This window comes from Talpa occidentalis, unplaced genomic scaffold (genome assembly GCF_014898055.3).
Source record: "Talpa occidentalis isolate TD23 unplaced genomic scaffold, MPIMG_talOcc4v2.1 talOcc4.12, whole genome shotgun sequence".
In the NCBI taxonomy this organism is placed as follows: domain Eukaryota; kingdom Metazoa; phylum Chordata; class Mammalia; order Eulipotyphla; family Talpidae; genus Talpa; species Talpa occidentalis.
Window position 1 is genome coordinate 5,903,299 of NW_023601212.1, and position 134,535 is coordinate 6,037,833.

The 134,535-nt window shown below is 59.4% G+C and overlaps 9 protein-coding genes across 16 annotated transcripts; 6 read left to right on the forward strand and 3 right to left on the reverse strand.

The window, feature by feature from the left end:
- Window positions 1-1,220: 1,220 nt before the first annotated feature.
- HCN2 (hyperpolarization activated cyclic nucleotide gated potassium and sodium channel 2) lies at window positions 1,221-20,932 on the forward strand. The gene is made up of 8 exons (XM_037504890.2): window positions 1,221-1,914; window positions 10,662-11,085; window positions 11,700-11,861; window positions 13,013-13,231; window positions 14,483-14,629; window positions 17,501-17,741; window positions 18,019-18,183; window positions 19,585-20,932. Exons 1-8 carry the CDS (start codon window positions 1,286-1,288, stop codon window positions 20,274-20,276), a joined length of 2,679 nt encoding a protein of 892 aa, XP_037360787.1. The 5' UTR covers window positions 1,221-1,285; the 3' UTR covers window positions 20,277-20,932.
- A 22-nt stretch (window positions 20,933-20,954) lies between these two features.
- On the reverse strand, window positions 20,955-34,336 carry POLRMT (RNA polymerase mitochondrial). 2 transcript variants are annotated; one of them, XM_054692998.1, is made up of 21 exons: window positions 34,249-34,336; window positions 33,652-33,750; window positions 31,195-31,784; window positions 28,401-28,531; window positions 28,084-28,273; window positions 26,780-26,929; window positions 26,394-26,558; window positions 26,149-26,319; window positions 25,643-25,867; window positions 24,634-25,422; window positions 24,195-24,317; window positions 23,730-23,852; window positions 23,390-23,569; window positions 23,022-23,108; window positions 22,825-22,938; window positions 22,686-22,738; window positions 22,504-22,599; window positions 21,614-21,686; window positions 21,383-21,474; window positions 21,247-21,308; window positions 20,955-21,165 (listed from the first exon to the last, which is right to left on the reverse strand). In XM_054692998.1, the coding sequence occupies exons 1-21, from the start codon at window positions 34,334-34,336 to the stop codon at window positions 21,116-21,118; spliced, it is 3,651 nt and encodes a 1,216-aa protein (XP_054548973.1). In that variant the 3' UTR covers window positions 20,955-21,115. The 2 variants fall into 2 exon arrangements, with proteins under 2 accessions (XP_054548973.1, XP_037360785.1); XM_037504888.2 differs by having other exon boundaries at window positions 22,504-22,602.
- Window positions 34,337-38,358: 4,022 nt separating this feature from the next.
- Window positions 38,359-41,616, forward strand: FGF22 (fibroblast growth factor 22). Its single transcript, XM_037504228.2, has 3 exons — window positions 38,359-38,572; window positions 40,722-40,825; window positions 41,018-41,616. The coding sequence occupies exons 1-3, from the start codon at window positions 38,359-38,361 to the stop codon at window positions 41,210-41,212; spliced, it is 513 nt and encodes a 170-aa protein (XP_037360125.1). The 3' UTR covers window positions 41,213-41,616.
- An 894-nt stretch (window positions 41,617-42,510) lies between these two features.
- RNF126 (ring finger protein 126) lies at window positions 42,511-52,083 on the reverse strand. Of its 2 annotated transcripts, none has more exons than XM_037504892.2 (9): window positions 51,990-52,083; window positions 45,920-45,978; window positions 45,748-45,811; window positions 45,295-45,539; window positions 44,387-44,455; window positions 44,239-44,308; window positions 43,659-43,752; window positions 43,264-43,379; window positions 42,511-43,090 (listed from the first exon to the last, which is right to left on the reverse strand). In XM_037504892.2, the coding sequence occupies exons 1-9, from the start codon at window positions 52,062-52,064 to the stop codon at window positions 42,911-42,913; spliced, it is 972 nt and encodes a 323-aa protein (XP_037360789.1). In that variant the 5' UTR covers window positions 52,065-52,083; the 3' UTR covers window positions 42,511-42,910. The 2 variants fall into 2 exon arrangements, with proteins under 2 accessions (XP_037360789.1, XP_037360790.1); XM_037504893.2 differs by having other exon boundaries at window positions 43,014-43,194.
- On the forward strand, window positions 47,748-51,025 carry LOC119240470 (uncharacterized). Of its 3 annotated transcripts, XM_054692999.1 has the most exons (3): window positions 47,748-47,977; window positions 49,433-49,537; window positions 49,897-51,025. In XM_054692999.1, exons 1-3 carry the CDS (start codon window positions 47,871-47,873, stop codon window positions 50,960-50,962), a joined length of 1,278 nt encoding a protein of 425 aa, XP_054548974.1. In that variant the 5' UTR covers window positions 47,748-47,870; the 3' UTR covers window positions 50,963-51,025. The 3 variants fall into 3 exon arrangements, with proteins under 3 accessions (XP_054548974.1, XP_054548975.1, XP_037360788.1); XM_054693000.1 differs by lacking the exon at window positions 49,433-49,537; XM_037504891.1 differs by lacking the exon at window positions 47,748-47,977 and having other exon boundaries at window positions 48,958-49,537.
- Window positions 52,084-57,847: 5,764 nt separating the features above from the next.
- On the forward strand, window positions 57,848-64,747 carry FSTL3 (follistatin like 3). The gene is made up of 5 exons (XM_037504895.2): window positions 57,848-58,029; window positions 59,393-59,578; window positions 61,730-61,945; window positions 62,515-62,742; window positions 62,848-64,747. The coding sequence occupies exons 1-5, from the start codon at window positions 57,927-57,929 to the stop codon at window positions 62,901-62,903; spliced, it is 789 nt and encodes a 262-aa protein (XP_037360792.1). The 5' UTR covers window positions 57,848-57,926; the 3' UTR covers window positions 62,904-64,747.
- Window positions 64,748-65,054: 307 nt separating this feature from the next.
- Window positions 65,055-70,226, reverse strand: PRSS57 (serine protease 57). The gene is made up of 5 exons (XM_037504704.1): window positions 70,148-70,226; window positions 69,411-69,564; window positions 67,859-68,003; window positions 65,913-66,176; window positions 65,055-65,254 (listed from the first exon to the last, which is right to left on the reverse strand). The coding sequence occupies exons 1-5, from the start codon at window positions 70,224-70,226 to the stop codon at window positions 65,108-65,110; spliced, it is 789 nt and encodes a 262-aa protein (XP_037360601.1). The 3' UTR covers window positions 65,055-65,107.
- A 7,664-nt stretch (window positions 70,227-77,890) lies between these two features.
- Window positions 77,891-101,447, forward strand: PALM (paralemmin). 4 transcript variants are annotated; one of them, XM_037504898.2, is made up of 9 exons: window positions 77,891-77,944; window positions 88,385-88,436; window positions 89,072-89,152; window positions 89,290-89,420; window positions 90,963-91,089; window positions 92,344-92,365; window positions 93,528-93,587; window positions 95,907-96,038; window positions 99,386-101,447. In XM_037504898.2, exons 1-9 carry the CDS (start codon window positions 77,940-77,942, stop codon window positions 99,913-99,915), a joined length of 1,140 nt encoding a protein of 379 aa, XP_037360795.1. In that variant the 5' UTR covers window positions 77,891-77,939; the 3' UTR covers window positions 99,916-101,447. The 4 variants fall into 4 exon arrangements, with proteins under 4 accessions (XP_037360795.1, XP_037360793.1, XP_037360796.1 ...); XM_037504896.2 differs by lacking the exon at window positions 77,891-77,944 and adding an exon at window positions 83,200-83,631; XM_037504897.2 differs by lacking the exon at window positions 77,891-77,944 and adding an exon at window positions 83,639-84,424.
- Window positions 101,448-106,599: 5,152 nt separating this feature from the next.
- Window positions 106,600-111,201, forward strand: MISP (mitotic spindle positioning). Its single transcript, XM_037504912.2, has 4 exons — window positions 106,600-108,286; window positions 108,830-108,957; window positions 109,951-109,989; window positions 111,111-111,201. Exons 1-4 carry the CDS (start codon window positions 106,600-106,602, stop codon window positions 111,198-111,200), a joined length of 1,944 nt encoding a protein of 647 aa, XP_037360809.1. The 3' UTR covers window position 111,201.
- Window positions 111,202-134,535: the final 23,334 nt, after the last annotated feature.

Consider the following 134,535-nt stretch of genomic DNA (forward strand, 5'->3'; position numbering starts at 1 on the left):
GGGTACCCCAGCCTGGGGGCAGCCTGGCAAGGGTGGGAGATGGCCCAGCTCAGCTCTCCTATTATCCAACAGGCCCTCGATCCCTACTGTGTGTAGGAATAAGCCCCATCTCTGCCCTCTGGGCCCTAACACCCCGCGGGTGAATGGTGCCCTGTATGTCAGGCAGAAGGTGCTGTGAAGGCTGTGGACCCAGGCCCTGGCTTCCAGACCGGTGTGCAACACACAGTCCTGCCCCCCTCTGTCTCTCTGTTCCCCATCTCTCCCAACACCTACCCCAGCCTGCCCTTTGGCTGAGCTGGGGTGGGGGTGGGGGGGAGGAACAGTACCGGAGGCTAGGGAGAGAGTCCTGAACCCATGCCCCCTGTCACCTAGTACCAAAAAAAACCCTCCCACCTTCCGCAAACCCCAGAAGCAGAACCTCAGGTGTATTCCCAGAGCTGGACACTGGAGGCCAGGACCACCTCGGTCCTGAGCTCAAGGGGCAGAAGAGATGGGGCAGCTGTTGGGGCTCCCAAGTGAGCATCGGGTGGGAAGGGATGGTGTCCCCCTGTAGCCCTGGGGCACCTCCCCGTTTTAAAGCCCACAGCCTTACAGTAGCTCCCAGGCCCTCGCTGGGCTCAAGGGCGGAGGCTGCCAGCAACCTTGGAAGTCTCTCCTGATCGGCCTCCTCTTGCCCAATTCTGCCTCAGTTTCCTCATATGCAAATGGTGAGCAGGACCCGCCTGCCTCTCTCCAAACATCACAAAGACTAGGACATTGTCCAGGGTCCTCGAGTGGCAAGGTTCCTATCGCCTTTTAAAACACCCCTTTTTCTTGTAAATTCTCAAACCTATGCAAAGGAGAGGCTGGCACCGGCGCAGCTCCGCTGTTCATACCAGCCGGGCTGTGCCCTCCGGGCGGCGGCGAAGCTGGGCGCCTCCCAAAGGTCAGGAGGCCCCTCTCCAAGGACGCGCGCGGAAGCCCCTGTCCTGCGGCTGGGCTCGGTGACCTTGGGCGTGCCCTTCCGCTGCTTGTGCCTCGGTTTCCCCTGCTGGGACTAGGTCTGAGCCGGTCTTCTCCGGCTCGGACCTCGTGACCTTGGGCCGCGGCCTCAGTTTCCCGAGCGTGGGGCCGGGGCGGGGCGCGTCGCGAGGGGGTGCGGACAGAGGCGGGGCTCCCACTCCCGCCCCTCCCCCGCGGCCGACGCTCCGCCCCCCGCCTCCCCCCGCCTCCCCCCACCTCCCTTGGGCTCGGGCCGGCGGCGGCCGCGGCGGCTCCGCTCCGCACTGCCCGGCGCCGCCTCGCCATGGACGCGCGCGGGGGCGGCGGGCGGCCGGGGGAGAGCCCGGGCGCGACCACCGCGCCGGGGCCGCCGCCGCCCGCGCCCCCCCAGCAGCAGCCGCCGCCGCCGCCCGCGCCCCCCCCGGGCCCCGGGCCCGCGCCCCCCCAGCAGCCGCCGCGGGCCGAGGCGGGGCCCCCAGAGGCGGCGGACGAGGGCGGCCCGCGGGCCCGGCTCCGCAGTCGCGACAGCTCGTGCGGCCGCCCGGGCACCCCGGGCGCGGCGAGCGCGGCCAAGGGCAGCCCGAACGGCGAGTGCGGGCGCGGCGAGCCGCAGTGCAGCCCCGCGGGGCCCGGGGGCCCGGCGCGGGGCCCCAAGGTGTCCTTCTCGTGCCGCGGCGCCGCTGCGGGGCCCGCGCCGAGCCCGGGCGCGGGGCCGGGGCCGGCGGACGAGGCGGGCAGCGAGGAGGCGGGCCCGGCGGGGGAGCCGCGCGGCAGCCAGGCCAGCTTCCTGCAGCGCCAGCTCGGCGCGCTCCTGCAGCCGGGCGTCAACAAGTTCTCGCTGCGGATGTTCGGCAGCCAGAAGGCTGTGGAGCGCGAGCAGGAGCGCGTCAAGTCGGCGGGGGCCTGGATCATCCACCCGTACAGCGACTTCAGGTACAGCCCCCAGGGGCGGCCGGCGCGGAGGGGGCGCAGCCGCGACCGCGCGCGGGGCCGTCCCGGGAGCGCTGGGGGGCGGGCGGCGCCCCGCGGGTGACCTCCGGGTCCCCCGGTGACCTCGGGCGCGCGGGGACCCGCCCGCGATGGACCTGGGGACGCCGCGCTCCGCCCCTGCAGGGGCGCGCGGAGACGCACGCAGCCCCCGCCGCGACCCTGGCGCGCCCCCTCCCACGCGCCCGACAGCCCCAGCCCGGGGGGGCGCGTCACGGGTCACCGGATCAGGGCGTGAGCGCGGGGGACGAGAGGACAAATAGAGGGGAACGTGGGCTGGGGAGACGCCCGAGGGCGGGAGGGCGCCGGGAAGGACGCGCGGGCCGGCAGGGAAGGGGTTACGCGGGCACGGCCGCTCCCACGGTGTCCACCTGCGCCGGAGGAGCCGGAGGAGCCGGAGCCGCCGGGCGGCGCGTCCCGGGCCCCTGCGCCCGGCTGGCTGCGCGGGGAGGGGCCGCTGAGCGCCGGGGTTCCCCGGCGGCGTCTTCCCCGAGCCGCCCGCCCGGCCGCGGTGCTGCGCCGTGTGTGTGTCGGGGCTGTGCGGCCGCTGGCCCGGCCAGACCGCGTCGTGCGCGGACGGGCTTGGCGCAAGGCCGCGCGGCGGGGTCACAGCCCTGTACGTTTACGGTTCGGTTCGGCTCCTGGGTCTGTGCTGTGGCCTGGGAGTGTGTGGAGCACTGCGTGTCACTGCAGGCGTGTGTGTAATCACAGGCATGTGACTGCAGGGGCGGGGGGCCTGGGGCCTGGGCCGAGGGGGGCGGGGGGCGTGTCCCAGGGGTGTGTCTGCGGGGGGCCTGCCGTGGGGCGTGTTGGGAAGAGGTGCGTGTTTGGTGACCAGGGCGGGTGTGCAGCGGTGGGAGTAAGATTTGAGCTGTGTGCAGGGTGTGTGTGTCGTTATTTGCCCGTGAGTGGCATGTGTGAGTTGGGGTGCAAAGGGTCTGCCGGGACCTGCGCCGGCCGCCAAGCCTCGGCCGGCGGGCGCGAGCGGTTTCAGCACCACGGACAGCAGCGCTCTGGGGCTCTCCTCGGGGCCAGGTGGGGCTGTGTGGCGGCGGGATATAGATCCTGGGTGTCACCCCACCCTCCACCCCTGGCCTGGGCGCGGGAGGCTGTGGGACTCTCCCTTTCCTCGGCCCTTCGGCAGCCCCAGTGCTTGACCTGGGAAAACTGAGGTCCCAAGTGCACAACTCGGGGGTGGGGACTGCAAGGAACTTTGAGACTCCCACTTTGCAGCCTCAGGCCTCTCCTGAGAGGTGAATGCAGGCCTGACCCGCACCTGGGCTTGGGGAGAGGACAGAGGGGTCCAGAAGGGTGCCTCTGAATGGTCCTGACCTGCGTGGGGACTCAGCATCCCTCCACGGGCTGGTCCAGTCTGGGCGGGCTGTGGTCCGCATCTTGGCTCATGTTTTTGTCTGTGAAATGGGGATGGACTTGATTTCCAGGGGTCCCTGACCTGGCTGGCCCCACTGTCAAGGGGGACTGGTGCCGCTGACCCGGGAGGACGTCGGGCACGTGGTGGGCAGAGGGAGATGGCTGCAGAAAGTAGCTATTCCTCCCTGTCCCCGCTGCATGCCTGCAGCGTTCACCACACGTCCACGATACCAGCCAACAAGTGGGGGACACAGGTCAGCATCAGGGACTGGCAGGATGTGGCCCGTGGAGCCAGTGCCTCCTCTGGGCGGTGGGTGGCTCTGGGCTTCCTCTCAGCTACAGAAGGGGGTAGTGGGTACGTTGGGGTGAGGGGCTGTGGGAGGGAGGAGTTGGGCAGGTCACATAGTCCAGGCTATGCAGATCCATTGCTAAGTGGGGGTGCTTTGCAGGGGAGGGTGTGGAATGTGACCTGTGTTTGGAACTTGGGGAGTCACAGTCAAATTCAAAAAAGCTAAGATACTGCTGGGGTAAAGTGGGGCCCCAGCACCCCTATGTTTAGGAATTGTGCCCCCTCAAGGCCTTTCTGATTTAGTACAGAGACAGTCTCTAAGCACAAGGGAACAACCCTTCCTGAGCCTCGTCATGGTCAGGTATGTGGAGCATTTTGTGACAACCTGCACAGTTGTGAGGGAGGCACAGAGAGGTAGAGTCACCCACTCGAAGACACACAGCTTGTCAGGGGCAGATAGGCTAGTCCCCATGTCCACGTTCTTGACCGCCAGACAGTCCAGCCACTGTCCATGTCCCATCCAGATCAAGAAGCAATTCTGGGGGCTGTCCAAGATCTCAGGCTCGCGGGGGTAGGCATGCATCACCCCTGTTTGTATGTGTGTGTGAGCTTTTACAAACCGCTTATGGAACACGGGGAGGAGCTTTTCTGGGTTTGCTTTTCCACACTTGCCTTCGTTTATCTTCACAGCCCAGCTGGTACCCGTATCCTCACTCCATACATGATTTAAAAGGGGACGGGGATGATGAGGTGAGACTCACACCCCAACCCCCAGGCACCCCAGCCCTGCTGTCCTCTCTTCCACGCGCTGCGACACTGTGCTTGCCGGGGGAGCCCGTCCCGTGCATGTGGACCTGCCGCGCAGCTGCTGCCACCGCGGGGTAGCCAGGGTTTGGGGGCCTGGAACCTCCCCGTCCATCCACAGCGGCGCTTCCAGCAGAGGGGTGTTTGCAGAGGCCCTGAGGGAGGCTCTTGACCAGTGGCATGTGTGCAGGACAGCTGGGGCAAAGCCAGGGGTAGGAGCGTGAAATGTTGGGGGCCGGGCTGAGTCATGGGGGGTTGTTGCAGAGCAGCAATAGTGAGCGGGGGCTCTGTGCCCATTTACAGCTGGCTTAGGAGTCTGAGTCCTGGGTGGGACTCAGGCTTTAGTTCTCGCCCCTTTACCACCTGTAACTGGTCTGGAGTCCTCTCTGGGCCTTTCTGCCTCGGTTTCTCCAAATGTGCGGCGCTGGTAGTGTGAGGGAAAGGTGGTTCTCTGACTTTCACAACCGTGCCCCTGACTTTATATCCTCCCCCGCCTTCCTGCAGAGCGCCAAGCCTTTGTACACGCTGTCCCCCCACCATGCCTGCCCTCACCCAGTTCCGACCTTTCACCTCCCGTTCATGCGCTGCCCCCGCCCCTGCACGTCAGCCCTGTAGGATGCCATGTGATTCGCATCTGTGCCGTCATGGCTTTCACTGCTTCCTTGAGTTCTGGCCTTGAGGGGGGCGCCCCGAGAGAGACGTCGGGAGAGTGGCTTCCTTGCTGCCTTCCATCTGTCCCGGAGTTTTAGTTCTTTTTTTATTGTTCTTGGTCTCTACGTCTCTAAGTGCCGGCGAGGTCTGACTTGAGTGTCTCCTGAGGCTGCCACTTTTTCACTCAATGCCCCTGAATTATCTCCTGTTGGGGGGTCTGGCATGAGGGGCAAGGGATGAGTCGCCCCATTCCTGGCCCTCACAGGAGTTTAGGCACAGCCAGGACCAGCGGCCGCTGGCCCGTGTCTGCATCATGTCCTCCGGGGTCCCCAGGGGCCCTGGTGGTGGGGCCGGAGGGGCTGATTTGAAGAACCTTGCAGCCCTGGAAGGCCGTGACTTCCCTCCCCGCGTGGACCATCGGACCCTTGGGTGATCAGGATGGGGTGGGCAGGCTTGCTGCAAATCCTCACATTAGCTCATGGGAATTAACCGGAATTATCCAGAGTGCAGGGGCCGAGGAGCAAGCAAGGGTTTCCCTGGCTCTGAACCTGGCTGGAAGGCAGGCGGGGTGGGGCGGGAGCAGGTGTCCAGGGCCCACCCCGCCAGGAGGAGGGGCCTGCATGGTCCAGTGAGGGAGGCAGGGGCTGGGGAGCCAGACCTCCCCCCTCTCTCTAGGAGTTCCCTGCCCAAATTGGGACTCTCCAGTCCCTGAATTCCCTGCTTTAAAAAGTCCAATACCCTGCGTCAACATTCCAGGGCCTGGCCGTGCCCGTGGGGGTTGAGGGAGGCTTGGGAGTCCTCACTCAACCCGCCTGTCCCAGAGCCAAGCAGTACAGGCCACCCCATCTTCTGCCTCTGCCCCCTGCCCGGCCCCTGGCTGCCAGCGAGGGCTCCCCAAGATGCACATTTATCCATCTTTCCCTCTCACGATAACTTCCTGCAGCCACAGCCCCCCCATTGTCTTCCACTGCCCCTCACTCCCTCGGCTCCAGCCCCAGACCTCTGGCTGGCCTCGAGAGGAAGCCCCAGCAGCTACAGGGCCTTTGGCTCGCTTTCCCTCTGCCTAAGGGTCAAGACCCTGTATCCACCGAGTAGTTCCTTCTCCATGGCCCACCCCTGCGTCGCTGGGTCCTCTCCTGGCTCCCTCTGAAGTCGTCTGTGTGGCTTGCCCCGGGGAGCCCTGGCCCGTCTGGTCACGCCACGCGCGTCCTGGGGTCTGGCACACAGCAGCCTCCGTATGCCCAGGGTCACCAGGTCTGGCCATCGCCCCTGCAGAGTCTCCCTTTCCCATCCCAACTCTGAGCTCTGATCTGCAACTCCACCTTCCAGGGCTTGCGCCCCTAATCCACAGCCCCCCCTCGCCATTTATCACTAACTTCCGGTTCTAATGGGTTTGCCCCAGTTCCTGGGCGGCCTCTTCCCAGGTCTTGGTCTGGGTCCTGTAGTGAAGGAGCTGCCTGCCTGTTCCCTGTGTCCCTGACCAGTGGCTGTGGGACCTCAGTCAAGTCCCCAGACACCCCACCTGGGGGTGGGGGGCAGAGACCCAGGGCACGTGTCCTGGCTACTCGCCTGCTGCAGGCACCGTGAGGGGACGGGCCCGAGTCGGGAGCAGGCGGGTGGTGCAGTGTCCCAAACTGCGGCTGGAAGTGCAGCTGCCTGGATCTGTGCGCCCCTGGACCCCTACCTGGGCAGAGAGGGTGGCTGGTCAGGGGAGGGGCGGTCCCAGCTGATATCACGACCCAAGTGCGAGTGAGGGGGCACCGGAGAGATGTTTCAGGCTTTCCCGCCTACTGGGAGCCGGAGCCGAGAGCCCCGGGCGTCATGTGGGTCTCCACCCTGTGGGAGAGCCCAGCCTCATCCTCGGATCTCACGGCTGTTTCTGTCTTCAGCTGGAGGCCCATCAGAAACTTGACATTTGTTCGGGAAGGTTTTAAAACACGGCATGTAATTATGGCTGTTGGTGTTCTCGGTGAGAAATGCCCCGTGACGACTGAGCAGCTGGTCCCTGACTAACGCTGGGGTCTGACGAGCGAGGCCTTGGATCACCGAGGGCTGACTGTGTGCCAGGCCCCTGCTGGCGCTTGCTGACATCCTGGTGGCGCCTGGGGCAGCCTCAAAAGAGCGGCAACCCCCCTCATGCAGACGAGGCACTGGAACTCAGAGAAGGAGTGTGACCAGCCCAAGGCTGCACAGCTAAGGGGAGGGAAAAAGGGGGGGAGGGGTCTGGAGCAGGACCCTGGATTCCTCTGTCCCCTCCCTGGATCCTCTGCCCCAGGCCTCAAGTTTCCCCTTCCTCTTCCTGCTTCCTTCCAGGGGGACCACGGTGGAGGGCGGGGCTGTTTGTGGGTATCCAGTAGGGGTGGGTTGGACACCAGGGGGATATTGCCAGCTGATTTGCCCTTTAAGCCCTCCCCCATATCCCTGCCGTCTGCTCCCACACCTTGTGAAGAATGGGGGCAGGGGTGCTGAGTAAGGTCACTCCCAGAAACCCGGGGCTGTGGAACACAGCTCAAGGCCTGCAGAGGAGTTCCCAGAGGTGCGCAGTGGAGAAAGGACAGGCCCCGAGGCAGCCTTCCTGGGTCTCAATCCTTCCCCCTGCTCCCGGGCTGGATTACCTCTCTGTCCTGTTAATGAGTGTGGGGGGCATGCACCTCTACCCCCACCCCAAGAATAAAAGGAGAGAATGTCTTGAAGAGTCACCATCAGGGATGCCCTCATAGGCCGTGGCCACTTAGACTGCATCCAGGAGCACTAGTGGTTTCTAGGCCCCTATTGTTTTTAGGCCCTGCCCCGGTGGTTTCTAGGCCCCCCATTGTGCCCCAGGGGTTTCTAGGCCCCCGGCCTCTCACTTTGTCAGTTACAGTCGTCTCAGGTCAGCAGCAGACCCCAGCAGTGCAATAGGCTGAAGCTTCTAGGCCAGGTGTGGAGGCAACTCTCCCGTCCAGACACTTGTGACTGCGCGCTGACGTCCCAGGGCCAAGCTGCCTCGTGACACATTTCTCAGAGCTCGTGAAGGGGTGAATGACTGTACTCCTTCCTGCTTGCTGTGTCCCGGGAAGTGTGCCCCGAGTGTGGGGGGCCAGGCCTGAGTATGGAGAGGGAGAGGCAGGATTAGGAACCTCAGGGTGGATACTCTGGAGTTGGAGGAGGGAACTGGGGGTGGCAGGCAGATGAGGCTTCTGGGTCCCAGTGGGTGTGGGGTGCTGGGGGTGAGGATGAGCAGAGGCCCCATGCCCGGGGTCTGAGTCCCCTTCCCCAGAAGGTTTGTGCAGGGCTCTCCTGCGGGCCCAGCCCTCTTCATCACGGCCCAGGTCCTCATGACCACACGTGGTCAGGAAGGTCAGAGGTGTGTCCTTGGCACTCAGCACAGGCCTGGCTGTGTCCCAGGACCACACAGGACTGGCTCCCCGAGAGCCTCCTGGACAGATGGAGACAGGTTTCGAGGGATTAGAGCTCACCTAAGGCCACGCCTCGCCTGCAGGTAGGAGCCCCGCACCGGGCAGCCGGCCTGCTGCCGCCAGGGCTTTAGATGCTGGGGCCCTTCCAGGCTTTGGCTCTCGCAGACGGAGCTGCTGGGCACATCTTGCTACAAATTGCTTTTTAATTTTTTTCTCTTCCTTTTGGACAATTTCCTTGGGATCAATTCCCCGAAATGGAAGGCCGGGTGACCCGGAGGCCGGTGGCAGGGCCGCGTGGTGTTAATAGCTGTTGTCTGCAGGCCGCCCAGGCAGGAGCCAACTTCCAGCGCTCCGCGGACAAGCTCGCTGCAGCCAAGCCCACACTGGGCTTGTGGGCCTGGCTCGTGCACATTTAGACCGGTTCCCCCAGACCTGGGGACTCTGTCCTTGACCAGGGAGGGGGCCTGGGCCTACAGAGTAGCCCTGCATGAACTTGCTTGGGGGGCTAATGACGCCTCAAAATCTGAGACCCTCCTTTGCTAGAATCTGCACAGTGTGTGTGGGCTCGGACCTCCAAGCCCGGGCATTTGCTTATCACCGAGACTCAGGTCTTTGGAGTTTCGTGTGTGTGTGTGTGTGTGTGTGTGTGTGTGCAAGCGCGTGAGCGTGCAATTTATGTATAACATACATATTAAAATTTAGTGTTTAACCATTTAAAAGTGTATATTGAATGGTGTTAAGTGCAATCACAATGTCAACCGTCACCTCTAATTCCAGAACCTTCCATCACACCAAAAAGAAGTCCCCCTCCCCATCAGAAGTCACCCGCACCCCTTCCCCCTGGCCCTGACACCATGAACTATCTCTGTGGCTGGGCCTGTCCTGGATGTTTCCCGTCTGTGGCCTCACACCGCGTGGCCTCATGTGTCTGCTTCTCTCCCTGAGCGTCCCGTGTTCAATGTCCCTCCCGTGATGGCGACTGTCAGAGCTGCCCCTTTCCATGGCCAGTGGTGTTCCCGGGGCTGGAGGGGGAACAAGCCGTGTTTATTATTTCATCCGCTAACCACCCGAGTCGTGTCCACCTTGTGGCTGTTGTGGATCTTGTGGCTGTTGCGGATCTTGTGGCTGTTGTGGATCTTGTGGCTGTTGTGGATCTTGTGGCTGTGGCCTTGCCCCTGGAGGTCTCCGAGTTCCATTTTCCGGGTAGACGGCTAGGAAAGGAGCTGCTGGTCATGTGGTCCTTCTGCTTAACTTCTTGAGGAAACCCCAGTTTTCCCTCAGAGCAGTTTGGAATCGCATTTTCTTGATTTCCTTGGGGCCGGGCAGTTGTCCACGTGGCCTTTTGCTGCATCTGATGTCCTCGGGGGTGGACGCTTGGTCCAGAGCACCACGGCAGCATCAATATCTGTTGCCTGGACAGACGGGCCTTTTGCTGCCCGTGCTTCCCGGGTAGACCGTCAGAGCTGACCTCGGGAGGCCTGTGCTTTCTGGGTGTGTTTGGGAGCGCAAGAGCCAGTGTCATTTTCTCCAGTCACATTTATCACATTAAATGTCCCAGCGGCAGCCAAGTCCGTCCGATCCCTGCACCTTCTTGGCCCCCCAGGCTGGCCATGCCCCCCCTCAAGGTGCTTCCTAAAATAGAGACGCAGACAGTGTCCCCTCCTCTCAGCCTTTCAGCTGCTGGAGTGGCGCTGGGCCCCGCGGCTCCCAGCTGGTGCCCTGCAGCCCCCACGCCCAGCCGTGCCTCTCGCGCTGTGCCCAGTCCCCGCACCCCCCCGCTCCGCGCCCGCCACACCCTGGCTCCCTGCTCGGCTCTCCTCTCCTTGTGGCCTGATGCTTTTTGGACTCCAACCTCGTGCCGGCACTTTGGCCCGTGGCTGGTCATGGGAAACATTTCATCTATTTTTGAGAGGCCTCTTGGACTCTTTGAGGTCTCGTGCTCCGCCAAGGACGGAGGGTCAGAGCCGGCTGGGCCAGCGGGTGCCCTGGGGCTGGGGCTGCCCGGTGAGCCGTGTGCTGGGGGGTGGGGCTCCCCAAGGGTGGGCTGCGTGGGCCACGCCAGGGCCAGAGTCTCCTCTTTGCCACGTGAGGTGCGATCTGGGCTGGGCCTGGAGGGCTCCCGGGCCCCTGCAGAGGCCGCGGGGTCGTGGTGGGGAGACTGACAGGCTGTGCCTCCCCAGGTTCTACTGGGACTTCACCATGCTGCTCTTCATGGTGGGAAACCTCATCATCATCCCCGTGGGCATCACCTTCTTCAAGGATGAGACCACAGCCCCGTGGATCGTGTTCAACGTGGTCTCGGACACCTTCTTCCTCATGGACCTGGTGCTGAACTTCCGCACGGGCATCGTCATCGAGGACAACACGGAGATCATCCTGGACCCCGAGAAGATCAAGAAGAAGTACCTGCGCACGTGGTTTGTGGTGGACTTCGTGTCCTCCATCCCCGTGGATTACATCTTCCTCATCGTGGAGAAGGGCATCGACTCCGAGGTGTACAAGACGGCGCGCGCCCTGCGCATCGTGCGCTTCACCAAGATCCTCAGCCTGCTGCGCCTGCTGCGCCTGTCGCGCCTCATCCGCTACATCCACCAGTGGGAGGAGGTGCGGGGCACGCGGGGCATCCCTGGCGCAGGCAGGGGCGGGGCGGGGCGGGGGGGGCCGGCGCCCTGCAGAATGGACAGGACAGCACCTTGAGGGGCCACTGGGGCAGAGCCCTGGCGGGGGGCAAGGGACGGAGCTTGGGTAGAGTGGGGAGCACAGAGTGGACTTTGACACATCCGCGCCCCATCCCTTCACTCCGCCGCGCAAGGGGATGCCTTTGGCAATGGGGAAACTGAGGCTCGGGAAAGCAAAATCGCAGCTCTCTCGTCTGGACTGTGTGGCCTCCCGCCAACCCCCCTCCACCCGTGGTCACCTGGAAGGCTCAGAACCGCTGGTGTCCAGCGATATCCAGCTCCCCACTCCTGCTCCCAAGGCGGCAGCTGGGGTCCCCGAGGGGAAGCGGGCGGGACGGTGGTTCTAGAAGGATTCGGGCGCTCTGGAGGGCAGCAGGCTGGGTGGGACAGTTCATCAGTTAACACGAAATGCAACTGAGGACCTTCCGGGAGTGGGGGGGCCGCCCCTCGAAGCTGGGGGGGTGATTCTTCCACTGCCCGGGTGGGGGGGGGCTATTGTCGGCTCCAACCCTCAGCGCTACGCCCCGCCTCGCCCCCCAGATCTTCCACATGACCTACGACCTGGCGAGCGCGGTGATGCGCATCTGCAACCTCATCAGCATGATGCTGCTGCTGTGCCACTGGGACGGCTGCCTGCAGTTCCTGGTGCCCATGCTGCAGGACTTCCCGCGCAACTGCTGGGTGTCCATCAACGGCATGGTGGTGAGCTCCCGCCCGGCGCCCGCGCCCCCGCCCCCGCCCCCTGCGGTGCAGGCAGGACCCCCGCGTAGGTGCCGCACTGAGGCTGCACCCTGAGCCCCACCCACCGTGCAGAGGGAAATTGAGGCTCCAGGTGCCCCAGCCACTGTCGGGGGCGAGGACTGAAGCTAGAGGGCTCCCAGGGGTAACCCCGCTCCCTGCGCGGGTGCCTGCATTTCCCCATGAGCGACCCTCTGGGCCTGGCGCGTGCCCCACCACCGAGAGGCGGCTCCTCGTCATGCCGGGGGCACTGCACAGCTTTTGTCACCCGGAGACACCACCTTAGTGTTCTAGTCCCTGTTGAGTCCATGTTTTTATTCACATATTTATTGATGTATTTATGTAAAAGGCCCTGTTTCCCGTCCCTGACTCGGGGAATGTTGTCTTGAGCCGCAAGGGTCCAAGTCACCGGGGGCCCGAGACCTATGACTTCCTGGCTGAGGTGCCGGCTGGTAACCAGGGTGTCTCGGTGCCAGTGGGAGTTGCAGGCGGCTTGGCACCACTGTGGCACATGTGGGCTGGGCCACTCGACTTGGGCACCGAGCAGCTGGGCGAGGATGGACCAGGAGCTCAAAGGGAAAGCCCCGGGCCCCTCCCGGCGCCTGGCACAGCTGCCCGGCTGAGGCGGCCCATTGTGCGGCCGGACACGGAGCACGCTGTCCTGCTTCCTGACCGGCTGCTGCCCCTCCCCAGCTGGGTCAGCTGAGGACGGGGAGGGGGAGGGGCCCGCCGGCCCTGCCCGATGCTGCCACCCCCCTGGCCCTCTGGTTGGACTCAGTGTCTCCAGCACATTGTCCCCAGGGCCCCTGAAACCGTCAGGTACTCGGGCCTCACAGACCTGATCAGGGTCTGTAGCGGGTGGGAGTTCCTGGACCCCCAGGGCGCACTCTGGTCCCTCTGAGCTTCTGTTTCCCCAGAAGTGAAATAGGAAGGAAAGGCCAGGCCCGCCCCCGCCACAGACACGCCATGACACCTGCGCATCACGTCGCCGGCCTGAGGTCGCGTCTCTGGGTTCCCCCTGAGCGTGGGGAGCGCGCTGACTCCGGCGCTAGGACGGGCGGCAGGTGGGGGCCTCGGGGCCGAGAGCGCCTGCCCACCCCGCCGCATCCCTGCAGAACCACTCGTGGAGCGAGCTGTACTCCTTCGCGCTCTTCAAGGCCATGAGCCACATGCTGTGCATCGGGTACGGGCGGCAGGCGCCCGAGAGCATGACCGACATCTGGCTGACGATGCTGAGCATGATCGTGGGCGCCACCTGCTATGCCATGTTCATTGGCCACGCCACCGCCCTCATCCAGTCCCTGGACTCCTCCCGGCGCCAGTACCAGGAGAAGGTCTGCTGGGGAAGGCCCCCCCGGGGACTGGGAGGGCGCACCTGGCTGCCCCAGCCCTGTGTGTCCCGCACGGGCCAGGGGGGCGCATGCGGGTGGGCTGTGGGGGTGCCGGGGGAGTCCGAGACCGGGTCACGCGGAGCGAAGGTCCTGCAGGTGTGGAAAGATGGTGAGAAAGCTCGGGAGGAAGGGAATCTGGAGCCTGGAGGGGGATGCGGTGGGAGAGGTTGAGGAGACACAGCGGGGGGACAGGACAGGGAGGTCAACCATGGCAGGCCTAGTCCACAGGGTGTCAGGGAGGTCCCTGGGGTGGGGGTGTTGGAGGGCCTCTCGGGGAAGCAGGCAAGGGCGAGGGCATCCGAGCCGGTGAGGACGGGCTGGGGTGGGGAAGGCACCTGGCAGAGTCCAGGAGGCCTGGGTGCCGCGGCCGCCCACAGGAAGGCCTCTGGAGGACAAGGCTTTCTGGCCTCGTCCTACCCGGGGAGCCAGTGGGAGCCGAGGGAGCTCAGGTGTTGGCTCCACAAGTCAGTCCTTTCTGGAATTCAGCCCCACTCCCCACCCTGCCTCAGCTTCCCCTCCTGTGGCCAAGGGTGTGCTCAGCTCCCCAGCTGTGGCCCCATCTGTCCTGCACTGTGGCCCTGTGGCTGGCCCTGGCAGGGCAGCTGCAAGCCCCCCAGCAGTGCCAAGCGAGTTGGCTGGGGCAGCGGGATGGGTGCCAGACACCCGGCTGTCCGGAAGCCCCGGGTGTCACACCCAAACATGAGCTGGTGCCACCACCCGCCTGCCATCACGGGTTCCACTGAGCTCAGGGCAGATGTGGCCAGGAGGGGCTGGGGGGAAATCGTGCCGGGCACTCCTGAGGGTGCCGCCCTGGGGACAGAAAGCCCTGGCACCCCTGCCCTGCTCAGGAAGGGCTGAGTGGGTGGTGTCTAGGAGTATTATTGTTGAGGGGATTCAGGCCTCCCGGAGACTGGGGGCCTCGAGGGTGGGGGGGCCTGGGCGGCCGAGTCCAGCCCAGCAAGGGCCTGGGTCAAGGTGCCCACCGTTTCCCAGGGCCCAGCTGCTATAGAGAACACGAGGCTGTTTTCACTAAAAAGCATGTCCCCAGTACCACACGGGGCGGGGGCTGCACACAGGGGGCCCGAGGGCAGCTCCAACCGCGCGTCCTAGATTGTCGTGGCTGCAGCTGGCGGCCCTTTGGCAGGGGGCTCTGGGGGCGGCTGCTGACTGCCCCTCGCACCTCGCCCCCCGCAGTACAAGCAGGTGGAGCAGTACATGTCCTTCCACAAGCTGCCCGCCGACTTCCGCCAGAAGATCCACGACTACTACGAGCATCGCTACCAGGGCAAGATGTTCGATGAGGACAGCATCCTGGGCGAGCTCAACGGGCCCCTGCGGGAGGTAGGCGGCGGGGGCTCCCCATTGCGGTGCGGCACGAAGGGCTGAGCTGCACCCCCACATAGACCCTGACCTCCCCTGAGCCAGCCTCTCCCGAACCTGAGGAAGCTGCAGACACCCCCTCTCCAGGAGTCCTGGGGAGGCCCCAGCACCCTGGCTTCTGGCACTGTTTGGGGTCTGTGCTGGGCGTGGGGGGCGGGAGGCTCCGCTGTCCGGCTGCCGCTGCAGGCCCAGGAGGCTCCTCACAGCCCGGTGCTGCTGGCGGCGTCCCGGGGCCGCTGTGATAAGTTCCCACAGCCTGGATGGCTTCAAGCAGCAACCATGTCTTCTTTTCACTCTCTGGGCCAGAAGTCCAAGGTCGAGGCGTCCCAGGGCGGCGCTTCTTCTGAAGGCCCCGGGGAGGCCCTCCCTGCCTCGCCCAGCTGCCGCTGTGGCCAGCAGTCCCGGGGCCTGTGGACCGTCGCCCCCGCCCCCCACCCCCTCGCGGGGCCTCTCCCTGGGGCCTGTCGAGTCCCTGCTTCTGCGGAGACCTCGGTCACTGCATCCAGGCCCCCTTCCCAAATGAGCTCCTGGGCCACTACGGGGGTCAGCACTTGAACACATCTTTTGGGGGTGCCTCAGCCCACAGCATCCACCAAGCAGTAACTGCGCCCCAGCTGTGAGCCCTGCCCCGCCCTCGAGAGGTGGTGGGTCATGCTCCGTGAACGGGGCGCCCTGGGGGGGACGCGCGCATGGGCGGTGGGGGAGCCTGCAGGTGCCCCAGGCCAATGTGGGAACAGCGCCTGTGCTTGGGGCGGTGGGCGCCGCGGGCGCTACACTGAGGATGTTTGGTCCTGCTTGACAACTGCTTTCACTCAGGTCCTTTCACCTTTGGAGAGAGCCCTCACGACCGCAGATGCGTAACGCGGGGGGCTTCAGTGTGGTGGGGGTCGTGCAGCCGCTGCCTCTGCCTGATCTCATCCCTGTCACCCTACGGGGGGGGGGCACCCTTGCCCTCCAGCCGTCACGCCCCATCCCCCTTCCCCAGCCCCTGGCGATCTGTAGATGATCACGATTGAGCGCAGAAGATGCACCCGCTCCGGCCCCTCTGGCCAGCTCCCTCCCACCGTAGCCTCTTTTCATTGAATCAGGAGAAGGGGCGGGCTGGAGTCTGGGGCACCCCCTCGCTTGCCCCACCCCCCACATTGCTCAGGCACAGGCAGCGGCGCCAGGTGCCCCTTTGCTGAGCTCCAGGCATCCTCAGTCTGTACATGAACTTGGGGTGCAGCGTCAATGGGCAGGGGCAGGCCCCCAGGTCCACGTGCCCTCTGAAGGCTTCCTGGGGGGCGCAGTTCCCACTGGGGAATGGTGCCATTCCTCCCCGCCCCCCGTCTGCTGGTGTCTTACTCGGAGGGGGTGAGCATCTTTGTGTGATCAGAGGCTGTCTTATTTGCGTTTCTTTTCCCATCAACTGTTCATAACTTGCTTTCTTTGTTTGCTGTAGCTCTTTATATGTGGAGGACTTGAACCTTTTGTGACACAAATTCCTGTCCCAATGGCCAATTGTCTTCTGATATCTCTTCGCTGTTTTTGGTTGTTTTTTTTTTTTTTTTTTTTTAAGATTTATTTATTTATCCAAGCACTGGGTACAGTCAGAAGCGCGGGAGGGTGAGAGAATTCACCAGAGCCAGAGCAGGGAGCAGAGCAGGCAGAAGGACCGAAGTACACTGCTGAGGGGAGCAGCGGGCGGCAGGAGAGGTCTGCGCGCCATGCGGGACCCTCCTCCGGTGGCCGGGGGGCATCCGGGGATTGAACTGGCGCCGCAGAGGCTGCGGGCAGCTTCGCAACCCAGCACTCAACCGCTGCGCCACCGGGGAGGCCCTGTTTTTGTTTTTTTATGGGGGACTTCATGCTGTGTACAGCAGATGCTGTGTGTGCCCGCTACACACAGTAGGTGCTGCAGATCTACGCTTTCCATACAGCACTTACTGTACAGAGCAGACAGTCTGCGTGTATGCTTCCTGCGCACAGTAGGTGCCCACCTCTCTGGGCCATGCACGCTTGCTCCCACCCACGAGACTAGGTCTCCAGTATCTTCCTTCTGTCCACAGTAGGTGTTCAACACGTTTCTCTGCATAATAGGCGCTCAGTACTTGCTGCCCAAGGTGCTGTCCACAGCAGGGGCGCAGCATGCTCTTGCACACGCCTGAGTGTTAGAGGACGGGCCCCGCTGGCTCCTGGTGCTTGCACAGTTTCTGGCTTTCACGCATAGATCCATCCCGCAGCCCCTCACAGTTTATCTTGGAAAGTGGTGGGGCGGGGGGGGTTCAGGTACCCCTTCTGCTGCAGGGATGAGGCGTCCGTCCAGCTCTGCCCAAGACCGTCTTGACCCTACAGCTCCATGTGTCTCGTTGTCTTGCCGGACTTGAAATCTGCCCCGCAGGCTTGTCTGCTTTGGGGGCCCAGGCCGCTCTGTTCCGACCCCAGGGGCTTCCAGGGGTGCTTAGAGAACTCAGCGGACCTTCTCTTGCACAGGCGTCCTCCTGCTTTTGGTCATTTATCGCGATGAGCTTGGCTAGCCCGTTATGGAGAAAGCAGGGCCGGTGGGATCTTCTCTGGGATCGTGTTAAGTGTGTAAGCACACAGGGAGCACAGGCGCCTGTGAGGCCCTTGCTAAGAACACGAAGCGCGCACGGCTCCTCTGTGCCTCGCAGGAGCGTTTCTGAGCTTGCTTTAGGTTTGGGCATTTCTCGCTAAATCCGTGCCAAGCCGCCGCTGAGCTCCGTGTGCTGCTGCGGGTGGGGCCTTTTCATCCTTTGTGCCTTCCACAGCCCAAAGTAGGACGAGGTGGAGGCCAGCCAGCCCCGACCCCGACGCTTGTCTCCTGCCCCACAGGAGATCGTCAACTTCAACTGCCGGAAGCTGGTGGCCTCGATGCCACTGTTCGCCAACGCCGACCCCAACTTTGTCACGGCCATGCTGACCAAACTCAAGTTCGAGGTCTTCCAGCCGGGCGACTACATCATCCGCGAGGGCACCGTTGGCAAGAAGATGTACTTCATCCAGCACGGCGTGGTCAGCGTGCTCACCAAGGGCAACAAGGAGATGAAGTTGTCGGATGGCTCCTACTTTGGGGGTGAGCATCTTGGGGATGGGGCGAGAGGGGGGCCTGGGACAGCGGCACTCCGCCCGGGAGGAAGGGGGAGCGGGAACCCGGCCTCCCCACCCCCGCAACCCACGTGTGGCGTCCAGAGGCGCGGGCGCGGCTGTCATGGACACCAGGGAGGGTCTCCGGGTGAAAGGGTCACCCTAGCAGGGGTGAGGAGGCCCGACCTCAGTCAGGGCCACTGGGGGGCCCCGAGGATGCATGGGGCGCAGGTGCCGTCCAGCAGCTAAGGGCACTCCCCCTGCAGAGATTTGCCTGCTGACGCGAGGCCGGCGCACGGCCAGCGTGCGGGCCGACACCTACTGCCGCCTCTACTCGCTGAGCGTGGACAACTTCAACGAGGTGCTGGAGGAGTACCCCATGATGCGACGGGCCTTCGAGACAGTCGCCATCGACCGCCTGGACCGCATTGGTGAGTGGCCCAGCTGTCAGGTCTTGGAGGTTATGTGGCGAGAGGGCCTGGCATGCCCCCCGCCCCCCGCCAGATTGTCTGACTTCCTCGTGGCCAAACGCGGCGCTGGCTCCCAAGAAGAGTGCGAGGCGTTTCCAGTTGTGCAGAACTTGGGCTCACTTGGCGAGTGCTGTTGAGCACAGTGAGCCCGGGTGTGGCGTGGGCAGAGGCAGGCCCCGGGGCACCCTCAGGAAGCTCGCGTCATAGCAGGGGTGTGGGGGCGGTGGGCTCCACTGAGGAGGGGATGCTGAATGGAGACCAGACAGGAGGTGTTGGCGGCAGAAAGGATGAGGAAGGCATGTTCCAGAAGTGCGTGCAGCGTGCACAGAGCCCCTGAGCTAGGAGGAACTGGAGTTGAAAGCCGGCACAGCTGGGAGGGAGGCAGGTGGGAAGCAGGTACATGGGCCGAGGGGGCTGTGGGGGAGGAGCAGACTACAAATCAGGAGCAGCAGTGAGTCATGCATGATTCCAGGCTCGGGAGGGTAACATCGGATTCGAATGCTACACGTGGCAGGTGGTAGGGAAGGAGGTGGTGGCCTGGCCTGGGAGGTGGTGACGTAGGGAGAGGCAGGCTCCCAGCTGACTAAATGTCAGGGTCGGGGAGAAGGTGGCCCTTGGTGCGACATGTGGGAATGAAACAACTGGAAAAGCAGCTCTGGGTGAGGACGGGTGTTAAAGGGAGACGTCACGTATACAGGAAGTGCTCAGCGTGTTCACGGCACCGAATTCACTGTCCACCGGGTGCTCGAATACCTGGGAGTGGCAGGCGCTGGGATGTTTTGCTCCGTGTAGTAGGCGCACAGCCACCCTGACTGGGCGGTGCGGGGGTTGGCACCGTGCACCCAATGCATGCTTGCTGTATACAGCAGGTGTGCGGTATCTACTTGCTGAATACAGTAGTGCTCAAGTTCTGCGTACACCACAGGCGCTCAGTATCTGCTCAGTATCCGTGTGCAGGCGTTCCGTCCATGCTGGCTGTAGAGTAGCTGTCCAATAGCTGCCTGCTAGAGTAGGTGCTCAGTCCATTTGCTGTGCAGAGCAGGTAGATGCTTCCTGCTGCACGCAAGGTGTTCCACTCACACTTGTTATATCCAGCAGCTTGCTACATGCGGGGGGATGTCACCTGCTTTCTGTATGCAGGAGGCACTCAATACACGCAAGCGTGTGTCCTGGCTCAAGAGCAGTACCCAGATCCCGCTTGCTGTCCTCATCAGGCGTCCACACAGGCGGTAGCATGTGGCCTGGGTGTGCACAGTAGGCTGGACCCGCTCGTGGCACAGGGAGGCCCTCCGCATGCTCCGTGCTCTTGGGGTGCAAGCAGATGGTGCCGCCTGCAGCACTGACCTTCTCCCTCCCCGCCAGGCAAGAAGAACTCGATCCTGCTGCACAAGGTGCAGCATGACCTCAACTCAGGTGTGTTTAACAACCAGGAGAATGCCATCATCCAGGAGATTGTCAAGTACGACCGGGAGATGGTGCAGCAGGCAGAGCTTGGCCAGCGCGTTGGCCTCTTCCCACCACCACCGCCGCCACAGGTCACCTCGGCCATTGCCACGCTGCAGCAGGCCGTGGCCATGAGCTTCTGCCCACAGGTGGCACGTCCGCTTGTGGGGCCTCTGGCACTGGGCTCACCACGCCTTGTGCGCCGCCCGCCCCCCGGGCCCACGCCCGCTGCCCCTTCACCGGGGACCATGCCGGCTGCCAGCCCCCCGGGCGCACCTGCCAGCCCCCGGGTGCCGCGGACCTCGCCCTATGGCGGCAGGCCCAGCTCTCCCGCCGGGCCCCGCGCCGGGCCAGCACTACCTGCGCGCCGTCTGAGCCGTGCGTCGCGCCCACTGTCGGCCTCGCAGCCCTCGCTGCCCCACGGCGCGCCCGGTCCAGGTCCCACAGCCTCCGTGCGCCCGGCCAGCAGCTCCACACCCCGCCTGGGGCCCACGCCTGCCACCCGGGCCACCGCACCCAGCCCGGACCGTAGGGACTCGGCCTCCCCTGGCGCTGCCGGTGGCCTCGACCCACTGGACTCTGCGCGCTCACGCCTCTCATCCAACTTGTGACCCTCGCTGCGCCGCCCTGTGGGCCGGGCGGGTCAGGGTGGAGGCCATCATTCAGACCAAAGCCATGCCATTGCGCGCTGCCCTCAGCCGCCCACTGCCCGCCCAGAAGCCATAGAGGAGACGTAGGTAGTTGTAGTCAGACGGGCGGGCCTGGGTGGAGAGGCAGCCCCCTCTGAGCCCTGGCCATCCCCCCTCATTGCCCTGTGCCCGTCCACATCACCCCGGCCCCTGCGGCGGCCTTGCACACGCGAGGGGGCTCCCATCACCTCGGTGCCTGAGTTCCCCCAACTGTAAAACGGGGACTGGCCAGCCGAGAAGAGTGGCTGTGGAGTCCTGCCCGCCCCACCCTCGTGGGGGGCCCGCTGACCAATTATGGTTTTTAAGTGCAATACTTGGCCCGCAGCTTCCGCTGCCCCACTGCGCTCACGCAATAACTGGCCCGGCCCCTGTCCACACGCATCCCGCGGTGACCTTCCCGGAGCGGGCACACCCAGCTCCCTTCAGCACTGGCACCCAGGGGTGTGGGGGCGAGGCAAGGGGTCCCGCCGTTGAGATGAATGTACTGACGAGCCGAGGCAGCAGCCCCCCACCATGCCCTCCACGCCCCAGTAACCCCGACATCCCCATTCCGCGCAATAAACAACAGCATTGGCGCCCAACCTGCCCACCTCTGATTCTTGGCACAGTCCCAGGAGGTCAGGCGCCCTGCGCACAGCGGGGCGGGCAGGACTCCCTAGAAGGCAGAGGCTCCCACGGGTGGCAACGGCTTTATTTACACTATGGTACAGGGCAGGGCAGGGCAGGCGAGCGCCCCCGGGGACAGAAGCGCGGGCGGATCTTCAGCTGAAGAAGTAGGTGGAGTGCTTCACCTGCTCCAGGTCCAGGGACCCTTGGGAGGAGAGAGCCCGGCTGTGGAGAGGTCCCCCCACCCCGCGGCCGTGCCCTCCCCGTCCCCACCTCCCGCGCCTACCTCTCTCGGGCACCGACAGCAGCGTATTCTGCAGCCTGAGCCGCTGGCCGTCCTTGGAGGAGCTGCGGCAGAGGCGGCGGGGTCAGGGGGCAGCAGGAGCCGCGTGGCCATGGCGGGGTAGGGGTGGGGGGCTCACCTGGAGCAGGAGCAGAAGCGCTTCAGCAGGAAGGCGGACAGGTCCTGCAGGATGGGGTGGCTGTGCAGGCGGAAGAACTGCTCCCGGCACACCTAGGGAGGGGGGCGTCAGAAGGGAGGCCCAGGGAGGGCGTCACCACCCCCCTCTCAGAGCTGGGTGCCAGCACCGATGGCGGGACTGAGGCAGGGGTGTGAGGTGAGGGTGCTGCTTCTAATCTGGATGGGGCAGCACCTGGTTCATGACGGGCACGTCGGCAGCGTGGGTCCAGAAGCAGTCGTGCACAGAGACGAAGGTCAGGCCTTTCCTACAGCAGGGGGGAGAGGCTCCTGTGAGCGGGGCAGTCCCGCCCAGGAGACACCCCAACCAATCCACCACCCCGGTAGTCCTGCCCTTCAGCCCCACCCTGCTCTCAGCCCCTCCCCCGTGGGGTCAAGCTGCCCCCACTCCACAGGGGGCCGAGTCCAGTGATGCACACCCCGACCCTCAGCAGGTAGGTACTGGAGTTCTCACCCCGGGAAGAAGTCTCTGCCCCGCACCCCTTCACCAGGCCCCACCTGCCACCTCATGGCTTCTCAACTTCCAGAAGGGACGGCTAGTGCTGACCCTCTCCACCAGGCTCAGTCCCGAAGGGGTATGCAGAAAGCACAGAACTTTCCTATGAACCCCAGTTCACCCAAGCCACCGCGCCCCCGACTCCATTAATGTGAACTGTCCACACACCTACCCCATCACCCCCTGCTCAGCTGCCTCTGAGGGGCTCAGGACAGAAGGCCCCAGGCCTCTGCCGCCCCCATCCCGAGGTCCACGTGTCCATCAGGATGACGTCCAAACTCCCCAGAGCTGGCCACCCTCCGCGGTGCCACACCGGCCTGGCCCACACTCACATGGACAGGGCCAGCGCCACCTCGGAGCGGGCACGGCGTCCTGGCTGCCCCCCTCCCCGACAGCCTGGCCACACAGGCTCTGGGCACCAGGCCTGCACGCAGGGCCTCCCTTGCTGAGGGCCGCTGCCTGGCCCCTCACCCCAACCCTCACGCAGCACCAATCTCCCTGACCCGCGTCCCCCGCTGGGGGGGCCTGGTGGCCCGACTCCCGGAGTGCGCCGGGGCGGGCGGGCCCACCTGTAGCAGTGCAGGGCGGTGAGCATCATGTGCGAGGAGTCCAGCGAGTGGATGAAGTTGGGCGGGAAGCCGTTCTTCTGCTTCAGCGTGTTGGGCCTTCTGGGGGGACAGTGACACTGAGGCGGCCCCTCGGGGCTGACCCAGGTGCCCCCGGCCGGCCGCTCCCTCAGCCCCACACTCACTGGCTGGTGTCCCCGCTGCTGCTGAGGGTGAGCGTCTGCATCCCGCCGTTGACCTGCAGGGTGCAGGGGACGAGCGGCGGTGAGTCCCGGCGGGACGAGGGGCCGGGCGAGGGGCAGGGCGGGCGGGGTCTGCACTCACCAAGACCTTGCAGTCGAGGTGGTAGGGCTGGACGACGGGGATGCCCAGCGGGGTGACCCACTCCACTGCCGAGCCCGACTGCGCGATGAGCCGGGCAGCCTCGGTGAGCCAGTGCTGCGGGGAGGGCACCGGGGTCAGGGCGCTCCGGCCCAGGGGCGCCCAGGAGACCCTCCACCTGCAGGACGACGGTCACGTACCTGGATGGCCCGCGAGCCCGAGAACATCTCTTGGAGGCTGTTGAACACCTGGCGCACGAGGTAGTGCGAGGCCTCCCACACGCACTCCTTGGGGCGGGGGACGACCGTGTTCAAGGGGCACAAGGCGGCGCGCGGGTTCGGGTGGGGCCCGCTCGCTGCATGGCTGCCCCCAAGGGGCCCGCGGGGAGTGACCCAACCAGCCTGCCCGGGAATTCTGATCTCCACCCATTTTTCAAATGGACAAAATGAGACCCGAGTCCCACAAGCCCGGGCCCCAGCCATGGCCAATTACTGGGGGGAGGCCACCGGCTGGATCAGGGGTTCGGGAGGGAAAGCGTCCCGGAGCCCGCCGGCTTGCGGGGCTGTACCTGGGGGAAGCTGTCCAGCTCCCGCAGGCGCTTCTCGATCTGCAGGCGGCCCCCGTAGCGGGTGACTCCATACACCACGGTCATCACCGTCTGCTTGACGACCTTCCGGCTGATGAAGCCCTCCAGCGTCTGGGCCACCTGCACGCCCTGCTCGGCGTCTTGTCTGCGGAACACCTCCACCTGGGCAGGCCTGAGAGTCAGGGCGCCGGGCATGGGGACCCTCCCTCCCCCTCCCCTAGAATCCCACCCTGACTGCCTCATTACATCAGAGGTCCTGGCCATCGATGCCCAGGGCAGAGACCCTGCTTGGCTTTGAGGAGAAGGGGGCTGTGGTGCCCACCTGATCAGCCACCCCACTGTATACGTCCTGCGGCAGGTCTGAGGGCATCAGGTTGACGGCTGCAGCCCCCATACTGTCTCGGCCCAGGGCGGCATAGTGCTGCAGGCCATTACAGGAGCCATCCTGGGGATGAGGTGGACGGGGAGTCATCAGCGTGGGGCTGGGGGAGCAGGGAAGACAGCTCCAGGCAACGAGCCATAGGTCGTGCTCCCCCAGCCCCCTGCCGGACCCCACCGCTGAGGCAGGCGCTGCTACCCCACTGCAAAGGGCCAGTCGGGGGTTCAGGAGCAGAGGAGCAGGGAGACACAGACCCCTGGAGCGGGCCCCCGCACAGTGACCCGTCAGCGCAGACCAGGACTTGCAGGAGCTGGACACACACTGTACCTTGGAACCTCCGAGCTGAGAAACCTGCAGTACAGCCCCCAGAGGCTGGGCACCCCCGGCAGCAAGGCGCCCACCGCTCACCTGGTGAATAGGGAAGTGGGAGACGTAGGCAGCGGGGTCAGGGGCACGCACGGCCCGTGCAATCTCCATGCAGCAGGCCAGGGCTTGCCAGGGCTCATCCGCCTCCATCCACCACTTCCGGCCCTACAGAGAGGAGCGCAGGTGCTGGCTGGGCCCGGTGGGCAAGAGGCTGGGACGGTGGGAAGGACAGGGATGAAAGGGCAGGGAAGCCGTGGAGCACCCTGACCGTGCAGGACGGGGCGCGTCCAGGAAGGGGTGCCGCCCAGCGGAGGTGGCAGAGCGGACGGACCAGGCAGAGGCACGGCCAGCGACGCTGCCAGCAGTCCGCCCAGGGAGGACAGTGCTGGGTGAGCGGGGGGAGGGGTGTCCAAGGGGTGCTGAGGTGGCTGGCCCAGCCTGGGGAAGGGTCCAGAGACCACAGGCCCAGCGCGGCCCCTACCGTCATGGGCTGGTCGGCAGAGTCCAGGACGTCTTCCATCTTCTCGTTGGCGAAGGCCAGGCGCCCCTGCAGCGACTCGTGCTTCTTGAGCCCGGTGAGGTTCACCAGGTGGATCTTGAGCCAGTCAAGGCCGTGGGGGCCGAGCGGGCGGCCCTCAGCAAATTCTAGCAGGGCGCGTGCCAGGTCACTGCCCAGGTGGTTGAAGTGCGGTGGGCAGGGGTAGGTGCGGCCCCTGAAGTCCATGTTGTGGGGCAGCCAGAAGATGTGGTTCCGCAGGTGCTGGGCCAGCGAGAGGCGGTACCGTGCGTCCGCCCACAGGCTGTGCATCTCCCGGGTCACCTTCAGGCAGCGGGCCAGCTCCCGGCGCACCTCGGCCTTGCGGGCCGGTGGGGTGTCAGGCGGCAGGCGGGTGGAGGGCGGCTGGGGCGCCTCGGAGGTAGGGGCCGGCACCCCCAGGCGAGGGCAACCCTTGTCGGTAAAGAGCTGCAGCACCAGGTCCAGCACTGTTCCATTGACCTGCCAGGCACAGTTGCCCAGCTGGGTGAGGGTGTCCAGGGCGCCGTGCAGGTCGGCGGGGGGGCAGCTATCCAGCAGGCGCTGGTGCTGGGTGGTGCCCTCCATCGAGCGCATGAGCTTGGTGGGGCTCAGCAGGAAGGCGCCCGAATGTGGCGACATCCAGGGCAGTGGCGGGCATAGCATGGGCATCTCACTGGCCTCAAAGGTCAGCTCGCGCTCGGCAGCATCCTCCACCAGCTGCATGAAGGCCGGGTGCGGCTTCAGGATCCCAATCTAGAGGGGGCAGGGTGATGGGGTCAAGGGGGAGATGAGCCCAGCAGACAGCAGGCAGAGAACCCCGTCACACACCCTGCCGCGTTCTGACAGGACTCCTTTGTGGCCCAGGTGTCCCCACTCGCCCCCTGGGGCCTATGGCCTCACCTCGGCCCCTGCGCAGGGGAGTGAGGTGGGGGGTGGGTGTGTGTGTGTGTGGGGTGGTCTCTCGTGCACCCACCTGGCGGTAGCTGCGGAACGAATAGGCGTGGTAGAGCACCGGGATGTTCCTCTGGTCGCCCTTCGGCGTGGCCAGGTGTTTGGGCATCTGTATGGCCTTCACCAGCACCTCCGCCAGTTGCTTGCCCAGCTGCACCAGCACAGGCAGGGGCCAGGGCTGCTCATGGGGGGCGTCGGGCAAGCCCAGCTCCTCCCAGTACTGCCGTGGCAGGCGGGGTGTCGCCACCTGTGGGCAGCAGGCTAGGTCAGGTGTTGGGGGACCATGCAGAGCTGGGTGCCCCTGCCACACCCACAGGAAGGATGACTATCATCTGTTGCGAAGGAAGAGGAAACTGAGGCTGGGGGCAGAGGGGAAGCGGCAGGGCCAGGGGTAAATCCAGATGCCCCTGGGAGGGAGGGCAGTGGGGAGAAGACCTCCTTGAGGCTTCGATATTCCCCTCCGCGTGCCTCAATCCTAAGGGATCCCCAGATCCCAGGTCACTCCTCGACCTAGGCTGCAGGGCACACCTGGGTGTCAGACGCCAGCAGGTGCAAGTACTTGTAGTAGCGCTGCTCCAGCACTTTGACCTGATTGTTGAGCTGCTTCCTCTGCACCGTATAGCGGTTGAAGACCCGCATACCCAGCTCTTGTGCCACCGACAGCAAGGACTCTCCATGAGGGGACAGGTTCCGCAGGGTCTGGGGGGGCAGTGCTGTAAGTCTACCACCCACCCCTGCTCACACCCACCTACCCCCACATGACCCACGCCCACCTGCAGCAACAGCTGCACCATGTCCTGCTCACTGAGCAGGCACAGGTAAGGGAAGACTGAGGGGAAACCTTCGTGGGCGGCACGGGCCTCTTTGACCTTGGCCGCCTGCAGTGCCTGGGCCAGCGTCCCCTCCCACTGTGCACGCAGCTCTCCCAGGATCTTCCGCTGCAAAGGAGGAAGGAAGAACAAGGGTGACGACCCCTGGCAGAGACTTCCCAGGGGCCGCAGGAGGGACACATCCCTGAGGCAGGGTTTGCGAATGCACTGCAGGCAGCTGCAGGGACCCCACCCCCACAGCGTGGGTACACCACGAAGCCCCTTCCTGGAGGGGGAGGACAGCAACTATGCCTAGACCCTCCACAGTCCACCAAAGCTGAGCCGCTCACCGCACGCAGGACCTCCCTGGTCTCCTCCGGGGCCTTGTCCACGGACTGCACATGGACGACAGTGGCCAGCTCGACACACAGCTGCTCCTGGAAGAGGTCCTGCAGCGTCTTCAGGGGCAGGTGCAGCTTGGGGTACGATGCGGAAAGGTCCTGCAGCAGGTACAGGCAGGCCCTGAGTCAGGTGCACCGGTGTCGCGTGGGCCGCCCAGTTGACCCTTGGTAAGAAGAGCAGCTGCCCACCCACCCTCCAGGTCCCTTCCCAGGACCGCCACCCCACCAGCCCTGGCAGGGGCGCGTCTGTCTCCCCGCATCTCCTGAAAATGTCTGGACGCTAGCGGGAAAGCAGACGCGGAACAGCCTATAAAAGAGTTTTGCCAGTTAACACCGCGTGGGCCCAGCCAGGCTGGGGCGGGGCGGCAGCAGCTCAGGACCAGGCCAGCCAGGAGGGCGCTTGGAGTCCCTGGATGCCACTGGTTTCATTTTAAACTTGGAATTGTGTGAACATGTGACCTATCTAAAAATAGACAATTATAAATTAAAAATAGCCACTAAAACCCCAAACACAGAGAATCAAAAACACATCTGCACTAAAACCTGCACACACATGTCCATGGCAGCAGGAGTGCCAAACATCCATCAGATAAAGGGGTACACACACGTCCCCCCACATGGGACCGTCACTTGGTCACACAAAGGGGAGCGGCTCTGACACTTGCTACCACGGAGGGGCGGGAGGGGACCCTGAACACATGACACTCAGAGAGAAGCAGACACACGAGGCCACGCGGTGAGAGGCCACTGATGAGAAACATCCAGGACAGGCCCAGCCACAGAGAGTGGGTTAGTGGTACCAGGGGCTGGGGAGAGTGCAGCACCCAGTTGGTGACTACTAATGGGAAAAGGGCTTCTTTTTTGGGGCAATGGAATATTCTGGAATCAGATAAAGGTGACTATACTAAAAAACACTAAATTATACCTTAAATTATGCCCCCCAAAACAAACCAAAAAACCACCAATGCTCCTGAATGGCCCTACCCACCCCTCAGCCTCCTGTCCTTGGGGCAGTGGGTGTTGGGATCTTGCCTTCTTGCCCGGTCCATCTGCTCCTGGCCTGTCCAGTTCAGGGGACTCACATAGCCCTGCCAATAGCAGAATCTCCAAAAGGGAAATGTGGCCCACAGCTGGCCCCAGCACCCAGAGCCTTTCCTCCCTCTGGCACTTTACGGTTTCAACCTCTAGGATGAAGGCCCTGTGGACACTCCTCCCGACATTGTGATGCAACCCCAGGCTGAGCCTGGGCTCACCTGGGCATAGACTTCCGAAAGCAGTGGGGAACTGTTGACCTGGGGCGGGGGTGGGGTCAGAGGCGGGGGCTGGAAGGAGGGCTGGACTTTGAGCACAGCCTTGAGGAGGGCTGCTCTCTCGTCAGGGCACAGCGGCATGGTGAAGAGCTCCCCCAACTGCAGTCCATCCTGGGCCATCTGCGTCAGACACCTGCAGGGGGATATGCGAGGGCAGCAGCCCCACCCGGGAGATGGGACACACCCGCATCCCCAGGCCCAGCACCGAGTAGCCTCGGAGTCCACGTGGCTGTGTGCCTGGGAGGAATGCAGACACCCACCTTTTGATAGTGCGGGCATCCTTGTCCAGCCGCCCCATGCACTGCAGCGCGGCCGCATAGGACAGCAGGTCCGGGGTGAGGCCGGCGTCTTTCATCATGTAGAACACGAAGACCAGCTCCTTGAAGGAGCCCTGTGGAGACAAGCCAGGGGAGGGGGTGAGGAAGGGCCCTACCTGATTCCCATCCTGCCTCTCGAGACCCTCCACCTGCAGCCATCACGAGGCAGGAGGGTCACCAGCTGGGAGTGGGGAGCTCAGTGGACACTGATGTCTGTGCATGTGGGAGAAGCCCTGGAGCGTGGCCACGCCGGTAGGTCAGGTTCCCAGGAGGAAGCGCGTGAGTATTGCTCTGTTTTATGCAAAGGAGCATGCATGACCCTCTTCAAAGTCGGCCTGAGCGATCCCTCAGTTCTGGAGAGTTCGAGTCTGCCCTCTGGGGCGTGCTGGCCCCCCGACTCTAGTCTCCAGTTCATCTCCAGCCCTCCGTCTCCACCTCCAGTCCTGCTCAGGGTCAACAAGCTTCTCTCCCTAGTCTCCTCCAGGGCAGCGGTGTCTCCTGTGCCCACCGGGTGCCGTGGGCAACCCTCCTGCTCTCAGTGGCTCCCCATGCACATGCCCTGGTGTGGAGCCTGTGCCCACCCACCTGGGCACGGCGAGTTTCCCCGGTCTGAAAGCGCCGTCACGGAGCCTTCCAGAGGGAGAGACCCACGCCTCCCACTCGGCTCCTGCTGTGCTGCCAGATGTGCTCTCGCCTCGGGGACACAGGGCCAGCACTGTGGGTTTGGGGTGACTGTGTCACCCAATTTGAAGGTCACTAGTCACATTTATATTTAAATGAAACACCCAGCTCTTCAGTTGCAGCAGCCAAGTTTCAAGTGTTCGGTAGCTGGTACAGCCGAATGTTCGGGATACTAGAAATGCTCTTCGCTAAAACAAGCATGTCTGCCCCACCTTTAAAAGGCTATTTTAGTAATCTCACCACTGTGAAAACAAGCACTTTAAGATTCACTTATTCTTTCTCTTCCTTAAACACATCCGTGGAGTTTAAGGCCTAAAATTAGGCTCCTCCCAGGAGCCTGCAGATTTCCCCACTTTACAGATGGGACATGAGGCTCAGAGAAGCGTGATGTGGGCCACAGAAGGGGTGGACTCAGAGCTGGGAGACGGCCCAGCTGCTCCACACACGTCAGAGCTGCCTAAAAACTTAAGAAGCCAACAACACTCGTGAAGTTCACGCTCAGGATGCAGAAGACAGTGTAGGGTGGTGGCGGGCTGACGAGCATCTCCCAGAATTCAGCCCACCAGAACTTCAGAACATGGCCTTCCTTGAAAATAGGGTCTTTGCAGGGTGTTTAGTTAAAACAAGGGGTCCTACAAGACAACCACGTGAGGACCAAGGCAGAGATGAGCAAAGCGTGGCCGCCGCAGACACTGCTACTGCCCCTCGGGCCTGGGAGAGGCAGAAGGGACCCTCCCCAGGAGCCTGGCCGTGCCACACCCGCTGCTAGAGGTGCGGTCTCTGGGCCTGAGAGAAAATAAATCTGTTGTTCTAAGTTGCCAGGCGTATAGTAGCCATGAGAGCCCCAGGAGACTCATACAACAGCTGACCACAGAAATGTCCTGTCCAGGAAAAAAAGACAAAACTTGCAAACTGACCATAGCCCTGAGGCAGGCAGCAAGGGAGGGGCTGGGAGAGGGTCAAAGCAGGGGTGGGAAGAGCACAAGGGACTGTGGAGATAGTTCTCGGGTGTCGTGGTGGTCGGAGAACCGCAGGAGCTACACGGAGGAGAGAAATCAAACACTGTCCAAAAATTAACAAAGATGTAAAAAAAGAAACAAACTTAAAATTTAAAAAAAAAAAAGAAGAAAAGAAATGTCCTGTCCAACAGGGGCTCCTCACGGGGCACTGGGAGGCCGGGGCGTTGACTGGGAGCACAAATCTTTCGCCCTCTCATCGTGGAATTCAGTCTCCCTCCTGCAGAGATGAGCACAGGCAGGCGGAAGCCCCCAACCTTGTTCACAAAGACTCAGGCGTCTCCACCGTGCCCTGCACTGCGGCCTGCTGTCTCCTGCCATTAGCACAGCATGTCAGATTCTCTGCCACAGCTTCTCTCAACATCCCAGTCTGCAAACTGCTACATGGCTGTTTCCTTCACTACCTAAGTGGCAGACAGCCTCCCACGTTGCTCTGCATTCTCGTGGGGAGAATGTTGGAGAAAATTTTTCCTCATAAGGGCATGCAATTAACACTCTCCTAAACCACCACGGTACTAAGAAGGACTTGCTGGAGCAATCAGAAAATACTGAGATGGAAGAAAACATTCTAGACGCAGCTAGAGCAGTGCACAGAGGGAAAGTCATAGCTCTGTGTCCCCATGTTCAACATAAAAGGATTTCAAACCAATGCCCAACCTTCCACCTTCAGAAACGAGAACAAAACTACACCAAAAGCATCTTTGCCCCTATGCTGAGGGGGTCCCTGCGCTGTCCCGCGTGCCAGACATGCCCCTTGATCAGACACGTTTAAAGTCCTGGCCAACTAAAATGAGAGGAAATGCACTAAAACATTAGCTGAGTCTTTTCCTCTGTTTTGGGGTGTTTTTAAAATACTCCTGAGGGCCACATGTAATTTATATTTAACAAATCTACAATTATTATTGAAAAGTAAAATTCAAAGGACTTTAACTTTAAAGCTGAGACTGGATCCAAATCTAAGTGCGACTGACTGGCAATGGGAGGCCACAGGCAAGGTGGCCAGTGAGGGACACCCCTCCCCAGCAGTGTGGGCTGCTCACCTTGCGTGCCCAGCCCAGCATGACAGTGTTATACATGGCCAGCGTCAGCAGCCGTGGATGCCGGACCTTGCTGTGCTGCGCAGCCAGCACGTGGTGGGCGAGGGGCAGGTGGTCAGAGAGCAGGCAGCACTCGAAGAAGGACTGGAGCCTGTGCTGCTGTGACTCCAGCCGTGCCAGGACAGCCATGTCCGCTGGGTCCTCCTCTGCCTCCTGGCTTAGTTTCCGTGGTGCATCCTGCAGCAGCTGTGTCAGCTGCTCCTCCCAGGGGCTGCTGGGGGTCTCGCTCACCCAGCGTTGCAAGCAGTTGGACAGCCTCTTGTCCTGCAGCCGGGGCTTCATCTGCAGGCGCAGCCCGGGAATCAGCATCAAGGCCTGATCCTTAAACTTGTTCTTTAACTGTTTCTGCTTCTCTCTCTCCAGCTTCTGCGCCCAGCGGCCACTGAGTCCCTGGGCAGCATCCCTGGCTCCCATCTGGGTCTTCCTGGAGGGCTGGAGGATGCCACCCTCCTGGAGTCCCGCCACATCCACCCTCTTCACAGTCATCTCCGACACACACTCAGCCTGCAGCTGCCGCACCCGGGCCTCGAGCACTGTGGGACCAAAGACAAGTTGTCAGGCGGACCCCATTCAACACCAATCCCCCCAGACCCTACCATGTGCAAAAGCAGGAGGTGGAGGAGGCAGCCTCACCTGACTTCAGTATTTGCTGGCAATTCCCTAATGTCCCCCACTCACCCACCCACATAGCACCTCTCCACCCAAGCCTATCACAAGCAAGTCCTGGTGTTCCCCCAAATCTGCTCCTCCATGTCCCCCTGTCACAGCAGCTCTGTCCTCCCAGGTGCTGAACTAGACCCTGGCCATCCTCTACAACTCTCCCACCCCAGGGCGCTGCCCTCAAGTGTGTCCAGATGCCCCATCGCCAGACCTCATCACTCCCTCTCCGCCTGGCTCACCCAGCTCGCTCATAATGGCCTCAGGGCCTTGGCATGTGCTGCCCCTGCTGCCTGGAGGTGTTTCCTCCCAAAGGCGCATCACCGCCTTCCTGTACTCCAGGATGCTGGCAGCACCGCACACTGCACTTGGGGGCCATTACAAACAGTGAAGTCACCCACAAAACCCAAAAACACAAAACATACGGCACCAACTAGGGACCTGGCAACAGTCTGAGCAGACCCCGAAAGGAGAGTGAGGTCTGCTTTGACCTCAGCTGGCAATACGCTCCTCAGGCAGGGGATCTGAAAGTGCCTTGAGTATTATTTGGGGTTACAAATTTTAGCTTCAAAAACTGAACCCACAAACAAGGAGAATGGGCTGTCTGTCCAGTGCCTGTGCCTCTAGCAGAGAAGAGAGACCTCGGCTGGCCTCACGCCCACCCAAGGGCTGGCAGCACAGGGCAGGTATGGAGCTGCTGAACCCAGCCTGAGCGCTCCGGCGCTGGGAGACACTGCGATATATAGGATGGACTTCCAGACTGCAGTGCGTCCAGAGGGAAGTGCAGCAGACGTGACAGGGAGCAGGGACGCGGGTACAGGCCTCCCCAAGCCGAGAAGCCTCAGCTGACCTGGTGGCTGGGAAGGCACCAGCTCTACAAACAAGCAGTCACCAAGGCCTGTGAGGCCACAGCTCCTCCTGCTGGAGCAACAAGCCACAGGGTCTGTGTCCCTCGGCAGGGGCGTCAGAGACAAGAGCCGGAGGATTTCTAGCTATGGTGACTTGATGTGATTTAGATTTCTAGAACCTTCCTCCGGCTGAATGATCTACCTGGATTTTGCTTTCAAACAATTAGATGGCTAAGAAAAGAAAGTCTGCAGTTGAAACCAGGGGACCTATGTTTTTACTTCTGTATCTTTGAAATTTTCTGAAATTTTCTCCACTGCACCTTTGCCGCAGATAGAGAGAACTCATCTGGAAAGGAGAGGATGATGGGAAGGAGAGAAAGAACGGATGCCCTACCTCCTCCTGAGGCTGCCAGCTCATGAGGTCAGCAGGATGACCCCATCCTTTACAAAGGTGGAAGGCCAGGACCCCATCAGGCACTCAAACCCCAGAGAGCCATGGGGGAGGGGCACGTGGGACAGCTCAGGGCTCAAATCCAAGCTGTGCGTGTGCAGCTGCCTGTGGCCGTGGACAAGTGTGTCCAGCCATAATTTGGGGCCTCAACTACACGTAAATTGAGGAAGCATGGTGGGTCTGGGATGGAGTTACAAGGGCTCGCAGCCTGCATCATGCAGCAGGGGCTCAGCACCCACCAAGAAGAGGTCACACACTTCTGGCCTCATCTCAGCAGGCCCTCTTGACCGCCACAAGCAGGGAACAGGCATTAAGCTACCCCATTTTACAGATTAACATCCCTTCTGTGGTGAAGAACGAGGAAGTGAGCCCCAGCAGAGTGGCTGGTGCGAGGGGGCAGTGAGGAAGAGGTTTCCGGTCCCACGCCCTGAGAGTTAGGCTTACCCTCCAGGAGCTCTGCATGGCCCCAGTCCTTCCTGGGGTCTTGCTCACAAGGGTGGGCGGAGGAGTTATTTCTTCGGCCACAGAAACCGCGGAGGGCCCCTGAGGAAGAGATGAGGCAGCAGGGGCTTGGCACGGGAAGGGCTAGGGGGCGGTTCTCACCGGCAAAAATCGCTGAATCCAGAGGCAAGGGCGCCCTGGATTCGGTAGCAAATGTCAAAGGTCATGGGGCTCTCATTGGAAGAAACCAAGAGGTCAAAAGTGAGCGGTCACCACACAGTAAGAATATTGGGGTGTGGGATCGGGCAGAGAGTTCAAAGATCAAGAGCCCTAAATGCCAGGAGCTTCCAAAAGAAGCCAAGAATCAAAGGTCAAAATACTCTGCAGACCCCCGTCGGGAGAGCAAGCGCGTCAGGGGCAAGTGAAAACGGGGTGGAGTTAGGGGGTCCCCAAGAAACACAAAAAGGCAAGGGCCGGGCACGGCTGGATCCCGGGGGCCGAAGAGTCAAAGGTCACGGCCCGGCGGGTGGCACCGGCACGGGCGGTGAGGGGGCGGGGAGAGGGGACGTGGCCGCGCCGTCCCGGCCTCGCCCGCGTTACCTTCCTCCGCTGGGAGCCCGGGGCGGCCCGCGGGCCGCAGAGCCCACCCGAGCCCGGCCGCGCCGCGGCCCCAGCGCAGCGCCGACATGCCGCACGCGGACCCGCCGCCGACCGCACCGCGCCCGCGCCGCCTGCTGGGAGTTGTAGTTCCTGGACTGACGGCAGCCGCGAAGGGACAGCGCAAGCGGAAGCGCGCAGCCTGAACTACAACTCCCAGCGGGCTGCGGGGCCCCGGCGTCCCAACCATCAGGAGGGGCGGGGTGACTGGGCATGCAGGTGAGCGCAGCTGAGCCCGTCTTTGGTAAGACCCAGATCTGGGTGTTTGGGTTTTTTAAGGACATGTTCAACTTATTTAGAGGTTCTTGCCGCGATCTTCATTGATCCAGCGACTACTGAAGTTCAAAGAGGTCAGTGAAATTACCTAAATACACACAATATGACTGGAATGAAAGCCCAGGTGTGTTTGACTCCCATACAGACCTGTTTAGGACATTTCTTTTTTTTTTTTTTTTAATTTATTTATTATTTATACCAGCACTGGGTACAGTCAGAAGCGCGGGAGGGTGAGAGAATTCACCAGAGCCAGAGCGGGGAGCAGAGCAGGCAGAAGGACCGAAGTACACTGCTGAGGGGAGCAGCGGGCGGCAGGAGAGGTCTGCGCGCCATGTGGGACCCTCCTCCGGTGTCCGGGGAGCAGCCGGGGATCGAACCGGCCCGCAGAGGCCGGGGGCAGCTTCGCAACCCAGCGCTCAACCGCTGCGCCACCGGGGAGGCCCTAGGACATTTCTTTCTTATGCTCTTCCGGCTTCAGTTTATCCACTTTGCCCAAGCCCCCAAGGTCAGGGGCAGAGTAGGGCAGGAACTAACCTACTAAACTGAGATGAGTGATTGAGATAACCCCTCAAGCCTGGAGGTTCCCAGCCCTGGCTTCCAAGGTGCTCCCACTCAAAAGTAAGTGGGAATCAGACTAGGAAGACATGCCCACTACAATAATAGTTGGGGAAACTGAGGCAGAGGGACGCAAGCACCTGGTCTGGGTCCAGCTGGCATGTGAAGGATAAGAATAAGAATGTCTGGTGGCGCAGTGGTTGAACGCTGGGCTGCGAAGCTGCCTGCAGACTGCGGCGCCGGATCGAGTCTGCAGCGCTGGTTCGATCCCTGGCCACCGGTGAGGGTCCCACATGGTGCGCAGACCTCTCCTGCCACGCCCCCTGCTCCCCTCAGCAGTGTATTTCGTCGGTCTGCCTGTTCTGTTCCCCGCTCTGGCTCTGGTGAATTCTCTCACCCTCCCGTGCTTCTGACTGTACCCAGTGCTTGTATAAATAAATAAATAAATTTAAAAAAAAAAAAAAAAGAATAAGAATATCTGGCCTAATTTCAGGCAGAGGTCATAACAAGTGCAAAGGCCTTGAGACAGGAACAGGCAGGGGTAGCTGGAAGGACTTGAGCAGAGGGTGTTGGGGAGAGGAAACAGGCAAAACTGGAGGGGTGCTGGAGGGCCAGATTCCAGGGTCTCAGGGATCAAGGCTCAAGTTGCCATCTATTCTCAGAGGCTCAGACTTTGGTTTCTCCATTAGTTCAGACCTTTGTGCTAGAAGGGCAAGACTCCTGGGCCTGTCAGACTCTTGACAGCACATTCCAGACACAGCTGCCCACGCAGGCATTGTGATGCCACTGGCTAGGAATGTTTTCAACAGAGTGCAGCACCCTGGAGAAACCACCCCAGCCCACCCCACGATTCCCTGGGGCCTGTGACTTCACCCTGACTCACACCTGGGGTTGTCTTCCTGACCTGGGGGCTGAATCAGCTGGGCCTGGCCCCCAAGACCTAGAGATAACCTTCACACTCAACCAGCTGGCAAAGCCAGAAACCTGGGCTGTAAGTCAAGACTTCTGAATTTTTATGCCTCAGCTTCCACTTCTATTCAATGTAACATCATATGACCTAAACCCTAGGATTCTTGCACCTTAGCGATGAGGACAGCTGTTCTTTTAGTCCCCACTCAAAACTCCTGAACATCACAGGAAGTCTCACTCAGTGCCTGCATTTAACTCCTATTTCAGCTTCCTGTGATCCTTTTCACCTGAGAATTTGCCACCTTGTTCTCTTTTCATTGTATTTCTTTTTATGACTTGTTGTCAGTGTGTCAAAGTATGGCACTGGTTTGATTCCTGGTGGTGGTGTCAAGTTTCTTTGTGAAACTTAAGCAAGAAAATTTTAATAATACACAAGAACGATGAAGACACGAGTAATTAAATGGGAACCATGGCATCAAGGGCCTGGAATTTGGGCAACACTGTGTTTCAGAAACTGTTCACGTATGTTGGGTTTTCACACAGAAAACACAGAATGTCTTGTCCAAATCCAGTCATGTTCAAATGAAGCTGAGTTGAGGGACATTCTGAGATTTCAGAAGTTTACGTTGAAAAAGGCAAGCGGAGGCAGGATCTCTGGATGGAGCGAGGTAGATGGAGGTACCCAATACCTGGGGCTGCTCTAATGAAGCACCACAACTCGGTGCCTTGAACAAAAGAAATTCAGGTTCTCACGTTTCTGGAGACCAGACATTCAGTATCAGAAAGCGGGCATCAGTACCACTGGGCCGAAATCAAGGGGTGGCAAGGCTTTGGGCCAAGGCCACAGACTGCTGGGAGAAGAGGGGCAGGGGCTAGGAGACCTGAGATGCGTCCTGTGAGGGGCCTCTTGGGCCTCAGTTCTCTTGCCTGTTTATTCACTGTGCTCTCAGAGCTCACATGGCTCCCCGTGGGACGCTGGTGTGTCTGTAAATGATGAGCAGGTGTGGGCGTAAAGGGGATGCCTCACACCTGCAGCCATGAACGTGCAGCGGTGGAGGCCCAGGATGGCCTGCTAACCAAGGTCATCGTCTGTGTCCCTGTCAGTTAGCCACAGACGTGCCCACATGTCCATTCTAGAATGAGCCACTGTTCCACTTACCGCACCCCATGAACTCAACTGCCCAAATGCTGTTCATGCTCTCCCCAACCATTTCCTGCCCCACCACCTCCACGTTCCCTCAGCGCACCCCTCAGTGAAGACCCTGCCCCTGGGGCTGCCTCTGAGTACGCTCTAGTTTGGAGTGCAGACCAGTCTCACCTGGGAATACCCAATCCATGGGGGCTGGCTTGGGAATGGACCCTTGGATCACAGCTTCCATCTCAACCTCTGATGCCCACCCCCCCTTTCTGTCTGTTCTTGTCTCACTGTATCTGTCTCATTCAGTTTCAGCCTGCCTCTGTCTCTGTCTGCCTCTCTCTCACTCATCTCTATCTCTATGTCTCTCATCTGTGTCTCTGATTTCTTTTTTTTTTTTTGAAGATTTCTTTTTATGTATGTATGCATACAAGAGCTGGGGTGTAGGCCAGAGGGGTCGGGGGGGGGTGAGAGGATTCACCAGAGACAAAGTGGGGAGCAGAACAGGTGGGTCCACTGAAATACACTGCTGAGGGGAGCAGTGGGGGGACAGGAGAGAGCTGCTGTCTGGGTTGCTCCCTGGCCGGGGATCGAACTCATGCTGCAGCGGCTGGCGATAGCTTGATAGCGCTGAGACTTAACCCCTTGCGCCCCCAGGGAGGCCCTGTGTCTCTGATTTCTATCTCTGTCTCTCTGTGTCTCTGTCTCTCTGTGTATCTGTCTGCCTCAATGTCTCCCTCCGAGTCTCTGTCCCCGCCCCTCTCACACTTACACCCCCGCAGACCCTGCAGGCCAACCCAGTGACTCACCGACAGGCACCGCCCTCCCCACCCTGCCCCGCAAGACAAACAAACACGCGTGGAGGCCGGAGAGTATTTTCCTGAATGGGCCCCTCCCTGCACCCCGGCCCCGCCCCGATGCCCCGAAGCCCCGCCCCTGCCGCGCTGTCTCCGCCCCCGAGCCGCTCCGTTGGCCTGTTCCCGGCGCCTCATTGGTCGATTCTCGGGTCCTGCCCCGCCCAGCGCCCTGGCCCGCCTCTCGCTGCGCTGGGCCCGCCCCCGAGGCTCCCTATTGGCCGGCGAGGTGCGGCCCCGCTCGGGCGCCCCGCCCCCCGCAGAGGCAGAGCCGCCGCCGCGCGCCGGGAGGCTCGAGCCGGCGGCGAGCGGGACGCGCGGGCCATGCGCCGTCGCCTGTGGCTGGGGCTCGCGTGGCTGCTGCTGGCACGGGCGCCCGGCGCCGCGGGGACCCCCAGCTGTCCGCGGAGGCCGCGCAGCTACCCACACCTGGAGGGCGACGTGCGCTGGCGGCGCCTCTTCTCCTCCACCCACTTTTTCCTGTGCGTGGACCCGAGCGGGCGCGTGCAGGGCACCCGCTGGCGCCACAGCCCTGACAGTGAGTACGCCGGGGCCGCGGGCGGGGCTGGGGGAACGGTGAAGTGCCGAGCCGGGCCGTCTCCACCCCGGCAGCACCGGAGGAGTAAGTTCCTACGGGGCCTCAGTTTCCTCCGCCGTGGGATGGGCCCCGCCCGCAGCTGGGAGGCTTGGCCAGGGGCGGCACCAGCCCCCCGGGCTCCGCCGCCGCAGAGAATGGGCCTTGGGGAATAACCCTGAGCTTGGGTATCTCTGGACACATTCACAGGGGAAACCCCAACTCCAGGAGGGGCCCTAGTGGGGCTCTGCCTCCTTGAGGAGGGGCAGAGCCAGGGCCTGGTCTCTGCATGTCCCACACTACAAACCAAACTCTACCTGCCTAAGTTGGGGGCCCTCTTTCTTCCTAGACACCCATTTGGTTGATGCGGAAACGGAAGCACAAGGAGGGGACATGAACTGACCAGGGTCACACTGCCAGGGGGTGGTTGGGGCGATGACTCCATGATGCCCAGAACCTCGCGAGCTGGAGTCACTGTCCCTGCTGCCCCACCCAACAAACAGTAGGCGCTTATTAAATGTATGAGGCAAGAAGAGACGCAGGGACAAAAAGAAGGAGGTTGGGTGGCAGCTGGGAGACCAAGGTCATCATGACCCATCTCAGTCTCACCATAGCTCTGAGGTCTGGGCCAGAGGAGCTGGGGAGGCCAAAGCTAATGGCTGGCCACTGCCTGAATCACCACCATTAGGACAGATAATCACCCCTGCCTTCCCAGCTGCTTTCATCTGGCGCTCCCAAGGCCCTCATTAGGCTCACCCCATGAGGACAATGGCAGGTGACTGGCCAGGCAGGTCCACAGGTTGTGGGCTCGGCTGGCCAGGCAGGATGGCCTCAGGCAGGGGGTGAGGCCTGGCTCTGCTGGGTGACCTGGGACAGTCACTGTATGTCTCTGGACCTTGGCTTCCCTATCTGAGCAGCAAGGGAGGGGGACAATTGATGGATGGATCTGGGTGGGTAGGGCTTGGAGTTTCTCTCCTTATTAAGTCATTGGCTATGAATTGGGCATCTTTTATATCCTGTGTGGGGCATGGAGACATGACAGTGTTTGAGACAACCCATCCGTGGGGCTCCCGGCAGAGGGTGAGTGTTAAACAAGTGAACAAGTAGCGAATTTCAGAGGGGGGCACATGGGGTGCAGAGGAAATGAAATGACAACAAATGGGAGGTGACTGGCACTACCTGGAAGGGTCAAGGGCCTCCCTGAGGAGGAAGCTTGAGCCGAGGCTCATCTATGGAGTAGCTGGGTATTTGGCCAAGAGAAGAGCAGGTGCAAAGACCCACAGGGCCTGGGGTGAGCTCCCCATCGCCTCAGGCACCACGTTGGAACAGAAGACCAGAGGAGGGTCTGGTGCCCAGGTGGGGCTGAGGGTGTAGGTGGCAGCTCATCCCCAGCCATCCTTCTCTGGACAGGACACATCGACTCAGAAGGCTGGAGTTTGCCTAGGGTCACCCACCAAAGGATGGGACCCAGAGCTGCCACTGCCATTTCCCATGTCTCGGTGTCCCCCAGGAAGTGAGCACAGTCAGCACCTTCCGCCCAGGCCTGTGTGGTGGTGGCGGGGCAGAGTGCGGTGCAGGGTGTAGTCTGTGCTCCAGCAGTTAGTGGCTCTCATCAATATGAAGGCAGTGGGCTGTAAACGCCCTGTGCCCTTTCCAGGCCATCTCTGCTTGGGCTGAGCCTGCTGTCTGGTGTGCCATCTCCTTGCCACACACAAGACAGATGTGAAAATGTCAGTGAGGCCAGGGGAGGCTGCACATGGGCAGCATGGCCAGGGCTAGTGGTCTGCATCTATTACACTCTTATCTCTCACCCAGGTAGGGACCTGCCCCCTAGGGCTTCGTTTCCCTGCCCCTGACTTAACCCAGGCCCTCTTCTGCCCCAGAGCTTGCTGTGGCTCCCCAGTGTCCCCCAAGGAAAGCCTAGAGCCCTCCCACAGCCCCATCACCTCCCACATCCCCAGGGCAGCTCCAGGTGGGGCCTTTGTGGCCCCAGGTGTGTCCCCACACCCAGTGCAGGACCAGTATACAGCAGGTACTTGGGATTGGGAGGGGGAGGGGGAGCAATCAGGTGAACAGGTGGTGGGCCACAGCCCTGACTTAACTTCTCCCCCAGGTATTATTGAGATTCGCTCCATCCAAGTGGGTGTCGTGGCCCTCAAGGCAGTACATACCGGCTTCTACGTGGCCATGAATCGCCGGGGCCACCTCTACGGGTCGGTAAGTGTGGGGCATGGGTGGGCGTGTGAGCAGTGAGTGGATGGGGATGGACGTAGGTGGGCCGTGTGCAGGCCTAGGTTGGTGCGCGGGCAGCGGGTGGAGTGGGGTGGATGAGGGTAGGCCGGGTCCAGCAGAGGGCAGACTGCTGGTGGGCAGGTCTGGAGGCTGCCTCACCTGCCCGTGCCCCCGCAGCGCGTCTACACCGTGCACTGCAGGTTCCGGGAGCGCATCGAGGAGAATGGCTTCAACACCTATGCCTCACTCCGCTGGCGCCGCCGTGGCCGGCCCATGTTCCTGGCACTGGACAGGCGGGGCACCCCGCGGTGGGGAGGCCGGACTCACCAGCACCACCTTTCCACCCACTTCCTGCCAGTACTGGTTTCTTGAGGTCCCAAGGGCCTGCAAGGAATGGCTGGATAGAGATTCTGGAAGATGCCGGGAGCAGGCGGGCGGCCAGGGGCTAGAGGCTGGAGGCGGCCCACGCGACGGCCACACACCTCTCTGGTCTCTGGTTCATTTCACAAGCATTGAGTGCCTTCTGTGTGTAGGGCCCTGGGGACACCCCAGGACACCCCCAGACATGGTCTGGCCCTTGGAGAGCTCCCATCTGTGTGTGGACACTGGTCTGAACCGAGGCACATCCAGCTGGAGACCAAAGGACAAGGCTCTGCAGCCACTGGAAGGTCTGAGGATGGTCCAGGTTGGGGCACAACCAAGGCACCGACTGGGAGATGGGAACCTTCTGGAGTGTTGGAGGCAACAGGAGGTGGGGGAGGCTGGGATGGAGCAAAGGGGTCTCTGAAGAGGTCGGGGGTCCGGGGACTGAGGGTGAAGGTGGTATGAACAAAGCGGGTGTGACAGATCCTGGTCCCAGGACCTGGGGAAGTGTCACCTCAAATGGTGAAGGAACTCTGCAGGTGGGGTGGAGCTGGGACTCTGGGAAGGGGGAGGGTCCCGGGTTCCAGGGCAGGGCTCTCACAGGAGGGGAGCGCAACATCAAGAGAGCTACACTGCTGGCAGCGAAGGAAGGAAGGAAGGAAGGAAGGAAGGAAGGGCCCCGAGCCCAGGAAGGGGCACCTCTGCAAGCTGGGAAAGGGAGCTGGGCTCCCCTGGGCGCCTCAGGGAGCCAGCCGGCCCACGCTGGGGCTTAGCCCTGTGACCGTCAGACACCCGGCCCCCCGGGCGTGACGACAAACGCCGTGTCTTCGGCGTCTACCTCGCCGCGTGGTGCGGCAGCCGCAGGAAGCGCGCAGCACCTGGGACACAGCCTTCCGAGCGCCCGAGCGCCTCAGTTCTCACGGGTGGGAGTGGGCGCCGTGCAGGAAGAGGGCGCTGGCCCAGGTCAGAAGGTCACCCGGTGACCCTGGGGTGTGGCTCCGCGGCCCGTGATCAGCAAGCAGGTGCTTCTCCATCACGTCTGCACTGGCCGGCACCCGACTGGGAACCCTCGGGAACTGAGAGACCCCGGCTGCCCCGCGCCAGCCCCAGGCTGCCCTCCCAGCCGCGTGGTGGGACCCAGGCCCGCCGGCGCCCGGCGCAGCTGCTTCCCGGGGCTCCCACGCGCCGCAGGGATAGGGTCTGGAGGCACCTGTGAAGGCACAGCCCCCGGGGCGGCGGCTGGCGGGATGCCCACATGCGCCCAGACACGCTCGGCGCAGAAGGAAAACGCCAACCACCTGCTTCTTTCTAAGTAGGTGTATTTTTAAATAGCTTTCAAGATACACATATTTTTTCCTTTAAAAAACATCTGTCAAGCAATTTTGTTCCTGGCCTGCTGGTCGTCCTTGTGGTCCCGGGCCGCCCACGCGGGGCCCGAGGGGCGGGGGCGGCCGGGGCACCGCAAAGAGCCGATCCACCCACAGACCATGCACGGCCGCGTGTGAGCTCAACGTCCATTTATTTCAAAGCAGTAATAATTTAAAATTATAAAAACCTTTCCACCATTGAACACGTGGAGGGAGAGGTTGGAGACAAATAGGACGGCGGGCGCTGGCGGCACCCAGGGGCCGCATGCCAGGCCCAGCGCGGACGTCCTGCTGGAAGCCGAGGGCCACGCTCCCCTCTGCACCTGGAGGCGGCGGGTCCTCAGCCTCCGCCTGTGGCCATGGCATGGCCGGGCACGGAGTCCATGGTGCGGTGGCGCGGGAGCCACGGGAGGGCGGGCCTGGTGCCCGGCCCCGGCCGCACCGGCTGCGCTGGCTCACGCTGGGGCCGCGGGCTCAGGAGCTGCCGGCCGGGTGCTCGCTGCTGGGCGAGCTGGAGGAGCTGGATGAAGAGGAAGAGGGGAAGCTCATGCCGGTCAGGCCGGGAGGATTGGTGGCCGTGTTCTGTCCCGTGAGGCTCTTCCGGCAGACGGGACAGCTGTCGTGCTTGAGGGGGAGAGGGAGGTTCAGCACAGGGGGGGCGAGGGGGGGCCGCCCGAGCCTGCCGCTGCTCACCTGCTCCAGCCAGGGCACGATGCAGCCGTCGTGGAACAGGTGGTTGCAGGGCAGCTGCCGCACGTGCTCACCCAGCCCGTAGTCGTCCTTGCACACGGGGCACTCCAGCCCGGAGCCTACGGGACAGGCGCTCAGAGCGGCGCCAGCCACGCTGCCCTGCGCAGAGGGCATGCAAGGGCCGGCCCCGGGCCCCACGGGCACCCGACGGGGGAGGGTTCTCCACAGCCCCGACCAGGGCGAGCCCTCTGGGGAGCCTGCTGTTGGGGCCACCTCGCACCCACGGCACAGGGGATGGAGGGGCTGGGGCCGGAAGTCCCTCCTTCACGCAGACCTTCCTTTGTGGACGGTCACGGAAGGAAAAACAGCCAGAAGCTGAGTGGCCAAGGGGCACGTACCTACGTGTTCCTCAGTGACGGGGATGGTGGGGAGGGCCTGGATTTTCTCTTTGTCTGCAGGCGGGGGGCCTGTGTTTTCAAACTGATTGAGGAGCTGAAAGACAAGAGGCCGGACTGCTGAGGCTGGTGTGTGGGAGGGCCCTGGCCCACAGGGCTCCGAAATGCACAGGGCCGGGTCACCTGCAAAAGTCCAGAAGCTGCACTTGTCCTGTCACCGGACCCCTCCCGGGGTCTCCCACATCTCCATGAGACTGGGGGTCCTCCCCGAGTCTGCACATCAGCTAAAACAAGACACTGGGTCTCCAAGTGGCAGAGCACTCCAAGGGCTTGTCGGCAAGACACCCGGAGAGGCGACCCGGAGGGACAAAGCCCACACATGCAGTGCTTTCAGGAGAGGCCGAGGGAGGCGGAGCCATCGGGAGGGCGCGCCCTGCGTGGGCATGTGGAGGTCCAGGACAACCTGTCAGTACAGGGATGTGACCGGGGAGCACACAGCCCTGTCTGGGCACGGGCCTGTCCAAGGACTGTTCCTTTAGAAGGAAAGACGCCCACTGCCTGCCTTGGGGAGGACCACCCGTACCTGCGTGATGATGGCATCTAGGCCGTTGGCCCCCCAGGCGTAGTCCATCGGGTTTGAGTGCAGGACACCCCTGGGCAGAGAGGTCCGGGTTCAAGTGGCAGAGGGGCTGGGCAGGGTGCAGGGGTTAGGGGAGCGCCCACCTACTCACCAGGGGCCCAGGCCCAGATTGGGGATGGTGGCGGGAGTGATGATGCCATTCACCAGCTGCTGGATGATCCTGGAACAGAGAGGGGGAGGCGACAGTCAGCCCCTCCCGGGCCAAGCGGGCAGAGATGGCATGGGAAGGGCACGTCCAACGTCTGGACTTGCAGCTTTTAAGGTCACGCCATCAGGTGACACAGAGGCCCCGGGACTCTCCCCCTGCGGGGCTCTGGGTCCCCTTACACGTGGGAGCGAAGTGCCTTAACTCCAGCCGTGGGTCGAGGCCACATCAACCCAGAGATAAGCTGGGTGGGGGGAGCCCCAACACATCAGGAGGTACAAGGAAGTGGCCCTGAGCCAGAGCAGCTCCATGCGTGCTCAGACCTGCACTAAGGGGCACCAGCACATGCCCGTGTAGCTGAGGCCCGGGAGGTCTAGCCAGTGTCCTCTGGGCGCGGGGTCGGCCTGCAGGGCACCGCCGGTTCTGTCGTCCTCTGGCCTAACCTTCCTCCTCTGCACTGTGCTCAGGTTAAAGACAAGCTTTTCCAGTGCGAGCCCCACACACCGAGGGTCTGTGGCCAGGAGGGCGCTCAGGCTCTGCTCAGGGGCAGCCTGCTGACTGGGGACTGGGTGCGAACCCGCCACGTCTGAGCAGAGGATCCTGAGGACCAAGGGGGACACTCAGTGAGTGTGAAGACTCCCTGTTCCTCATCTCTCATTGTGGGTTCAGGCGGTTCTGCCCGAACACACGGGAAAATCGCCTACCCCACAGACCTGCACTAGAGGCAGCACCCAACCAGCGTGGCCACAGCACCTTCTGAAAGGGCAGACAGGTGCTCTGAGCAGTAGGGCAGGCTAGAAGCCCCCACAAGTGTCCCCGTTTGCCTCCCACCTCTCCCACTCCAGCCCCCTCACCCTTCCAGTGTGGGGACGCCTTCGTGCCGGCCAGCGGCCCTCCGCGCAGCGAGGCGGGCACGGGGTTGCCGGGCACCGTAACGGTGCCGGGAGTGCTGCTCCCGCTCGCGCCGGCTCTCGGGGTCTCTGCCATCATCAGCCTGTGCTCCAGGGGGGAACGTGGGGATCTCAAAGCTGTCATCAAAGATGCCGAAAGCAAACTGCCCGTAGCCCTGTGGCAGTGTGAACAGGTGCTGGTCGACGCTCTGCAGAGAGGGGGGCAGGAGCTCCAAGTTGCCAGCTGGTCCCCACCCTGCCTTTCCTGGTAGGCTGCAGGAGACACTAGCGAAACCGTGGTGTCGCGTGGGATGTGGGCTGTGACTACGAGAAAGGTGGGAGGGCCCAGCCCCCCGCCTCTCTCTCGAGGTGGGCACTGCTTGTAGGACATGGTATCGGGGGACCGGGACTGCTCACCTCGAAGGGCTGCCTGCTCTGGTCCGTAGGGGCTGTGGAGGGGGCGGAGCCGTTCTCTGTGCTCCTGGGAGGACAGTGTGGTCAGGTCGACACGGGAGTCATGCCCTCACCCCAGATGCCCAGGCCCCGCCTCCAAGCACCCAGGCCCCTGTGACCAAGGGGCTGTGTTTACCTGGTCTCTTCTGGAAGCTCCTCGATAAAACCGGACTCACATCTTGGACAGATATAATCCTGTGGGAGGAGAAAATCAGTCAGCCTGATCTCCAGGGGGGCCTGGCCCCCATGTGGGCTGCATTCCTGGGCTCGCTGGACCCCCCCCCGCCCCCCGCACAGGCCACACAAGCAGCAGAGGAGAGAGGCAAAGCCTATGGCAGCCATCAACATCCTGTAAACTGCTGGGGTCTAGCTTGGACCCACTGCCCAGGCGGCCCAGGCACCCACTGCACAAACCCCTGTAAGCCAAGCAGCTTCTCTCACAGGCGAGACCCCAGCTCCAAAGTCACTCCCCATACCCCCACATTCCAGTCTATCAGCCTCTGCACCCACAGCCACAGAGGTCAGGTCCTCCTCTGACCACATCAGCTGATAAAGGCTCAGACAAGGCCTGTAGCAAATGGGCCCACTGACATGGCTCCAATGACAAGGTGCCAGCTGAAGAGGACATGACTGTGGGCCTCAGGGCAGGCCAGCCCCAGGAAGGTAGCCCCAAGAAGGACTGAACACAGATGCCCCACGCAGCATTTCTGCAATATTCTATAGCCCCAGCACTCAGCCTGCAACCCCTGAAACAGGCCCAGGCCCATAACTGCAGTAGGTGGGCCCATGTCATCAGGTGTGTAAGCTCAGGCTTGCGCTGGTATCCCCAAGGCCACCCCTGCACAACATGGTCACTCACAGAGTTAAGACAACAGAGCAAGGCCAACCTCTAGCCCTGAGCGCCATTCCATGGGGACAATCTCAGGAGAGTGTGGGCACCAGGGTGGCCACCGACCCCATCTCTCCCCTCACCACTAAAAAAGCAAACGCAGGGGCAGGGATCCAACGACACCACCGGAGTGGAGAGGGTGGGCAGGCGGTATCTGCACAGGGACTGTGTTCAGAGTGTAACAACAATAAAAACAAACAACCAAGGGCCTCCCCTGGTGGCGCAGGCAGTTGAGCGCAGCGCTGTGAAGCTGTCCGCAGCCTCTGCAGGACTGGTTCAATCCTGGCTGGCAGGCGAGGGTCCCACATGGCAAAGCAGACCTCTCCTGTCTCGCCCGCTGCTCCCCTCAGCAGTGTATTTCATCAGTCTGCCTGTTCTGTTCCCCGCTCTGTCTCTGGTGAGTCCTCTCACCCTCCTGCGCATCTGGCCTATACCCCGGTTCTTGTATGTATGTATGTATGTACGTATAAATAAAAAATAAATAAATAAATAAATAAATCTTTTAAAAAATAAATAAATAAATGAATAAATGGCCAAAGGATCAGCACAGACATTTCTCCAAAGAAGATACACAAATGGCCAACAGGCCTGGGAAGAAGAGACTCAGTGGTCCACAGGGAAATGCAAATCAAAACCTGCACGTCAGGTGGTTGAGCGCAGCGCTGTGAAGCTGTCCGTAGCCTCTGCAGCACCGGTTCGATCCCCACCGGCCTCAGAGCAGCCCACATGGCGAGCAGACCTCTCCTGTCTCGCCCGCTGCTCCCCTCAGCAGTGTATTTCATCAGTCTGCCTGTTCTGTTCCCCACTCTGTCTCTGGTGGATCCTCTCACCCTCCTGCACTTCTGGCTGTACCCCGGTTCTTGTATAAAAAAACAAACAAACAAACAACCTGCGCTATTCCTCACGCCCAGTAACCAGCAGGCGGGCTCCCAGGGCCGCAGTAACCAGCGCTGGCAAGTGGGGGAGAAATCGGGGCTCTTAAACCACTGGTGGGGACATGAAACAGGGAAAGTAGCTGGACAGTTACTTGAAAAGCCAGTCACCACACAACCCAGCAATTCTGTTCCCAGATATGTATCCAAGAGACTCGAAAACCGACGTCCACGCAGACACCTGTGCACGCGTGCACGGCGCTCAAGCCTTGCGAGCTGAGAGGAGGAACAGCCCAGATCTCCGCCAGCGGGAAGACACACACGACATGTCCGTCCGCCCACGGGAACGCCACTCAGCCATGAAAAGGAGGGCAGCGCTGACACTCGCTACCACGTGGTGCTCAGGGAGAGAAGCAGACACACAGGCCACAGCGTGAGTCCACTGATGTGCAATGTCCAGAAGGGGCACAGTCACCGAGGGTGGGTTCATGGTGCGAAGGGCTGGGGATAGGGGTGACAGCTGATGGGGACAAGGCTTCTTTCCACAGGTAACAGAATATTCTGGAACTAGGTAAGTGGGTACTGTACACTTTAAAGGGCAGCGTGGATCTCAGTAACGCTGTTAAGGGATGGCAATGACATTAGCAGCTCTCTGCACAGCGTGATCTCCACAGTCACCACTGGCATAAGATTCCCAGGGGCCCAGGGGTGTCACCCCATGCTCCTCCTGACACCTGCCCATCTCCCTACCCACTGGGACTGCAGTTCTGTCATCTGTCCCCATGTGAAGGGGGTGACATGAGGCTGGGGAAGGGGGTCTCCCGGAGCCCGGGGAGGGCAGCAGCCACGATAAATGGGTTGCAGGCGGGTGTGCGTGGCTGCAATCGGGACACACCCTCCAACAGTGAGACCACAGACAAGCCTCATCTCTGGGTGTGCGGCACAGCTCTGCCCAGGCTGCCTTCGGCACAGCGTCACAGGAAGGTCCAGTTTCTCCCCAAATCCTGGTGAAGCCCCAATGCCAGCTGCCCTGTCCCCCACCCACAGAAGGGTCAGGTACATGCCCACCCTCTCCAGCCAGGCTGGTCCCTCTGACGGGGTCCAACACAAGGCCCTGCTCTCCTCGCAGCACCCAGCAGGCCTCCACCAGCCCCTGCACAGCACGGGAGAGAAAGAACAGCCGGCATGGGACCCGGCCTCCGCCTGAGCCTCAGATTGCCCTTCTGGAAAGTGGGCAGCGTCTTCTCCCCCTAAGCTAAGGTTTGCTGCCACACCTAGGCACTCCCTGATCTCGGTCGGGGCACTCTATCACAGCCCACCTCCCTGAACACCAGCTGGAGCCCGTGTCACACAGGGCATGATCCCCGCCCTGTCCAGGCCACCTGCGGCCTCGCGCGGGGCCCACCCATTTCAGGGCCTGCATGCCATCCCCTCTGCCAACACAGTCTTCTCCCCCAGATATCTACCTGGCTCGCCCCTCGCAGAAGTCAGGTCTCTGCTCAAACGTCACCTCCAGGCTGCAAGCCTCGGTCTCCCCACCTGTAAACGGAGGATGGCCTCAACACCCAGGGCTCTGACATCTGGCACCACAAGAACCCACCCTCACTGCCTCTTCTGCCACAGTGGTGGGGGGGCCCTAGTGACTTGTTGGCACCAAGCCCTACCCAAAGGCAGCTCCCTGTGAATTAGCTACTTCTCCCCTTGAAGGAGGGATGGGGGAGAACACTACACCAGCATCGTCACTATGGCAACAGCAGCAGCTAGAACACCAAAGTTGGGGACCCACTCTGTGTCAGAGACGTGGGGGTTCTGACAGGAGTGATGTGCCAGCTGGGACAGCCCTTGGGATGCCACCATTCTTCATTTATACACTCCGTCACACACGCAGAGGCCTGCCAGGCGCGTGCGCAGCAGCGAGAGGTGACGAGAGACAGGCTCCCCCGGGAGAGGCAGAGCTCCGGACAGACCCCAGGCAGATCTGCGCCAGGCACAAGTAAGCTCAGGCCCCAACACAGACCAGTGAAAACCTAGGCCCCCGCACTCCCGCCCACACCCTGCCAGCTCACTGCTGCCTCTACCCCTCAGAGTCCTCCTCAGATGTCACAGGACGGAGACCTGCCCAGACCTTCAGGGACAACCAGCCCCCTCCACCTTCACTCCCTGCCCATCCCTCCAACTGCCCAAGGGTCCTGAACACACTGCCAGAAGCTGGGCGCAGGCCGTGCCAGACCTGGCACTGCTTGAGGCCTTTGCCTGCCCACGACAGAAGAGGACGGACGGATGGATGCGCGCGCGCGCACACACACGGTTTCAACGCAGGCAGCGAACCCCGACCTTCCTCCATCTTCCCAGGCTGTTCTACACCATCACTAGAGACCAGGACGCACTGACACCACTCGTGGGCCCATCGTGCAGGGGCAACACCTTGCTTCAGCCCCAAGAGCACCAGCAGGAAGATCATAGAGGGGCAGGCCACACCTCCGAGCGCCCTAGACAACTCCAGGCTGATCTCAGCTCCAGGAGACAGTCCACGCACAAGCTCCGAGGGCCCCAGCTTCTGAGGCCCAGCCTGAGAAAGGGGCAGGGTCTCACGGCCGCATGCAACATCCAGCAAGGGAGATGCCGGAGTCCAGGGACGCTGCAGGACGCTGGACGCCACTCTGGTAAAAAGCGGGAGCCAGGGCTCTTCAAGGGTCCTCTAGGGGTGAGGACAGAGGACAGGGTGAATGAGGTGCGGGGGAGAAGGGCAAAAAGAGGCCCACTGCAAGACTTCCTCTGCCCAACAGTGCTCAGAGGCAGGAAATCGCCCCCCTTTGACCATGCACTCAGGGATGCCTCTACCAGGGAAAGCCACCCAGGTGCCGTCCTCGGCCAGCACAGCTCATCTCAGCACCTGGGCAGACACCACGCGCACAGGCCTGCAGCCATGCCACTTAAGCCATCACGTCCACCACATTCCCAGGGCACCAACACGGAGGAGAATCAAGTCTGGGCCTGTGCACCAGCCTCCCGGCCAGCAGGCCTGTCAGGTTCCTGCTGCCACGTGCCTGCCCAGGAGGGCGCCCGCCCCCGGCACACGTGGATGCTCCTCACCTTCAAGCCCGAATGGTGGTCAAGGCCCGACAGCGCACAGCTTCCTGCCAGGACCCTCCCACAGAGAGAAGCACGAATCCTGGGAGACATACCCCCAGGAGAGCCCCTCTCTTCAAACCCACTTGACAGGAAGAGAAAGGATCTGGGACACACACCAGGGAACTGGCAGAGCCCGTCTTACAGGGGCCTGAGCACAAGTCTCATTTCAGGGGTGGGGAGTAGCGAGACTTTCTCAAGAGTCTCAGTCTCAGTTTCTCTCACACACACACCCCGGCACCAGGTGTGCCCCTTACTTCCAGTAACCCTATCCACGGGGCCTGGCTGAATCCTGCTGCAAACCCACAGGCAGGCCCTGGCACCCGGTTTGCTCTCACGGAATTTACCAACATTCCTGACGAACCATTTGCCAGCAGCTTGTCTGTGGTTAATGCCCTGACCAGCCTCTAAACTCTGAGGGCAAAAGTCATGGCTGCCCTGCCACCACGGGATTCTGACTGGGGGGGCCTCGCCAGCCCAGGGACAGTCCTAGACATCAGGACTGTCCTGGCCCAAGGTTACGAGGCCAGGAAATGGCCAAGGAACACCGGTGGGGGGTCCCCCGTGGGGGTCCTCACTGCCCGCCACCACGGGGCGCTGGGATCCCTAAGGCTCTAGACAGGCCGGCAGCAGGGGTGAGCCCGAGACCCCAGGCCTGTCCCGGGCTTACGGCCAGCCTCGCGGGCTGCACGCGGGCCATCGCGCCCGCAGGAGCCCCGTCCTTCCGGCCGCCGCGAGCCGGGGAGTCCGGGGGGGCTCTGGGGGCCGAGGGGTGCCCGGCTCCCGGAGGACTGCGCGCCGGGCGGGGGGGGGTCTGCCTTCCCTTCCGCGGGGCGGGAGGTCCCTGCCCCCCTCCCCTTCCAGGCCTGCACCCCGGCCTTTCCTTCCGGGGTGAAGCCCAGGGCCCTCCTCGCCCCGCCGGGGCCCGCTGCGGGAGGCTGCCTCGGGCACCGGCGCGGCTCCGGCACCCCAGCCGGGCGGCGCGGGCCGGGCACCGGCGGGCGATCGCGGGGTGCGGGCCCGACACCCCCCGGCCGCCCGCTCCCTCCTCGCCCCGCGCGGCGCCGTCAGGCCGGGGGCCACGGGCCGCGAGGCCGCACAGCCCGGCCCGCCCGGCCCCCGCGGCGCGGAGCGCGGGCCCCGCCCGGACGCGGCCGCGGGTCAGTTTCCCCGCCGGGCGCCGCGCGGCCGCAGCCAGACCCGCCGCCGGGCGCCGCGGGCGTCGGGGGTCGCGCCGGCCTCGGTTGCCCCGCCGCCGGCTCGCGCGGCCCGCCCGGCCCGGGAAGAGCCGCCCGCCGCCGCCGCCCGGGCCTCACCGGCAGGCGCGGCACGATCTCGACGGAGCAGCAGTGGCAGAAGTAGCGTCCGGGCTGCGGCGACGCCTCGGCCATGGCCGCCGCCGCCGCCTGCTCCGCGCCGCCGCCCCCCGCGCGGCGCCCGCCGCCGGCCGTTTGCTGCTCCCTCGCGGGCGACGTACCCGCGCACGCCACGCAGGGCACGCACGGCGTGGGCGGGGCACGCGGGAGCGCGGCCGGGCGACGGTGGCCGCTGAGGGTCAAACAAAGACGGGCGCGGGGCGAGGGGCGGGGGAAGCTGCGGGGCGGGGCCCGCACGGGAGGGGCCGGGTCTCCCTAGCAACCGAGCTGGCGCCGAGCGCCGCCGGCCCCGGGAGGCTGAGCCGGAGCCGATGGCGCCCTGGGCTGGCCTGGCTCCGGCTGGGAGACAGACGGGCTTCCTCGGGGAGAGGGCATCGGAGGCCGGGCTTTGAGGAATGAATAGGAGTTGATTGGAGTCGGGCTTCCTGCAGAAAGGGGAACTGAGGCCAGGGCGCCGGGAAATGAACATTTGGATGCTGTGTACGAACGGCCTTGGAGGCCAGGGGTCCAGGGATGGGATTTGCCCGCCAACCACCATCTTGTCCCCCTCGAGGTTCAGGGACGAGCCTGAACCATTCCTGCCACCAGAGGGCGCGCCAGCCCCGCCGCTGGGAACCCAGTGGCCACTTAGGTCTTTATTGGTTTGTGTTTTTGTTTCTTTTTGTTTGCGTTTTTGTTTTTGATTTTGTTGTTTTGAGCTGAGTTTTCGTGTAGTTTTCACTGTCAATTCGTACTTTTTGGTTTGTGGGGTAGCTCTGCTTTTTTTTACTTATTGTGGCCGTCTGTTTAGTGGCGTAAGCACCTACCAAGAGGGGTTTGATCCTGAGTTGTGTTCAAATGACCTTTCATTAGCATGTGGCTCTTGAACCATCCACGCCCAGACCAACACTCGATGCACTGCTGCCGCAGAATCTCCATCAAGCCCCAAGCCACCTGCCAGAGGCAGTCCCTATCCTGTTGCATCAAATTTGAGGATAAAGGGAATTTCCAGTCTTCGCCTGGCTTGAGAATCCCTCAAAAATCAGGTGGTGGGACCAGGACCCAGGAGGCTAGTGAGGGAAAGGGACACTTCCACTCTCTCCTGATCAATGCCTTCCCAGTGCTGCCGACTTGATCAATTTCTAACCTGTGAAGTTTCACGAATATGTACAAAGTGCCCTGTGTGTCCTAGACCCAAAGTACCCAAAGCTGTTAAAATTCTGCCACTTTTGTTCTCTATGTATCTGTGTGGAATTTGGGGACAAAGTTGCTGCGCCCATGTCCTTTTATCCCCAACATGCTTTGATGTATTTCCAACAAACTGGCTGCCTTCTTGCCTGAGTGCAGCAGCACATTTACCGAACTGGGTAATTAGCACCCGCTGACACACCCATGCAGCCTGTCCCCATAGGGTAACTCTTCTCCGTGGTGCCATCCTGGTTCCACATCCTGTTGTCTCATTAAGCCTTTTCACTGGGGACATTCCTTGACCTTGACCTTAACCTTGACACAGGGCACAGGTTTGGCTTAGGCCCATGCAATTCTCGTGCCTTTTCCTCCCATTCACAATTCTGTCCCCAAGAAGAACACTCAGGACCCAAGCAAACACGCGCTGGTCTGAAGAGGCTCGCATGAAAGAATGAAACAAGCCCAGCTCACCCACTGCAGAACCCTCCCTATGTCCCTATGGGACATAGGGACAGCCAGAGAAGCGCTAAGGGGGGGCTATGCCCCAGAGGGAATGCCACCCCAGGAAAGCCAACCCCATGTGCCCTTGGCTGATAATGCACGTAACCTGGGGCTGCCGTGGACACGTGCTTCCCCACACACATTCACTCTCCTTGGCCGCCTCTGGCAGAAGTGACTGTTCAGAATGGTTATTCAGAAATGGGGAAACAGAGCAGGGAGGAGTAATTTTCCCAAGATGGGTGCTTCAGGGCTTGAGCAAGCCTGCCTCCTGGGACAAGAGGAAGGGTCCTGGCAGGCAAGTACCGGCAATTTGTTAGAGCAGCAAATAGGAGAGCCGTGCATCAGGCTATAGAGTCACTTCCAGCTGCAGCCAGCCTGGGTGTCTGGATTTCCTCCATGTTCTACTATTGACCCAGCCAGGACACTGCGGTTGTGTGCTGACCAATGCCTAGTGAAAGGAATGACTAACATAAATTCCACCCTCTTCAAACAATAAGGATTTTCCCCTGGGACAAGGAGGGTGGTGGAAACATGCCTTCTGTTACACAGGTGGTCACTTATGCCTGAACAAAATCAAAATGTGGGCCTCCCTGGTGGCGCAAGGGGTTAGGACGCAGCACTATGAAGCTATCTGCAGCCTCTGCAGCACAAGTTTGATCCCTGGCTGGCCAGGGAGCTGAACCACATGGCTCAGCAGACCTCTCTGTCTCCCCGCTGCTCCCCTCAGCAGCGGATATCAGTCAGTCTGCCTGTTCTGTTCCCCACTCTGTCTCTGGTGAATCCTCTCACCTCCCACACACATCTCTGGTCCGTACCCTAGTTCTGGTATGCATAAATAAATCTTTTTAAAAAATAAAAATGTGGCCCATTTGTAGGGAAGGGAATGGGGTGGGAATACTTAGGGTCACTGACTACTGATTTGCTGAAAACAGAGTCAGATGAAATGTGACACAGGGTGGCACAGCTTAATTGGTTGGACCTGTGTCACCACTCACTCCTGGGGTCATTTGGGCTGGGAGTGCAGAGGAAAATCTAGTGCTGGAGAAAGGAGGTGTCAGTCACCACCTGGGGACCGACCTTCATTGTCCAGTCCACACAAGGGAAGGCCCAGTCCCACAGCTCAGCACACAGGCCCTGGAAGCCTGCTTACCTGTTCTGAGTTCAATCTTAACCCAGAGGGCTTTGTGATATGAGAAAATCAGTTTTTATCCTCTAGGCTCAGTTGACCCCTCTGTAAAATAGGTGCCTGCCTCACAGCATCCTGGTTTTGAAAGACAATACATCCCCGCCCTGCATGCACCCTGTTAATCACAGAATCCGCCATGCATCTCACACCCCTTCTCTGTGCGGGACACACTGCCCTGGCATCCTGGCTGGAATGTGCAGTGTACTGAGGTCTGTGCCCATTTTACAGATGAGAAAACAGAGACAGATCAAACGTGACCTGACAGGGAGGCACAGCCCAGACTGGGCTGCCCCGGGTGCTCCCTTCTCCCTCCGGACCTCTAAGTCGCCTCCCCAGGAGCCCCATGGCCCCTTGCCCGAGGATCTCCGCATGGCTGCCTGCCTCCACACTGTGCTCAGAGCCTTGTCTGTCTCCCAGCAGGCGGGGACCGTGCTCCCGTGGAACCAGACTTGCCGTGTCTGCGTGTACGTCGCTGCCTGTTGCTGCCGCAGCAAATTCCCACAGATTTGGAGGCTTCAGTCAACAATTTTTTCTCTGACAACTAAGGAAGTGAGAAATCCACACTGATCCTGCTGAGTTAAAATCAAGGTATTGGCAGAGCTGCTTTCCTTTCTGGAGGCCCCCATGGGGGGGGAGGGAGAGGGTCTTCCAGCTTCCAGAGGCTGCCCACAGTCCCTGGCTACAAGCCCCTTCCTGTCTTCAAGGCCAGCGACGCCAGGTCCTCGCGGTGCCTCTCTCGGGCCACAGAGGGAAAGGGTCTCAGCTTTGAAGGATCCTGTGATGCCACTGGGCCCATCTGGATAACCCAGACCATCTCCCCACCCACGGGTCCTTAACGTAATCCAACCTGCAAAATCCCCTTTGCTAGGAGAGGTGACATGACCCAACGTTTCAGTCCAGGGTTGGGGGGGGGGGGGCTGTGTGTGCTTGTTCGGGCAACACCTTTGAATTGGGCTTCCTGTTACTTGAAGCATAAACATCCCAGCACTCTGTTCCCACCCTCGTCCCCCTCGCCACTCAGTCCAACCCCCAGTCCCAGTTTAAATGTCCCCGGCCTCTGAGAAGTTGGTCTTGATTTCCTGCACCTGGGTCGCCCCTCGGTCACAGCTCTGGACACCCTGGCTTGACACTTCTGCTCACCTCTCAGGGTCTGGGGCACAGAGAACTGGGCAGGAGCCCCTGGCAGGCAGCTGGGGTAGGAAGTGGGCTGCAGGGGTGAGGCTAGGCTGGGCGGTCAGGGTGGAGGGGAGGACATGAATGAGAGAAAAGGGGTGGAAGGCGGCCCCGAGGTCAGTCTTGCTTGAGGCTGCCTAGTGTGCAGCCCTTGCTGGGCAGAAGCTCCAGGCTGGGGCAGGAGGCCGCTGGCAGCTGGCCTCAGTTTTGAGCCCGTGCCGGGCCATCAATGACCCTTTGATTTGCACAGCCCTGGACAGGGCGCCTGAGCCACCATGGGGTCAAATCTTGGCCAAGGCCACACTGACCGGCCCACACACCCTTGCTGAGAACACAAGGTCCCATCTCTGGCCCACGCCCCAGCCAGGGGAGAATCTCCTGGAACTGTCAGAGGCCAAGGTCAGGTGGAGCCAGCTGGGGCGACAGTATGTGGCCCTTGGCCCCCCCCCAGGGGATACAGTCAGGGCGAGTGCTAAGGCCGAGGAAGGGGCTGGGCGTGGCACTGTGGTGGCTGATCTCATGCATGCAGAGGGCTATGCCGTGGCTGCGGGGTGCTCAGTGTCCCCACCTGAGGAGAGGGCAGGTGCAGGAATGGGTGGTGAGGCACGGGCACCCCTGGAAATACCCAGTTGCTCTCCATCACCTCACCTTTTTCATTTTCCTGAAAGCATTTCTCCCTCTTTGCAGTTATATATTAATTCCTTTGTCTGTGTATTAACCTGTGGCTTATGGCCCCGGCAAAGCATGACCTTGGAGAGGAAGGGGCTAGGTCTGGCTTGGTTGCCAAGGCAGCCCTGCGCAGGAGACGGTCACTGATTATTTTTTAGCACAAACACAGAGGGACTGCCCAGAGCCCTTGAGGGTGCCCTGAAAATTTGGGCTCCAGAACAGGAAGAATGCTGACTGCAGCGAGGCCCCAGTGGACTCAGGTTTCCCAGGCCCACGCTGATGTCACTGTCATCCGTTGTGGGAAAGCAGATTCCAGAGTGACTGCCCGCTGCAGGGAGAGAGCACCGAGCAGAGAGAACAATCCTTTGACATCAGTAACTTCTTGTTACTGATGCGGCCTGGGGCACCCTTTGCAAAGATCTGGGGCAGGTTTGGTTCAGCCTCCCAGGTGTGGGGGTCGAGGCCAGCACAGAGACTTTGCAAGTGCCGTGGCATGGTTACTTCTGTGGCCACGTTGTTAGGTTAGGGTCGTGTGTGTCTCTGGGTCTCTCCTCGCCGCACCCCAGCTCTCCTTGCTGCACCCCAGCCACTGCAACTTCCTCACATCCAGCTGGGCGGGCCCACTGCCTAGCAGCCAGCTGGCTGGTGGGTAGCCTGGGGGTATGAGCAGGGAACGTGCAGAATCTGGGGCCCCCAAATGTGCAGGGCCAAGTCAGGTGGCCCGGAGGTTCAGGCCACGTGGAGGACACCTGTAAACTACGAGAAGGCAGAACGTGGACCTGCCCACACGATCCCCAGGGGTCACCGGCTGGCTCAGCCACAGCCCTACAGCTTAAGATCCTCAACCCGGGTGACACCTTGAAGTCAATCCCACAATAACTCTGACCCCTGCCCAGCGACAGCCACACCTCCTCAGATACAGTCTCGCTCCCCGGGTCAGGTCCTGCACTCCCACCGGCTGCTACTCAGCGGCTACCCCGGGTGGCCAGGCCCAGCCCGTGCACACATCTTGCACGACACTGCTTCGAGCCCCGCCCCAGCCCAGCCGGCCCCGCCCCACCCGCAGCCAGCGGGACCTTTATAGGGAGGGCCCAGCCGCAGCACTGGGAAGTCAGTGCCGCCTCCAGCCCTGCCGTCCACCCGCGGTCCAAAGCAGGGCTACCGCCATCTCTGCGTTCACCATGAGTCCCAGGGCGCCAGGGCCGCTGTGGCCACTGCCCTGGGGGGCCCTGGCTTGGGCCCTGGGCTTCGTGGGCTCCATGGGCTCGGGGGAACCCGCGCCCGGTGAGTGGGGCAGTCGGAAGGGGAGGGCAGGGTGGGCCACCCACGTGGGCCTGCCAGGAATGCAGGCCAGGGGGTGATGTTGGGGGGCCCGGCAGCGGCAACTGGGGGTCGGAGGGTGGGGACTAGCCCGCTGCAGGTTGAATTCAGGAGGACTTGGGGCTCCCCTAACCCAGGCCCAAGGGGCCGGAGAAAGGGACACCAGGAGGTCAAAGGAGCAGATGTAACTTAAAATTATTGTCAAGAATAGTAGTCATAATGATTGCTGACATTTATTGAGCGCTTAGTGTCTACCTTTCCCCTACTTGAGTTCATGCGACAGCCCGATAGCATGGTACTCTCAGCATGCCCACTTCCAGACAGGGAAACCGAGTCACAGGGCCACAGGGCCTCTAAGTAGCACAACCAGGATTTCAGTCTGGACCCTCCAGGTCCTGATGCCCCAGAGGCAGGTTCAGCCTGGGTGGCTGAACCCAGGACCTCCAGCTGGGGTCTCCGATCCTCCGAGGTCTGGCATAGGCAGATGGGTCATTGGAATCTCCTACCTGCCACTTGGTGGAGATGCCAGGCAAGTAGCATCCCACTGTTGGCCCTGGTTTCCCCTTTTAGAAGGTGGGTGCCAAGGCGCTGGGTCCCGAGACCTGGGCCACAGAAGGCACTCAACACAGTGCCAGGAAACCAGTGAATTCTCCGGGATGGGGGCTGTGGCCATGCCTGCCCCCACTGAAGGGTGAAGAAACAGGGCCACCTACCCCCCACTGCACCCCACAGCCCCATTCCAGCCCCATACCAAGGGGAGAGCTGAGCCCCCTCCCCGAAGGCCCGCGTCCCCGGGGAGATGGTGAGCTCATGCAAGGGGAATGTTCCCAAGTTGGAGTGAGTAAGAGGCCGCCAGGGGAAGGGGGGCCTGCCAGGGGAGGGGGGCTCTGCATGCCCTCGGGTGCTGTCTGAACAGAGGGCAGAGGTGGGAGAGGTGTCCTGGGGCCACAGACCCTGACACACCAGTACTGTCCTGCCACGGGCTGCTTGACTTGTTGGGCAGGATGCCAGACCTGAGCCTGGGGGCCTCGAGCAAAGGGGAGCATTTCCCAGATGGCCAGGGGCTGGCAGGGGGGCTATGTATGTGGGGCAGAAGTCAGAGAGGAGGCGGGAGCCCAATGGATCCAGAGCCAGGGTGGAGACACCTGTGCAGGGCTCTGCCCCTCCTCCCCAAATTGGAGCCCGAGAAGGGATCGTCCCGGCCTCCATCTTTATTGAGCACCAACTGTATGCATTCCTGCGGGCTGGGAGCTAGGTGGAAGGTCAAGGGCTAAGTGTCAGGAGTGGCACATGTGGGCCCTATAGGAGCTGCCCACCTTGTCCACAGGTGGTGTTTGTTGGCTCCAGCAGGGGCGCGAGGCCACCTGCAGCCTGGTGCTGAAGACCGAAGTGAGCCAGGCCGAGTGTTGTGCCTCCGGCAACATCGATACCGCGTGGTCCAACTTCACCCACCCGGGGAACAAGATTAGCCTCCTGGGCTTCTTGGGCCTCGTCCACTGCCTCCCCTGCAAAGGTGAGACCCTGGGGGCAGTGGCCATAGGTCAGGGTCATCGTGGTGACAGTGGTGAGGTGGGATAGCTGGACGTGAGCTCCTGTTCTCGGGATACGCAGGAGCAGCCGAGGCTGCCTGGAAGGCAGCTGCCGGGGAACCCCGTGTCAGAGAGGGGTTGGGGGCCTTTCAGGTTCCAGGCCTCAGCTGTCCTCAACTGAGGACCAGGAAGAAGCCCAGGGATTCCCCAGCTTGGCTTCCATCCCTGGGCCGTGGCTCTTGTTGAGCCCTCTGCCTGGCTGGCCGGTGCTCCCTGCGCTGAACCTGGTGGAAGGACTCTCGCTCACACCTAACCCCTAGGAAGGCAGACCTTCCCCACTGGCCGTTCTACTTTGTGACGCCACTTGGTGTTCCCAGATGTCCTTATCTGCCCTTAGCCCCATAGACTCTGTGCTGGGGCCACAGCTGCAGGTTTAACAATCATGTGCTTTCTGGACCATGTTCTGAGAAATGCCAGGGCGCCATCATACTAGGAGCTCTTTGAAGGCTGAATGAATGTGTCAAGAAATATTTTCTGCTCTGGAGTAAGGACTGGGGACTCCCCCAGCTCCCTGTGGTCAAGGCAGAAGCTGCGAGGGCCCAGAGTGGACATAGGAGCATGACTTGAAGGAGACAGGCACTGGAGTCAGGGTGTTGGGGTATGGTTAGGTGTTTACCGGCTGGAGAAGGGGTGGGGGTGGCGTGAGCATAAGACCACCGTGAGATAAGGCTCTGGTGGGTGGGGTCAGGGAAGGAGATCAGGGAAAGGGCTAGAGCTGCAAACCCAAGGCCAAGCTGAGTAGCCTGGCTGGCCACTGGGATGTGATTAATCCCAGATCAGCCCAGCTGGGTGGTCCTGAACTCACTGCCATGTGCCCCAGCTCCCTCCAGAACCTCCTCTGGCTTTTGGGAGGACAGACTCCCAAAAGTTCCTGGCTTGGGCATGAAATGGTCCAGGACTCCACCCCCAGCCCCCCCAACACACCTCATCTGGCCTTGGGGATGGCGACTCAGCACCCCCCCACTTCCGTTCTGCTTGTGTGAAGCCACCGGGTGGAGTGTTTCCAGATGTGAGTGTGGGCGGGCAGCGTGGGAGGCGCCCTCTGCTCAGCGTGCCCAGGTGCAACCCACATGCCCTGGCAGGGGGAAGGGGGGACCCGCAGGCCCACCAGGCCTTCTCTTAGGAGCAACGTCTTAGGGCGGTCCCTGTAACGTCCCCTTCCCCCATCAGCTCAACTGTATGCCCAGGAAACTGAGGCTGGAGGGCGAATTCAAGAGCTCAGAATCAGTCCCCCAAACACACGCAACGAAAGCGGGGTCTCCTTGGGGTCTGGTGCGTGCCCCTGCTCTCCTCCACTGGTGTTGATGACGGAGCCTGTTTTCCCCTCTTGTTAAATGGCAATAAAATGCAATAGTACTTAGTTGGGGTGGCTCAGCGGATGCGGATGCGCTGAGACCCACTAGCCTGAGGGGTGATGAGTGGCTCATTAGTGAAATCTGATTTACATTTTGAAGTTGGGGGCCTGACTGGGACCTGGACCCCTTAGAGACTGCCCCTGGCCAGACCTGTATCCTCACCTGAAAATGGGGGGATGAGGACAGAAAACCCCGACTGACTCACAGGGCTTGGTATGGGAGGCCCCCGCCCCAGGAAAGGAAGCTCGGGCGAGGCCCCGCCCTCGGCGTCGCCCGCTCCAGGGAGGTCCTGGCAGCCACAGGGCGCAAACCTGGAGCCTGGACCGGGTGGGGTTCCCACTTCCACCTCCGCTCGCTGCAGCCCGGCCTCCCGCAGCCTTCCCGGAATCGCGCGTAAATCAAGGAACAGATGTCAGCCCCGAGCTGGAAGCCGGGCTTCGGCGAGAGGGCAGGGCTAGGGGCTGGCGGCCTGTCCCTGAGCCCCCGATGCCGGGTGGAGACCCCAGTTCTCCAGAGTCGCAGCCCCGACTCACGGTTCACCCGGGCCTTACCTGATTCTTGCCCTAACGGACCTCGCACCCAGCTCCGAACCCCCAGCCCAGGCGCCCCGGCCCTCGGTCTTGAGCGGCCCCCTCCAGCCCCGGCCCCCTCAGCACGAGCGCGGGCGCCGAGGGACTCGAGGACCCCGGCCTCGCCCACGCGCGTGTCCTGTGTCCGCAGATTCGTGCGACGGCGTGAAGTGCGGCCCCGGCAAGGCGTGCCGCATGGTGGGGGGCCGCCCCCGCTGCGAGTGCGCGCCCGACTGCTCGGGGCTCCCGGCGAGCCTGCAGGTCTGCGGCTCCGACGGCGCCACCTACCGGGACGAGTGCGAGCTGCGCGCGGCGCGCTGCCGCGGACACCCGGACCTGCGCGTCATGTACCGGGGCCGCTGCCGCAGTACGTCGGGGCGGGGCCGGGGGCGGGGCCGGGGGCGGGGCGAGGCCGCCGCGTCCGTGCCGGAGGACGGGGCGGCCACCGCAGGGCGTGCCGGGGCGGGGGGCGGGGCCAGCGGCGGGGGGCGGAGTCCCCGGGCCCCCCCCCGCGGACCGGTGCGCAGTCGCAGTACGTGGGGGCGGAGCTCCAGCCTAGCGTGCCCACGGTAAGTCTCGCCGTTTGGGGCGGGGCTTAATGGTAAGTGGGGTAGATTGATTGGGTCTTTCGTGGCGTTGGGTTGAGGAAGAGTAGGGTGGACGTTTGGAAAGGGAGGGGTTCTGGGGCTCACGTGGGGTGAGAGAGACGGGTACGTGACAGGAGCTGTGGGCGTAGAGGGGGCGGGACTCGAGGCGGAACAAGGTGGTGGGTGGGGCTCGCGGAGGGGCGTGGCTTCTGAGCACCGCCAGAGGGGCGGGGCTTGAGGAGGGGGTGGGCGGTCTGGGCGCAGCTCTATGGGGCGGGGCTGGAGCTGCGGGGGCGGGGCTCCGCGGGGGCGGGGAGGCGCGTCTGACCCGCCCTCGCGCCCCCCGCAGAGTCGTGCGCGCACGTGGTGTGCCTGCGGCCGCAGTCGTGCGTGGTGGACCAGACCGGCAGCGCGCACTGCGTGGTGTGTCGCGCGGCGCCCTGCCCCGTGCCCTCCAGCCCCGGCCAGGAGCTCTGCGGCAACAACAACGTCACCTACGCGTCCTCGTGCCACCTGCGCCAGGCCACCTGCTTCCTGGGCCGGTCCATCGGCGTGCGCCACCCAGGCAGCTGCGCAGGTGGGGCTCGGGGGCGTCGCAAGCCTCCTGGGGGGCAGAGAGCAGCGGCAGCGCAGCCCCCAGTCCCCTTGGCCGTTTCTCTTACGGTCCCCCCCACTCCCGCAGGCACCCCGGAACCGTTAGTGCCAGAGTCGGAGGAGGAGGAGGAGAACTTCGTGTGATCTGGCGTGGCCGGCCTGGACCTGGCGTTCCAGGCCTCCCCGTTTTATTTATTGCCTCAGCAGAGCCTAATTTATGTCCCACAGACACTCCTCAGAGCTTGGCCCCTCTAGTGCCTCGTGGAGATCTATTAGAGGGGGAGAAGGAGGCCTGAGAGCAGAGCTGGTGGGAGGGACCCCCAGACACCCTACTATCCCAGGAGGACCCGGGCTTCTGCTCCCTCAGGGATAACTCTTACTTGTCCTGTCAGCCAGAGGGCTGGGGTTCCCTCCCAGCAAGTGATGAAGAGGTCATCTGGAGCAGGAACCTTGGGTCAGGGTGTATCTAGATGAGCCTCGGAACATAACCAAGACCCCAAGGAAGCAACCACTTCCCCCTACCAGCCCAGGAACTCTGGGGGTTTTCTGTTCCTCTTTCTCTGATAAGAACTGGCCCCTGAGAACCAACTTGTCCCTCCAATGAGGGAGTTGCTATCTGTACCTTCTAATACAGGACTCAGAAGTGCGGTGCCAGTATCTGCCCAGAATAAGCACTATGTCCAGGGGTGCCCTGTCTGGGACAGGAACAGCCCTGATTCAAAGACAGGACTCGAGGACACTGGGCCCCTTTATCCCATGACAAGTCCACTTCGGGTGGGACCATGTGGGACCCATCAGCCCCAGCTCACCCAGTGGCCTGGGATGGAGTGTTGATGCCAAGGCCCACTGCATACCAGGCATTAGGGAGCCGCGTGTATGAGTGGCACTGCAAATGCCTGCTGCTCTGTCCATAGGTGAGTTCCAGACACAGGACCCCTAGGTCCCGTGAAGCTTGTCCTGCACCCCGCTTTCAGCTGGACCCTCCTCTCCCACCAGCCAGGCTCAGGGGGCCTCCACATCAGCCATGTTGGCCTTGGCTGGGGTCCCTCCACTGGTTAGATTGTCACCTAACCTTGCCTCCATGTAGGCCAGGGACTGAGACCAAATTTGGGTGGCCTCATGGGGAAGGAACCAAGCTCCCTGAGTTTGGGGTGAGGGGTTCAGGGGTACAATTACGCTCATCCTCCCCCAGCTCCAGAAAGTGCCTTACCGTGATGCTCTGAAAAGTGCCCTTGAGTAGGTGGGTTCTCTCAAACCTCCCAACAGGTCAACCTCCCCTACCCTGGGGTCCTGCCTCACCAAAGAAATAAAGACTGTAAATGCCACTGTGTGGTATCCAGGCCCGTTTCCCCCTTTCTGTGAGCTCAAGGGGAGGGGCAGGGTCATCTGGCCTGTATCTGGGCCCTTTGGTAGGGGGTCATTAGCCTGGGTCCTGGGGTGCTGTTAGGGAGGTGAAGGGGGGACACTCTGGAAGCACCCAGGTTAGACCCAAGGTATATGTCCTCAGGGCAACCACTCACTGTGCCTCCGTGTCCATTTCTGGGCAGGGGGCAGCAGCCAAGGAGAGGGCTGGGGCAGCTGGGAAAATACCTTTATGGGATCACAATGACTTAGGGCAGCTCCAGGAGGCCCTTGGCTTAGGGTCCAGAAACAAGGGCCTGGTGTGGAAGGGTTTAGGGTGCAATGGTGGTAATACGGCCAATAATAGCCGGGCAACAGCAAGCACACCATCCCTTTGTATGCGCCGGCCGCGTTTGTCCTCTGCACTTTTCAGAGGATAAGGCTAGGCTTCATGGGGATCCAGGCCAGTGTGAGATTCCATACTGGTGATGGAGACCCTACCCTCTCCTGGCCTCAGTTTCCCCAACTACACTTGAATGTGGTTAGCGGGTAGGTGAGGAACAGCACTGCAGGTGCAACAGCTGGGAGGCTGTGCTGGATGTGGGGTGTCAGGTGGGGGTAGGTAAGTCTTGGTGGTGAATGGGAGGGTGGAGAGGGGCCACAGGTCCCAAGGGCATGTGGGAGGGGTGGCAGAGCAGGACCCTAACCACACCAAGGCCCTATGACTCCCCAAGGAATGTGGGTCGACTCGAGGTGAACCATAGTGTTTGGTCAGTTACATTTTATTCAGCTCTTTTGGTAATTTTTGTTTAGAACAGACACCCACATCCCACACACCAGGCTTCCCAGGATTTGGGGGTTTGTAGACCCCTGCCCCAGCCATAAAATTTTCTGGGCTGGAACTATTTGCCATGTCATCTGTGTACCCAATGAGACTGTGGGTCAGGGCACTCCTGCAGGGACCCTGGTGGGCCGGGGCGAGAGGGTGGGTGGTGGCCATGAATGCCTCATCGGACTACGTCCCATATCCAGGCCACGAAGGCTGACACCTGTGTGTACACGTCGGGGGTCTTGGGGTCGCCGCACCAGAGGCCTGAGAAGGAGACGAGGCCGTGGGCCTGGTTCCTGCACACCAGTGGTCCCCCGGAGTCTGCCTGAGGGTGAAGGGGCAGTCAGATCCTGGTCTCTCTCTGGGCCTCCAGGAGGAGCCTCTATTGTAAATTTGACCTCAGTGCTCCCTGCCTTGAAAGCCTGACTCCTTGTGCTCCTGCTCTCAAAGGCTAAACTCCTCCTCTCTGTCTTCGGGACTATCCTTTTGGGTGCCACCAGCCCTCCTCAGTTCTGGCCAGACCAGCCTGTTCACCATTCCGAAGCAAGAGCTGGGGCCAGCCTTGGTCTTCATCCCTGCCCTCTCCTGGGTACTGCTTGTGTAAGTGTCCAAGACGGGCACTTTGCGCAGTGCACAACCTGCATAGCTGTGCACAGCTGTATGCTGCAGCCCCGCGCCCCATCTCTGCCTTGCACGCCTTCCCTCAGTTTTCGGGGGTTCCCTCAGTTTTCGGGGGTTCCTTCAGGTCTCAGTCTGAGGTGCTCAGAGGCCTCCTTGAATACTCGTCCTAAAATCCCTGCTTTCCCTTCACCCCTCTCCCGCCCCAGTCCTGCCGCGTGGACTCATCTGGAATCAGCTCTGACCCTATGGACAGGCGCTGTTAGTGGCCGAAGGTGAGCCATGACCTACTTCGCCAAGCCTGCCAGGCTCTGCCCCTCTGCCCTCGGGTCCCTCCGCAGCAGGCAGGAGAGCGAATGTCTTACTGAGCAGAAGCCGCGTCGCCGGCGGTCCCCGCTGCGGGTGCAGAGCATGGCGCGGCTCAGCTGGCCCCTCCAGGAGCTGTTGCAGACGTCCAGGCCCAGCACTTGGACCTTGGCTTCCATCAGCCCAGGCGGTGGCTCCTCGAAGTCGGACACGGCGCCCCAGCCAGCCACCCGGCAGCGTGTCCCAACCTTGGGTGGCCTGGCGCCCTTCCGTGGCAGCCTCAGCAGCCCCACCGCGGGACCCAGGATGGCAGAACCATTGAGCTGCAGGGAGAGCCTGCATTTAGGACCATCCTCAGTCACCCACGGCTGTTCCTCCTCAGTTTACCTATGACCCCTGGTCTGTTCTCGCCTAGTGGAGAAAAATCAACGGTAGCCACCATCATCAGAATGTGCCACCCCTTTTCCAGGCCAAGCCATCAGGCCTCAACCCCGTCAGACCAGGGCTCTGACCTCCCACAGCTTCCAGTCTCACCTCAGCTCCCCAGAGACCCTTCAAACCCCATCTCCTACTCTGCTCTAAATCTCCATGGCTCCCTAGTGCCCTTGGATAGGATCTGTTGGCCCATGACTCAGCCCTCCCTTCCAACCAAAACAAATTGCCACTTCTGGGCCCACCTCCACACTTCCTCGGCCCACATTGTACTGTCACTGCCACCTAAAGCTTCAGGCCTCGGTTTATGTGCCTCACCTCCTCTAGGAAGCCTTCCTGGACTCCCAGGCCAGGCGAGTACTCTCCTCGAGACCCACATGCTCCTGCCAAGTTCAGTTTATGCAGCTGCCACCTGTTAACCTAGAGCTCTGTGAGGGCCAGCCCTGGGGCCGTCCATGGCTGTGTCCCCAGTGCCGGTGACATACAGTCAGTGCTCAATAAATGCTCATGGGATGGCTAACTGGTTTTGATGCTGTAATCTTGGGCTCCTCCCGGGCCACCTCAAGCCTCAGTTTCCCTGACTGTAGAGTGGGTGGGGTGAACTGGAGCAGTGGGTTCCAGGCTCTGGGGTTTCATAGATGAGCAGAATTCACGAGCTTTGGCTGCTGACACCTGCTACCCCCTTCTTATCCTGCCATAGAACCACGCCAGGGCCGCCCGTTCCTGTCATACTGGGAACCATACAGAGACCTATTTCTGTCATGCTGAATCTCTCTCCTTTTGATTTTTTCCCACATTTGGGGGGCAGTTCTTCCTTTGAAATGGAGGCCCTGGTGGTGCCTGAATTGAATTTGGGGTACTCTGGTGGTGCAGGGGAGGTGGTCCCCCAAGCAGGAGGGGCTGTGCAGGTCCAAATGGATGCACCCTGCACGAACCCTCACCTGGGAGGAGCTGCTCCCCCTCAGAGATTCCAGGATTCCGCCTCCAACCTTCGCTAGGATTAGGGGCTAAATTACCCTAGAATCATATTCCCCCTTTCAGCACGAATGTTGAGCACCTGCTGTGTGCCATAAACAGCCATGAGCAAGATAGATGTTCCCCCGACAGCTGGAGGAGACTGAGCAATGGCCAAGGTGAAGACGCCGAAGGGATGAGGGCAGGGGCTGCTGGCAGGGGACAGCTTGCTGGACAAAAGCAAGGCGGGACAGGTGAAAGGTGGGGGGACAGGGCTGGGGGTTGCCAAGGGAACTCTCTGGAGAAGGTGAAGCTGAAAGAGGCAAGGGAGAAAGCCTCATGGTACCTGTGGGCGAGGCCCACCGGGCAGCGCACAGCCAGCGCCCAGGCGAGAGGTGAGAGCAGGAGGGCCACCTTCAGCGGGAGGCGGTGAGGATGATGGGGCAGGGCCTGTGGGTACCAGGAGCACTTTGGTTTGGTCCTGAAGGAACAAGAGGATACTGGGCAGAGAAGGCTGTGCCCTGCCTCTGGTGCTCACAGGATCCTTCCAGCTCTTTCTAAATATGGCAGGTCATGTGGGGGCTGCCAGACCTCCTTCCAGTGCCCCCCAGAAGCTCACCTTTAGCAGACAGATGTCATTGGTGTGCGTGATGGGCTGGTAGTCGGGGTGCATGATGACAGCTGCGATGCCGAACACCTGCTGTGTGGGCTCCCCAGCGTGCAGGGTGTGGGCTCCCAGCACCACTAAGCCTGTTTGGGGGTCTCTGTGGGGTTGGGAGTAACGTGGCAAGACAGGGGTGAGGGCTGCCTGCCCTGGGCTTCATCTCCCATCTGAGAAACAGGTCCAGCACCCAGTTATCCTCAGCAAGCCCAGTGGCAATAATTGTTTGTTGTTATTCCCAGTAACATTTTATTTACTTAAGATTTATTTATTTAGGGCCTCCCTGGTGGCGCAGCGGTTGAGCGCTGGGTTGCGAAGCTGCCCGCGGCCTCTGCGGCGCCGGTTCGATCCCCGGCTGCTCCCCGGCCACCGGAGGAGGGTCCCACATGGCGCGCAGACCTCTCCTGCCGCCCGCTGCTCCCCTCAGCAGTGTGCTTCGGTCCTTCTGCCTGCTCTGCTCCCCGCTCTGGCTCTGGTGAATTCTCTCACCCTCCCGCGCTTCTGACTATACCCAGTGCATGTATAAACAAAACAAACAAACAAACCAGCAAACAAATAAATAAAGCATGCCTCTATAAAAAAAAAAAGATTTATTTATTTATGCATACAAGAACTGGGGTACAGGCCAGGGGTGAGGCAATTCACCAGAGTGGGGAGCAGAACAGGCAGATCTACTGAAATCCACTGCTGAGGGGAGCAGCGGGGAGACAGGAGAGGTCTGCTGTGCCCTGTGGGTAGCTCCCTGGCCGGGATGGAACTCATGCTGCAGTGGCTGTGGGCAGCTTCATAGTGCTGAGACTAACCCCTTGTGCCAACTTTTTTTTTAAAAAAGATTTATTTATTTATGCATACAAGAGCTGGGGTACAGGCCAGAGGTGCGGGAGGGTGAGAGGATTCACCCGAGACAGAGTGGGGAGCAGAACAGGCAGACTGACTGAAATACACTGCTGAGGGGAGCAGCGGGCGAGACAGGAGAGGTCTGACTCGCCATGTGGGTTGCTCCCTGGCTGGCCGGGGATCAAATTCGTGCTGCAGAGGCTGTGGCCAGCTTCATAGTGCAGTGCTTAACCCCTTGCGCCACCAGGGAGGTCCTATTCCCAATAACTTTTAACTCTGATATTGCAACATGAACTTTAATAAGTATAAAAATATACTTAGGGCAAATATAACTCATATTTATTATAAGTTCCTCTTCCAATCAAGTTGATATCAATGCTAATAATTGTTATAACAATACAATGAATACGATGAGCGGATCCTCTAATTGTCATGGCACCTGCTCCGTCCTTGTTTCTCTTGCCCCCCGACCCCATTTTCCTGCTGTCCAGTAAATCCAGCCCCAGCTGTGTCTCCCCGTCCCCAGTGAGGGGTCGTGCCTGTCCCTTCCTGCCCAGGCCCCAGCCTGGGATCCCTCCCTGCCCACAGGGGTCCCCCCCGCCACACCCTAGCTGCTGTGTCCTGGGGGCAGGGCAGGGGCAACAGGCAGAGGTGGCCTCCAGGCGAGACTCACCTGTTGTAGAAGCAGTGGGCAGCGGAGACCACCCAGCGGGCTTGGAGTAGAAAGCCCCCGCAGTGGTGCTGGCCCTCGAACCTCAGGGATGCCATGTAGGGCCGGGAGTGAGGGGTCACCTCGAGGCCCCCAATGATCCGGGTCCCCCAGCAGCCTGCAAGCAGGGCAGGGGGACCCGGTCATGGGTGGGACAGGAAGAAAGGCGAGGGTGGTCAGATGGGGTGGGCGGGTCTGTTGGACTGGGGGGGAGAGGAGCAGAGATGGGGGAGACGGAGTGAGGAGAGACTCAGAGCGAAGCGCCCTGGGGAGGACCTCACAGGTGCTGGGTCTCCAGTTCCAGAGAACCTGGGTTGGCCTGGCCAAGTCCCCCAGGCCTCCGCCCCCTTCCCCGCTGGAATCCCCTGGGGATGGCCATCGAGGGCTATTGCCCCGTACTAGGTGAGGGTCAGGGTGGGGTTTCTGGGTGTGGCTCTTGGGGCACCTGGGGAGATCCTGAGTGATGTCTTGTTATGGCTGTCTGACTGGGTATGGGGGTGCCCAAAAGCTGCTACTGGGTGGGGATACCATGCAGAGGTACTGGGTGAGGTGTACTGAGTGGGGATACCCACATGGCGGTACCAGGCAGGGTATCAGATGGGGTGTACCTGAGTAGGGGTACTGGGAAGCGATACCCGGGTGTTTACCCGTGTGTGGCTTCTGGGTGGGGGTAGCAGGCAGGGGTCCCTAGGGGTCCTCACCTGGGGGCCTCATGAGCAGCATCAGGGCAGAGACCACAGTCCTCAGCAGGTGGGCGCAGCACCCAGCCCCGGGTGCCATGGCTGTTGGAGGCTGGTGTCTCTCTCAAGGTTCTGTGGGTTGTGGCCCCATACTTGGCCAACAGCTGGGAAGGGGGAACCGGCTGTGGCCTGTGGTTGGAGGCCCCCCCCACCCCGGCCACCAGTGATGCCTAGTTCCGAGCAGGTGTTTCTGGGGAACCTGGCATTCCAACTGCCTTGGGGAGCTTGTTGACAATCACAACTGCATGGGGTTCTGGGAGGCACCTGCCCAGCCCCCAGGGCAGACGGGGAGGGGGAGGAGGGCAAGATGGGGAGCTGAAGGAGGGCAGAGAAACGGGGACAGGCAGGCGCAGAGATGGGGAGGTCGAAGGAGACAGAGACCCAGGGAGACAGAGCCGGAGAGAGGGACAGGGACAGAGCAGAAGGGCGGCGAGAGTGACAACAGTAACAACCCCTAACAGCCCCCGCCCCAGTTCTCTAAACGTTGCCATAATCCCCTCCACAGAGTTGAGCTCCTTCCACCTCCCTTTCCTCCCAGGCCTCTCCCCGCTGGCAGCCACTAGGAAGCCGGGGTGCGGGTGGCGCGGGGCACAGCTGTGTGATGTTGAGGACATGCTGGTGGCTCCAGGTGTGCAGGTGGCAGCTCTGGGCCACGGGCAGACCCTGCAGTCCCTGCCTCGGGGAGTGTGGCACAGGGCACTGAGGCCGCAGCGCCCAAGTCCTGCTGCCCATCCCACGGCGGCCCTAGCAGCTCCCCCAGGCCCCCTGCAGTGCTCAGTGCAGCCCTGCTGGGCACTCCTTGCCCAGCTGCAGGGCAACCCCTCCACCTGCCTCCCAGGGCCCGGGGGCAGTCAGCTGAGTGAGGGGCCTGCAGTTCTACCTCAAATACTGCCGCCAGGCGGGCATTTCCAAGTGACTCCTGCAGCTGCTGGAACGAATCACCAACTGAGGGCTGAAGCAACACAGGTTTACTTAGTCCTGGAGGTCAGGGGCCTGACAGGTCTCAGGGGGCTAAACCCCGTGGGGGCGAAACCCTTGCACCTCCGAGGCTCCAGGGCCTGTCTCCCGCCTGTCCCAACCTCTACAGGCACCGCACCGCGGCTCAGGCCCTTTCTCTGTCCTCACAGACAGCGGAGCGGCCTCTTCCCTGCCCTCTGCCTCGACCCTCCTCCTCCCTCTGTGAGGACCCTCGTGAGGACACTGGCCTGGGAATCCAGGCTCCTCCCATCTCAGAGGCCGCAACTGAGTCCTCTGCAGAGTCCTTTGCCATGGGCAGAGCCACGTCCCCAGTCGCAGGCCCAGTGTGGGGCATCTCTGGGCCCATCGAGCTGCAGGGGACGTCATCTCCTGGGAGACCATGCGGCGGCTCCCATCTGCCTCAGATCATGGGGGCTGCCCTGCCACACTGTGTCCCCGGGCCTCGGCCCACCCTCTAGCCACAGGTCCCTGGCTTTGGTATGAAATTACCAGAGGCCGCAGGTGCCTCATTTTGGCCTCAGGGCAACTGAGGGTGTCGGTGTCACGGCTGACTGGGAACGGAAGCCCAGAGGCCAGGGTTGCATGGAGGGGACGATGGTTTCGGGATTGCAGCCCGTTACCTCTGTGGGGCTGCTTGACCCAGGCCTGGTCCCATCTTCTTCCTGCCGGGTGGGCAGTTGTGAAATAAATAAACCGTCCTTCCCAAACAGCCAAGCCGCCCAAAGCCCTGAGGAGCAGCCGGGCTGGGGGCGGGGGAGTCTGTGTTTCCATTTCTCAAATTGAGTCCCGGAGAGGGGAGCTTGCCTGGGGCTGCACAGCAGAGGCCCTTGCACCCGCACCCCAGACTGGTTCTTTCCAGGGGGGATGCGGGGGGTGGGGGTGGGCTCGCCCTGTCAGAGCAGATCAACAGTAAAAATGGTGATGGTGAGATCAGGATCTGGCTCCCTTCACTGGACGCGTTGTTGATTTGTTGGAGCGCTTTATTTTTTGAGATAAAACTTAGGGTCATGTAATTTCTTTTCCTGGGCAACTCTCAGCTGGGCTGGACTCTGAGGACGCGCGGTAGAATCCGTGCTGAAATGGCATGAGACGGCCCCCTCATCAGACACCTGTTCGCTTACCTGCAGAGGCCTGGCTCCCTGGGCTAGGGCCACAGGGACAGAGTGAGTCTGACTCCTGGTGCACTGTTCCACGCCGCCGGACCTAGCCTGGGCCGGGCGTCAGGGTTATGAAGCCAGGGGAGGGGTGCCCTGGAGCCCCTTCCCTCCGAACACACTCCCTCTTGCACTCAGCTTCCCCCTTCCATGCCCCTTTGGGAGCTAGTGAAATGGGAAGTTATGGCACCGAGTTCTTGAAGGATTGCTCTTGCGGGAGAGCAGGGGACCCGACGGGTGTCGGGAAGGGGGTGGACCCGGCTCCCAGCCCATCTCAGTCCCTCAGGGGACTGGCCCTTGTACACGTGCCGTCTGCTCCCCTCCAAGGCTATTGCCACCCCTGCCTGACAGGTGATGGTACTGAGGCACAGAGCCCCAGTGCCCTTCCTGGGGTGACACACCCCAAGAGAGCCACTCAGCACCTTGCTTGCTCCTTTAACAGGTGCTTGCCCAGTGAACGTGCTGCGTTAAGCCTGCGAAATAAGCAGTTGCTGCAGAAGCTGCACCTCCAGGCAGGGTGTCTATTGAGGTCTGTTTGAATCCAACCAAGTGGGGCATGCAGCCGGCGCTCATCACCCAGCCTGTGGTGGGGCATGCAGCCAGTGCTCAGTAAGTGCACAGCCCTGAGCAGCAGCAGAGGTTCAAGCAGCAAGGGGAGCTGGAGGGAGGGTCGGGAGCCCCTGAGAATCTGAGAAAAGCTCAAAGTCTCATAAACACCCCCCCATGCCCAGTGTCGAGTCACTAAAGGGGGTGCTTTGCCCCCTTTAGTGCACTAAAGCCCACCCCCTTAGCCCCTCTCTCCCGCATTTCCCTCATCTGTTACCTGGTCAACACCAGGAACCAAGACAGCGAAAGTGCTTAGAGGGGCACCGCCCCAGCAGGCGCCCTTTCCTCCCATCCCTCACTCTGATCACACTCCAAGGACTTGCTTCTTGTTTCCTGAAACGGACAACAGCAGCCTTAGAGTAAACAGCCCAATCTGGTGCTGGCTCCCGGCCAGGGTGGGGCCAAGACTTCCTCCTGGACCTGTACCCAGAGGCCTGGCCGAGAACCAGGAGCCGGACGTATGGCAGTGAGCACCTCACACGTGGGACGCAGAACAAGCCCGAGCCCGCCGTGGGGAAGCCCAAGCTGGTGGCCGGAGCCTCTGCCCATCTCTCCTGCCCTCGTGCCTCCAAGATTCCCATCGAGGGAGGGTGGAAGGAAGAAGCAGTTTGGTCACTGTGGGGACCCCCAGAGCTTCCCCTCATGCTCTCTGAACCTCAGTTTCCCCCTCTAGGTAACGGGTAACCCTGGGCACCTTGAGGGCCCCAGCAAGAATTCAGCAAGAGGGCCTCCCTGGTGGCGCAAGGGGTTAAGACACAACCTATGAAGCAATTTGCAGCCTCTGCAGCACAAGTTCGATCCCCGGCCGGCCAGGGAGCAACCCACATGGTGCAGCAGACCTCTCCTGACTCGCCCGCTGCTCCCCTCAGCAGTGTATTTCAGTCAGTCTGCCTGTTCTGTTCCCCGCTCTGTCTCTGGTGAGTCCTCTCACCCCCCGCACCGCTGGCCTGTACCCTGGCTCTGGTATGCATAAATTAAAAAAAAAATCTTTAAAAAGAGAATTCAGCAAGAGGGGCCTCCCTGGTGGCACAAGGGGTTAAGTCTCAGTGCTATCAAGCTATCACCAGCTCCTGCCACCCAAGTTCTATTGGCCTGAGTTCAATCGGCCTGAATTCAATCCCAGGCCAGGGAGCTACCCACATGGTGCAGCAGACCTCTCCTGTCTCCCCGCTGCTCCCCTCAGCAGTGGATTTCAGTCAGTCTGCCTGTTCTGTTCCCCACTCTGTCTCTGGTGAACCTTTCACCACCACCCCGCACCACTGGCCTGCGCCCCAGTTCTTGTATGCATAAATAAAAATAAATCCTTAAAAAAAAGAATTCAGCAAGAGCCTCTGCTCATCTGTAAACTGGACTCAAGGGAAAGGAAAACAAGACAGTGGTAAATATGGAAACCACGTCCCAGGAGCATTTACAGAGCTCCTGCTGTGTGCTGGCCCTGTCCTGGGTGCTGGGGCGCAGCCTTGGGGAAGACCAGTCAGCGCCCTGGTGGAGAGGAGGGCCGGAAGCAACACACCAAGCAGGTGATACTACCAGAAGGATTAAATGGAGAAAGAGTGACTGAGTTGCAAGGATAGGTAAGGGGGCAGGATTTTTAACTGGGGCAAGAAGCCCTGATAACAACGAGGAAGTGGGAAGGTGTTTCTGGAGGAGAGCACAGCAGGCGCAAAAGCAGGGTGTCTGGACAATCCACACTGGGGGTGACATGGGGCTTGCTTGGGCTTAGCTAGACCTGGCGCTGTACTGCAGGGCACTGGGGAGCCACAGAAGGCGTTTGTGTGGGGGCAGGTTGGAACAGCTCCCTCTGGTGACAAAGTGGAGTGGAGCAAGGTCAGCTGCTGGGAGGACTTCAGCGGAGGGTATGAGGGGGTGGGAATTCAGGGCTAGGAAAGGACTTGAATGATTTATGGGGATGGGAGAAATGTTGCCAGTGAAGAAAAAATGCCCTCTCTCTACATCCTGACACCTGACAGTGTTAAGCGCACAGTAGGTACTCAGGAAATGCTTCAGACTGAATGGACACAGGGGCCAACGGGCATGAAACTCCTCACAGCTCTTTTTTTTTTTTTAAATAATAAATTTTATTTTTATATTCCCCCATACAATTGCAACCCCCCCATTCTGACCCCAATCCCTCCCCTCCCGCCCCCCACCCCCCAAAAAGTGTCTCTGGTTCATAGTTTTTTGTTGATTTTGATTTTCACTTTCTTATAGTTATTCATTTTCCTGGTCCCTTATTTAAGTTTTCTAGATTCCTGCTATGAGTGAGACCATCTGGTATTTTTCTTTTTCTTTCTGGCTTGTTTCGCTGACCATGATCCCTTCCAGCTCCATCCATGTTGCTGCAAATTGCATGAGTTTTTCTTTTTTGATTGCTGAGTGATATTCCATGGTGTATATGTACCACATCTTCTTGATCCAGTCATCTATTTTTGGGCATTTGGGTTGTTTCCAAAGCTTAGCTATTGTAAATGGTGCTGCTATAAACATAGGGGTGCAGGTGCTCTTTGGAATGGATGTTTCTGTGTCCTTTGGGTAAATACCTAGGAGTGGAATTGCTGGATCCTATGGAAGCTCTATGTTTAGTAGGTCCAGAAATCTCCACACAGCTCTCCATAGTGGCTGGACCAGTTTGCACTCCCACCAACAGTGCAGAAGAGTTCCTTTTTCTCCACACCCTCGCCAACATTTGTTGTTGCTAGTTTTTTAAATTGTGCCATTCTCACTGGTGTAAGATGGTATCTCATGGTAGTTTTGATTTGCATTTCCCTGATGACAAGTGATGTTGAACACTTTTTCATATGCCTGTTGGCCATTTGCATTTCCTCTTCAGAGAAGTTTCTTTTTAGCTCTTCTGCCCATTTTTTGACTGGATTATTTTCTTTGTTGTTGTTGAGTCTCATCAGCTCTTTGCAGATTTTTGTGATCAGTCCTTTATCATTAGTGTTGGGTGCAAAAATGTTCTCCCAGTTGGTGGGGTTTCTCTTTGTTTTTGTTATTGTCTCTTTTGCTGTGCAGAAGCTCTTTAATTTGATGTAGTCCCAGCCCTCACAGCTCTTTTTTTGTGAGTTCCTAGTTCCAGGGTCAACAAAACACGACTGCAGGTCTTGTCCACCCCATCACCTGTTTTTTTTTTGTGTGTGTTTTCTGTTACTATGTTTTTTAAAATTTGTCTCATCATCTGTTTTTGTAAATAAAGTTTTATTGGCACACAACTACACTGATGTGTTGATGCACTGAAATGGCCAAAGTCATTGCAACAGAGACTATGGACTACCATCCTGAAAATATTTACTATCTGGCCCTTTACAGAAAAGGCCTGTCAAACCCTGAGCTAATATGTGCTGGTCCCCACCGGCGGTAACTCTTGACTCCTTCCCAGCAGTCCTGGGAGGTGGGGAAATGAGGCTCAGTGAGGTTATGCACAGACCCAGGGTCCCACAGGACCTTGGAGCTGCTCTACGACTCATGCTCAGCGCCCTTGGCATTTCTCTGTCTGTTTCCTCTGTAACTTATTGCACTTAATGTTCAATGAATGCAACGTCATTGTAAAAGGGGAATCTGAAAGCCTCTAAGGAAAAGGTAGCAACACCCCCCTCCACCAGTCCACAGCGCATCCTACTGCATCTTTGTCCAGGGCTCATGTAAGGCTATTTACACACACACACACCCCATTTAGCACCTGATGAAAACTAGAAAATGAAGGATTTGGCAGAATCACCCCATTGTCCCACCCCGGGCCACAGTGTTTGGTGCCAGGGGGCTACAGTGTTCTTTTCAGAACTGGAGAAGCAGAGCCGCGGTCGCAGTCTGGTCTACATGGTGCTAGGGAGAAGCGCAGCCCTTTCCTGCTCCAGGGGGCCTGCACTGTGGCAGGTGCAGCAGGAAGGACTCATGACAGACTACAGGAAGTCAAGGGGATGGCAGGGGATCTACTCGCCTTAACTCCGCCTGGTGCCCGTGTGATCTTGGCCTGGCTTCCCTGTGACGGGGGACCCCACCTCTGGCCCAGGCTGGTCTCTCCCTAAACTCCACCCTGTGCCTCCTGTAGCCCACCCAGTGTCACCTCTTGTCAGGTGCCAACCCCACCACCGTCAGCATGTCCTTCCACAGATGCAGACTGAAGATAGGGGTCCCTGGTGCCGGCCACCCCACATTCCATCTGGTGGCAATCCTGTCGGTTCCTCCTTCAAGATCCAGCCATCCTCCGCCGTGTGTGTGTGTGTGTGTGTGGGGGGGGGGGGGTCTCAGTTCAGCCTCCCCTGTGCCCTTCTTAATCCACTCCCCACCTGGTAGCGGGAGGAGCTTCACACACAGAACCCGGGCCGGTCCCTGCTCTGCTCTAAATTCTCCTGGGCCTTCCCAGCGCCCCCAGGACCAAGCCCGAGCCCCTCCTGCCCCCCCCTCTGGTCACAGGTGCGGCCTGCGGGGATGGCCCAGGGCCCGCGAGACAGACCGAACCCCAGGCCCGCCCAGCGGGTGCTCCGGGGAGCGCGGAGGCTGTGAGCGGCCCCTGCACCCCGCCGCGCCTGCCGCGCGCCTCCCGGACCCCCAGCTCCCCGCCGGCCCGCGGAGGGGGGTGTCAGCGCCGGGGAGTGCCCCCCCCGCCTCCCCCGGGCCCCGCTCGTGCGTCCCCGGGCTCGTGTGTCCCCGGCCGCCCCGCGCCCCAGGGCCGGGAGGGCGGGCTGCGGCCCGGGCCGGGCCTGGAGCCCCCGCGCGGCGGGCGGGGGGGGGGCGCCGGGGCGTCCTGGGGCGCGGCGGGGCGCGGCGGCGGCCGGCAGGGGGCGCAGCGCGGCGCGGCGCGGGGCGCGGGCGGGCGGGCGGGGAAGGGAAGCAACGCGGTGGCGGCGACGCGCGCGCCCAGCCCACCCCCGTGCCCGCCGCCGCCCGGACAATAAACAGCTGCGCGCGGGGCGATGCCCGAGCGGGTGCCGCCTCCCCCGCGCCGCGCAGCCCCGGCCGCCCGGCCCTAGCCCGCGGCCCCCCCGCGCGCCTCGCGGCCCCCGACGCCGGCGGGAATGGAGTGAGTAGGGCGGCGGGCGGCGGGCGGGCCGGGGCGCGCGGGGAGGCCTCCCCCGGCCCCGCGCGCAGAGGGAGATGCGCGGGGCGCGGGACCCCCAGCCCGGCCGGGGGGGGGACTCGGGCCGCACCCCCGCCCGGGGCCGCAGGCCGGTGGGACTCGCGGCGGCGCGGGGGGCAGCCCAGGACGCCGGGGCGGGGAGGCTGCGTCTCCGCCCGCGCCTGGCTCGCCCCTCCGCGCTGGCGGGGCCCTCGGCCACCTGTGGCGGCCCCGGCGGCCCCCCGGAGATGGAGCGACCCCTCCCCATGGTGGGCCGGTTTGGGGCCCGCTCCCTCCGGCGCAGCCTGGACTCCTGCTCCGCCTTGCCCCCGGGCTCGCGCCGGTCAGTCCTCTTTGGTCCCCTTCAGGCCAGCCGCCCTTCCAGGGGGGCCTCCAGTGCCGTCCTGCGCCCCTAGCCCGGGGTCCACCGCCAGATGTTGCTCCGCGTTGTCCCACGGTGCCGCTGGAGGGAGGGGGCTTCTCCCTGGGGCTCCCTGCTCCGTTGGGTGTGAGAGCAGAGGACCAGGCTCCTTCTGGCAGGGAGGCTTGAGTCTGATCCCAGGGAAACTGTCCCCCAGATGGGCCCCCAAATGGAGCTGGCGTCCGCGGGCCGGGGTTCTGGTGGAGTGAGTGGCTGGGGTGGGGGCCGTAGGCAGCCGAGGGTTCTTGCACAGGCAGGTGCCGAGTAAGTGGGCGCCGTCATTTCAGACAGAGGGGCCTCACTTCCCGGGGGGGGGGGGGTCCCCATCACTCCCAGCCCACAGGTGGATGCTGGGAGGCTGTGGGGTGTATTTACATGGGCGGACGGCGGGTTCTGGGGTCCTGGCAGCGTGCCTGCTGTGTGCTGTGCCAGCGGCTGCGGTGCCCTGGCCACTTCCCCAGCCCAGTCCGAGGCCTGCTAGTAAGGTCCAGCCCACCCTCCCGGCTCGCGCCCCCTGCCCTTCCACTGGGTGTGTTTTCAGAACCGACAACTTTCCTCCAGGGATTCACCCATGACCTGCCACACCCTCCTGCGCTCCCTGGGAAGGCGACACCCCATGTCCTCTGCTTTTGAAAGCCCAGACAAAGGCCCAGCTTGCTCTCCCACTGGCCCCGGGAGCCCAGCCAGAGACTCAGGGGAGCCAGGGCCCGGACTTGTCTGTGTTGTTCCCCCAACTTGTTTATCTGCTCAGCTCCCCAGGCCCAGAGGGAGTCTGGGGCCTCCTGACAGCCAAGCGGGGCAGGGTGTGGCCATGGCAGGGGGCTGCCTCTGCGGAGGAGGGGTGGAAAGCGAGGAAAACTCCCACCCAGAGCAGAGCAGTGAGGGAGGGTTAGGGTGGACCCCATTGTTTCCTTCTCTGCCGTCCTCTACTTTCTCAGTGGGGATAGTGAAGCCCAGAGACGGGCAGCTGCTGCCTTGGGTCACACAGCACAAGGCGGGTCCCTGCACCTGCTCGGTCGGGAGTGGGATCTGCTGACGTGGGCCGTTATGGTTGGTAACTGGCTGTTCTGAGCGTGTGCTGGGACAGGGGCTCGGCGCGAATGGACCAGGATCACCACGAGGAAAAGCCTGTTTACCCAGTGCTGGGGACAGAGGCCTCATCTCTGACCCTTTCTCCCAAGGCAGGGCAGGGTCCCGGCACGTAATCTCTGGCCTTGTTCTGGCGATGGTTGTGGTTTATGGTAGCGCTGGAAAGTTTTACTTTAAAAAATAATTTTTTTAAAGATTTATTTAATTTATTTATGCATGTAAGGGCTGGGGTGTAGGCCAGAGGTGCAGGGTGGGGGTGGGGGATGTGTGTGTGATAGGACTCACCAGAGACAGAGTGGGGAGCAGAACAGGCGGATCTACTGAAATACACTCCTAAGGGGAGCAGCAGGGAGACAGGAGAGGTCTGCTGCGCCATGCGGGTCAGCTCCCTGGCCGGGGATCGAACTCGTGCTGCGGTGGCTGGTGATAGCTTCATAGTGCTGAGACTTACCCCCTTGTCCACCAGGGCGGCCCTAAAAAATAATTTAAATAAAAAAGAGATCTCAAAATTTGACAAAATTTTGCTAATTTAAGGATTTAGTGAAAAGGGCTGAGTGACAAACCTGAGGTGGTAGGAGAGGCCCCCTGTGCTGCCAAGGTGGGGTGCGGTGGGGGAAGCAGCATGAGGAGGCAGTGGGTGCTTTCTGTGCCGGGTGCCATATTTTGTCTAGCCCTGGGGAGGCCCTGTCTCTCTGGAGCCCGGGGCTGGCTGGTAGAATAGGGTGCCTTAGCCTGGAGCAGCCGTCCTCACCCTGCCTGGGTGAGGACAAGGTTCCTACAAGGCAGGGCTGGGTCAGACCCTCCCAGATTCCTTCAGCCCTCTGGCCTGGACTTTTGCAAGGAAAAAGTCTCAACTGGGTGCCAAGCCCGCCCTTAACACCTATTTCGCACTTGCTAATCTCCCTCTTTAATGAGAAGCAAGCCAGGGAAAAGGCATCAGAGCCTAGTGGTAATTGAATTTAATAACAAGCTTTTGTTTTCCTTGTATCTATTTTTTTAAATGTTTTTACTCTGCTGTTTGTGGCATGGCTTCTGGTGTCTGGGTCTTGGTAACAATGCAGCATTTCCTCTGGAACAGGGGATGTAAAAAGTGAGTGGATTGGAGGGGAAGGAAACATTTGGACTTTTGGGGGCGGGAAGGCCCTCTGAGACACCCAGGGATAGTTTATTTATTTAACAACCATCTAGTGAACTTGAACACAGGCCTTCTGAGTGCCCCCTTCTCCCTGGGCACTCACTTGATCCTTGCTGCAGCCCTGTCTGGTGGGCAACAGAGAGGTGCGGTGACCTGCCTGAGGCCACACAGCTGAAGAGGACTGGAGCTGAGACTTGCCTCTGGGTGGTCCTCTGAGCTTCAAGGTGGGGGACCCGTCTTTGTACCTTCCTGGCTCCTGGGGGGGGGCTGTAATTGGTGAGGGGTAGGCTCCTGGGGTCCTGTTATCTGCTTTTCAGTCTGTTTTGTCTACTGAGCCCCCTGGAGGGCAGCCTGGGCTAAGATCTGGGCACCTTCCTCCTGGGCGTGCTGATTTGGGCCTGTCACATGGACGGGGGAGTCCTGCCTCCCCACGAGATAGGACAGTATCACTCTTCTTCCCTGGGCCTCATTTTTCCCATCTGGTGAATGGGGGCCTGTGCCCACCCAGCCTCCTACAGATGGGGCAGCAGGGCGTGCTGTGCTTGGACTTGCAGGTGCCGCCAGCAGAGACTCGGCTCCAGCCCCCCAGTGAGGCCGCCCTCAGGGTCTCAGATTGTGATGCCGGGAAATATTTGTTTTTTCCTAAAAATCACCTTTTTCAGGTCTGGTACCACTTCCACCACTCTCCTTTCTCAAAGTCTGTGTCTCTGGCCCTCCTCGCTGCATCAGGATCCCAGCATCTGGGGGAGTTCTTGGAGCTGCAGGGAAGGTTTCTGTAAAATATTTTTTAAGCACTTCGCAGGCAGAAGGGCGCACCTGGTAGAGAGTCACTGTGGGTACGAAGGTCCGGAGGTGGGAAGACGTAGGGAGAAGGGCCTTCTTTGGCCTGTGCTCTTGGAGCCTGGAGCCAGGCCCGCTGGGCCCGGCTGGGTGAGCATTGGATGGTATCTGAGCAGGGAGGAGCAGGAGCTGATCCAGGCACCAGGAAGTCTCTGGCAACTCAGGGGCCAGCCTAGGGAGGAGCAGTCCAGGTTCAGCCTGGACAAGGGCCAGAGGGAAAGCTGGGAGAGAAGCGCTGGGGTTGGGGGCATCAGCACCCGAGCATAGACCTGCCCCTCGAATTTTGTGGTGGTCGGTGCTGCCTACATCCCTGGATGTGAGGGAGGCCAGGCCAGAGGGTGCCTGGCACGCCTAGCGCCTCCTCCCTGCAGCGCGGTGTCTGGGGAGCTTGCAACTGGCCGATTGGACGAGGTATCTGTCTCCTGCCCTGGGTTTGGAGCAGGAATTCAAGGACAGTCTGGGCTGGGCTGCGAATTGGAAAGGGGATCCCGAGGCCTGTGGTTGGCAGACTTAGTAAGGGCCAGAGCGGGGCAGGCTGCGGGGAGCCTTGGGTGGACTAAAGGGCGGGGGTAGGAGTGGCAGCATTTCAGGGCCATGCTGGGGCCTTCTGGCAGCATTGTCAGGGATCCAGCACTTGATGCCCTGGTCAGTTTGTGTTTGAGTCCTGACCACGGGGAGTCTTTCTGTGCCCCATGGGGGGAGCAGGACACTGGCACTGGTCCAACCTAGCCCCTCGTGAGAGGGTCAGTTTCCGCTATATTTATGTATATGTGTGTTCTTTCCAGCTCTGTCGGGACGTAATTCCCATGCTACACGACCTGGCCCTTTAACATGAGTAGTTCATTGGTTTTCAGTACATTCACAGAATTGTCCAGCGGCTCTAATTCCAGAACATTCTGTCACCTCAAAAGGAAACCCTGGCCCCATCAGCAGTTACCCCAGCTCCTTCCCAGCCTGTCCCTACTAACCTCCTTCCTGTCCCTGCAGCTCTGCCTGTCCTGGACATTTCTTGTCAGTGGCCTCACACCGCGTGGCCTCGTGTGTCTGCTTCTCTCCCTGAGCGTCGTGTGTTCAGGCCCCTCCCTTTTATCGAGGGTGTCAGAGCTGTGCCCCCATTCTTGGTTGAATAATGGTCCAGAGGATGGATGGACATTGTTTTTGTCCATTCACCCGTTATGTGATGGGCACTTGGGCTGTTTTATATATTAATTTGTACAGTTGCTTCTGGGGCGACTCTGTTGGGGGGGTCCTGTTATAGGTAAGATGTGATAGTGAGTTTACTTAAAAGGAGGTGGGAGCTGGTCCTAGGACAGGGAGCCTTAGAGGTGGCTGGTGTGTAATGAGGGAAGGGTGAGGATTGGGGGACCCTTGGGTGGAGTCCCCCTGAAAATGGAAAGACCCTAATTTACTCAGTGGTCCAGCAAGCGTTTATTGCCCTAGGGACATGGCAGCCGGAGACAGACAGTTGCTGCTGTGGTAGATGAGAAACAAAACAAGTGACATGAGCAGGAAGTTTCCAACAGTGAGGGCTTGGGGTGCTGGGGAGGTGACACTTAGTAAAGAGGTGAGGAGGCCTCAGTGGGGACAGCTCAACAAGGGCCTGGGGGATCTACAAGGACTGTGGAGGTCCAGGAGAGAGTGCCCCAGGCAGACCCCAGGGGGGGAATGCACCCCAAACATCTGAGGAGGTGGCTGGGGGGGGAGGGGGGAGCGACCATGGGTCTTCGGGGCTGTCTCGACAGCTAAGTAGGCCCCAGCCTAAGGTGCCCCCATTCATGTTCCACTGTTCCCTCCTGAGTGGTCACCAGGGCAGGGTCTAGCTCCTCTCCCTGCCCTGTCCAAGTTAATAGGCAACAGATTTGCTCCCCTGGGTGTGCGGCCTGCCCTGAACTCTCCACCACTGCTCTGCCTTGAACCTTCTAGCAAGCCCAGGTCCCGTGGAGTGTTCACCTCACTGGCGACAGTGGTGGTTTTATCTGCCTACCTGTGTTGGATGTTGAGGGCGTGGAGAATTCCTTCCTGAGGAGAGGAAGAGACCCAGGAAGGCTTCCTGGAAGAGGGGCTAAGCTGCACTTGAGCTGCTCTTGAAGGTGGAAGAGGAAAGGCAGGGGAGCTGATGAAGCATGAGGAGGAAATCGCAGAGCTTGAATGGCTGAGGTTTGCCAGGTGACAGTAGCTGTGGGGATGTGGAGCAGCGTGGAGGAGCTTAGGGGAGACAGAGGCGCACAGGGTGCTGGCAGCCACCCATTGGGGACTTCCCTCCACACCATCCCTCAGCCTTGTGTGACTATGCCCTACCCCCTCCCCTCTCCGCACCCGCCTCCCCCATGGCCAAGGTCTATGTCAGCTGTTTCGTTTCAGTTAGCGCAGGAATGTTCTGGCTCTGCACTTGCCTGGACCAGGACCCCCTCGTGCTGGCTGGAGCTGCCTGGGCTGGGTGTAGGCTCTGGAAGAGCAACTGCAACGCCCCCCCCCACACGCCCCTCTCTGGCTGTCTCACCCGCCTGTCCTGCCCGCTGGGTGACCTTGGGCGGGTTGCATAACTTCTCTGAGCCTCTAAAAACTAAAGGGCCCCACAAGGCTGAGGCCAGCACGGGTGTGTTGGGCTCGGGCCTCATTAGCTCATCTGCTGGAGCTGGGATTATCTCATGTGCTCGCTGCCGACGCCCTCTTGGGGTCCTGAGCCGCCCACATCGCAGCTAGAGCCAGAATTTGCTCCAAGCACAGTAAAAATAATCGCACCGGGACAGGAGCCCGCGCACATGGCTGGTGGGCGTCTGGGCGGTGGGGTGTCCCTCCACTAGCTGCTCGGAGCAGTCACACACGGCCCAGCGGAGCCGGCGGAGGCTCAGACTCAGGCTCAGTGACTCACGCAGTCACACAACCAGTGGGGCCCGCTGCCGCCCTGCGCTGCACCCTCCATGCCTCTCAGCCAAGACTCAGCTTCTCCACCCAGCATGTAAGATCTTTTGTGATCCGGCTTCCGTGTCCCTCAGTGAACCTGAGCGGGCCCTCAACCATGCCAAGGATCACCCCCCACGCCACCCTCCAGACCCCGGGGAGACCCTGCTCCCTGGCCCCGGAGTCCCGCCCTCACCATTCGCAGCGGTGAGGGATGACCATCCAGGTGCCTCACGGACCTCCAGGAGGGTGGACCTCACCCCTCCCAGCCTCCATTTCCTCTTCTGTCTAGTGGGGTTGAGCAGGGCTGGGTGAGCGCTGGGTCAGGTGTTCTTATTTTATTGCCGTTCTCTTGGGGTTCTCTGGTCGTACTGGATTTTATTTTTTGGATTTATGGTGCTGAGCATTATCTTGGCTCGATCTTGGCTACTTCGCAGCCAGCGCAGGTCCAGACCCTGCAGGAAGAGCAGTCCCTCCTGGGTGGGCGTCCTCGCACAGAGCAGGGCCCGCCCCTCGCAGTGGGGGTGGGGAGACCCCATCGCTCCTCCTCGTCTGGCTCCCTCTAGGCAGCCCCTGAGGCCCTACGCAGGAAACCCCTCCGTCCCCCTGAGCCAGGCTGGGGGCGAGATGCTCAGCACCGGCCCCACCCCCGCGTGCCGGGCCTCTGCATTACCATGGGGACGGCGCAGTTGCCAGGGCAACCGCCTCCCGCCGGCCCGCCATCCATCACCCGCGGAGGTGGCACGGGGGCTGGATGACTCCGTGCCCCCCAGCCCAGGGAGGGGCAGGGGAACGGGGGCGCACAGCCTGTGCCCTTCAGGCCACTGTGTCAGGAAGGCACATGGGGAAGGGTGGAAATTCTCCAGGACACTGCGCCTCTCTTTGCTGTGGCCCCCTGACCTTCCCGGCTGCCAGGCGCGGTCGCCACGGCCGCTCCGGCCAAGACGCCGCCGACTGTGTGTCGTCTGGGCCCCGCGGCAGTGCCTGTGCTCCTGTGTCCAGCCTGTGCGGTGCCGCCTGCAGCCGCAACTAGAGGCCAGGCTGCCGCCTGCAGCAGAGACTGGACGCTAGGCTGCTGCTCCCCCGGTCCTGTGGGCCCCTGGTGCACTGGGGTCTCGACTGCTCTGTCCCTCTCCCCCAGCTCTGATTCCTTCCTGGCTGGGTCCCTGGAGACCACCTTAGAGCTGGGAGGAGGGGAAGCTGTGGTGTAAACTGGAGTGGGGCAGTTGTGGCTTGAATCCTAGCTCTGTCCCTTCCTAGCTGTGTGACTTTGGGCAGTTGACGTGCCATCTTTGGGCCTGCGTTTCCAGCCATGGGAAGGGCATAGCAGACAGAGGGCACAGCAAGTGCCAAGGCCCTGAGGTAGGTGTGAGCTTGGTGCTGTAGAGGTGACCAAGCGAGCAAAAGGGTGGCAGAGGGGCGAGGACAGAGAAGTGGAAAGGGGCTGGGTCCTCTGGCTTTGTGGTTTCTTTCAAGGGGTAGTAGGGGCCAAGGAGACTTTAGATCAGGACAGTGATTCATTTTGACAAGAAGCTGCCTCTGATTGTGGGGAGAGGAGGGGGTTGCTAGGGATCAGGAGGTGACAGGCAACAGTAGAGGCCTGGGCTTGGATGGGAGGTGTGCGGTTTGCAAGTGAGGGACTGGCGGGGAGTACAAGGGGTGGGTGGCACTTGCCTGTGTCATGCAGGTGATGCGACAGACCCAGAATGCCAGTTGATCTGGCCTTTCAGGAAAGGCCTCCAGATCCCGTAGCTGGATCAAGGCTTTCCTGAGCTCCACCCAGCTGAACCCAGCCTCTATGAGGGAGGGGAGCAGGAAGCCTCAGAAAGTGCACCTGGTGCTACAGGGTCCCAGGAGGCACAGAGAGGGGCAGGTGCCACCTACCAGGGAGGACAGAGCTGGGTGGGGTCGCCTGCTGGGAATGACTGTACAGCAGAGGCCAGGAAATGGAATCTGAGCAGGGCAAGCAGATGGGTACTGCACGGTCCCAAGACTTCACTGAGGAACCATCTGGGTCGGTGCAGGGACTGGGCGCAGGGTGGACCTAGCTCACTGTGTGACTTTGGGCATTTGTTCCCTGCTAAGCCACAGGGGAAGGTGCATGATAGTATTTAGTGCTGGTGGTGTCCACCCCAATTGTTTTTTTTAATTATTTATTTATTTTTTTAAGATTTATTTATTTATGCATACAAGAGCTGGGGTACAGGACAGAGATGCAGGGGGTGAGAGGATTCACCAGAGACAGAGCGGGGAACAGAACAGGCAGATTGACTGAAACACACTGCTGAGGGGAGCAGCAGGTGAATCAGGAGAGGTCTGCTGCACCATGTGGGTAGCTCCCTGGCCGGTCGGGGATCGAACTTGTGCTGCAGAGGCTGCGGATTGCTTCATAGTGCGGTGCTTAACCTCCTGTGCTGTCAGGGAGGCCTGTTTTTTTTTTTTTTTTTTTTTAAGGTTTATTTATTTATACAAGAACTGGGGTACAGGCCAGAGGCGTGGGAGGGTGAGAGGATTCACGAGAGAGAGAGTAGGGAGCAGACAGGCAGATGGACTGAAGACACTGCTGAGAGGAGCAGCAGGCAAGGCAGGAGAGGTCTGCCACGCCATGTGGGTATCTCCCTGGCTGGCCGGGAATTGAACCCACACTGCAGAGGCTTCAGAGAACTTCATAGCGAGACGCTCAACCCGCTGTGCCACCGAGGAGGCCCCACCCCAGTTGTTTGTGCAGATGGGGAAACTGAGGCCAGAAAGGGTGGAGGCTCTTTGGAGGCACAGAGTGCTCTAGGCCCTGCTGCACGGCCAAGGGGTGTTGAAGGTGGTGACAAAAGCAGTTTCAGTCCCTGTGAAGATGGGCTTGCACTGTTCAGAACCCTCCCGCATACATGCTTGTGGCCTCCAGGCCTCCCAGAGCGGCCCTGAGGTCATCTGGGCCTTGGGAAAGAGAATCAGGAGACCCACTCGAACTAAAGACCCCTCCTCTTCCTGCCTGCATTGCCGCTGCAGCCCTGGACGCGGAGACCACAGCCCTGTGGGGAGTGGCTCCAGGTCTCACTGGGCCCAGCATTTTACTGAGCACCTCTGTGTGTGCAGCTTCCGGGGACACTGGAGGCGAAGGGCCGGGTTTTGAAAGCAGGCAGGGAGGTGCAGCATGCCTGGACTGGAGGGCCTGGAAGAGGGGGCTAAGGAAGGGCGGGAGAGGCAGGGGTGCTGCAGGGAGGGGGAGCCCAGTGTCCACTGAAGAAGCCAGTGAGAGGCAGAGCTGTCAGCGATGCAGGGCCTGGGGACAGGGTGAGTGGTCCTGCCACCGCAGAAAAGCCCCTGGACAGCCTGTAGCCCTGGCCCTCCTGATCCCCGTGGCGGCTGCATCCAGGGGGCGGAAGCGGCACTGGCGGCCTCTCAGAGGACATCGTTCGGGCGAAAGAGTTTATGTGGTTTTGCTGTATCTTTGCTGTGTGTCTTTGAGAGGCCCACAGCCCTCTCTGGTCCTCGGCTCCTGAGAGACTAGCAGTGTGAGGAATACCAGCAAGCCCAAGGAGGGAGGCAGAGCCAGTGTGTCCTCCAGGCACCCCCCAGGGTGCTGGAGAGGAGGTGCTTGGTGGGCAGATGAGTGAGGAGCCTGTCCTGATGGGTGCCCAGTCAGGGTGAGGGGCCGTCACCTCCTGAAACCCTCTTCTCCACCTTTGGAGTTCTGGTGAACTCCTGTGCATCCTTCACGCCCCAGCTTCAGTGCCCACTGCCTGGCTCCGTGGACAGAGGCCTACCCCTCCTGTCCCAACTCCTCAGTCCTCCCCTCCCTTGGCCCTGTCTCAAGGCGTGGCAGGAGGATGTCGCTGGGGAATTAATGAGGTAACAAGCCTGGAAGAACACCCCTCCGAGGGGGTGAGGAGGGTCTGACGCTGCAGAAAGGAAAGTCCGAGGAGAAACGGCTCGCTGTGGTCACTCGTGGGCCGTGCGGCCAGGGTCTGTGCTGGGCTGGCTGGACCCCGGGCTAACCTGTCTGTCCTCCCTCGCCTTGCAGGGTCCTGGCAGCAGAGACCATATCCCAGCAGGAGCGGCTCCAGGCCATTGCAGTGAGTTTGCCCTCAGAGGACGCGGCCCGTGGCAGGGGGGTCAGGGTCTCAGGTACCCCACGCCCCAGGCTCTCCACACCCAGAGCTCAGGGCCTCTGGGAGTCAACCAGGACGAGCTGAGGGTTGATCTATGTCTTTGGAAACTTGCGTGCCTGCTGGTGCATTCCAGTGCAGAGAGAGCCCTAGTCCTTAGCAGGTGACCTTCTAGACCAGCAGCCTTAGTTAGACCCCCGGTGCCGCAGGCAAGCTGAGGCCCGCGCGCCGGAACCTCCCCACCACCGCGGAGTGACCAGGCTGTGCGGTGGGAGCGCAGGTGTGCCGGGGCCTGCGGAGGCAGCTTCAACCCCAGAAGCCCCTTTGGGCTTTGGGGGCCATGCCATGTGACTTGGTCCTCCTTGTGCCCCTTGTGGGGGGCATGTGGAGGGACAGTCTGGGGGGGCAAGTAGGGGAAATAACCTGGGGGGCAACGGGGAGGATGGGGCAAGCTCTGGGCAGGTGGGGAGACAGGCTGGGGGGATGACGGCAGGGGAGAGGGGAGGGGCCAAGGGGCCAGTGGTGCCGTTAACAGAAAAAGCGGGATCTTCGTGGGCAAAGCCTCAGGGTGCGGCCCTGACCTGCCCATCTGGCCCCGCTAGGAGAAGAGGAAGAGGCAGGCGGAGATTGAGAACAAGCGTCGGCAGCTGGAGGACGACCGCAGGCAGCTGCAGCACCTGAAGGTGGGGGGGGGGGCGGGGAGAGGGGGGGCCAGTGGGGGCCAGACTAGGGGGGAGAAGGCAGAGGTGACGCCAGGCCCGGCCCTGACCCTGACCACCCCCCACTCCACACTGACTGTGACCTCACTCCTGCGCCCCAGTCTAAGGCGTTGCGGGAACGATGGCTGCTGGAGGGGACCCCGTCCTCGGCCTCGGAAGGGGATGAGGACATGCGGAGACAGATGCAGGAGGACGAGCAGAAGGCCAGGCTCCTGGAGGAGTCCATCTCCAGGTGGGTGGGCCGAGCAGGGACCTGCGCACGCCGGAAGAGGCCGAGTCTTGGGGCTGGGCTGGGCTGGCCCCGGCTGCTCCCATGTGGTGGGAGCCGGGCAGAGCCCCCCACGGGACGTGATGGGCACGCAGGGCGTCGCGCAGAGCCTGATGGGGGCACGTAGGTGGGTGTGAGCATCCGAGAGAGCTTGGCGGCGGCGAGGGAGGCCGTGTGGCTGTGTGGCCCTTTGTCCTCTGACACCCCAGCGGAGCAGGTGCTGAGGATGTGGCGTTGGGGCGGGGCCCCGAGTCTCTGAGGATGGGCGTTGCCAGCATCGACCTCCCCGGGGGCTTCCTGGCGCCAGCCCAGCTGGCCGGCTCTTCCCAGATCTGTTCTAATGGACACCACAGAGCACAGGCGGCCAGGCCTTCGGGAAGTCCGGGGGAGGGGCAGGATGGGGAAAGTTCCCATCCCCCTCAGGCTTGGGACAAAAGGCCTGGGGTTTCCAGGCGGGCAGGAGGCCCAGCTGAGCTCCGGAGCAGCAAGGTCAGGGAGAGGGAAGCGGTGGCCAAAATTCCAAATGTCCCTTTGGCCAAGGAAGGACAGAGAGGCCCGACTGGCCACTGTGCACTGGCCCCCACCCTGCCCGACACTGCCCGCGCTGCACGGGACTCAGACTCCCGTCTGGGTCTGGGAAAAGGGGGGGGTCAGTTGAGATTTCTCTCCATGGGCCTTAGTGTCCCCACCTGGAACAGGGAGGCAGGAAACCCTTTGTGCACCCCAGCTAATAAGCATTAAGTTGCTGGGGCTGGAGCTGGGGCTCAGGCTGTCAGGTCCAGGCCCCTGGAGGCTGACCGGGCAGGAAGACATGCCAGCGGGCAGAGCCGGTGGAATTACCAGCTGTGGGTGCAGCCTGGGAGATGGGGTGTGCAGCAGGCTAGGTTGGGGGCGTCATTTGTGCCCTACTGTGTGTCTGACACACGGCGAGTGATTGCTTTTCTACATGCTCGCCCACTACTCAGTGCCCCCAGAAACCCTCCAGGTTGAGCTGGGCACTGCGCCCCCATCACCTTGTTAGGGGCGCCAGACTCACACCCCGTCTGCCCCGGCCTCCAGGGAGTGCCTGGGGCGCTGCCGAGGGCCTGCACATCCCGCAGCCTTGCCAAAGCCTCGGGCGGCGGCTCTCACGGGACTTCACGTCCCGTTCTGTTTTCACTGGGCTCCTGTTCTGGTGCTCGGAAAGTGACACGGGTTTTCCAGTTTCCCTGGAGACGTGAAGCTTCCTGTGAAAATAAATATATTGAGAAAAGGGAATCTGCTGGAAGTGGAGGTAGAACACAGCGGCGCGGGCGGCGAAGCGCTCCGGAGAGCCCGTGCTGGCTCAGAGCCTGGCTCGGCTGGCGCCCCCCACCACGCCTCAGTTTCCCCCACTGTGAATGGGAGCGGTGAGGACGCCTGGCAGACTGTAGGGAGCACCGGTCTGGGCACCCTTACACCCCACGCTCCCGGGACCATCGGGACACAGTGCCCGGGAAGGGTTGTCATCCCCCGCCCCCTCCCCAGGCTGGAGAAGGAGATCGAGGTGCTGGAGAACAGAGATTCGCTCCCTGCGGCCGCCAAGGAGAACACGGCCGCCCCCAGCCCGGCCAAGGAGGGAGGGAAGACGGAGGTGGTGGTGAATTCCCAGCAGGTAAGTGGCGCCGGGGCTCCTAGGCCGCGCTCACCTGACCCCACCTGTCCCGCGACTGAACAGAGCCTGCAGCCCAGGGCTTGGGTTCCAACCCCAGCTGTGTGACCTGTGCCTCTCCCGGCCTCAGTTTCCCCACTTGTGGGCGCACCCACATGCTGGGATGTCACAGGCCAAGTGAATTGATGGGTGACAAGACTTCACAGCGACCCTCACCAGGGAGCTTTCGACAGCACCACTTCCTGTCTCCGCGCCCTTGTGGCAGCCCTTGTGGGTGAGCGGGGTCCCCCGATGGGAGGCCAAAACAGGCCCAGGAGGTTGAGGGACAGGCTCACGCCACACTGCTGGCGAGTGACCTTCACGGGGCCTCCGCCGCTGGCTCCAGGGGCTGCCATCCAGCCTAGGCTCTGTTCAAAGCGCACCCTTATCACCACGTTCGTTCACGCAGTCTGGAGTCTCCCCACCGCCCTTGTTGTCTTCAGGACTCAGGGGGCCCCCTCCTCTCCCCTTCATCCTGGTTATCCCCACCCCAGGTGAGCCAGGGAGGTGGTGCCCCGCTCGACACTCACGTCAGGGGTCAGATTGGACAGCCATGGACACAAGAAGGTGGCCGGGCCTCTAATGGCATGTCTGGGGCACTGAGGTGTCCCCAGTGAGGCATTTAATTTGGGGGAAGGTGGGAGGCTTCCAGGAAGAGGTGGGTTTTAAAGGTTAAGTAGGAGTTCTCCAGGCACAAGCTCAAGATAAGAAGGACTTTCAGTGGGGCTGATTGAGGACAGACTCCATGCTGGCTTGGGGCCTGCCCAGCATCGGGAGACATACCCTGGTGATGCCTATGCTCTGGAGGTGGGGGGGGTTTGGGGGCCACCTTTGGATTGGGGGGTGTCAAGGAACTGAATGAGGAACTGAGCAGGGTGGAATCCAGGAACCAGCTGCAGGCGGAGGGCTCGTCCTGCGCACGGGCTCCGGGGTGGGAATGTACTCGAGAAACAGTGAGCCCGCGAGGCCGGCCAGAGATGGGGTGAGTTTATGCTGGGCCTGGGGTCGTCAGGAAGGGTTTGGGCTTTGTTCTGGGAGCACTGGGCTGCCACGGGAGGCTTCCGAGCAGGGAAGGACGTTATCTGGTGCAGGCCAGTAGGTCACTGCTGAGTCAGACCCTCCCTGTCTTCCTGCCCCCTTGGCAGGGGCCCTTCGGTAGAGAACCCTACCAGTGGGAGGCACCCCAGCACCCCTAACTCCTCTCCTTCTTTCTTGCAGACCCCAGTGGGCACGCCCAAAGGTAAGGTTTCTGGAAAAGGCTGGTCTTCACACCCTCTGGAGGCCAGAGGGAGGGTGGTGGGCGCGGGCAGCGCCTAGAAAATACATTGTTGCTAATAAACAGCAATAGTGACTCGCCATTTAAAAATAGCTCGTATTTTTAGTGTTCTCATTAACCCAGGCTTCCAGCCCGGTCCAGTGTCCCTCATCATTTCACTTAATTTTCACAATATCCCTGGGGTGGATTGTTGCCACTTCCCCACATTGCAGAGGAGGAGACTAGGGCTCTGGCTGCGGGTCTGCTGAGGCCTCAGCCGCGCTCCCCAGACTCCGGGGCCATCCCCAGTGCCTGGCAAGCCCCTCAGCCCACACCCGCCTGCTCTGAACTCTGGCAGCTGGTCAGGCCGCTGTTGTCACGTGTGTACAAGGGATTCTGTGGCAGGGGAGGGTGGACGTCCAGTCCCGGGGATCAGGCCCAACACAGGAACCAAAGGAAAAAGCCAAAAATTTGACTCTGACCCATTTCAGGCCCCCTGAGAAGTTACTGCAAGTGGGGATGTGCACATCTGCAGACACCCCACGTGTGTAGTGTGTATGAGACAGTTGCTATACCTGCTTAGCTGTAAATAGCATGGTTAACTATATTAGTTACTGTGTGTATTAGATTTGTTTAATGCAAATTATATTTTAAACTATGCACTGCACTTGTCTATTTCTGCATCTGCGGAGGGCAGGCAGCCCCCACCAGGACTGGGGGGGCGGTCAGTGTCTTTGACCTGATTTGTCATGTGTTAATGATTTATGATGAGAGTGTCTCTTTGTCTTACTGTGAAATTAAAAATTAATAATTAAAAAACCCATGCAGGCCTGTCAGGGATTTTGTGAAAATCGTTTGGACTGAGAGGGGAGCGGCCCCAGAGATGGGATGTGACCCCCTGGCTGGATGGGTTCTGCTTTGGGGGAGGGTTCTGAGCTGCTCTCGTGTGCTTGCTTGTGTTAGGGGTCGTCGTCTTCTGGGCGAGTGGGTGGGGTGTCCACATGGGGGTGTCTACATGTGCGAGGGTGTCCAGGCACGTGTGTGGGGTGCATATCTGGTGGTGTCTACGTATGTGTGTGGGGGGGTCTGAGTCACCTTCTGTCCTCTGACCCCCATCTCTCTCTCCACCCATTTCCCCACTGAGCAGAGAAGCGAGTCTCCAACACCCCCATGAAGACGACCGAAGGCTCCACAATGATGAAGGCAGGTGGGTGACCCCCAGACTCAGCCTGTGCCAGGTGCTGTCCTGGACCCGGTCAGGGCTTGGGGGGAGGTTAGAGGCAGACACGGCCTCAGCAGCACTGGTGAGGGCTGTGGTATGGGGTGGCAGCTGGGCTGAGGCCGAAGTCTGGGTCTGGGGTAGGATCTGGGGACCCCTCTGCTTTGGCACCATCGTCACACACTGGCCCAGCTTCCCCGGAGAAGAGGGGCCTCCTTGCATGGCGGCTCTAACTCACACCCCTCACTGCTTCCACCCCCTTCACCTCACGTTCCTCTCGGACCTGGGGCTGGAGGGTGGCGCGTACACGCACCCCTGCAGACCCTCACTCCTGTCCTCGGCTGCCTGTGGAGAGGAAGCGCGTACCCGGGGGAAGCAAGGGAGTTGGAGGCAAAGCCACATGTCTTACAAAGTCGGGATTCAAATCCCTGTTCCACCACTTGACAACTGGCCCTCGAGTTTCTCACCTGCTGATGGGGTGGGACTGTGCAACCTCGTGCCTAGGCCTGCGCAAAGCAGAACCTGAGGGTGATGGTGACATTCTTGCCCCTGTGGCTCTTAATGAAGTCAGTGCAACAGACAGGGAACCAAGGACGAAGTGAAGGCCATCTCGGGGCGGGGGGAGTAGGTGGCTGGGACAGAAGGGGTGAGGGGTGGGGGGCTGAATGGAGTCTAGGAGACAGGGTAGAAGGTAGCTGGTTTGCAAGGTGGGGGTACCTCAGGGTCTCTGACTTTTAGACCAGCCCAGCAACGCCAAGGCAACATGACCTCACTGCCCCCCTGCACACCACCTGCCCAGCTGTGTCTGGAGGTGGTGTGTTGGGCTGTGTCAGGACATTCATTCATTCACTCAGGTCTGGTTGAGCACCTGCTGTGTGCCAGTTTGAGGGACAAACTTAGGGAGATGATGTTGTGTTGGGGGCGACAGCCTAACTTATGGAAGAAATAAAAGTTTGAGGAGCTAAAGGGGCTCCCCATAACAATAGGATAGGACTCAGGGGAGACCTTTTGACCGGGAAGTGCCCCGGAAGGAGGACACAACCTGGGGTTGGACTGGATCTAGAGTGTTGGGGAAACCGTGGGGCGGCGTGTGCTTGGGGTGTGCGGTAGGCCAGGGAGAGTCCCGTGGGGGTGGGAGGATCCGAGCCTTGGAAGGCTGTGCCACAGCAGGAGCAGAGTGGGTCGCACAGGCGCCCTCTGGTGGCTGAGAGGGGAGAGACTGGCCGAGTGCGGAGGGGTCACTGCGCTGGTCCAGGATGGGGGCAGGAGGGAGGGAAGGGAAGGTAGGGGTTCATGCTGCCCCCCTCCCCTGCAGGGGCCCCAGGAAAGGGCCTGGTGTTCTCCAGCACCCCTCCAGGACTTGCAGATGGACAGACGGGGGTGAGAAAAACAGATGAGGAAACAAGACAGCGTGGGTTTCGGGAGCAGATCAAGAGGGGGGCTGGGCCGTGGCCATTCTGGGCCCCCTGAGGGCAGTGCATTGTGATTCTGGAATTCAGGGGGGCATGGTCAGCTGGGACTCAGTCTCTGTGATTCTGTGATGATTTCTACAGCGGGAGGCGTGGGTAGTGGCCTTGACTGTGACCCCATCCCCTCGTGTGAGGGAACTGTCTGTTCTTCCCAGGGAAAAGACGAGGATGGCTGGGTGGGCAGGGGGGGGGGTGTCTGGCCACCAGGTCCACTCTTTTTTTATTTTTTTAAGGATTTATTTATTTATGCACACAACAGCGGGGGTGCAGGCCAGAGGTGCGGGGGGAGGGTGTGTGTGAGAGGATTCACCAGAGACAGTGGGGAGCAGAACAGGAGGACCCACTGAAATCCACTGCTGAGGGGAGCAGCGGGGAGACAGGAGAGGTCTGCTGCGCCATGTGGGTAGCTCCCTGGCCGGGGATCGAACTCATGCTGCAGTGGCTGCCAATAGCTTCATAGTGCTGAGACTTAACACCTTGCGCCACCAGGGAGGCCCCTGCTAGGTCTGCTCTTGACCATGACCTGGGGAGGCTCACCTCTCACAGCCTCACTCTGCCCCTTGGAGGATATGGGAGCACCTTAAAGTTTCCAGCCGAGCGGGACAACAGAGTTGAGCCTCGATGCCCACAGAGGGGCCTGGGGCCAATGCCCATGTCGCTGGGGAGCTGTGGCAGGATGTAGGGCTGGGAGGGCTGTATTGAGACCTGCGTGCCTGGCATCCCCGCTGCCACCACCGCTTGGCTATATGCTGCCGGCTCCCCTTCCCTGGCTTGGCTGCAGCCCAGCAGGGGTCAGTGGGCAGGGCAGCCCTGGCATAACCTGTGCCTGTTGTGCCAGCCATGTATTCGGTGGAGATCACGGTGGAGAAGGACAAGGTGACTGGGGAGACCCGGGTGCTGTCCAGCACCACCTTGCTCCCCCAGGAACTGCTTCCTCAGGGCGTCAAGGTCTACGAGGACGAGACCAAAGGTACGGACCCCGCGCCCGCCCCACGCCCTAAGCCAGAGCCAAACGCTGTCTGGCCCTCACAGCCATGTTCAGGGGCCTGCCCCCCAGCCGCTGCTGGCTTCGAGCCCCAGAACCTATGGCCCCACCTGGTCTATTCCAGGTCCTGGCTGAGCTCCAGGTGCCAGCTGGGCTCCGGGAATCCAATCCGAGTGGGGTCACCTGACCAGCAGGCCCAGCCCTTCCATCGAGAGTTCACACATAATTCCTTTAAATAATTGCCGTTGCGATAAAGGCTGCGCGGTGGGGGCCGCCAGAGGGTGTGGCAGGGCCGGGCGAGGATGGGCGGTGGCAGGGCACGTGAGCCGGAGCTCACTAGCTACAGGTCCAGCTCGGGGAGCCCTGTCTGGGGCACAGCGCACTCAGCAGCCCTGAGGGAGATGGAGTTAGCTGGCGGCAGAAGCGTGAGGCTCCTCGGGGCTGATGCAGAGTTGGGGGGGGGGGGGGGCCGGGCGGGGCCCAGGGCCGACACCCGATTTGGTCTCTCGAGCGCCCTCCGGCGGCTGGGAGGGAACAGGCGTGGGAGACCCCGGAGCAGGGTGGCCTTGGGCGCAAGCCCGCTAGTGTGTCTGGAGATAAAATTCACATAGTAAAAAGCTCAGTCTTATTTTAAATTAAGAAAACCCTTCATTTAAACGGTCCGGCATCAGCGCTCAGGGAGCAGTTTCAGAGCAGCGTGGCACGTAAGCCGCCGTGCCTGGGCGCCCTGGCGCTCGGTGTGCAGACGCCCCTGGGCAGGGAGACTTCTAGGTCGTGTCTGTTAGGGCTCCGGAGAGAAGGAAGCAAACTTTAAGTAAAAGGTCGGGTTTAAGAAGACCTTACGAAGTTGCATTCACATTCAAGGCGAGCCCTTGTTTTCTTCATGGAGCCAGTCCCGAGTCAAGTGCAAAAGCAGGTGTCCTCGGCGGCGTGGGTCATCCGAGCCGCGGCCCTTGCAAGGGAAAGGCGCGGGGTGACAGGCGCCCTGGGCCGACAGTTCCGTGTGTTCTGTGTGCCCCACCCTGCACGCCCTGACCAGGCAGTCCCGGGCCCTGTCTGTGTCCCGGGTAGAAGCCCTGTGCCCCCTCCCCGTCACGGCGCCGGGAACCCCTTTCCTGGCTGTGCCTGTCCTGGACGCCGCAGCCCGGACCCGCGCTCTGCGTGGCCGCGTGTCTGGTTCTGTCCCGAGCGTCGCACATCCAGGGTCCCTCCCCTTCATTTTATAGCCCAAGAATACCGTGTGGCTGGTTCACGTTGAGGTTGTCCTAGGACCCTTCGGGCTCTCCCACTTTTGATTTTGGGATGCTAGCAAGTTTTTGTGGAGGCGCGTATTTTCCCTTCTGTCTGGGACTCCCCGGGAGTGCAGTGTCAGGGGCCCGTGGGAGCACCATCTTGAGGCTTTGGAGGAACGGCATGGGGGTGCCATCTCGTCCCACCGGTGGCGCCGGGCCCGTTTCTCCACGTGGGCACTCAGCCTTCTCTGTCTTATTAACACCCCAGCCCCCCGGTGGGCGTGAGGTAGCCCCTTGTCTTGGTTCTGGTTCTCAAAGCCTCGGGCTCTTAAAGGTTGTTTGAGCCTCTGGGACATCCTGTCACAGCCCGGCTCTGCCTGGTTTGGGGGGCGTTGCCCCGAGAAAACCCTAACTGCAGTGTGACCAGCTGTGGTGCCCAGGCCAAGTCTCAGTGCCCAATTTCCTGGACAAGATTATCTGCATGGCCAAGGGGCTGGGGTGGTGCCTGTACTGGCAGGAGACCCTCACCTCTGTCACCGCCCCGCCTGGCCCAGTCCCTGGGATTCAAGACCCCCCGGCTGGACTCTGGTTGCTTAGCAATGGGAAGGCAGTCAGTTTCCATGGCAGCTGAGGGCTCGGATTCCTGTCTCAGGTCGGACCAGTGGGAAATACTGTTTGATTCTGTGTGATGAGGCCTCCAGCTCAAAGTCATGGGAAGCCTTGGAGCTCAGACACCCCTCCCTGGGGGTTTGTAAGCTGAGAGTGAAAAGCACTTTCCTTCTGGCCTGAAGCCAGGAGTCTGACCTTTGGCCGGGAGCATGAGGATTCCTGGAGCCACCCTCCCCACACAGCCTGGGCAGCTGCATTTCCAGGAGTTTGCAAGGTGCAGTGACTGGGCCTGTGTCAGACATGGCTGGGACTGCTCCCAGCATGCTGACTTCCGGGGCCTTAACGACCCAGAAAACGTCAGACCAGAGTCAAAGATGAGGCTATTTGGAGTGAATTGGGATGCACATTTAACGAGGTCCACTGCCCATGTAAGACTTTGTCCAGTGGACAGTGGGCAAACGCTGGAGAGCATTTCAGAAGGGAAATGTCCTGGGACAAGGCAGGTCCTTGTAAAGACTGTTCCAGAGTCTCTACTTTATACCCCATGTTCCTAGGCCATAGTCCCCCACCCCCTGAAATTAAAAACACCCTTCTAAATCAATCTCGGCTTAAACAGGAAAGTAATCAAAATGGAGATTATAACCTACACTTGAAAGACAGTGACAGCAGAGCTTCGAGAGCTGCAGGCACAGCGGAACTCAGAGGAAAATACAGGCTCTAGGGACTTTACTAGAAAATAGGAAAGACTGGAGGACTGAGCAAACCTTGAATTCAGGATCAACCACATCACCCAAGGAAGAGAGAAATCAGACCCCTGCCTCCTCAGGTTAGGGAAACAGGCCTAGCAGGGAGGAGGGGTCTAGCCAGCTGCGGGACCTTGTGCTGACACTTCCCTTCTCTGAACTGTCTTCACCACCTTGGCAAAAAATAAAAATAAAAACCAGACCTACTTTGCAAGGTGACCGCTTGGGAGCCAGTCAGCTAAGGAATCTGGAAATGCTTCAAAATGCAAGACAATAAAATCTCATTTCATTTAATTCCAGTCTTCCTATTTTCTAACAGATGCTTTTTTAATTTTTTACTTTATTTTTTTAAAGATTTATTTATGCATATAAGAGCTGGGGTGTAGGCCAGAGGTATGGGGGAGGCGGATGAGAGGGTTCACCAGAGACAGAGTGGGGAGCAGAGCAGGCAGATCCACTGAAATCCACTGCTGAGGGGAGCAGCGGGGAGACAGGAGAGGTCTGCCGCGCCATGTGGGTAGCTCCCTGGCCGGGGATGGAACTCAGGTGATATTGCTGAGACTCAACCCCTAGGCCACCAGGGAGACCCCTTTAACAGGTGCTTTTGAGCAGCTGAGTTTTCCTTTGAGTACCACTTGGGCTGTGTCCTCAGGTGTCACTTAGTTTCTGGTTTCCCTTTGGCCCAGGGGCATGCGGCCTGCGTCTTCCCTCCAGTCCAGGAGCCTCACTCTCTGTCTCTCCCCACTAGTGGTCCACGCTGTGGATGGCACTGCAGAAAACGGCATCCACCAGCTGAGCTCCTCCGAGGTGGACGAACTCATCCACAAGGCAGACGAGGTCACGCTGAGTGAGGCGGGGTCTGCAGCTGGGGTGGCAGAGACACGGGGGGCTGTGGAGGAGATGGGCAGGACCACGCCTTCCCGGCGGGAGATCACGGGGGTACAGGCTCAGCCAGGGGAGGCCACCTCGGGCCCACCGGGCATCCAGCCTGGCCAGGAACCCCCCGTCACCATGATCTTCATGGGCTACCAGAACGTGGAGGACGAGGCTGAGACCAAGAAGGTGCTGGGCCTGCAGGACACCATCACGGCAGAGCTGGTGGTCATTGAGGACGCTGCCACGCCCAAGGAACCAGCACCCCCCAACGGCAGCGCTGCCGAGCCCCCCGCCACCGCCGGCTCCAAGGAAGAGAACCAGGTGGGGCTCGAAGCCCCCCCCAGCGACCCCCAGGACCTGGACGTGAAGAAGCAGCGCTGTAAATGCTGCTCCGTGATGTGAGCCGGCCTGGCCCCGCCCCCAGCCCCCGCCCGCCGTCCACGAGCTCCCACCGGCCCGGCCTTCCTGGCACCCGCCCACCCTCACCCACAGTCACGGGCCCAGGACATGCCGTGTTGTCACTTGTTTCTTCTGAGTTTTCTTTAATTGGGAAGAGGGGGGCAGGGACCCTCCACTCTGCCACCACCTCCGACATACCCAAACCACGCCGTGTCCGTGCGCCTGGCAGGAGAGAGGCACGGACAGACCCACTTTTCCCAAAATGAGGACCCCCTATGACAGCTCCGCAGATGCAGTTCACGTCCACAGCGGTCTCGGCCGGTGCCAGGCCGGCACCTGCTCCAGGCCAGCTGCCCCCCGGGCCTCCTGCCTGTGCCTTCCTGCCACCTCCAATGAGGTCCCCAAGGAGACATCCTGCCAGAGGGACCTGAGGAGCCAGGGAGCCTGTGGGCCTGCCCTGTCCCCCTAGAGTTGGGCTCCTCAGGATTCCCTGGCCAAGGCACTGATCTCCGAATCTTGGGCATTTGGGGTGATACCCTGCCTCCTTGGGGAGCCCCGGAGGGCGATCAAGCTGGAGGTGTTGGGTCGGAGCACAGGCCCATCTGACACCCCAGCCTGATTGCCCTCCCCATGTCCTCTTTGGGGGCGGCCAGTGGATGGTGGAGCCCGGGGGAGGGGAGCCCTGGAACACCCCACACACTCTGGGGAGCGCATGACCCTGGGACTGGTTTCTGGATGGGGTGGGGCGGGGGTCTCTGAGCCCCCTGCATGAGCCAGGCCACAGGAGCAGCTTTTTGTCCTGAGCTCCAACCCCCACTGGGCCTACCTTCCTCCTGGTGCTAATTTGTGGACCCTGGGGGGCTGCCATGGCCCCCTTCTCCAGCCTGCTTGGACCAGGGTCCTGGGTCCCCCCACCGACACCCAGACATTGCTCGCCCCGCTGCTCTGTTGGGCTTGGAGCACCCCGGGCGGCCTGGGGGGGCGGGCGGCCACAGCCTCGGGGCAGGGAGGTTTCCCTGGGTGGGAGCAGGAAACCCCCATCTGCAGTGCAGCCCGGCATGAGCCTGCCCCCGCTGCAGGGAGGGTGCGGGGCTCCTCTCCTGGGGGCAGTGCACTCAGAGGGGTGCGCGGGGCTCCTGGTACAGCCGCCTCTCCCCCGAGGTGCATCAGTGTCTGTTCTCACTGACACCTCCCGTGCGTGGGCTGCGGATGGCCAGGCTCAGCTTTGGCCCTCCCCTAGGGACCTCTGCCTCGGACCCCGTGTCCAGGCCACCCCCAGACTCAGCGGGGTGGTGCAGCGTCCCTCAGACTGGAGCCCAGGCCCCCATCTCTGCTGTGCCCTCCGGTGGCTGGGAGGAGGGGCCCTCTCTGAGGGGGACCCTGGGCGGTGGCTGGGACCTCTCCCTCCTCCTCAAGCCCGCCCGAGTCCTCCAGCTGTGAGCCCGCCGCAGTGCTCTTGCTGCCCCTTGCTTTCGATGTGTGACCAGGCCCCAATGTCCTCCACTTATCCAGAGAAGCAAATAAACAGTGTGAACAGCAGGCCCTGGACTTCTTGGGTTGCGTCGGGGCGGGGCGGGGAGGGCGGGGTGGGCTCAGGGCAGAGGTGTGGCCCTGCCTGCTGCTCGGCCATAAAGGGAAGCGGGCGGCCCGGGCAGCGGGCTTCTCCCACCTGTGGCCCCTGCACCCCTCGGGCGCTCCCTGGTGCCTGTGGACGGGTGTTCTGGAGTCCCCGCCTGTCCTGAGCAGCACCTGGCCAGGTAAGACCCAGAGGTAAGGGGGCAGTGCCATGGCAAGACTTGCTTTCTGGGTCCTGTGAGTCCTTGGGTTCTGCACCCGACCCACCCTGTGTTCGGGCTGTGAGGCTGCCCCTTGCTGGGCTCACAGCACCCCCGGGGGAGCGGAGGGGGCCCCGCAGGCCTGGAAACCCAGGCCTGGAAATGGGTGGAGGGTGCGGGGGGAGCCTCTCCTGCTTCCTCTTCCCCGTGTGACTTGGGGGAAGCCATTGCTCACCCCCCCTCTGGTCAGCGCCCCGGCCTGGGAGCCCTGCCGTGGGCCCCTGGGCTCCACCGCCCCCGCCGCCGGCCGGTCTCCGTCCTCCTGGGCCTGGTCCCCGCGGCGCCAGCAGTGCTCACGCGCCGGAGACTGGGGTAGGGTGGGGACCCTACATTTTAAACCACAGCCCCGCCGGGCGCGCTACCCTTGGCCGGACTTAAAGCCTCCTGCGCTTCAGTTTCCATACGTGCACGGCCGCAACGGGCCCGTGGGGGGGGGTGAGGTCGGGCCAGACTCCGCGTGGGGCTTGAAGCGCGTGTCACCGGCACCGGCCGCCATTCTGGGCCGGGCCCTGGGAGGACAGAGCCTCAGCGTGGGCGGTGGAAGCCCAACCTGTGTCCCTCCACCGTAGACCGACCACCGGGCAGAGCAGCCTTAGGCGTTTCTCTGCACCCTACGGCCAAGCCCGGGCCTTGCAGCCTCAGGGGCTTCATCTCTGGGGGAGGGCGGGGGGCAGGGTCTGGGTCTTGCCCGTCTCATCTGTTTTCTTGTCCTTGTTCGTCCTTCGTGTGGAAGTGACCTGGCACTCCCTGGCAGCCCTGCGGGGAGCTGCTGCCAGATCCCCATTTCACGGAGGAGACAGAGGCTCAGGGGTTAAGTGGGATCTGAACCCCGGACCTGCTGAAACCCCAGAGACCACCCAGAAAGGGTCTGTTAGGGGGACAAGGAGCCCCAAAAGGTGGGCTGAGCCAGGTGGAGCTCAGACCCTCCCACCCACAAACGGGCACCTGGCTCACGGGTCTGTCGTGTGACCCCAGCGAGTGACACCCCCTTTCTGCGCAGCACTGAGAGGTGCTACGAGCCAGAGAGCAGCTCAGGGGAGGGCTCAGGGTGAGCTGCCACGCTGCAGGGCCGGGGGTAGCACGCAGTGGGCACGGTGCCCACCCTCCACCCTGCCCAGGTGTCGTCTTTCTCCCTCTTCCTCTCTACTTTGTTTTCTGGGCCCAGGTGAGGCCAGGGAGTGGGTTGCACCTGCTTCCCCGGGCGGGGCGTCCCCTGGCAACCAGGCGGGCAGGGCGGGGCCGGAGGTCTCCGGGCCCTGGATAGAGCTGGAGGGAGGCTCAGAGGCTGTGGGGCTGGAGTCGGCAGGTAAGACTGGGCATTTGGGGGCTCGGGATGGACACGAAACTCAAGCAGATTGGAGATCCTGCGTGGGGTGGGTTTGTCTTGGCCAGGGCTTTGGACCAGTTGGCCTGGTCTCATCTGGGGGGCCCTTGGGAAACAAGGAGGAAGACAGACCCACATCCCCAACCCACTCTGGGCCCCGGGGTGTCTGGGACTGGTGAGACCCTCCTCTGCATCCCCAGGGTGATGCTGCAGCCTTGGGGTCTTTCCGACCCTATCCCTACCAGGGGGACAGAGGCCGTGTCCCTGGACCTTTGAGGGCCTCGGTTTCCACCATAGGCATCAGATCCCCCCAGAACCCTGAATCCTAGCATTCTGAAGAAGGGGTCCGATTGGCACCCCCACCATGAGAGACCAGAAAGTCCCCCACTAGTTTCTGGAATTCTGGAGTCTTCTGGGAAGACACTTATCTGTGCTAGCCTGAGCTTTGCTCAGGGAGGCCTTGGGGAGTAAGTGACACCCCCTTGGAGTTCAGGGTCCAGAGAGGGCACACAGGAGCTGGGTGGGGTGGGGCAGAGTGTAGGGAGAGAGTGTCAAGATGCAGAGCTTGGAGCTCTGTCCAGCTCCAAGGGTGATGGGATCCCAAGGGGCTGGGGCAGAGATTGCGCCCAGGGCTCAGGTGCCTCCAGGCACTGGGGGCTCTGCCCAACTAGGGCCCCAGGGGGAATGCAGCCCCAAGAGCCTGAACCCTCCCTGCTATATGACCGGCCCTGTCAGGGCCTGGGCCTCTCTAGCAGGAGAGCAAGGGCAGGAGGCCAGATGAGGAAGCAGGTGTGTGGAGCAGGTCATAAACCCAGTTTCAGTCTGATACGGGACACGGTACAGGGTGGGGCCGGGAATAGCAATCCAGGTTTGCTTCCCGGAGGAGGAGGTGGCCCGTGAGGACCTTCAGGACCTGTTGCTTCATCACTCACTGTGTGACCTCAATGAGCAACTTCCCCTCTGTTCGCCTGTGTTCTCTACTATAAATGGGCAAGAAAAGTCCCCAGTTCATAGACTGTGAGGGCTCTCCGAGAGGCCGCTGAGGCTCTGTGACTGTTATTATCGATCATTTGAGCAGTACCTGCGAGGCTTCCCGGGGGCAATTTTCCCCTCCAGGGTTTCTCCGTACCCAGCCTATGTGCTTCCTTCTCCTGGGTTCCAAGTGGGGCCCAACATCCTATTTTGCAGACTGGGGGACCAGCTTTGCAAGACAGCACCTGGCCCAGGGTTACCCGGGATGAGAGGTGAGTTCAGGTTAAACACGACCTGCAGCCACCTTGTGGGTGCTGGCCATGCTCGGTGGCCTTTGGGGGATGCCAGGTGTTCTGGAGGCTCCATGCTGTGCAGGTGTAGACTAGGGCTAGAGGGGAACTGAGACTCGCCAAGCCCAGGGACCAGGGGTGGTGAACTTGAGCTCCAGCCTGAACCTCGCCCTGTTGGCCGCTGTGAATCACCGCAGGAAGTCTTGTCCCCACCCTTCCCCACCCTGCTGGGACACCCGCCCCTGATTGGCGGGGGATCTTTTTCCTGGAGTTAAGGTCTCAGGTGCTTTCTAAATCGCTAACCACCCACTCTACAAACATTCCTGTATCTCTCCCACTGTACCTGCCCCCTCCCCTGGGAGCCCTGGTTGTGGAGACAGCGGATAGGCTTGGGCCAACCCAATCCCCACATCCTGAGCACCCCACATCCTGAGCACCCGCAGTGAGTGGTGTTTGCAGTGACCACACCTGGCTCAGCCAGATTTCACTCAGTGCCTGCTGTATACCAGCCTCTGGGCTGCAGGGGTGGCTGCTGGGGCCACGGGAGGGAAGGTTCCAGGCTGGCGTTTTCAGGTGGCAAAATTCAGACCTCACTTTCTCTCCTTTCAAAGATGTGTCTGTCCCCAAGTTACCTCCAAGCAAAAGTCGCCGTCACAGTTCACGGTCATTGGGTTGGTGACTCAGCCTGGGATTTATTACCCAGTCTGCTTGCTTTTCACTATAGTTTTCTTATTCCAGTTTTAAATATTTGACACACAGAAAAGATTGCACAATGCGTAGATGTTGGTGATGACTTTGTTCCCTGTGGTCGGTGTCAGGGGGCACCCCCTGTCTCGGGGACGGCAGTGTTATTTTCCTTTTTAGGACTACATTCAGTTTTAGAAGCAAGTTGGTGTAAAGGCAGCAGATAATGGGGAAGGTCTGGTAGAGCCAGGGGTTTGATTTGCTGGGAACAGCCCATCCTTCTTTACTCAACTGTAAAAAGGTGACCCCGACACTCAGGTGCTGGGTCATGCTCCCAGGAGATGCTCGGGTGATGGGTTCCCAGGGAGAGGGCAGCCCCGGGGATTTCCTGGAGGAGCAATGCCAGGGGCTGCAGCTACGCAGTCTAGAGGGGCAGAAATGTGGGTACTAGAAATAGAGGGGCCTGCTGCAGGAGAATGAGTTTGGGGTAACTGCCTGCAGATCTTGGGGGTTTGGCCTGAGAGCAACTGGTGGCCTTGAATGCCCAGTGCTGGGCAAGGGAACTATACCCCGGAGATGCCAGGAAGCAAGGAGGTGTGATAACAGGCAGCTAACCCTCAAGGAGATTCCTGGAGGCAAGCGCAGCAAGAACTTAAGACACTTGGGCGTGGGTCAGTTTCCCCGGTCAGGGTGATGCCCAGCCCAGCAGGACAAGGTCCAAGGCTTTCCTGATCCCAGCCTAGCTTTATAGCTCTGTGTGGGAAGGGGCAGGCATTCCACCAGCAGGTGCAGGGAAATGAACAGACTGTGGGAACTCGAATCTCTACCTGTCCCTTCCCTTCTCTGAGCCTTGGTTTCCCCACTGGACACCCCTCAGCAAGGGACAGGCCTGTGGGGCTATCTGTAAACGTCAGACTGAAAACATCATAAACAGTATCTCAGAGTGCGTGCAGGGCGAGAGGCAGATACACATGCTGCTGGGGGCAGGGAGCTGCCAGGGGGTGTGTTGAGTCAGACACAACCATCTGGGGGAGAGGGAGAGGGGGGTGGTGGTATCTAGAGATGAGGCAACAGGGCCCTGCGAATGTCAGGCACATATGGGCCATGTTGTTGGGTCAACACAGGGATGGGGGATTCAGGAACAGCTGCATCCAGGAACCCAAATTATTTTCAGATACTGTGTTGAGTTGGGGCTGCTTTTGAGCAGTTTGTGTCCACAAGCAGGAACATATGACCCCCAGCAAGTCTAGCTTCATCCCACCATCTTAAGAGGGCCCAACTTTCCAGTTTATTGCACAGTCCCAGGATTTCATACCATCGGCCAGCCTGGGTCCTATGTCCATGTCTGAGACAACTGAGGAGGCCAGGAAATGGAATGCTCTGACTGGCAGGCCTGGGTCACCTACCCATCCCTGAACCAATCACAGAGGCCTCTTGTCCAGGACTTTTGCCCTCCGAGGGACTGGGGATTGTTCCTCTTCCTGTACCACGCCCAAGTGGCCTGACCTGTCATATCCTCCTCCCTAGCGAGCCCCCATCATCTGCCTGCTGAGAGCCTGTGGCACGCTGAGAAATGCAGAATATGGACCGCGTGACCCGATACCCCATCTTCAGCAGCTCCTACTCACCTCGAGTCACCGGCCTGGCCCTCGATGGGGACACCAGTTACACTTTCAGGCTGGTGGGTGTGGGGCCTGAGGCCAGTGACTGGAGCCAGGATGAGCCGCAGGGGTGGCCCGCTGGCCACAAGGCCCGGCTGGATGTGGTGCAAACGGGAGTGTCCCGCACGCTGCAAGGCTCACCCTCCCGGCTCTCCCAGTGGCCACTGTGCCCGGAAGACAATGAGGACGAAGAGATAAATGCCTACCTCCTGGACTCCAGGGATGCCCTGCCCAGGAGGCCGTGGGACCTGGAGCGAGAGCGCCGGGAAGTCATCCAGGGTCAGGTCGTCAAGAAGAGTGGCACGGTGGCCACGCTGCATGGCACCCCTGACCACAGGGACCCCAAGACCCCTGGCCAGCCTCAGCTCATGTCCCCCAACGAGAATGCAGTCGACACAGAACAGATAGACTTCCTGGCAGCGAGGCAGCAGTTCCTGAGCCTGGAACAGGCCAACGGGGAGGTTCCCCAGACCCCACCAGCTAGGGTGGCTCCTACGTATACCACACCCAGGGCGAGTCAGGCCCCCAAGCCCCTCAACAGTCTGCCCCGGGCCAATGGGTACACTGTCCCCACCAAGCCCCAGGCGAAGGAGGCCGTGGAAGAGAAGAGCAGTCGCACTTGGTCCATTCGGTCTGGTGTCCGAGCTGTGGCCAGCCCTGCCTCCTGGTCCCAAGAGGAGTCACCGGAGCTCCCCAAAGAGACCCCCATAGAGCGGGAGATCCGACTGGCCCAAGAGCGGGAAAGGGACCTCCGAGAGCAGAGGGGGCTGCGGCGGGCGGCCAGCCACCAGGAGCTGGTGGAGATCCCCACCAGGCCGCTGCTGGCCAAGGTGAGCCTAACCACACCCCCGCGGCGGGACAGGGGCCGCCCATCCCTCTACGTGCAGCGAGACATTGCGCAGGAGACTCAGCGCGAGGAGGACCACCGGCGGGAGGGCCTGCAGGTGGACCGGGCAGCCACTCCTGACTGGGTCTCCCAGGGCCCCCAGCCTGCCCTCAGGAGAGTCCTCAGCTCAGACTCCATCCTCAGCCTGGCCCCAGACGCCAGTGCGGCTGACCCGCCTCCAGAGATGCGGAAGGTGAACCGCATCCCGCCTGATGCCTACCACCCCTACCTGGGCTCCGGGACCCCCCCGTTAGAATTCCCAGCCTCCCGCACCTACGGCAAAGCCAGGGGGCTCCCTGAATATGAGGCCAAGACTGTGGGCTCTCCGAAGGTCGCAGGGTCTCAGCGGCGCCTCTCAGAAAGCTCTGGAAAAACCTCAGGCATAAAGCAGGAACACTGGAAACCCCAGCAGGGACCCCTACAAGCCGATGGGGGTGTCGTCCGGAGGGAGTACTTCTTGCTGCGCCCTCTGCGGTTCAGGTTCCCAGACACGCCACAGCGGGATGAGGACCCCAGGGGTCGGGACTGGCCAGTAGCCGGGACCCCAATGTTTCGGCTACAACGGTCCCAGTCATCTGAGCTGCTGGAGAAAGAGGTGGAGAACGTCTTGCGCCGCGAGAGGGAAGTGGCCGAGGAGCGGCGGAATGCCCTGTTTCCCCAGGTCTTCTCCCCGACGTGGGATGAGGACAGCGACCAAGACTCCAGTTCTTCTCGGGCATCTGGTAAGAGCGGGCCCCAGGAATGGCTGCTTGGATTTGGGTATCGGAGGTTGGAGCAGAGGTGGAGTTTGGGGATGTCAAGAGGGGCTGAGGGTAGGGGGACATCTTGGGAGCCCTGTCCACACCTCCAAGTGGCTGGTCTCTCTGCCTGCCTGTCTGCTTAAACTGGAGGTTCAACTTTGCCTTAGGATTTTTATTTTATGAATTTGGAGCCTTTGTTATTAGATGCATACAGGTTTACAGATGTTCTAGTCTCTCGGTCGATAGCTCCTTTCTAACAATACGAAATATCCCTGTCACCTTAAATGACTTTCCCCTTGCGTGCTTGACCCACTGTCTATCCGGTCTCTGCTGACGGCCTCTTTTGCTCATCCGTCTGTCAGTTTCCCCAAGTAGCTTTCTGCTCTGTCTGCCCATTCACCCATTTTCTTTACTGGTCCAGCTTTAGAGACTATGTCTCCTGGGCTGGGGTCTGATAGATGTTCTGTCCTCAGCGGACGCTGGAACCCTCCCTGATGAGCTTTCCTCCACCTGGCTTCCCAACAGGCACCACGGGCAGCTACTGCGTGAATGAGCCGTGTTCCCTCACCCCTGAGCGCGTGCACTCAGGCCCGAGATGGACAGCAGAGGCCCCTAGTGAAGATGGTTCTGGGCGGACAAAGAAGGAGCAGTGGGTGAGTCTAGAACCCTGCCTGCGCCCCCAGAGGTGTGGCTGAGACTGCTGTATTCCTGGGGGACCCCAGGAGGATCAAGGGAGACCTGACTCTGACCCAGGTTCGCGTTCTATCGCCCTTGCTGCCCTGCGGGCGACTGTGCCTCCGTGTCTCCCCCACGTGAGATGCAGAGTGGATAACATCAGCATCTCTTCCTGTCTGGACGTCTCCTCTCAGAGCCACTTAGGCAGAGTCCCCAGGGTCCCCCTCGACTCAAAGACTGAGGGACAAGCTCTGCTTGGAGAAGAGTAGTGGCAATTTATCGATATCATTGGTATTGTCTTAATGTATTTATTACTGTTATCATTATTTTGTGATGATATTTTGTTATGATTATTTTGTGATCACACTGCACATCCCACCCTGAACACCTGGGGGGCTGTCCTGTCATGCCCCTTGTACCCACCGTCAGTTGGCTTGCAAGTGCCTGGTTGGACTCCATACCACACCTTTGTGCTGATGAGTCCCTCTCCTGTGCAGAGTCCCCACAACCTGGCCAGTAGTTTGGGGCACAGAGTGGAGCCCTGGGTAACCTGAGTAACCCGGGTTCGAGTCTTAGCCCTGCCCTTCACCAGCTGTGAGGCTGAGCAAAGCCCTGCCCCCCCTCTGACCCTCAGTTTTCCCCTAAAATGCGTGTGATGACAAGAACAGCCTCTCCGAGCGTGCGAGCAAGCACTCCGTAATAACGCGCATTGTCTTTATTACAGTGACGTTTACAAAGAGGAAATAACTTGAAATGATGGACAGACGCTGTATTGGGGAACAGCTGTACTGGGGAACAGCATGAGGGAACAGGAGGGAGGACGGCTTGAGTTCGGGGTGATCAAGGGACGCTTGGGAGGGAAATGCCTCCTTTCTGCCCCCAGTGGCGACCAAGTGGGGTCTGCACGGACTTGCATTCCGGGCGGAGGGGCAGGCAGGCCTTGGGGGCTGACTTGTGTTCTTTTCCCTTAGTACGCGGGCATCAACCCCTCGGACCGCGTGGACTCGGCGGTGAGTGTGCCCTGGAGGGAGGACGCAAGTCTGCCCCTCCCCAGTCTGTGTCCCCCTTCTTCATGGTCTTGGGGCCTTCACAAGTCTTTCTTTTGTGTGTGAGGACTTAACTGGTGTTTTCTTTCTTTTTTTTTTTTTTTTAAAGATTTGGTATTTATTTATTTGTTTGTTTGTTTGTTTATTTATTTATGTGTACAAGAACTGGGGTGTAGCCCAGAGGTGCGGGGGTGGGAGGGAAGGATTTACCTGAGACAGAGCAGGGAGCAGGACAGGAGGATCAACTGAGATCCACTGCTGAGGGGAGCAGCGGGGAGACTGGAGAGGCCTGCTACACCCTGTGGGTCAGCTCCCTGCCCAGGGATCAAACTCATGCCACAGTGGCTGCCAATAGCTTCATAGTGCTGAGAGTTTAACCCCTGCACCACCAGGGGAGCCCCTTAACTAGTATTTTCTTGATTGGCTTCCTGAGGTAGATTTTCCTATGATCTAATTTTGATACCTGTCGTGGCATAGATTGTGGAAAAGGGGTTCACGTGCTGTTTCTTTACCAAATGGTGAAGGTTTGAGGACAGATTGAGCCTAAGATAAGGGCATTTTCTTTGGGGGAGAGAGTCATATAAGTGTATTTAGAAGTCCAGCTACCAGGGCCTCCCCTGCCACCCGGCCACCAGGCAAGGGTCCCACATGGCGCGCAGACCTCTCCTGCCGCCCGCTGCTCCCCTCAGCAGTGTACTTCGGTCCTTCTGCCTGCTCTGCTCTGACTCTGGTGAATTCTCTCACCGTCCCGCGCTTCTGACTGTACCCGGTGCTTGTATAAATAAATAAATAAATCTTTAAAAAAAAATAAAAAGGAAGTCCAGCTACCTCAGTAGATTTCTGGAATATGTTTGTGGCGCTCCTTGAGCTGAGTCCAAAATAAGTCTGAAAGGCATTTTCCCTGCTACAGAGTTCAGTATGAATTATGACATTCTTTGGCCATATTACTAGGAGTAGAAGATCTGAAACAGAGGAGGAGATGTTCATGCTTATCAGTGTTCGAGGCCTCCCCTATGAGTTGGCAGTGGGGGGAGAGAGGAAGGTGGGGTAGGACCCTTGTGGGAACTCCGTGCCTTCTTCTGCAGGTCCTGGAGGCCACGCGGGTGACCCGCCGCAAGAGTGCCATGGCAGAACGCTGGGAAGCTCGCATTTATGCTGGTGAAGATGAGGAGTGAACCTGGGGACAAGGACCTCCCCACCCTGTCCTGCCCTGCCTTGCCCTCTGTGGGAACTGCCAAGACTATCACCAGTCCCCCCGCCCTAGGAAAGAGGTCCTTGTCAACACCCCACCATCTGAGAACCACAAATCAGACGCTAACATCCACCAAGGGTAGATGTACTTCAGACTTTAAGGTGGTTTTTTTTTTTCCATTTTGTTTTTTCTAGTTTCCTAAAATAGAAATTGTTCTGTTTTATGTGTCTAAAGCTCTGGTTGATATAGAACCTCTGTCAGTTCTTTCTGTTTCCAAGACTTTGCCAAACACTGGAGTCCAAGAAGGAAAGAGACCAGTTTTCCACCTGCCCCAGCTCCAGCCCTGATTGTTCCCACTAGTCCACGAGTGGAGTGGCTGGTCAGGAGGGAGGTGGGGTCCTGGCACAATGGGGAGCTGAGAGGCTGAGGGGGGAGACACTCTGTTCCTCCCCCTAAGAAATCCCAGTCTGAGAAGGGAAACCTGCCCTGGTCCAGCCCTGGAGAAACTTCTGGTCCCGGGGAAGAGAACTAAGCACCTCTGTGCCTCCTCCAACCCTCTCTGCAGCACGCGGTCCATGGGGACAGCCCCCCACCTGGCAAAGAAAAGGGCTCCATTTGAGGGCAGGAAGGGGTCCTTCTGTTCTGCCCCCAAATTGCTTGTTCTCATCCATCGAGAAATAAACACAGAGTGAGCTTCCAGCCCATCTCCTGCCTGACTGGGGGACCTGCCCTGAGCCTCCCCCTTTTTTATCGTTCTTCTGGGAGACGCTTGTTGCTCCGGGGTGCTGTTTCCTACCCCCTGTTCTGGTCTTCTAGCCTCGCGTGGGGCTGTCAGGACCCTACCAGCATTCCTGGGGGCCGAGTGCTACGGTGCTCACCCATGCTTGGGGGTGATCAAGGGCTGTTTTTAAGAACATAAAGCCCCTGCCCCTGCCCCTTCCTTGTCAATAGCATCAATCCTAGTTCTGGTGCTCACAGCACTTATTAAGCGCTTGTTCCCAACAGGTCTGGCTTCAGGGAAGGCTAGAGGGGCAGTAAAGGGATTTGTGTGTATCCTGGGCTCAGGCTGGCGGGTGAGCTCATCTAGTCAAGGATGTAGGAGTAGGACCCACATCTCAGCTCTGCAGCCACTGGCTGTGTGGTCCTGTCTTCTGATCACGCTGCCTCGGTTTCCCCTGCAATAGGGTAGTGATAAGACCAGTCTCCTGGGTGGTTATATAAACTTGCTAATGTAAACTGGGGAGCATTGACCCCTGATTCAGAACCCAATGGCAACCCCTTCCAATGGCTCCAGCCTCTGGGCTCCCCCAACCCCCTGGAGCAGCTGGCGGTAACTCACCCACCCCTGGGGGCTGTCACCTCCCTACAGTTGTGTGGTTTACAGCTGCCTCCAGGGAAACCACATGAGGCTATTTCAGGAAATCTTCCTTGAAGCTGTCCCAAGCCAGGCCCAGGAGGTTGGGGTGGGCCTGAAAGGGGGGGTGTGGGGGGTGTGGAGGAGGGTGTGTTGGGGGGCAGGACTGCCCAGCCTGAGGCACACTTGGCAAGAGGAGGAAGGTGCAACAGAGACAAACTTAGAGAGGAGGTCCCCATCTAGGAGAGAAGGCTCTGTTTCCAGACACCCCAGAAGGCGGGAGGGAAGCAGGCCGCTGTCTGCAAGAAGCCGAGCTCCCCTTGGTGGCCAAGGTCAGCTTATCCCCTGGGTCAGCAATTACGTGTCAGCCCAAGAACCAAATGTGGGGCCCATCCACCCTTTAGGAAGGCAGTTTTGGGGCCTTGGGCTTCTCTCTGTCTCTGTCCCACTGCGGACGTGTGAGGGCTGCTGTGACAAGTCACCAGATTTGGTGGCTGTAGGGTAAGGGTCAGGCTTTTGCCCGCTGGCCTCTGTGGCCATCACCTGTGGCCTCGAATGCAGGAGGCGCTTGGGAGCCTGGGCTGGGGCGCGCATGCCTGAAGGTGGACGGCGGGAGTGTGGTGTGGGGCGTGCAGGTGTGGGCGCGCCGCGAGGCAGAGGCTATAAGGGCGGAGTCACGGAGGACGGACAATGGTGGAGAACAGCAAGAGGGAACGCCAGAGAAAGCCCAAAGAGTAAAGATTCGCCGGCCCCCCTGCTCTCCCTGCACCTGGTTGCTGGCACGACAGTGGCTTAAAACCACACACATTCTGGGTTTTGGCACCAAAAACAAACAAAAAACCCACACACATTTATCATCTCACAGTCCTGAGGCCCAGTGTCCAAAAAGGTCTCACAGGGCTGAGCCTGGGTGGGGCAGGCTGCTCTTCTGAGGCTCCAGGGCCCGTCTCCGGCCTGTTCCAGAGGCGCCGCATCCAGGTCCTTTCTCCGTCCTCACAGCCAGCAGCGTCTTCCCGGCCCTCTGCCCCTGACCCTCCTCCTCCCTCTGTAAGGACCCTTGGGAGGACACTGGCCCCGGGAATGCAGGACCCCCCATCTCAGGGGCCTCGATTCAGTCCTCTGCAGAGCCCTCTTCACTACACGGGGTGATTTGCTGTCTGAAAAAAAACTAGGGACCTCCCTGTTGGTGCAAGGGTATATGTCTCAGCACTATGAAGCCGTCGCCAGCCACTGCCAGGGAGCTACCCACATGGCGCAGCAGACCTCTCCTGTCTCCGCGCTGCTCCCCTCAGCAGTGCATTTCAGTAGATCTGCCTGTTCTGCTCCCCACCCTGTCTCTGGTGAGTCCTCTCACCCCCCAACCCTCCACTGCACCGCTGGCCTGTACCCCAGCTCTTGTATGCATAAATAAATAAATCTTAAAAAAAAAAAAAAAGGCAAAAACTGGAAGCATCCTGCAAAATACATCGGCTCCAAAATTCTTGATTTGTATGGCCCGTAGGCTCTGATGGGGCCTTGAGATGTCTTGCTTTGCTTTATTTTAATGGGGCATCCCCTTTAGAAAAGGGGGACAGTTCTATTCACCATTAAGGCTGACATCCCAGATGGAGCCGGTTTGAGTGAGTTCTTGGTGGAATGTCCAAAGGAGGAGGCCGCCTGGAAGGGGCAGGAACTGCGGGGAGACTCAGGCTGAAAGAGAGGCCCAGAGCTGTGTTGTGAGTCCGGCTGCGGGTCCCGGGAGGCCCCTCATCTTTCATGCAAAGGGTGGATATTCTTTCCTGGTTTTCTCCAACTCGGTGTGTTTTGATTAGGGAAGGAACCAGAATCTCCCAGGTCGCCAGAGAGGCTGAAATATAAGCCAAGTTTCTGAGTAAAAAAGTCCCAGTTCACCTCCCTCCCACGCCTGCTTCTCAGCACCTTCACTGTCCCCGTTTCTCTCGCTCCATTAACTCCCGAGGGCCGTGTGGAGCTGGGGCCAGGAGTCAGCGCCCTCCTTGCTCCACGCGCGCTGGCTGTGCACGTCGGCCTGCTCCCCCCCCCGCGGCCTCAGAGTGGGTTCTGCCGGGCTCGCTCACGCGCTGGGGGCTGGGGGCACCTGCACATCCGGAGTGGGGCTGCTGTCAGCCTGGGTGAGACAAAGCCAGAGGCCCAGCTCCGCTTCTACTCCACGTCCCATGTACCATTTAGGACACGCTTTTAAAAGTCCCCTCATTGTTTATTTGAAGCTCAACTGTAACTGCGTATCTTGTATTTGCACTGGCTAAAGCTGACCCCTAGTTATCTCCGCCATGCTGGCCAGTGGTTCCTTGAGGAAGCTGCAGGAAAGGCTGAAATATAAGCATTTTAAAGGTCATTGCTTGAGTCACACTGGTCGGCTCCAGTCATGCGAAAAACCCTGAGTCCAGACGGGCTATAGTGGAACTCGGGGCCATTTTGGAATGTGACCCGCCCTGCTCATTTCCTCATCTGTGGCTGGAGGAGCCATAGAGCGGTGCCCCCTCAGTGTGGTGGTGGGGTCAGCTGTTTAACAGAGATCGCCTGGGAGACAGGAAGTGCAAAGTCATGTTGGCTCTTGTGATGGTTGGATTCCTGTCTGTTGTCTCACGAGAAAAGGGACTTGGGGTCTGTCTCCTCACTGGACCCTGTTCCCATAAAATCATGGGTGCTCAATAAACACAGTCAGCCTCACACCAGCTTCTCGGTGTGGGGCAATGCTTGAGTTACCAGGACACAGTAGTGATCAGAGGACAGTGTCCACGCCCACAGATTAAACAATGACACTTAAGTATGTGTGACATGATATGGGGGACTGGGAGGGGCACAGCACAAGCACAATAAAAACCCATAAGCTAGTAAAGTGGCTTCCTGAGCCAGTGTGGGAGGGGGAGATCAGGGAAGAGTCACCCTTGAGCAGAGGCCAAATGGGGTTGAGAGAATGAATTAGGTAGAGGGCACAGCATGTGCAAAGGTCCTGAGGCAGCACGCGCTTGGCTGTTAGAGGAATAGGGGTCTGTGTAACTGGAGATGAGTGAGCCAGGTGGCCAGAGGGAGGGGATGAGGGCAGGGAGGGAGCAAGGAGGTGGTGGTGCAGGCTTTCACTCCAATTGACAGCATTGAGGGGCTCCCGTATGCCCCCCAAGGGCTATAGCGCCTCTGGTGACTGCAGGAAAACAGCCTACATCATCAGGATGAGGTGGACCTGGCATCTTAGAGGTAGGTGACCAAGCCTCTCAGGTTTTTGGCAAGTAAATGTAAGTAAGAACTGTTTGTGGAGGGAAAGCTGAAAATGTGGCCCCAAAGTCCATCTCTCACTGCCCAATGGTGCTTGGGTTTCTGAAGTATGGACTCTATGTTAGTAGGACCTCGGCTCTCCAGTGCTTCCTCTATGACACACAGAGAGCAAACTGGAAGGGTCCTGACTGACGGCACTCACGGGGTGACACAGCCACCATCCCCACATGGGCACCAGCTGGGGACCATGAACATCATCAGGTTTTCCTGAAATGCCTGGACTCTCAAAGGGACTCATTCCAATGTTAAAACCCACAACCATTTTCAAATACACAAAAGAGGGGGCCTCCCCAGTGGCGCAGCTGTTGAGCGCTGGGTTGCGAAGCTGCCCGCAGCCTCTGCAGCGCCAGTTCGATCCCCGGCCACCAGCGAGGGTCCCTCATGGCGCGCAGACCTCTCCTGCCGCCCGCTGCTCCCCTCAGCAGTGTACTTCGGTCCTTCTGCCTGCTCTGCTCCCCGCTCTGTCTCTGGTGAATTCTCTCACCCTCCCGTGCCTCTGACTGTACCCAGTGCTTGTATAAATAAATCTTTAAAAAAAAAAAAAAATACACAAAAGAGGGCCTCCCTGGTGGCGCAAGGGGTAAGCACAGCACTATGAAGCTGTCCACAGCCTCTGCAGCACCAGCTCGATCCCCGGCCGGCCAGGGAGCAACCTACATGGCGCAGCAGACCTCTCCTGTCTCGCCCGCTGCTCCCCTCAGCAGTGTATTTCAGTCAGTCTGCCTGTTCCGCTCCCCACTTTGTCGCTGGTGAATCCTCTCACCCCACCCCCGCACCTCTGCCCTATACCCCAGTTCTTGTATGGGTAAATAAATAAATCTTTAAAAAAAAATACACAAAAGAGAATAAGTGTTGGCAGGATGTGGAGAAATTGGAAACTTGTACACCACTGGTGGGAATGTAAAATGGGGCGGCCACCATGGAAAACAGTATGGCAGTTCCTGAAAAAATTTAAAAATAGAATTATCATGTAATCCAGCGAGCCCTTTCCAGATGTGTGTGCAAAAATAATTGAAATCAGGAACTTGAAGAGCTACCCACATAGCCATGCTCACAGCAGCATGATTCCTGAACAGCCAAGACATGGGAGCAACCCAAATTTCCATGGACAGAGAGAACAGGTAAAGAAAATGTGGTCCATCCACAAACCAGAATCTTACTCAGCCTTGAAAAGGACACTAATACACTCTCCAGTGTGGTTGAAACTTAAGGATGCTCAGTGAAATACACCAGACATGGGCCTTCCTGGTGGTACAAGGGTTAAAGTCTCAGCGCTATCAAGCTACTGCCAGCCACTGTGGCATGAGTCTGATCCCCGGCCAGGGAGCAACCCACATGGCACAGCAGACCTCTCCTGTCTCCCCGCTGCTCCCCTCAGCAGTGGATTTCAGTGGATACACCTGTTCTGCTCCCCGCTCTGTCTCTGGTGAGCCCTTTCACCCCCACACCTCTGGCCTGCACCCCAGTTCTTTTATGCGTAAATAAAAATAAATCTTTAGGAAAAAAAAAAAGAAATACGCGAGACACAAAACACTGTGTGATCCAGTCACAGGCTGTCCCTAGAGGATTCACAGCCATACAGACAGGAAGTAAAGGTGGGTGCCAGTCCGTGCACCAGTAACCAGCCATGTGAGCCAGAAACAGGGTCCAAGCCCCTAGTTCACACCCCAGAGTCTGAGCTTGGCCAAAGATCTTGACCTGGGCACACTTGCTCCATGTCAGGATGCTTGTTGGGAAACCCCATCAATTGCCCATGCCCCAGGTAAACTAAGGAACAGAAACGACAGCTACCAGTGGGACCTCCTTTACCTAACAAGTACAGCTGCAGGGGCTCAAGCTCAGGTACATTCCTGTTACATTACTCAGAATGCTCATGTTCTGAGGTTCAGGGTGGAATGAACTTGGGGGGAAATTTATTTGACCCATGGAAGGCCTGCCTTTGCAAAACAGGGGGAGGGGGCCCTGCAGCACACTCTGGGATTTCAGGCCTCGTTTTCACCCCAAGATTCAGTCCCCTTGAAAATTTGCTTCCAGGTCTGCAGCCTGAGAGGCAGGGGGAAGAGTGGGGGGGGAGTTGGATGTTAAGAAGATACACACAGGGCCTCACCGGTGGCGCAGTGGGCTGTGAAACTGCCCACAGCCTCTGCAGCGCCGGTTCGATTCCCGGCCTGCCGGCGAGGGTCTCACATGGCCCAACGGACCTCTCCTGCCACCTGCTGCTCCCCTCAGCAGTGTGTTTCGTCAGTCAGCCTGATCTGTTCCCTGCTCTGGCTCTGGTGAATTCTCTCACCCTCCTGCGCTTCTCACTGTACCCAGTGCTTGTATAAATAAATAAATAAATAAATCTTTAAAAAAAAAAAAAAAAAGATACACACTGGGCCTCCCTTGTGGCTGAGGGGTTAAGTCTCAGTAATTACCCCGGAGCCCCGGTCATGGACCTGAGTTTGAGCCCCGGCCAGGGAGCTGAACTACATAGGGTGCAGAAGGGAGTGTGGTGGAACTGGACAAGCAGAGCGTTTTCCCTCAGGTGTCCCCTGCGAAGCCCACCCAACGGCCAAGCTGTGGCTGCAGAGGACAATCTCCGTGTGGTGTGGCGCTGGGGCCAAGCAGGGCAAGGTCTGCCGGGGCCGCGTGACCTGGGAGATTCACCCTGCTCCACTCTGGCTGAACATGGCTCTCAAAACCCAGTCCAGCTTGGCCAGAGAACAGGGAATTTTCCAGAGAAATGAGAAACCAGATGTTTATAAAAATTTCCTTTTTTTTTTAAGAGTTCACAAATTCTTTTAAAAAAAAGTTTTGACACTGACAGCCAAGTAAGAGAAGTCTGTGTTCTCGATTCAGTCCCCCTGGCCGCCAGTGTGGGGCCTCGTGCCAGGAAATCTCTTTTCAGGCAGTTCTGTGGGTAGATGGCTTATCTCATCTTACTGTTGGCAAACTGAGGCTCAGAGAGTGAAGATGGCTGGTTACTTAAGACAACCCAGTGAGTAAGCCCTGGGGATGGGATTTGAACCTAATCCCACCCACCAGATCCCACACTCTATTTCCCTCAAGTGGCCAGAATTCTGAGGTGGCGCCAGATTCCTGTCCCTGTTTACATACCCTGTGTGACCCCCTTGAGTATGGATGGGATGATATTTGGGAAAAGTGGAGGGATTTTCCAGATGTAATTAAGTTGTCATCAGCTGACTTTGAGTTAATCAAGAGGGAGATGACTTTGGGTGGGCCTCACCTAAGTAAGGTATGAAGACCCAGGCGCAGCAGACAGCTATGTCAACCACTGTGGAGGGGACCAAGTCCCAGGACCTGGGTTGGCTGTGAGAATGCTGGGCCCTCAGCCCTACAAGTCTGAGGAACTCTGCTGATACTTCAAGGAGCTTGGAAGCATCGCCTTCCCCAGCCAGGCTTCGGGTGAGAATATAGCCCAGCCAACACCTCAACTATGGCCTTGATGGAACCCCGAGCAGAGACCCTGGCCACACCATGCTGGCTTGGTACCTCAGAAGCAGTGAGAACACACTGGGAGTTATTCTAAGCAGCTAAATGCGTGTCGTCGTTATGCAGCAAGGGCCGACTAATACAGCCAATCACCAAAGGCCCATCTCTGATAATCAATGTCCCCTCCTTAAGCAACACACTAGCACATCCTAATGGCTGAAGTTTAGCTCTCCAGGCCTGGCCAAAGTCCCCTTTCATGAAACATCTGTGATGTGAGTGTCACATGTGGTTACATGTAGCTTCATGATGGGCCACGTATTCAAAAATGAAACAGTGACCTGTACCGCAAGCCCGCCGGGGCGGCCGCCCCTCCCAGGTAGCCCAGGCTGTGTGATTACAGCCCGTGAGGTTGACACACAATGAAATGGCAGAAGGACGCATTTCTCAGAATGTATCCCTGGCTGCGAGAAATGTGGCTGCGCCCAGGAGCCTGCGCCGGCTGCCCTACACTGTCTTTACTCCACTAGCAGGGTTTTGACCCATCCCCTCATCCACAGCGTGGGCTCTGCCCCTCTCGGATGGCCACGGCAAGCCCAGGGTCCAGCAACAGATGTTTCTCTTGACGTAGCATGTAAGTGGCTTCCCCTCCTCCCCCATAGACGCTGCCTGTCCAGGGGCACGGGTGTGTGGGTGTGCCCCCAGTGCCCTCGAGGGACACAGAGGCTCCGGCTCTGGGGTCAACATTTCTCAAATCCCGAACTTGCTGTGGTGTTTCCTGCGGGCTGTATGACATAACACATCTCCTGCCGCCAGGTGGGGGGCTGTCCTCGCTGCAAGTCCATCAGAATCTTTAAAGTTAAAGATGTTGTTTTCCTCTTAATTACAGTACGAGCATTTAGCGTGTGGTCTACTCTATTGAGTCTCAAGTGCATAATAGAATATTGTTAGTTGCAGACTCCGTGTCTCTCATCTCTGGCACATACTCTCATTTTCTCCATCAAATGCTGACTCCTGGGCCTCCGTGGTGGCTCAGGGGTTAAAGTCAGCACTATCAAATATCAGCAGCCACTGCAGCAGGAGTTCCATCCAGGGAGCTACCCACATGGCGCAGCAGACCTCTCCTGTCTCCCCCTGCTCCCCTCAGCAGTGTATTTCAGTAGATCCCCCTGTTCTGCTCCCCACTCTGTCTCTCACCCTCTCACCCCCTGCATCTCTGGCCTACACCCCAGTTCTTGTAATGCATAAATAAAAATAAATCTCAAAAAAACCCCAAAAAACCCACACTCACTCCCCAGCTCTCCCCTCCCTCAGCCCACCTGCTGCCTCTACCTGCTGCTTAGCCGGTCTTGTGCTTCAGGGCAGCAGAGCTAGCCTCTATTCAGCTTCCTAGGGCCACTGAACATGCTACTTAAGCAACAGAAACTTCCCTTCCTCTAGCCCTAGGGACAAAGTCCAAACTCTGAGCTGAAATCAGAGTTTGGCAGGTTCTCCGTGTGGAGGATTCAGGGAGGGTCCCCCCAGGAGGGTCCCACACAGCTCTTCCAGCTCAGGAGCCACGTGACCGGTGCCCCTGCTCCCTGCCCCTCCACACAGGCCTGTTCCATGTGTGTATAATCTCCCTCTATGTAAGCACCAAAAATCTGAAAAGTTCATCAAAACTGTTTATTTTTTATTTCTTTTTTTAAGATTTATTTTTATACAAGAGCTGGGGTACAGGCCAGAGGCACGGGAGGGTGAGAGGATATCACCAGAGACAGAGCAGGGAGCAGAACAGGCAGACGGAAAGCACTGCTGAGGGGAGCGGCGGGCGCGGCAGGAGAGGTCTGCTGCGCCATGTGGGTTTCTCCCTGGCTGCCAGGGAATTGAACCCGCGCTGCAGAGGCTGCGGACAGCTTCCTAGCGCTGTGCTCAACCCGCTGCGCCGCCGGGGAGGCCCAACCAAAACCGTTTAAAGGTGTAATGTGCACTGTCCAGGAATGACATTCACTTTGCCGGGAGAAGCAGGGCCCCAAAGCCCATGAACATGGACGAAATAGCTGAATCATCTTCAACTTGGTTTATAGCAAAATATAAGATACTGTAAGATTTGTCACAGGAGTCATCTCAAACCTAGGTTCAAAATGTAAGTGCTGCCTGTTATGGTGAATGGCAGTTTGACCATTAAATTGGCTTACATTTAAGATAGTTTATACACTTAAGTATTTAATACCTTCAAAATGAAGTCATTTAGCATGTGTCTGAAGTGAACAAAAAAACTCTATTTTTAAGTAGAACGAGACATAGTCATTTTAGATTAAACAAAATTACTTTTTAAATGGTATCAGTCCACTCAGGAATGAGGACTTTTCTAAATATGTCAATATTATCTTCAGGCAAAAATAGCTTCTGTGATGTTAGCTGAGTGTAGGGTAAAGTTCAGGCTTGTGCCCCTGGCCTCTGTGGCCATCACCTGCGGCCTCCACTGCAGGAGGCGCTTGGGAGCGCGGGCTGGCGCGCGCGTGCCTGGTGGTGGACCATGGGAGTGTGGTGTGGGCATGGTGAGTGGGCGCGCCTGAGCCGTGGGGCTGAGCATGCAAGGGCGGCGTCACGGAGGCGGGAGAGCAGCAGAGAACGGGGCTGCGAGAGGAAAGAGCGTGGAGAGACTCTCAGGGGGCCCAAGTTGCTGTCCCCGGCTGGCTCTGTCTCCTGCGTACTATAAGAAAATCTCTGGGGATGATGGTGAGGGCTCCAAGGTTCTCTTTTATTTTATTTAGTTATTTATGCATACAAGAGCTGGGGTACAGGCCAGAGGTGCAGGTGTGGGGGGTGAGAGGACTCACCAGAGACAGGTGGGAACAGAGCAGGCAGATCCACTGAAATCCACTGCTGCGGGGAGCAGCGGGGAGACAGGAGAGGTCTGCTGCGCCATGTGGGTAGCTCCCTGGCCGGGGATGGAACTCCGTGCAGAAGTGGCTGTGGACAGCTTCATAGTGCTGAGGCGTAACCCCTGTGCCACCAGGGAGACCCTCCAAGTTTCTCTTTTAAACTGCCTGAACCAACATGACCCTACCCAGACTGGGATGGCTGCAGAACAATGAGGTAAATGCACAATTTCTTGGTTGCCTTGGGGGGCATTCAGAGCCCACCCAATACCCCAGTGGAGGGGAAATGGAGCTGAATCAGCCCCCCACCCCGCCCCCCACCCCCAACTGCTGGCCTCTGTGGCCACCACCTGCAGCTTTGCTTTCTGCCCAGGTTTCATTGCCCACACGTGATACATGATAACGGTTGTGGAAGGTGCTTGGGAGGTGATGGTGGGGCACATGCACTTGTGATTAGATATCTGGGCCCCGAAGGCACAGGGCATGCGCATGCATAAGTGCAGACACCTGGGCAGAGAAGCAGCGATAAAAGGGGCTCCTCCTGCGCTGGTGTACTGGCCACTCTGAGGCTGGGGAACTCAGGTGCTGCCTCCCTGCCTGGTGGTCTGCCTGTGTCCAGTGCCCCGATTCAGCACTAAAGGAAGGTTAGATACCCCGAAGGCCTCAAAATTCTCTTTTTCAGCTGCCCAGGTCAACAATGAACCTGCCCAGCCTGGGGTGGTTGCTCCACACCCACGGTGACATCCCCCGACCACGACCCTTAGCCACATCTGCAAAGACCCTTTTACTAAAAAATAATATTTACAGGTTATACATTAGGACCTGCAGTCTTAGGATCGGCATTCAGGCCACCACAGCTGTAGGCATGGAAAGACCCCCGCATGGAGTTCTGCCTTCTCCACATACAAACACAGAAGCGCTTTCTCAATCCTCTTAAAATGAACTTTCTAAGTAATAAACCACCCACATATTGGTGGGTTTTATAACCAATGATCTCAGTTTTGACAAAGCTCAATATCTGATGGAATGCCCTCCACACACCACAAGATGTCACTGAGATGTTGCCACGAGAAACTGGCCCCCTCTCCCAGAACTGGCCCATGAGGGCTGGGGTTAGGACTGAGCTGGATTCGGGGATGACGAAGAGCCTTAGATTGCCAGGGAAAAAAAGGCAATTCAGATCTGCCTAGCAAAACCAGGGATTATTGGTTCACACAGTTGAACAATTGAAGTGGTCCAACTTTCGGCGGGTATGCGGTCCCTCTTCAGTGTTGAGAGCCCCAGATTCAAGTTCAGCACTGCCACAAATCCCTGAGTGGCTCTGAGCAAGTCCCATCCCTTCTCCCAGCCTCAGTTTCCACATCTGCAAGTGCAGGTAGCCTCACTGACCTCCCCTCCCCCAAGGGGAGGATTGTTATGAGGGTTACCAGGCACCTGGAAACAATCAGTGCTGAATAAATTTTGGTTCTTATGACTATTGACCAAGTAAATAAACCAAATCTCCTCACAAGACACCAGAAACTTGCTTGCAGCTTCCTGGTTTGAGACCAAGAGGAGCAAATCCACGCTGCCACCAGAGAGCAGCAAAACACCGACAACCCGGCACCAGCCGCCTCCACCCCTCTGAAAGGCATTTTCCCAGGTTCCCGGGAGGGTCCCAGCCCCAGCAAGCCCAGCCTCAGCCCCAGACACCACTAGAGACAACCTAGCTGGTGGTGGACAGAACCTAGCAAGTCAACGTGCACCTTCTATACATGTTTTTATGTATTTTAAAATATACTAAATGGATGTTTTACCAGAGCATTTTAATTGGAAAAATTAAAAGTAAGTTATTAAAATTCAATGTTATTTTAGGTTTAAATTTTAATAGTAAATATTTTACTTTACTCCAAAGGGAATTCACAGTTCTGTCCCCCATCCTGGCCTGCACTTCCTGCGTGGTTTCCTGCCTGGGACTTGCCATCCACTGGACAGATAGTTCATCAGCCAAGAATCTGTGGATTCTGCAGGCCTCAGGGAAGACTTTTGGGGGCTCATTGGACTGTAGGAGGCAGAGTGGAGAAGGCCAGGGAATTTCTGAGACCCCATAGCTCTCCTACCACCTCTGGGGTTCCCCATGCCCAGATGCCAAAGTCTACAGACAGCATAGCCCCCAAGATAATCATTCATTCATTCATTCATTCATTCATTCATTCATTCATGCCTCCAAGTGCAGGTTGGCAGCCAGTGGCAGGAAATCACAGCAGTTCATCTTTATCCTGTGTTTAGAGAAACCCTTTTAAATCCGGATGGTATTTAGGCCTTAGAAACAGAACCCACCCACTGCTTGACTAGCAGATCCCACGTCCTTCCTCTACGTCCCTCCCCCAGGCCCCTCATCCTTTCTCCTTACCCATGCCCCATTTCTTTCCCCCACCACCACCCAGTTCCCTGATCCCTCCCTGACCAACGCTGCTCACGCCATTTTCTAGAGCGACCACAGTCTGTTTTCTGCAGCCGCCAGGGGGCACCTGTGAGCACCAAGTTGGCCATGTCCTGTTTTGCCCACAGCTCTCCAGGGCTTCCAGGCCCCTTTGACTAAAATTCCACGTCCTCCAGCACACAGTGGGAGCTGCGCGACCTGTCCTGTGTGCCAAACACAAGGCCTTCTTGCTGTTCCTCTAATACTCAAGCCATGGTCCTTCCCCAGGGCCTTTGCACAGGCTGTGCCCCCTCCCTGGAACTTCCTTTCTTACATGCCTCCTTCAACTCATACCTTTAGCTCCTCCAAGTCTTCACTAAAAGCCTCCCCACACACACACCATCACATAGCAGTTGCTCAGTAATTGCTGGTGAACAGTAACTGGACACATGACCTCTCTCATAGGTAAGAACACCAGGCCCAGACAGGCTGCCTGCTTGCTGCCCAGGTCCTGGAACCCTGGGCTGTCTTCTGCAGAGGAGCGTGTGTGAGGGTGCCTGGCTGTCCTGGGGAGCAGACCAGAGCTTGGAAGAGCTTCATGGGAAGACAAGAGGTATCTGTGATCCCCAGGTGTGGGCTAGAGCCCAGACCGCCTCAGGATAAGCTAATTGCTTCGGGCAGGTTGCTTGACTTCTCTGTGTATCTCCTCATCTGAACCACAGGCCATGATCAGATATGATCAGGGGATAAACATGTCCCTTCAAGGGTCCCTCCTATGCTCCCTTGGGGTTTGGACTGAGTAAATACTATCTAGTTCTAGAACATTTTATTTTTTTTTTTTTAAGATTTAATTATTTATTTATACAAGCACTGGGTACAGTCAGAAGCGGGGGAGGGTGAGAGAATTCACCAGAGCCAGAGCAGGGAACAGAACAGGCAGACCAACAAGAAATACACTGCTGAGGGCAGGAGCGGGCGTGGCAGGAGAGGTCTGTGCGCCATATGGGACCCTTGGGGCGGGTGGGGGGGCAGGGTTCAAACCGGCGCTGCAGAGGCTGCAGTCAGCTTCGCAGCCCAGTGCTCAACCACTGCGCCACGAGGGGAGGCCCTAGTTCTAGAACATTTTATTGCTCCAAAAGGAAACCCTGCCCCATCAGCAGTTACCCCTTTTCTTTCCCCCAGTTGTTACACTATGTATGTATCAAACCATACACTGTACTTTAAATATGTGTTGTGTTTTGTTGGTCATACCCCGATAAAACTGGGGGGAAAAGGATTGTGAAAAAATAGAAGTGTTTGTTCCTAGAGAGATGGATTAAGGGAATTACATGAAATGGATAGTTGAGACACTTTTTTAAAAAATTAGACTCTTCTGGATTGTATCAATTACTTTGTACAAACAAATTAGTAAAGACATTTCAAAATTATGTGGAAAAAGTAAATTGCACAATTCAGAGGGTTTTATTGTGTTCAGAACCTTGTGCAACCATCACTAGTGCTAATTCCAAAACATTCCATAGCCCAAAAGAAGCCCTGTTCCCACTAGGGGTCATCCTCTGCCACCTCCCCCGGGCCCCTGGCACCACAAACCAACTTCTAGGTCTAGGTCAACACAGTGGCCGCTGTGTCTGGCTTCTCTCCCTGAGCGTCGTGTGTTCAGGGCCCTCCTATGGCTGTGAGTGTCAGAGCCGCCCCGCTTTTCATGGCCCGTGATGCTCCATGTGAGGGGACTCACTGTGAGTGGGTTTTCTTTGAGGGACACATTTTGGCAGCTGTCAGTCATGCTGCTGTGTGTGTGTGTGTTTCATTTCTCTGTGTATAATTAGCAGTGGAATTGCCAGTCAAATGGCAACTCCATGTTTAATTTTCAAGCAGCTGTTGCTCCTTTTCCAAGGTGGTGGCACCATTAAGTATCCCACCCGCTACCGCCCAGGGGCCAATTGCCCCACAGGGACCCTCTCACAAAACTAAGCTTCCTGGGGGAGCGGAGTAGCCCTGGGGGGAAGCAGAGCAGCCAGCAGGCAGGGCGGGGGTTGTGGGGGGGAACTCCCTCCGCAGGATTGAAGAAGCAGGAGGCAGGTGGGGGGCAGAGGGAATGGGCCAGAGACAGGACAGGGTCAGGGCAGGCCGGGAGCTGCTTTCTTGAAAGTGCCGCTGACTGAAAACCCAGCAGAAGGGCTGCCGGTGATGCAAAGCTGCTGGCAGCTGTGGCAATATTTTTACTGACTTTTTATGTTATTTCTCACATTTGAGATGACTGAAATAAAAAGGGTAGTTTAGGAGATCAGCGAGTTCAGTGCTGGACACAGCTGCATGGCCTACGCCGTCTCCCAGATATGAATGTGGAATCTCCAAAGCTTGCCTGGGGAAGCATTTTGCTTTTATTTGTTTTTTTTTTTGTTTTTTTTTTTTGTTTTTTTTTATAGAGGCATGTTTTATTTATTTATTTGTTTGTTTGTTTTGTTTATACATGCACTGGGTACAGTCAGAAGCGCGGGAGGGTGAGAGAATTCACCAGAGCCAGAGCGGGGAGCAGAGCAGGCAGAAGGACCGAAGTACACTGCTGAGGGGAGCAGCGGGCGGCAGGAGAGGTCTGCGCGCCATGTGGGACCCTCCTCCGGTGGCCGGGGAGCAGCCGGGGATCGAACCGGCGCCGCAGAGGCCGTGGGCAGCTTTGCAACCCAGCGCTCAACTGCTGCGCCACCGGGGAGGCCCGCATTTTGCTTTTAAAGTGCAAGTGGAGGGCTCCCGGGAGGCGCAAGGGGTTAAGCACCACATTATGAAGCAATCCGCAGCCTCTACAGCGCGAGTTCCATCCCTGGCGGCCAGAGAGAAACCCACATGGCGCAGCAGACCTCTCCTGTCTCTCCGCTGCTCCCCTCAGCGGTGGATTTCGTCAGTCTGCCTGTTCTGCTCCCCACTCTGTGTTTGGTGAATCCTCTCACCCACCCACACCTCTGGCTTGAACCCCAGCTCTTGTGTGCATAAATAAATAAATCTAAAAAAAATAAGTGGGGGCGAGGGTAAAGTTAGGAGGGGCCAGTGCGGCCTTGGTAAGTGGAAAGACGGGAGAAGAATCAGGCGCCAGGCCCGTGTGCGAGGCGAGGAGGTGTGGCCCCCGGGAGGCCAGTTCCTGAAGGCCCCGCCAGCCCCAGCCAGAGCAGGGCGTCAGGGGAACACAGATGACAGGCCGGGTGGGCGCTGAGGCTGGTTGCTGGATCCGCGAGGACATCGCCAGTCTTGGTTAGAGACGCGGCCTCTGCTCCTCTGCAGCAGGAAAAGCCGCGAAGCAAAAAGCCCTTCTGCAGAGCGTGCAAGGAGCAGTCAGGACGCACGGACAGGCCCGAGGCTGAGAGACGGAAAGACGCATCCCCCAGAAGCAGACTAAGTGGAGAAAATTGAGGGGAGCCACTTTCACGGGTACCGGGAGAACAGTAACAGAGAAATGACGTGGACGTATTTTAGGAATGTGAGGAATTTCCAGTTCTCTGCTTTGATATCGGGGTTTTTTATTGCTAACGTAAACAGGTAGCTTTGTAATTACATATCCTAATGAGCAAATCACTGAACGATTTCTTTTTTTTAATTTTATGTGTGTGTGATTGTGGACTCAATCATTTATTCTTGTTAGTAGAGGGTTTTTTATCTTATTAAATGAGGAGACATATTTATGACGAGAAAGCTACAGTTGCAATCATTTATTTTGTGATTTAAACTTTACTGGTGAGCAGATGCAGGTGAATATGTATACATTTTTTCTCATATCACTATAAAGATGTGCCCCAGAGACAGAACTCTTTCTCCTTGTGTACACACAGCTCATCAAATACCTGTCTGCCATTCCAGTAAAAACAAGATGCACCTTTTATTTCTGTGCTCAGTAGCTCCAATAGCAAGAACATTGTAAACTTAGTCATTTATGTGTTTTTGTTTTCACTGAACCATTTCTTAGCACATTTCTCTAGTAGGAAAAAGTTAGATTGCTGTAGTAATGCCGTCTTATCATTTCTTTTTTATATTTATTTTTGTGTAGAAGAACTGGGGTATAGGCCAGAGGTATGGGGGGGGGTGATTCACCAGAGACAGAGCAGGGAGCAGAACAGGTGGATCCACTGAAAAATACTGCTGAGGGGAGCAGCAGGGAGACAGGAGAGGTCTGCTGCGCCATGTGGGTCAGCAATCTGGCCTGGGTTCGAACTTAGGCCACAGCAGTGATAGTGCTGAGACTTAACCCCTAGGCCCCCAGGGAGGCCCCAATAATAAGGGTTTTAAGAAGGAGACTTTTTCACATATATGTATTGTGTGTGTGTGTATCTTTATAGCTTTTTTTTTTTTTTTAAAGATTTATTTATTTATTTATATAAGAACAAATGTACAGGCCAGATGCGCAGGAGGGTGAGAGGATTCACCAGAGACGGAGAACAGAGCAGGCAGACTGATGAAATACACTGCTGAGGGGAGCAGCGGGCGAGACAGGAGAAGTCTGCCACACCATGTGGGACCCTCGCCCGCCAGCCGGGATCAAACCGGCACTGCAGAGGCTGCGGACAGCTTCACAGTGTGGTGCTCAACCGCCTGTGCCATCAGGGGAGGCCCTCTTTATAGCTTTTTGATGATAGTAGTTTGGTTTTTTTTTTTTTAAGATTTATTTATTTATACAAGAACCGGGGTACAGGCCAGATGTGCAGGAGGGAGAGAGGATTAACCAGAGAGAGGAGAGGTCTGTTGTGCCATGTGGGTATCTCCACCACTGGCAAACCTGAACTGCAGAGGCTGCAGACAGATTCACTTCACAGCACTGCACTCAACCGCCTGCACCACCAGGGAGGCCAGATAGTAGCTTTTAAATTAAAAAGAGACCTGACCAGTTGTGTGTGATGTTAGTTTATAGTCTTACTCTCCAAGGAGCCTCTTCCCCTAGTGGTTTCCTTCCCTTCCCAGGAAACCTAACGATAAAATGAAGCGAAAACCTCCATGAGCTATGTGAAAAGCACAACAAAATTCTTTTACACGGTTAAGAGAAACCCATAAGGAGGATGGCAGTCGGGCCGCGCGGCTGGCTGGTTGTGTGATAGCGGTGTGAATGACTTAATGCCGTATTAGCTACGCAGAAGGAGGCTGGAGGTGAGAACCCCGCAGGCCTGGGGAACGAGGCCAAGTCTCTCCACAGCCTAATTAGGTCATTCAGGACCGCCATGCCGTGTGTGGCTGGCACATGCCTGCTTTATTTAAATGCCATCAGCATTGACCAAGTGGTTTAGAATAGGGCAACCATTTACCTCATCTAACTTCATAGAAGTAGTTTTTGCCTGAAAATATAATAATGACGTATTTAGAAAAGTCCTCATTCCTGAGTGGACTGATAACATTTAAAAAGTAATTTTTTGGGGGGCCTTCCTGGTGGTGCAGGGGTTAAGTCTCAGTGCTATCAAGCTATCACCAGCCACTGTAGCATGAGTCTGCTCCCCGGCCAGGGAGCTGGCCCACATGGCGCAGCAGACCTCTCCCGTTTCGCCCGCTGCTCCCCTCAGCAGTGTATTTCAGTCAGTCTGCCTGTTCTGTTCCCCACTCTATCTCTGGTGAATCCTCTCACTGCCCTGCTCCCCCACCTCTGACCTACAGTCCAGCTCTTCTGTACATAAATAAATAAATCTTTAAAAAAAAAAACGAGTTCTTTGTTAACTTCAGATATTTGCTAAATGACTTAATTTTAGGGTATTAAATACCTATGCGTATAAAATATCTTAAACATACACCAATGTAATCGTCAAACTGCACTCACCATAAAAGGCACCACTTAAATTTTGAATCTAAATTTTAGATGACTCATTAAAAAAATTGTACAGTATTTTATATTTTGTTATAAACCAAGTTGAAGACAATTCAGCTGTATCTTCAATATTCATGAAATTTGGGGTGCTGCTTCTTCCGTCAAAGTGAATGTAACTCATGGACAGTGCCCCGTATACAGTTTTGGTGAACTTTTCAGACTTCTGGTGTTTATATTCTAGATCACATTCAGCCTGTGTATTTTGACATGGAAAACATGTCCTTCAATTCTGTGAATTAAAAGAACAGCTATTTTTTTACAAAAAGCTTTATTTATTTATGCATACAAGAGCTGGGGTGTAGGCCAGAGGTGGGAGGAGGGGCAGAGGATTCACGAGAGACAGAGTGGGGAGCAGTACAGGTGGATCTACTGAGATACACCGCTGAGGGGAGCAGCGGGGAGACAGGAGAGGTCTGCTGCGCCATGTGGGTAGCTCCCTGGGCGGGCATGGCACTCAGGCTGTAGCGGCTGGCAATAACGTGATAGCACTGAGACTTTAACCCCTGTACAGGCCCCATGGAGGGCCTGTAGTTTGCCTTTTTTAATTTTGGGGGGTAGGTTCTCCTGCTATACAACAGGTTTTTAGTTTGATGCAGTTCCGTTTGGTGTTTCGCTTGTTTATTTTTGCTTTTGTCTCCCTTGCTCACGAAGTAGCGTTCCCAAACACATTTCTGCAGCTGAAGCCCAGGAGTGTATTACCTTTGTTTTATTTCATGTACTTTATGGCTTCAGGTCTTATAGCCAAGCCTTTAATCCATTTTGGATTAATTTTTCTGTATGAAGTTAAGTAAGGATCTAGTTTCATTTTTATGCATGTGGCTGCCCATGTTTCCCACCACCATTTGCCGAAGAGGTTTTCCTTTCTGCATTGCGTGGGTCTGGTTCCTTTGTCAGAGATGAACTGTCCATATGTGTGAGCTCAGGCCTGACAGCTATGAGTAAAGCTGCTATAAATACTGTGTGTGGGTTGCGTGCGGACACCAGCACTGGGTTTTACCTCGCTCCAGCCAGTGTACTGGTCGCGTGGAAATCTGGACCGCCAGACGCTGGGCCCCACCAGGGACCCCGTGTGAGGGATGATGATGTTTCCCTGCTCCTCCGGGCCTCCGTCTGTTCCTGCAGGCGGCTGGGGGTTGCCAGGAGTCAGAGCCGGCTGGAGTCCCGCCTCTGACTGAGTGACCTGTGAGAGGGACCCTGAGCCTCAGTTTCCCCATCTGCATGAGAACTGGAGGAAGGGCGGGAAGGTATTTAGAGTCCTGCAGGGCGTCAGGGCAAAGCCTCCCCACCCCAGCCCCCTTCTCTTTCCTTTCCCACCTTTCCTCTCGCTTCCCTTCTTTTCATCTTTCCCAACACAGGCAGAAAGTGCTAGAAAGAAGCCCCCAGGAGCAGCGACAGAGGGACAGTCCTTACCTCCCGAATGCTCACTTCCCAGAGACCTGAACCCCTAGGCTCAGGAAAGTGGGGCACCAAACATCCCTGGCAGGTTTTTCCAGCCCATGGAGTCCAAAGCGGCAGCAGTTTGGGGTTGCCCGAACTTGTTCACATTTCCCAATTTCCCTCCTGTGCACACCGCTCTCAGGCACCATGTACCCTAACGTGCACGGTGGCACCTTGACTCCACCCAGGCAGGCCGCAGGGCCCGCCGGGAAGGCCCTAGCCCATGTTTTTGATCCCGGGCTCCATGCTGCAGCCACCGGAGGGAAGGAAAATAAAACAGGGCAGCTGCTGCGGAAACACTCAGCTCCTCAGAAAGTCAGCTAGAGTGACCTTCTGTCCCTGCAGCCCCGCTCCCAGAAGCTCTGCTCCAACAGCCAAAACAGCGAGAAACAAAACCTACATGTGTGCACAGCAGCGTGACTCACAGCAGCTGAAAGGTGGACACAACTCAGGTGCCCAGCAACAGACAAGCAAACACACAGGACGTGTCTACTCACCCTCTGGAGCATCAGTGGCCACAGAAAGGGGGGCAGCTCTGACACGCACCACCACGGGGAGGGCCCTGAACACACAACGCTCAGGGAGAGAAGCAGACACGCGAGGCCACACGGTGTGAGTCCACTGATGAGAAACATCCAGAACAGACACAGCCCCAGAGAGAGAGAGTGGGCTCATGGTGCCAGGAGCTGGGGAGGAGGTGGGGGTGATTGCTGATGGTGAAGAGATTTCCCTTTGGGTGATGGAATGTTCTGGAATTAGATGAAGGTAGTGGTAGTATTAAATGTCATTAAATTGGGCCTCCCTGGTGGCGCAAGGGGTTAAGTCTCAGCACTGTCAAGCTATCTCCAGCCACTGCAGCACAAGTTCCAACCCTGTCCAGGGAGCTACCCACATGGTGCGGCAGACCTGTCTCCCTGCTGCTCCCCTCAGCAGTGTGTTTCAGTAGATCTGCCTGTTCTGCTCCCCACTCTGTCTCTGGTGAGTCCTCTCACCCTCTGCACCTCTGACCTACCCCCCAGCTCTTGTATGCATAAACAAATAAAATAAATCTTGGAAAAAAGTCATTAAATTTAACTGTACACTTTAAAATGACTAATTTTTACCTCATAACTTTATCCGGTGGCAGTATCATAGCCAATGAGGTTTATCCAAGGCAAAATTGCTCACTTAAAAATGGTTAAGTCGTCTATGAATTCACCTTAATTCTTTTTTAAGATTTTTTAAAAAAGATTTTATTTATTTTTATGTAGAAGAACTGGGGTACAGGCCAGAGGTGTGGGCAGTGAGAGGATTCACCAGAGACAGAGTAGGGAGCAGAACAGGCAGATCTACTGAAACACACAGCAGAGGGGAGCAGTGGGAAGACAGGAGAGGTCTGCTGCGCCATATGGGTAGCTCCCTGGTGGGGATGGCACTCGTGCTGCAGTGGCTGTGGACAGCTTCATAGTGCTGTGCTTAATCCCTGAGCCACCAAGGAAGCCCTCAAATTCGCCTTAATTCTTTAAAGAAGGGAATCTTTTTCAAAACAACAGTGCTCCCAGATGGCCCCATGTGTGCCCACTCTGCTGGGCAGAGCTGAGCTTCAGGGAGTGACCCCTGAGTCTGTGATGGCCGACCCTGACCATGGCCGAACACCTCCGGTACTTTCTGCATGTCTGCAACCGACACCAGCCGCGTACCCTGAGAACAGTCTTGTGCTGACACAGCCCACCCTGACGTTTGCTGATGCCACAAATTCAGGTCAGTTCGGTCTCTTTTCTTCCACAAGGTCATGGTCGCAAATGAGGGGCTCTCTAGGTCAATGGGGTCAGACCTGGCACTTCAACTTTGCCAGGGCGACCCCTGTGTTTTAGGGATGACACACTGATGGCTTGGCAGTGAAAGTTCTCACAGTGTCCCTCTTCTGGGTGCACACGTGCACTGGGGTCTGGAGACAGAAGTGTGGACACCTGGCCACAAAGTCGGGGCGCTGGGAGGTTGAGCTGGAATCCAGCCCTGGGAAGAGCTGGGAGGGTGGCTCTGACCCTCTTGCTTTGGCCACAGTGCTGGCACCCAGGCTAACCACCATGGGACAGCGACCACAGCTCTCTCCCTCCCGGGTCCCAGGCATCAGTGCCACACCTGGCCTGCAGGAAGCAAGCGTCCGCTCCTCCTGCTTCCCTGCTCAACGGCAGAATGGGGTAGGTGTGCGGTCCTAGTTGGAAGGGCTGTGGTTCCCAGGGGGCGGCTGCTGTGTCTGGCACGGGGGAGCACGGAGGTGTCTGGCTCTACACACTCAAAGGCAAAACAATCCTCCAGAGACTGTCTCTGGGGAGTATATCCTGGGAAGGTGCTGGAATGTTCTGTGGCTTGGCCAGGAGGTGGTTCTAGCACAGGCCAGAAGTCCCCTGACTGCTACCAGCAGAATCCAAGAGGAAAAAGAAATCCTGGCAGTGATGTCTGACTTAAAACAAACAAACAAAGCAGGGGGAAGGAGCGAAGGAATGTTGGGAATGTGGGCGGCTCCTTCTCCTGGCTGCTGAGAACCCGCGGATCACCTAGGCCCACCCCAGTGCCCTCCAGCTTCGCCAGACTCCCCAGAGGAACAAAGAGAATTGCTAATGAGCCCAGCCTGAAAAAGCAATCGAAACTGCCCCAAACCCTCCCGCCTCCCCTGCCTTTGCTTTAATGCCTTGTTCCTGGTCTAGAAGTAAAAAGGGAGAAACCGCC

Bases quoted from the DNA above. Each gene is read 5' to 3' on its own strand.
- FGF22 (XM_037504228.2), top strand. From the start codon at position 38,359: ATGCGCCGTCGCCTGTGGCTGGGGCTCGCGTGGCTGCTGCTGGCACGG. The intron at 38,573-40,721 runs GTGAGTACGCCG...CTTCTCCCCCAG, and splicing joins CTGGCGCCACAGCCCTGACA to GTATTATTGAGATTCGCTCC. The intron at 40,826-41,017 runs GTAAGTGTGGGG...GTGCCCCCGCAG, and splicing joins GGGGCCACCTCTACGGGTCG to CGCGTCTACACCGTGCACTG.
- PRSS57 (XM_037504704.1), bottom strand. From the start codon at position 70,226: ATGGCACCCGGGGCTGGGTGCTGCGCCCACCTGCTGAGGACTGTGGTC. The intron at 69,565-70,147 runs GTGAGGACCCCT...CCCTGCTTGCAG, and splicing joins GCTGCTCATGAGGCCCCCAG to GCTGCTGGGGGACCCGGATC. The intron at 66,177-67,858 runs GTGAGCTTCTGG...CTCTCCCTGCAG, and splicing joins ATGACATCTGTCTGCTAAAG to CTCAATGGTTCTGCCATCCT.
- POLRMT (XM_037504888.2), bottom strand. From the start codon at position 34,336: ATGTCGGCGCTGCGCTGGGGCCGCGGCGCGGCCGGGCTCGGGTGGGCT. The intron at 23,853-24,194 runs GTGAGCGGTGGG...CCTCATCCCCAG, and splicing joins CCCACTTCCCTATTCACCAG to GATGGCTCCTGTAATGGCCT. The intron at 21,309-21,382 runs GTGAGCCCCCCA...CCTCTGCCGCAG, and splicing joins CGCTTCTGCTCCTGCTCCAG to CTCCTCCAAGGACGGCCAGC.
- FSTL3 (XM_037504895.2), top strand. From the start codon at position 57,927: ATGAGTCCCAGGGCGCCAGGGCCGCTGTGGCCACTGCCCTGGGGGGCC. The intron at 59,579-61,729 runs GTGAGACCCTGG...CTGTGTCCGCAG, and splicing joins CCACTGCCTCCCCTGCAAAG to ATTCGTGCGACGGCGTGAAG. The intron at 62,743-62,847 runs GTGGGGCTCGGG...CCACTCCCGCAG, and splicing joins CCACCCAGGCAGCTGCGCAG to GCACCCCGGAACCGTTAGTG.
- MISP (XM_037504912.2), top strand. From the start codon at position 106,600: ATGGACCGCGTGACCCGATACCCCATCTTCAGCAGCTCCTACTCACCT. The intron at 108,958-109,950 runs GTGAGTCTAGAA...CTTTTCCCTTAG, and splicing joins GGACAAAGAAGGAGCAGTGG to TACGCGGGCATCAACCCCTC. The intron at 109,990-111,110 runs GTGAGTGTGCCC...CTTCTTCTGCAG, and splicing joins CGGACCGCGTGGACTCGGCG to GTCCTGGAGGCCACGCGGGT.
- PALM (XM_037504896.2), top strand. From the start codon at position 83,582: ATGAAGCATGAGGAGGAAATCGCAGAGCTTGAATGGCTGAGGTTTGCC. The intron at 91,090-92,343 runs GTAAGTGGCGCC...TCTTTCTTGCAG, and splicing joins TGGTGGTGAATTCCCAGCAG to ACCCCAGTGGGCACGCCCAA. The intron at 96,039-99,385 runs GTACGGACCCCG...TCTCCCCACTAG, and splicing joins CTACGAGGACGAGACCAAAG to TGGTCCACGCTGTGGATGGC.
- HCN2 (XM_037504890.2), top strand. From the start codon at position 1,286: ATGGACGCGCGCGGGGGCGGCGGGCGGCCGGGGGAGAGCCCGGGCGCG. The intron at 1,915-10,661 runs GTACAGCCCCCA...GTGCCTCCCCAG, and splicing joins CACCCGTACAGCGACTTCAG to GTTCTACTGGGACTTCACCA. The intron at 17,742-18,018 runs GTGAGCATCTTG...CTCCCCCTGCAG, and splicing joins GGATGGCTCCTACTTTGGGG to AGATTTGCCTGCTGACGCGA.
- RNF126 (XM_037504892.2), bottom strand. From the start codon at position 52,064: ATGGCCGAGGCGTCGCCGCAGCCCGGACGCTACTTCTGCCACTGCTGC. The intron at 45,979-51,989 runs GTGAGGCCCGGG...CTCCTCCCACAG, and splicing joins AGATCGTGCCGCGCCTGCCG to GATTATATCTGTCCAAGATG. The intron at 43,380-43,658 runs GTACGTGCCCCT...CCTGTCCCGTAG, and splicing joins CGTCACTGAGGAACACGTAG to GCTCCGGGCTGGAGTGCCCC.
- LOC119240470 (XM_037504891.1), top strand. From the start codon at position 49,257: ATGGGGGAGAACACTACACCAGCATCGTCACTATGGCAACAGCAGCAG. The intron at 49,538-49,896 runs GTAAGCTCAGGC...CCATCTTCCCAG, and splicing joins CAGATCTGCGCCAGGCACAA to GCTGTTCTACACCATCACTA.